Source organism: Sphaerodactylus townsendi, linkage group LG02 (assembly GCF_021028975.2).
Source record: "Sphaerodactylus townsendi isolate TG3544 linkage group LG02, MPM_Stown_v2.3, whole genome shotgun sequence".
Lineage (NCBI taxonomy): Eukaryota > Metazoa > Chordata > Lepidosauria > Squamata > Sphaerodactylidae > Sphaerodactylus > Sphaerodactylus townsendi.
In genome coordinates, this window is record NC_059426.1 from 129,081,854 (window position 1) to 129,223,035 (window position 141,182).

A 141,182-nucleotide genomic window follows, 5' to 3' on the forward strand; every position below is an offset into this window, starting at 1 on the left:
AATAGGACTGGACTCGTAGATAGCCAGGGTACAGAGAACATGTTAGTAAAATCAGTTTAAAGAGTATTCCTAAAGCAGGATAGTATTCCTACCCTATTCAGGTCTATGCAATGGGTCTTACTCCAATGACAGTGTTCTTAAGATGTAACTGTTAGTGTGTCTTTGAGGACATGTAAAAAGACTAATTTAGGCATGTTCATTGGTGGTCTTCTACTACCATTGCTATTTTCTAAACATACAAACCGTCCTTCTCTCCCTCCCTAGATTCTGAACCATTTAACTTTTTTCCTAATACAACTAGATTCAGGTTCTTTTTCTAACAAGGAAAGTAAAGAGGATACACTGAAAACTTTTTAACCTATTAATCACTTCATCTAAATAGGCAGAAACCCACTCATTTAAAATTTCCAGAGAATTAAAAACAGGGAAAGTTTCAGAAAAGAAAAAAATTACAAGTGCAAATTCACAATGACAGAGCATTAGGTTATTCTTGGTAAGAAACACATCTGGGTTCTTAACACTTAGTGTCAACAGTTTCAAAGATTTTTATACATCTGTTTTTTTTTTAGAAAGAAAAAGTCTCACTCCAATATTCCCATCTTAAAGAGGGAAAGGATGCACAAAATTATGTAACAGAATATTTTAAAATGTATTCTACAGTGCTATGTGGTGCATTCTTGGCATAACTTAATAGGGATTTGCTAGGCCATTTTCAAAGGGATTAAAATATTTTGGACAGTTTAAGCAAGTATTGTCGAAGGCTTTCACGGCCGGAATCACTTGGGTGCTGTGTGGTTTCCGGGCTGTATGGCCGTGTTCTTGCAACATTCTCTCCTGACGTTTCGCCTGCATCTGTGGCTGGCATCTTCAGATGCCAGCCACAGATGCAGGCGAAACGTCAGGAGAGAATGTTGCTAGAACACGGCCATACAGCCCGGAAACCACACAGCACCCAAGTTTAAGCAAGTCCCAGTTAGAGATTGTGTACTGGCTGAACTACAAATGTGTAACAGTAAGAAATTAAGTGAATTTGGGTATCATTTTCCTGTGCAGCTAAGTAGCATCTGAAGAAATACAAAGACTCAGGTACACATATTGAGTTTTTTTTAAATCAGAAATCCTGTGATCATGATGCATTTCAATCTAGTCTTTTCTGCCACTGGGACATGATATAAGATTGGGTTGGCATGAATATTTGTGGTATGACAAGGGGAAAATTCACAAGGATTTTTCCAATCACTGTGTTACAAAAAGCCTTCTATGTATTTGTTCGAAATATAAAAGATTTGTAGCTGGTGTAATTTCTCTATGGTTGTATCCAATTGAAGCATTTGCTAGAAAAGAAGTGATTATGCACGAACAATTGCTACATACAAAGAGCTGCTGAATTTCCAAGATGATAAATGTGAATTTATGAATTACTTAAAAGATATACCATATATACTCGTGTATAAGTCGACTTTTTCAGCACATTTTTATGCTGAAAAAGCCCCACTTGGCTTATATTTGGGTCTTATACTCAAGTATATATGGTATTTATATACAACTGTATGTGCTATAGCTGAAGCTCTGTTTGTGTAACCCAGGGTCCATTAAGGGGAGCTAAAGAGCTCAGATTTTCCATATAAGGAAGAAAAGGCTCCATTTCCTCAGAATTGTTAAGAGGCCTGTAGCCAGTCAACTTCACAGAGTTCAGTTAAGAGGCCTGTAGCCAGTCAACTTCACAGAATTCAGTTGTTACGAACTGTATTTGCATATTTCAGGGCCACCCTTGAAGGCGTGACAATAAGGAGAGAGGGCTCAGCAAAGAACAGCAAAGCTGCAAGTCCATCAACAGTGCCACAGGACACAGCTAGAGAGAACTGTAAAGGACTGAGACCCTGCTAGTCTGTTTTGCATAGCAGGCCAGAACTATTATATGTTGATTATTGTTTCTGTATTGGTTTGCCATATTTCATCGTTTATGAATTGCACACTATTGTTTATGAAACAGAAAACAGATTTAAAATTTCTTTTGTTGTAAGTTTGGTGAATGTTAAGGGTCACAAGGTGGGATCACACTGTCAAAGACTTGAACTCCTTTTCCATTTCTGATAATATCCCTCTTAAAATCTAAGTTGGGTTACATTTGCACATACAGATGATGAGGAGATAACACAGAACTAGATTTTATTTTACAAGCTTTCTTCTCAGTTTGTTTTTATAGAGAGGTACTTAAGCATTTCTGGTTTCTTTGGCAGATATTTGCTTAGCGGTTACAGATCAAATGCAGTTTCACTTAAATATGGTTGTTTCAGTTTCCAGATAACTTCACACATGCACTAATATCTCTGTTTAGGGCAAACCTTTTTCAACATGGTTCTGTACACTCTCCTAAAACTCCCACCCTTAACTTCCAAAGGGAACTCACACTGGTTTGGTACAGATTAAGCTCTGGGGTTTCACTAAACCCACACTTAACTCTGCCAGTTAAGCTAAACATACCTTCATGGGCTCTCCTGCTGAGTATCTAGGTATGGTCTCTTCATGAGACAATAGCCAAGCCCTCTGTGTGGTCTTAGGAGTGTCACCAAGAAATAAGTTTTCCTGCTTGTTTTCCACCACTGCCAGGCCTCCTAGCCTCAGGAGAAAACAAGGATCTTTCCTCTCAGTCTTTGAGATCTCTTTGAGAACACTGGCCCCCTAGCCATTCTCCCTCTGTCTCTGAGCCTCTAGACAAGATCTTCAGCTGACTCAGTCTGAAGACTGACATGATCTCTGTGCCCCACAAACTGACAAGCTGTTTTCCAATCTCTCTGATCTGTTCAAAATCTCCCAATCTCATCTGACAGGCTTTTCCTGCTTTTATATTCCCTCCCTGTGGCTCCTGGCTACTGCATCTCAGCCAGCCAATCAGGTCGTGCTCTGGTTAACATTTGGTGCTCCTGCTCTGGCTGAACTTCTCCTTTTCAAATTAATCATATAAAAGTCTAACCTTATATCTTTATATCTTTAACTGTATGATATGGCAGATGCTAGACTTTTACTGGGAAAGTTTTAAGATCAAATCATCATTGAAACCATCTCAACCTAATTCTCCCTGCAGCAATCCTTCCCCCATGGACGTAGGTATAGATTTTTTTATGGGGGGTTCGGGGGAACACACACTCCGCTCCTAGGACATGGCCACGCCTCCCCAAGCCCCTCCCCCAGCCTAGCGCTTATAAAAGCAGCTCTCCAAGGCCAGGGACGGCAGACTTCCCCGCCCCGCCCTGCCCTCCCCTGCCCCCCACCAGCTGGGCTCCCAGCTGGCAGCTGGCAGTTCCTTCTGCCCTCCCCTCTGGGCAGAGGCATAGGGGGAAAATGGAGCCCAGTGAAAAATCTGAGTTTTGCGACCCCCACCCCACCCCAGGCAGCCACTGTGATGCTGGAATCCACCCCCAAACAGCATCACTTTCAATGGTGTTTAAACTAGAATTTTCTTTTAAATCCACCTTTAAGGGAGAATCTGGGGTCCCTAGTTAAACAACATTGAAAGTGATGCTGTTTTGGGGTGGATTATCCCCCATCGTGAAACATCATCACTTTCAATGTGGCGTAGTGGTTAAGAACAGGTGCATTCTAATCTGAAGGAACAGGGTTTGATTCTTTGCTCTGACGCTTGAGCTGTGGAGGCTTATCTGGGGAATTCAGATTAGCCTGTGCACTCCCACACACGCCAACTGGGTGACCTTGAGCTAGTCACAGCTTTTCGGAGCTCTTTCAGCCCCACCCACCTCACAGGATGTTTGTTGTGAGGGGGAAAGGGCAAGGAGATTGTAAGCTCCTTTGAGTCTCCTTCAGGAGAGAAAGGGACTATATAAATCCCAACTCTTCTTCTTCTTCTAAACTGAGGACCTCATATTCTACCTTTAAATCCATGCCGAAGGGGGTGGATTTAAACGGAGAATCTGGAGAAATTTGGGGGGTGCCTGCTGTCAGGGCTGCAATTGTTAAGCTAGCAGCACCAAACTTTTAGGGTATCTTTAGGAGACTCTCCTAATTATACCACCCAGGTTTGGTGAAGTTTGGTTCAGGGGATCCAAAGTTATGGACCCTCAAAGGTAATCTCCTATTACCTCCCACCCCATCTCCTATTACCTCCCATTGGAAACAATGGGGGATGGGGGCACCCCCTTTGGAAGTCCATAGCTTTGGACCCCCTGGACCAAACTTCTCAAAACCTGGGTGTTATCAGTAAGAGACTCTCCTGATGATACCTGCCAGGTTTGGTGAAGTTTGGTTCAGGGTGTCCAAAGTTATGGACCCTCAAAGGTGTAGCCCCCATCTTCTATTAGCTCCCATTGGAAACAATGGAGGACGGGGTCACCCCCTTTGAGAGTCCATAACTTTGGACCCCCTGAACCAAACCTGGGTAATATCATCAGGAGATTCCCCCAAACAATCCCTGAAAGTTTGGTGCTGCTAGCCTAAACAATGCGCCCCCTGCAGGCCAAAAACCGAAAAACACTAAAATGTTTTTAAAACCCACAAACGGGTGGGTGGAACTTCGGACTTGAATGGGGGGGTTGAACCCGAGAACCTCCCCTTACCTACGTCCTTGCCTCCCCCCCTCATTTAATGTACTCAAACTTTCTGTATTACCATGATACACAAATGTAACAATGGCAGCAATAACTAATAACAGTTGATTCACTGAAAAAATGAATTTCTGAAGAAACATACACTTTATGAAAAAGGTCTGACCATTTTGAGTGATGTATATAAATTTAGGAGTCTGCCATTGCCTAGACTTCTTTCCAGACAGTTTCTTCTCAATGGTCTTGACTTCAGGCATCCACTTCTTTACTTTTCTTGTTAATGTGATTCTCCTCTGCTAACAGGAAGTCAATAGTAACATTTCTCTTAGACCACCTGGGGGCAAAAAACAGCTTTTAAAAAGTGATCCTCTGGCTGATTTCCTTTTCTGCCTTTTTAAATTTTAATGTAATTTAATTTTAATGGAAAAGGGAAAATCAAGTCAAGAAAATTAGGACTTTTTTTTAGAATAGGTATACAATTATTTCTTATTTGTTTTTCCTAAAGGCAGTACTCCTGTTTTACTTTGTTTTCTGAGCGTTAGAACTGAATACTTGTACAGTACCAAAAAAAATCCACTCTTCTTCCATATAAGACAGTCTCTGGTAAGTAATTGCTGTACTGACCGTCACTGATTGGAAATTGTTTGTGACATGAATTGTTATGACTGACTCAACTTCCCTTTTCCACGCCTGTACAATTTTGCAATTCCTTTTATTACTGTTATTATTTTTCTAAGGCTGTATGACCTGAGTGCTTCCTTTTTGTACTGTCCCAGAGAACGAGCCACCAGGGTCAGTAAACCTGGACCACTTTGACTCCTCAAGCACAGTTTAAAAGCACTTTTGCACTCCTTCCTGTCAAATATACATTAGATTGTAGCCCTAGACTTGTGTTATACGATACTAAGAAATCATTTACAGGGCAATCCTAAGCAATGTAACACTTTTCTAAGATCACCGAAGTTGCCTTTTTCCCCACTGGGGACACAAAGTAGCTTACAGTAGCTTACGTTGCTTCATTTTATGCTTGCAACAATCCTGTGAGGTAGATCAGTATGAGAGGCTCCAGGTCACCCAGCATAAGCCATAAAAATAATTAAATACATAATTAAAATAATAGTGTTTTGATCATGACAAAATGAAACTTTTATTTCCATTTTGCAACACAGCAGATTATTTCCATAATTCTAGACATGGTTTTCTTTTAAATTATGTACTGTGTTCAGTCGAATTCTCAAATTTCTGACCTCCAATCTAAAAATGAAGCAAACTCTTGTAAAGTTTGTGGTGTGGCAACATGTTGCTGATGTTGTGGCTTGCACACAAAAGCAGTCTTGTAAATTCTGAATGAAACTAAATTTAGCATGGTGGGGAGGGGGGAGATGTTAAGGGATTTTCTTTTGATGTAGCTATTTTTATCCTCAATGACTTCCTAATCAGAATCTCACAACTGTTAGCTTAGAAGGCACTATAAAAAGGTTAAAACAACACACTGTCATTCAAGAGAGCTAAAAGATAGCCTGATAGTAAGGCAGTTGTGTCTCTGTTTCCTGAATTGGAATGGTGCTATCTTCCTCCACTCTAATCAGTTATTTTTCTTGAAACACATGGCGGTCTTCAAAGCCATCATCTCAATATAGAAAATCAACCACAAAGAGTTTTTAAAATGTATTGAACTCATCAAATAACATAACAGTACAACCTTGCTGACTATAGCCAGTAAGCTTTTGAACTGTTTCTAGCCCTTCATAATTTTTTTATTCATAGATAAACCCTCCATGTTTTTTACACCCCTGCACCTGTACAGTCAAAATGTATTTTATACTGTCGCATATAAAAGATGCAGGTATATATCTGTATTCCCAAATTCTTCTTTGCAACTGTTTTTTTTAAGGAACTGTCAGCAAATAACTGTGGTACATAGTGCACTGTACAGACACTGACACTCTACAGCATCTGACAATCAGAGCATAACAACACAGTAACAACAAAACAATTGAAACTGACTGTTCAACATTCAAGTACTGCAAAAGGACTTTTTTCTTTTAATATAAAAAATTGGAAGTGTGAACAAATGTACAATACCTGATCTAGCTTTGTTACTTTCATGTTAAGTATGAATCAAGATGAGAGCTTTGAGCATAGGGAAGAAGTGCTGAGTAAGACAGGAAGTAGGGAAATTTAGGTTGGTGGGATGAAATATGTTTCTGTAGTTTTAAAATTAAAATGCAGATGGTCGTCAGAATGTAACAGGGTGAAAATGAATTTTACAACCTGCTTATGGAATTTCTTGAAAGGAAAAAAAGTTACAATGAAATCCAGGGACACCAGCTGACGTTCAACATCTAATTATACTGCTGTGGTCTCAACTCCAGATCTGAGTTATGATCCCTTAACATCAACAGGCCCAAACTTTTCTCAACTCCCTCCCCTCCTTACACTGATTTTTATGGCAGATGTAGTTTTATGCAGGGCAACAATCATATTTACTTAGACTATGGCAGTTGGTCCCCTGCTGCATTTTGTAATGTTCAGCATCTGCCAGGATACCATATTTTGTTATCTTAAAGCACAGATTTGAGCCACTTTGTTCTCTAAAAGACAGTTCTGTAGATCCCTGTCATTCAGATTGTCAGTCAAAATATTTAATAGAACATAATTTCCTAAAAACCCTGACAGAAAGCTTTTGACAGAGAATTTCCCACCTCTGAAGCTGACTCAACATAGAGCATAGTTTTATGTGTATGGACAAAAGTTGGCTACAGCTATATTATTGCTGTTGTTCCCCTTTCCTGTGATTAAAAATAGTGTTTGAAGTTATTTGGAGCAAAAGAAGTCTCTTCATATAAGAAAAAAAAGCAGCTAGCACAGCATGGTAAAGTCAGCTTCCTTCAGACCAACAACACTGAGGTGGAGGAGGGGAAAATAGCAACATCATGTGCAACTCTGCTGTCTTTGCACCATGAAGGTGTTGATAATTGGTGTGAGGTTTGAAATCTTTTCTCCTCAGCTTCTCCTGTTGCTAGTACATAAAAGGCTTATGGGGCATTCATCCCAAGTGTTTTCTTACTTGGGGGATATCTTTCACTAGGACTGTTGACATTTAACCATTGTGGGAAAGGGGGACAACATTTGATATTTTAAAAGCTCGCTTTTAAAAACGCTGCTCAGCCATTGACACATAATTCCTGCAGGTCCACAGTCAGGCAAACCTTACTATTGCTTATATTACTAAAACCCATGAAAATGACATTTTTGCTTCATTTCCCATACAGAAACCCCACTCTCTAATCTTGACCACAATTAAACGAGTGCCATCCAATGCACTGGGATTTTATTTCTGAAGAAGGATGCTTAAAATTGTGGTGGATGTTTTGTCGAAGGATACATTTGACCCTGGCAGGCGAGAGACACTCAGGGTTTTAAACATGGAAGTCTGTCACTCTTTTTTCCCAACAGAGGCTCTGTGGCCAGTGCCAGGCAGGCAGGCTGTCAACAGATCCAGTTTCCCCTTTCCCGCAGCGGGGAGGGCAGCATCACCTGATGAATTTCAGCTGCCGCTATTAAAGGGACAAAAGTGGGGGCAGCTCCCTAGCAGCGGAAAAAGCAGCTGCCCCTCAGCGATGCCATAGAAACGCGGCGCGGACACGCGTGTAGAGGTGGAGAGCTCCGGGGCGCCTCTTTCTTCTCGTGCCGTTCAAGATCGCGCTGGGCCCGCCTTCGCCCCTCCGGGCTTCGCTCGGGGACGAGCTCAAAATTCGAGGCTCCCAGCAAGGAGCCCGCGACGCCACTGGAGGGCGCCCTCGGGGGCTGGCAGAAATGCCCGGGTTCAGCGGCTCCGGGCTTTCTGCGAGCGGCGCTCCGCGGGGTGCTAACGCAGTTGCCGCGGGGCCGAGGTTGGCGCCGGCATGGACCCCCTAGAGAGCGAGAGCCCGACCCAGTAAGTGTCTTGCCGAAGCCGTTTTCTCGTTCTTTGTTCCTTCGGCGGTCCGCACAGATCTTGTCTTCTGTGCATTTCTTAAGTAAGGCTGAGACGATGCGGAGCAACTTGGAACTTTGCGTCTGCAAGAGAAATAGGTGTGGAAGGCATGTGTCCTCCGTCCTTTTTGTCGGAGGAATGCATGGCTATATAGAGTGGAAGTCAATGGACTTCTCTTTTGCTTCGTAGCCGCATTAGCTCCTCGCGGGGTGGGCCGGTCTCCGTAGGTGGGGGTGGTTGTTTTTTTTTTTTAATTTTAGTTTAACAACTTTGTAACGGAAGAGCTACCTAATCCTGTGTCGGGTTTCCACTTTTTAAAATGTGGTGATGTTCAGTGGCTTAATTTTTAATAGCCGTGAATTTTGGTGCCCTTTTATGAGTGGCCTTGAACAGGCTCTGTGGAAGACAGCATATGTGTGTGTGCAAAGTGCTGTCAAGTCGCAACCGACTTGTGGCAACCCAGTAAGGGTTTTAAAGCAAGAGTCTGTGTCATGCTGGGGTATCTCTTACCTCCCCTCCATCCATAGGCAGGAATGTTGCCTAATACTTCTGTAATTCACTTCTTCTGATAATCTCTCTGGACAGATTTACAGTATATAGCCTTGGAAGGTGTATTCAGTTGTTCTTCTGGTAGTAGCAGAACCTGGTCTATGTAGCTCAATTGCAACTTTTATGTAAGCTGATTGATGTAAGCTCTGATTGATATGTAAAGGGACTTTCTCTCTTCCTTTCCTTTCCATTCCCATGTTTATTGCTTTGACATAGATTGTAGATAACTAGGCTGAATGACCCTGAGAAGTCTCCCTGGCTCAGGGAAAAAGGCCTGTTGGCCTGAGGGGAGAGGCAAGGCAGGTGACTGTATCTATCCCTATCGCAGCCTTGGAGGCGCCTAAGCCTCAAACAACTACTTTCCCCACTTTCTCTGGGAAATTGGGAGGGGTGAATTGGGCAAGGATAAAGGAGCCCAGGAATGCCAGGTCAAACAGAACTGGCTTTCTCAAGCTACTGATTGAAGAATCCAGAGTCTGTTCAGTTCTGAGACCTAACACCCTCCTTGTACCTCAATAAAGTAAATGTATAACTGAACCAGTTTAAGGAACTGAAGTTGATCTCCCCCTCCCTTTTTTTCTGTTCTGTGTTTGATCTCAGAGATTATCACCAGAGGCTTTTCCAAGTTCAACACTAGCATTTTATTACATTTCTAAGGTGAATGGAAAGAGCAGGGAGAAATTTGGTGAGAAGAAAAGAAGCAGTCTTATATATAAATATTAAGATTCCCCTCCTGGCTAGAGATTCGCCCCTCTGTGACCCTCATCTCTCTCACTCAGCCATCTCCTGCACACACAGTTCAGGAGACAAACTAGCTTTGTTTTTAGAGCCTGAGCTAGGAATTCTTCTTTCCCTCTTTGGTTAGAATACGGTCCTTTTCCCTAAAAATTCATTCCCTGCCAATATCACAGGTCTATACATAGAAACTGAACATGTCTGAACCCACCCCGTTTCAAAAATTCACCCAATAAAATCTGTCAGCAGCTCTGGCTGAATTCTAGACTCCACCCACTCCCAGCATATTTAAATGGGATATGTGAGGAATTAACTCTTCACAATCAATTTTTTCCCTGTCTGTGCATGTTCCTAGTTTTGAAGTGGCGTTATACCGAATGGAGTTTTTAGACCTTATTTTCCTCAGGTCAATCACAAGGTGGTTTGCCAATGGCTTCCTCTGCATAATAACCCCGGTATTCCTTGGTGGTTTCCTATCTCAGTACTAATTAGAACTGATGCTACCCCGTTTTCCCGAAAATAAGACAATCCCTGAAAATAAGACGTAGTAGAGGTTTTGCTGAAGTGCTAAATATAAAGCATCCCCCGAAAGTAAGCAAAGTTTTTGTTTGGAAGCATGCCCGTCGAACAGAACACCAGAAAAATAAGACATCCCCTGAAAATAAGACATAGTGCATCTTTGGGAGCAAAAATTAATATAAGACACTGTCTTATTTTTGGGGAAACAAGATATTCAGCTTTTGAGATCTGATGAGATCTGGCTGGACTGGGCCATCCAAGTCAGGACCAGGCAGCACGTAAGACTTCTCAGTAAATAAAGTATACTTCATAGTTTCTCTGGGCCAATATTGGTAGACTAATCGGTTATGATCCTGGACATCTGCAGGACAAACATACTTACTTTCTGAGGCATAAGCCCCACTGACTGCACTTGAGTAGGATTCAGGATAGACCCTCATAGGATTGCCCTGCTGATCACTTTTTGTTTTCATTGTCAAATGCGGATGACAAATAAGGCACAACTATCTAATAATATTATATTCTGCATATTTATTTTTCAGTTTCAAAGTAGTCATAGAATCTAGGTTTGTCTCGTCCCCCCGTTGTATCAGATTCTTCAATATTGGAATTAAAGCTAAGAAAATCATTTTAGCTCTGGGGTGCTGTGTGGTTTCCGGGCTGTATGGCCATGTTCTAGCAGCATTCTCTCCTGACGTTTCGCCTGCATCTGTGGCTGGCATCTGCAGAGGATCTGATAATTTGAAAGGAAAGCAAGTGGAGTATATATACCTGTGAGTAAAGGTCAATATGTGAGGGCATCTGAATAGGAGTGGCCTGGCAAGTGAGTAACAATGAAGAGAAGCATGTGAGTAACAAAAGAGATAGCAAGGTCAATAGGTGAGGCATATGAGAAGCCATTGAAATCCACAAGCACATGGACAATTTCAATAGAAAGGAAGAAACCATGAAAACGAACAGAATTTGGCTGCCAGTTTTGAAAAACACTAGAGTCAAGACAGTGACTAATCAGCTCCACTCAGGCACAGGATGACTACAGACAATCAAAGGGAACAAAGGCCAGACTACTTCTATTCAGATGCCTCACCTATTGACCTTGTTATCTCTTTTGTTACTCACATGCTTCACTTCATTGTTACTCACTGGCCTCCCCACCGCTAGGGTCATGCTGGGCCCATTCTTGGGGCACCTGGGGTGGGGAGAGGCCTCCCAGTTGCACAGCCAGGAAGCTTCTTTCCCCTCTCCCTGGGCACCCGAGGATGGACCCAGCCATGTGACTGGGAGGCTTCTCCCCACCCCAGGGGGTTGTGCTGGCGCCCGAGGATAGACCCGCCTGGAATTCCTGGCGATGCTGTTCCACTTCTTACGGCAGACTCCCCGAAGCCACAGAGCATGTGTCCTGGTAGGATCTTCAGTGATGCAACCTCAAGGCGAGCCGAGCTGGCAGTGTAGGTTTTCTCTCCCTGCTGCAGCTGCTCAGTCTGGAAGGGGGAGCCAGAAAATGCAGGAGGACCAGGCTCTGGGACCCTTGGGCTCTGCCCCTGTGACCTGCTTCTAGTCTTGGTCCAAAGTGCCCAGCTGGCGGTTCAGGAAGGCATGATTCTCCCCCCTCCAAACTGGAAACAAAGCCTACCCCTTTCCAATCGTGGTTGACTCAGATGCTTTTCAAAAAAGCTAACTTTGGTCCAACTGCAGCCTTCTCTTTTTCAAGCCCATGCTGGGATCTTTTTCAGGAACAGTCCTGGTGGCTTTGTGAGATTTGTGAGTTGGAGCATGTTCTATAATGTGATGGTGACTTTGAAATGACCTGATGCAAAAAATAATTGTTTGGTCATGGTGGGGGAGGTGGGCAGCCGCCCATGGGGGGGGGGGGGGCACAAAAAAATCAGATTTTGTCCCAGGGCGCCATTTTCCCTAGATACACCTCTGCTGTACTTTGGACTGTCCCAGAAGAGTGTCTGGAAACTGCGTTTGGAACAGAATGGTATGGCATCAATGTTGACTGGAGTGGATAACAGAGACCATATCACTCCAGTCTTGTTCCATTGTAAACAGTGTTACACTTTACTTCTGGAGTCAATTCAAGGTGCTGGTATTGACCTTTAAAGATTTATATGGCTTGGGACTTGTGTATCTTAAGAACCATTTCCTCCTGAACGAACCTGTCCAACTCTACTGGTGAGCTTTAGGAGGTTCTGTCAGTTGAGGTGAGACTGGTGGCAACCCAAACAAGGGTATGGCACCAAAACTGTGGAATTCCCTCCCCTGGGAGATTTATCTGTCCCCCTCTATAGAGTAGAAAGACAGGATAAAAATATTTTAAATAAATAAACAAGCATTGCAGGCATAAACTCAGACAATGAAGTAGCTCACACAAACAGCATACGTGATTATGTAAAATCCTTCGGGGAAGAGGCAGCCTAGAAATCTAAAATATAAATAAATAAATAAATAAAAGCCCTTCCAAAGGCACTAGTGTGGTTATCAAAATATGGATATGTGGAGTACAGATACACTAACTTGGGCAACCCTGTTTGGTGGGAATATATGTTAACTGTTCTGGTTCAACATTGTCTATGCCAGATACATTCTGGAATTACTTGTTCCTGATCTCATTGCTGCTCTTCCTGTTGCCCAGAAAACTAATTAGTCTCAGGTATCAGGGTAACTGTTGAATTGTAAGGTTTCTGAGAGCTCCCAAATGTTTGGAATTAAGAGCATTTTCAATATTTATTAATGTTTTTGTGTCATATGTTGACTGCATATTCCTGGTTCTATCTGCTCATTTTTCTTTCTCACCTTCTTTGACAGCATGCATGGAGAGTTGGAAGACTTGCACTTATTGTGTGAATAATCAGTATGAACTTAATAGCTGCTTTAACAAAACACATTTTACTGGAATTATTGGGTTGGTGATATAAATGCAGAGGGCTGAGGATGCTGAGAGAAGCCAAGACTGATAAGGCCACAATTGTTAAGGCCATCACTTCTGCACTGACAAGACTTTTACAGCATAACAAAGGGCTTGGGGGTCCTTCCAAGATGGGAGGCTTAGAGACAAGAGATTCCCCTTGGATGATATTGCCTTAGTTAAACCCTTGGCAAATGCCCTTTTCTCCAGTTTAATTTCAATCTGACAGTAATTCAAGCGAGCTAATGGTCTACATCAATCCCTTTTGGAAGACAGTTTCTGTCTACTTCCTTGCCCTGTACTGACCTTTGTCCTTTTATAGTGAAGGAAACTTCTGACTAGCTTGATGGCTCTACTGAATGTTTATTAACAGCTTGTTAATAAGCTTCAGTTTGTGGTTAGATACAATTTAATAAATAGTGTCCAGCTACCTGGCCAGCTATGTGCTGCCTTGAGGGCATGATTGTTGGCTGGCTGAAGCAGCGGGTCACAGACAACTGACCTCTGCAGCCCAGCAGGGAAAAAGAGGCTGGGGCCTTGGTGCAGATCCCTTATATGGGGCATCTCCCAGCACACTGCTGGATATCACTTTTGCACAGCCTGCTGTTTGACTGGCCAACAGTTCTGCCCTAAGGTCAGCTCATAGCCAGCCAGCCAGAATCCCTGCTCTACGTCTCCCTCCTGGGCAACAGTCTTCTTCCTCAAAGAAATTAATCCATTTTCTCAGCAGTTTCCCAGTTTGGCTTATTCTATTTGGGCAACACTTTTAAGTCTTACTTGACACTACTATTTGACCATAGCTGCTTTTATTCTTGTTTGTGTCATTTTAAGTTTGTGTGAAGCATATTACATAATTGTTGCAAATAATCTCCAAGCTTCAAGAAGTAATTTGCTATTCCTAATAGGACTTTCCAGTCTCTCTCTCTCTGTGTCTCTCTGTGTCTCTCTCTCTCTTTGGTCAATTTAAAAAATATTTCTCTTGGCCACAATTTAGGAGAAATCTGTATCTAAATTTGAAGAATGCAGGTAAAAGAAAAAATGCTTCAGAAAGAGTTTACAAATTAATAATTAACACTACTAGGGATGGATAGCAACCATCAACCTGACAAGATCAAAAGAAAATACATTGTTCTATAGCTATTTATTTTGTTTTTGGAAAAATCATATCCCGTTCTTCTGAAACTCTTAGTGGATCTCAATAATGTAGCCAATACTAGTTAAAACCCAGAACAATTTAATTCTTACCTCTCCTTCCTGTTATCATTCTGCTAAAACATAATTACCTAAAGCCAGTTTTAAAGAACAAGTTTTTTTATGCTTCTTTAAAAACAAGAAAGTTGGAAGTTGCCTAATTTCTTCTAGTAATCCATTCTGCAATGGAGCTGCTACAGGAAATGCTGGTCCTCTCACCAATTTGAAACATACTTCTTGATGAGAGGGAACCAACAGTAAAAATCTTGGATCCATACCAGGAGAGGTAGTCCTTCTGATATATGAGTCATATGTCATCAAAGGTTTTAAAGTTCATAATTCAGATTGCATTTTATTTTATATTTAATTTGTTTTAGTATCTTGGAAGCCATCTTAGACATCATTTGATGAAAAGACAGCATATGGAACTTCTAAATAAATAAACCTTTGCTACTTTACTGATCAAGCACACTATCCAGATTGCATTTTAATTATACAACAAGTTCCAACCCGCCCGCCCCCCCCCCCCCCCCCCCCCCAAGACTGTTCGAAATACGGGATGATCTTATAGGTATGTAAGTTCTGAGGAAAACAACAATGTTTACTTTTGAATGCTGATAATTTATTCTTTCAGAAGAAGTGTTGGCCACTAAGATCAGATAAGACCCAAGAATTAAAGGATTGAGAGTAGATGGAAAAGAATTTAAAATGAAATTCTATGCTAATGACACAGTAATGATGATTACAAACCCATGTTTGTAAATGAAATATTCAACAGAAAAAATGACTTATTTGGACCCTTATCAGAACATAAAATCAGTAGAAATTAGACAAAAAATATTTTGAAATTTTTAATGAAGCAAGAAGCCGAATAAATCAGTAAGAACACTGGTTGTGATGTGACATCAAACTGAGTGAAATACTTACAAATAAAGTTTACTGGACAAAATGGGACATAATTTAAAGATAACTGCAAAAAAAGACATGGATACAAGAGGATATTCAAAGATGGACTAAATGTTCATGGCCTTAGAAGAAAACCAAACTTTACCAATATTGAACTTTTTATTTCAAATGCTACTAATTCATATACAGGGAAAGAACAAGAAAGAATGGCAGAAACAAATTAATTAATCTGGAATGACAAAAAGTCAAGAATTAGGTTTAATGCCTTGCAAGATTATTATTATTTTATTATTATTTATTATATTTGATATCCCAACCCTTACCTTTCAGGTTCACGGTGGCGTACCACAGTTTCAAAACAATGTAAAAACTTTTGACATCTCTTCCTAAACAGTATAACAAGAGGCAACATTTCTGAAACATCTCATTAAAAGATGAGAAAAAAGGAGGAGGACTGGCAGTACCTAATATTAAATTATATTATCAAGCTGTGGGCCTGATTTGGATTGTAGACTGGATTAAGACCAGAGGATAATAACATTAGAAACAGCAGATTTGGAAGTACAATTACATAATTAGTTCTCGACAGAAAAGTTATTGAAGAAAAAAATATAGTTCAAAATGGGAATCATATAATTCAATATGGATGGTTAAAAATTTGGGACACAGCACAAAAAAGAATAAATCCTCCAATATCTTCCTTAATGCTGTTACCCAAGGTGGAGACACAGTCTCTCAATATAGAGGGGAATATTAGCTTAGAGCGGGCTGCTTATTAATGTTGTGAGAGGCTGGGTAAGGAATCTTTAATACCAGTGTATACAAAGATCAGCTTTCAGAAGAAAATCCACAGAGAGGAATATAATGAAAATTTTACAGACTTTATTGTAGGGATAAGAGGTTCACAAGCACTTGATTCAATGCAATAAACACACACACACAGAGTTCCTAATATATAGATAGGTTGGAAAATAGATTTGGAATAGAAAGGGGTGCTGAATATATGGGTAATACGACCTGAAGAAGAGCCAGGGTTCAGAGCCAAACGACCAGCGTTTGGTTCCAGGGGGCAACGCGTTGGACACAGCATCAAAGATGGAAATGTGTCAATGGCACCGGGTGATTGGCTCTTTGGAGGGTAGGATATTTATTGGGTGAAGGATTACCTGTGGGGGTGTCAGGACAACCTTTGGGGGGTGTTAGGACAACCTCTGGGAACAGAGGCGTATCTACCTAGGGAAATGAGGTACCCCATGTCCCTGGGCGCAACCATTCCAGTCATGTGTGAGCACCAAAACGTACCCCCACAGACTGAACCATTCAAGCTCCTAATTCAAGCAAGCCTCAACTTAAATCAGCGGCAGTCGGTTGCCTCATGTTGCCTGTGCCTGGTCGTCTCAACCCTGCCCACTCTATATGGTGGCCCAGAGTGTCCGGGGGTGAAGTTGGAGTCCCCTCAGCTCTCCTCCGAGCTCCACAGCTGTGCAGCACCTCCTGGACCGCAAGTCACCAGGACAATGGGGGACTCTGCCTCTGACTCAGCAAGCCTTCCTGCCGCTGCCAGCCTTCTCCCCTCCTGTAGGGCATCCACGGGCTGGCACAGGAGAAGGGAAGGCTGAGTCCAGCAGCAAGGAAACAGCGCTGCCAGGTGGGGTGGTGGGTGAGCCAAGGAGAAGCTTGCCATCGGCCCATCGCTGACCACCCAACAGTGGCCAGACCAGGGGTGGGACCACTGGGTGACAACCTCCTCATGCCAGGCCAGCACAGGAGAAGGCCGCACCTGGAAAGGAGGGAAGCTGCGGGTGCTTCTCTTCCCCTCACCTACAGGTTCCCTGGCGCTGCATGTGCAGGGATGGGCTTCTCCTCCCATCCCTGCACCTGAAGAGCTGGGGAAGCCACGGGTACACCGGTGTGCAGAGACGAGGAGAGAAACCTTCATGCTTCTCTTCTCATCCCTTGTGCATGCTGTGGGTGTTGCTGGGCAAGGAAGAGGGACTGGTCACTGTACAGATGGCTTCTCTTCCCTGCCTAGGCAGCAGCCCTGGCATGAGAGAATCTCCCACCCCTGCTGCTGCTAGCTCAAGTAAGTAGGGGTGTGAGTATGAATGGGTGGGGGTGGGGCGCCATGCCACATGTGGGGGAGGTGGGCCCCGTACGCCTTTATCTGGAAGGTGTCCAGATGGATCATTTGAGAAACAATAGAGTGAGATGGTCTGAAGAAGTTAAGTTACAGAAGGGAGTATCTGAGTTGTTGTTGTTGTTGTTGTTGTTGTTGTTGTTGTTATTATTATTATTATTATTATTATTTATTATATTTATAAGCCACCCTCCCCCGAAGGGCTCAGTTAAGATAGTCAAGGGAGGCAATGACATCAGGAGTATTCTTGTGGCTGGAAATGAGTATCCATTTGGCAGGGCTACTGTATTGTGCTGAGAACACATTCTTCCTTGGCTATGGAGCAGAAAATGTGCTGATATAGCTAGCAAGCTGAGAGCATGAGAATTGGAAAACAATTCTTGTAGGTAGACCTGGCTATTGCCAGAGAATGGGCTCTCCATCTCTGCAACGCCAGCATCACCTTTTAGGCTGACATGCAGGCAGGGATACCTGTGAGTAAGCACCCCCCCCCCCCCAATATGCCAGGGCAGTATGGTAACAATGCCACCTATAGAAGCATATTCTGAGAATCGTGATGAAGAATGCTGATTTTATAATTTATGGAGCTATATTAGATGCTCAAGGAGAAATGTGTAGCCCACTGCCCCACTCCCACCACCAAAGAGGTTTGTGGAGGCATGGAGAGCAAAAATGAAGAAAACTTACTGATTGTGCTGTAAGCCCCCTATATAGCCAATGGACTGCAATTGCCTTTTTGGTGGCACAAGTCTGTGCCAGCAAAAGGGGGTGTTCCTGACCTGAAAGTCCTCAGCAAGTTGGCTCTGCCTTGGGAACACCTCCATTGGCACTGGCGCGGGCTCCTGCAAGCCAGAGCACCAGCGCAGCAGCGGCATTTGCTCTTGACTGCAGCTCCCTGTTGCCGGCACAAGTGTCCCTGTCACTGGCATACGTGCCACTTGCACCACATGGAATGGCATTCTTGCTGGCAATGGGATCACACCGGTTCCACAGCCATTTCGCTGTCCCCTTCTGACATTGAAAACAAGAATAAAAATTGCAAAGTAAAATGCTGGAAGTGTAAGGAATGGATGGATCCTTTTTCCTATGTGGTAACCATGTGAAAAAGTGAAAAAGTTTGCAGAAATACAAGTCTTAAACATTAAGTTTGTTATGGACAATACTGTTAGGTATATACCAAAGGCCATTTTAAAAGCTTTGGAAGAACTGTTCAGATATTTGATGATAGTAGCTAGGATTGGCAACAAAGTAGAAGGAAAGGGAATGTCCTAGCTTCGAGGTCTGGGAAACCAAATCAAAAGAATACAACAAACTTTGGTGTTTCAAGAATTCCAAGAAAAATGGAAAATTTACTGTTCATATTACTTTTAAAAATAAGATCAAGGAAGAAAGGTTGAAGAAATTTAAAATATATAAGTATGCTTTAGCATTAGAACATTATAGGTTAAAATTGATATTAAGATATACAGTTTATTATACAGAAACTAACGATACTAATTATATATCAATGTTTATTTTGTATTAATATCTTTGATTAATATTTTGCTGGTGATTTTATAGCGCATCATTTATGTAAATATGTTTACTTTCTAATGCTTAGAATTGTATGTTAGAAAAGATCTGTTTTCTTTTTTACCATTTTTTCCTATTATTGTCTTTATTTTCTGTTGCTACTGAAAAATAAAAAAAATAAAAAGAAAGGCCTGTATGGCAGCCAGTCACGTGGAAGGCTGAGTTTTGGTAGAAACTGGTATTTCCCTTAGTGTTCTCAGTATTTTAGAGATGGAGAATTATAATTCCCCTAAAAGTTTTCTATTTTAACATAGTATTTTATGTTAGTATTTTAACATAATCCCATGGAACATAATCCCACAAAATTGAGAATTTTGAGCTTTACTTTCTGCATAGCCCCACCTTGAATTCCTGGCTATGCAGAATATGTCAAAAGGATGGAAATGGAATAGCTTTTTTATATACCACCATTTTAAAAAATTACATTTTTGGAGATTTTGATAAATGAAACACACTTTTGCTTCTGCTGTTTTTTCTGTTCTAAATGTATTCCCCCCTAAACTTTTCAAACCACTATCAGGGCTATAGAACAGATAATATGCATCTTTGGCCATTTTGAAGGTCGTTCTGGACTGCGGAATGTGTTTCTCTTAAATGGCAGAGAGAGCTTTGCCTTTGACCCGTACATGTTTAGTGGAAGTTCTGTGATGGCTCTTCTTGCACACATGCAGCTCAGTGGTAACCCTGCTCTTTTAGAGTTCCTAGTCTTGAAGAAAGAGCTCTACGTGTTTACACCAGTATGAATCTATACAGACATCCAAATGACCATGTGTAGAGTTTGACCATGGCCTGCCCCCTGCTGCCTCCTTCCCTCCCTCCCCCGGAGTGATCAAACTACTTCCATTGTTGATGTGGAAAAGAGGTTTGTGTGATTGGTCTGCTTGTGAAATCTCCTGTATCATATTCTATTTAGAATGTCAGTAATGGATAATGATAATGATAATGAAGAACTCTTTCAGCTATAGAGGCACATATAAATGCAGGGAAGAATCTTTTACAAAAGTGGGGGGACTTTATTTGATTGGTTTTCCAAGTGGGAGGGGGATGTATAAGTAACACAATTCATGGGAGTCTCTCCTTTTCCAACTTGCTGTAGAGGCTCTTGTGAAATTTCTCACTTAAGTGTTGGTGTTCTCATACGTTTCTGGGGATTTTTTTCCTCTTTAGGAAAGCTTCACAGGGATGCAGTTCTGATCAGAAGGCAGCTGTTGAGCTGAAGCAGCTCTGTCAACATTGCTTCCATTCAGATCTTGCCCAGGCTGCTGAGTTCAAAATAACCATGTCTCTGGGGCACTTAGCCAAGGGAGCCAGCCTAGATGACCTTATTGATACTTGCATTCATTCATTTGGTGAGTTGGGTGCTTTGACTTTTCTCAGGTTGTTTTGTTGTGGCATTTTAGGTAATTTATTGCGTAGTGTGTTCGATAATAGTCAGGAGAGACTGACATTTTATTATTGCTCTTATTAATGTTTGGTTTGATGCATATATGATTTTGTGAATATATTTCTGTTTGTCTTTTGAGAGCTTAGAGTGGTAACTGTACCGATACTGCCCTTGCAGACATTCGTAAGTGCACCAGAGTTATCAATGTTTCTGGAATTATTTTATTTTCCTTCCCTTGAGATATAGAATCTGAATATACATTAGGCACATAGATATTTTTTAATAAATGCATGCTTTTTCTGAACAGAGTTGAAATGTTCAGATCTAGATTTGGTGTTGTATGCTGTTTTTTTTTTTTTGAAAACTTGTTTGATAGTACAGCTAAATAAATTGTCTCGGTGGGGGGCTGCTGCTTGTTGTTTTAACACGAAAGAGAATAATTTAGCCTTTTTGTCAAGGAGAGGGAAATGAAGTAAAAAATGTCGATGGAACAGCTTTTAGCCAGCATATGAATTATTCATGTTTTTTTAACTTCAACAACAGGATACCTTTGAATAGATTTAGTACATTAGACACTTTAGAAGTATATTCTGAGTTATTATCTATTAGCTGTATTGCAGTTTACAATTCATTATATACACAAGGGCAAAGTACCGTTTAAAATTGGGATTCCGATAAAGACTTTTGAGTTTTCTCCACACTGTTGCTTATATTGGTACTGCCAGTCTTTTTCATGCTGTGGACTGGACATTTCAGAATAAACAATTTATTTGTTCATGTCCCATTTATGTCTAGTTAATAACTATAAACACACAGTTGAATGGCTACATTGTTCCAGTTGCAGTTAAGTAAAATTCATTTTATCTCTCTGTGTAGGAGGAGAAGAATAAATGATGTGAAGCACAAAAAAAATTGGCCAAACTGTTCTCATTTTTGTCCATTTGCATGTGACGTAATATACTTTGATAGCTTTCATTCCCGTGAAGGATTTGGAGGAGCTGAATAAGCGCACACTTACACAGCACTCTACCTTCCTGAATCAGGCACCAAACAATGACTCATCCCCCAACACTTCCATGGGAAAGGCATGTGCTGTTGTTCATTTATGACAAAGCACTTACAAAACCAAACACATATCTCGTGAAGAATTAAGTGGATGGGAATTCACGTTGTCATAGTGCCTGGTTCTTTGTTTCTGTACCAGAGGTATTGGATGAAATGAATTTGTTTCTTCCACAATGCCACTGAAAGACCACAGCCTCACACTTCCAAGGCTATCTAAGCAATACATTTTTGTTTTTATTCTATATAAAGTATATTCAGCTAAATACAATCTTGAGCTCAAGGCGCTTGTTCTATTAGCATTCCTTTTACAGCAGTATTTAAACAAAGCACCAAAAGCAAACCATTATTTATAGCTTGCATAAATGATGTTTGTATGGACACAAGCAGTATTGGTTTTGATATGAATTTCTTTCTAGCTAAACAGTATGATCCCTTGCAAAATTACGCTGTAAGTTTAGTTCCAGTTGAGGTTATTTGCAAGTATCATGTAGAACCCAACTGCAGGCATACGTGGTTTCTAAATTGTTCTGTTGAAGAAAACAGGGATTACATATCAATTTTACAGATGCTATTAAAAACTGTATTTTCTTTTCTTTGTTGATGTCAGATTGTATTGGTATCTTCCCAAGATAAATTGAATTTATATCTGACCATAATCTTATGAGTCTCAAACTCTGTGCTGTGGTGGCTAGGCTGCAGGAAACATATTTTTTAAAATTAAAAGTGAATTGTTTAGTCACACAATTGAAACAAGCAGTGATGTTCCTCCAAAGCAGGTTAAGTTTTATTTTAAGAACATCCACTGTGTTAAAAAGAAACTATCTTGGAACTTCTTAACTTTTAAAACAGCCATGAATTGAAGGTGGTACCACCAGATAAAGGTCTTAAGGAAACATCTCAGTTATTTTTGGCAACAATAAGCATTGGAAATCAGTGGAGAGTAAGGAATTAGCAGTTTTCTGCTCTGTTACTTTACATTGAATAAGTAGTTCCTGTTGGGTTAATAACATCAAATAGCTGGTTATCAGGTAGATCTTCTGTAGATTTGGTGTCATACAAAAAAATTCTTGGGATTCTCACATTTTATTTTTTCACTCTAAAATTTGTACAGTCTTTGTTTTGATGTATTTCAGATAAAACAGTTAATTTTGTTTGCTTTTGTGTAGTTAAATGTTAGGCGAAATAATGAATGTGTAGAGATTCTGGTTGAAATACATTTATTATCATGTACCAAACATGTCAGAAAGTAGATTATTTCTGCAGTATTTAGGAGCTGGTTCATTTGAAAATCTTGTCTGAGTTTTAAATGAATCTTAAATCTAATATACATATAGTTCTGTTCCTCTGAGTATCTTAGAGCCCCATCCAAAGGGGGGGGGGGATATCCTCTTCAGGGAGTGCCATGCAACTGTGCTGGCGGATTCCCACTCCCCAGGGAACTTACCCTGGCTGAGGTGTGATACCAGCTGTGTGGCTGCACCACCCCATACCCTTGGCACTGGAATGTGACACTCCATGTCACGTCAGCATCCTGCTGCCACCAGCATAGCAGTGAGCAGTACACTCGCAGTTCATACCCCACACTTAAGTCAGCATTTTAGCTGGTGAAGGTGCAGTGTGGCCCATTGGAGCTTCTCAGTGGTGGGGAGGCTTTCTGACCTCTCCACACTGCCAGGAAGCCTCCTTGAGGGCAACAAATGGGCGCCCGGCTTGTGGATGGGGCTGCCCCACAATTCTGTTGCTAGGTTTTTTTATGTGTGTATGTGAAAGAAAGATTCATCGAATCATTTCCAAAACTGTATTTGGTTTGGCAGTCTGGAAATGGCTTGTAAGTGTATTTCTTAACCTTGTTTTGTTTTAAAATTTTGTTCTGTTTTATATGCCAATAAAGGCTTGTGTTGTTGTTGTTGTTGGCTTGTAAGTGATGTATAAGTCTTGAATGGTTCACAACGATTCAGAGTTGCCATAATTGCAGTTTGGTACATATTGTCATTTTGAACTGAGCTTCCAACTAGCATTGTATAGTATATGATACACTGTAAGGAATATCCGGTTTCCCTGTAGACAACATAGAAGCATAGAAAAAGCCTAAATCAAGATAAAATCTATAGATCAATGCTACATTGTGTAGGTGACCTAATACTCCCCGTAACTGGATATTTTGCCCCTTAGATCTCCATGGTAATTCTTACTTGGTACTGCTAATCTAGGGTTTTGTTAAAAATGCTGTAGTCAGTGGGTCTCTCAACCATGTCATCCACGTAGATCAGGGACTTGGCAGAAAGCTATCAGCTGCTTGAGTAAACACAACTTCTCAAGATTAAGCTTGCTTTCTTGTGCTGAGAAGAAGGCAGTTTGTATGAGGCAGCCTCTGATCAGTATATTCTGTTCAGGTGAGGCATTAATATTTATGGGTATCCTAAATATTTTGAATAGGTGGGGAATTAAAGATCTTTAGTTTCAAAACCTATATTTCCTGCTGCATTTGAATTTCCAGGCTGTGCTCATAATCAGCAGATTTCTTTTTAAGAACACTTTATGCCTCATTATTTTCTCTGGAATTCTTCTGCCAAAAAGAGTTGTTTTGCAGCCATGACGTAGGTATTATTTTGCACAGAGCTGCGTAGGCACTTGGTGTGTCCTTATTTGGTTCCTGTGATCTCAGAAATTTGGAGATACAATAGCAGTTAAGGAGAGCTTGTTTGGATTTCAGTCTTTTTTGCCTGTTTGTTTTTTTTGGGAGGACACATATGTCAAATGTATAATAAACCACTAATTTTTATTTGTTTTTGAATAATATTTTAAATATTTATTTTGCCTTTTTGTAATTTGCTTTCAGTTTTTAAGAATGAAGAAGTCCCTTTGTAAAGTACTTCATGTAAAGTACTTCATGCCACATGTTGAGATATTCATCATGGAAAATTAAGAAACAAATTAAGTATGTTTGCAAGGGAAATCCACCAATTTCCTATGCAGTTATTGGAATTTAATTTTACTCATCTATATGTTTAGCAAACGGCTACAATAAGTTGTGCAGCAGCAGTTACCATGTTTTGTATGGCAGAGATGTGTGCTCAACACCGGAACAAACATTTTTTCCCTTTTTTTCTCTTTTAATCAGTACAGTGTGTGCCTTTTGTCTTCAAATGTATAAGACTTTGTTCTGTACACATGACTCTGTTTCCAGTAAAGTGTTTTAAGTGTTAAGATTTGTTTTGTATTAAAATGAGATTAATCATTGAACATTTAACTCATCCTAGTGTAATTTTGACAAAAATGGCATAAAAACTTCAATGTTGCTTGGCAACAGAATTGAAGCTAATGGGGAAATAATCACATTGCAGGAATAGAAGTCTTCTCAGAGTCCTTTACAATGCCAAACACTAATTTAGTTAACAAGGGATAATTTTGTTTAACGAATGTAGAACAGCTTTCTGATAAATCAACATTTTCCATAGGAGCATTTCTTCCATGACTATGAAAGTTTACCTTAAGTTTTAAAAAACAGTTAAAATTGAAAAACACAAACAACTTTCCTGACTTTTAGTGAACGTACAAGTATTGATGTTTACTGAAGAATTCCCATCTAATGTGATTCGATAAAACTATTGAGTTAAAAATAGTCTTTTTTAGTGTTTGAAGTCAAGTGGGTGAAAAGTTATTTTGTGCAGCTTAAAAGCTTTTATGGTTTTTCTGTGGACTAGGAAGAGTGCATTTCTTATACTCTGTGTACAACATGATGCAGCAGTATCAAAAGAGAACCACAAAAATGTCTGTCGAGTAAATCTTTTTGTTGATTTGGCTTTATCTGCTTTCATCTCCAAGCCCATGACATCATGATATAATTGTGTCATATAGTCGAGTGGAGTTCAGACTAATTTCAGTCTCGTTATTGTCTGTGGAAAATGAGTCTCAGTGTTATTATTTGGAACACATCTATAGCTGTATTAAAAACTATTTACATAATGAATACAAACTATGTTGAATTTTTTTAGAAGTGCTTATGTTCTCATGCTTGTAGACACCCATGGTATTTTACTTCTTTGGCTGTCACTTGGCCAGAATCAATTACAATTAGGGTTAACAACATCAATGTGGGGTTCTCTCAGAATTACAACTAATCTTCACATTACAAAGAACAGTTCCCCTGGAGGAAAATTTCAGCTTCAAAAAGTGGTCTTGTCATCACATCCCCACTGAACTCTCTATCCTCCCCAAGCTCCACCCATCCTATAATCCATTTAGCATAATGAACAGAGTGCAGCCTGCATTGCCTGGTGGAAGTGAAAGGATCCTGTTTTTGCCAGGGAAAATAGTGCAGATTCTCTTTTAGCCCCAGAGAATCGAATTTAAGCACTACTTTTGTCAAAACCATTATTGCCTGCAGAATCAAACACAACACAGGAAACAAAATGGCAGATGTAACTTTACAAACAGGCAAGTCTTGCTTAAAGTCATCTGGGGCAATATAAATGATATTTTTTCAACGTTCTATGTTTGATACTGTAGGCAATAATGTTTTTTTTATGAAAATGGTACTTAAATACAGTTATCTAAGGCTAAAAGAGACTCAAAAGGTGAGACTCAAAAGGAACAGAGCATAATAACTACCACCAAATCTCCAGGAATTTCCTCAAATGGGGCTGTTTCTGCACTGCCAGAGCAGCAGGACTGCATTGGCATGGTTCATGCCAATGCAAGCCCCGGGGCCATTCGCATGGATGGACCTGCTGGCTGCGCAGGTGGTGAAGCAGGCTCCGCATGGCCGCGCAGCCCCCCAAATTCCTCCTTACCTCCTCCTGGCTTCTGTTGCTCTGTGGAGGCCAGGGGACATGCCCCCATGGCCAGAGTGATGACTGCAGGGATGGAGGCCAGGAGGTGTCCCTTGGCCTCCACAGAGTGACGGAAACCAGGAGGAGGTAAGGAGGCATTTGGGACCAGTGCATGGAATACGCTGGCTTCCACCCAGTGCAGTCGCCCAGCACCAGATGGAAGTCGGCATATTCCAAAAATACGCTGTTTGGGGTGGTGGAGGAAAGAGCAGCACTGCATCGTTTTGGCAGCTCCGCCTGTGCAAAGTGTCCCCCCCCCCACACACAATGTTTTACTGGGCTGGATCGGTTATTCTGGCCCGGGAAGAAAGGGCCTGGAACTTGCATTCCTGTTAGTGATGCTTAAAAGTGCTTTTGTGATTTTTTTGGGTCCATTTTTGCATAATGTCATGCAGTATATTTCTTTGTATATGTTAGACTCTTGTCATTAAGAGAGTATCATTGAGAAGTATCAGTAGAGTATCACTGAGGCCAACCAGAAATTAACCAGAGAAAGGGTTATTATTATATTACCAGTGGCATAGCTGCCACAGGGCGAGGCAGGGGGCTGTGCAGTCACATGAGGGCAGAAAATCCCACACATATTCCTCCCCCCTCCCCTGGCCCAGCAGAAGCCCAGAGCAGCCTGGAGTTCAGCCGACTGCTAAGAGCAGCCAGCTGAACTAAGGTAAGTAGGGGTAAGGGGCCGTGGGGGGCATGGGGGCAGCCCAAAGCAGCTTGGAGTTCAACTTGCTGCTCTTTGAAGCCTGTAGTTCAGCCAGCTGCAAAGAGTAGCCAGTTGAACTAAGGTAAGTGGGGATGCAGGGGTGGGGGGTGCACTATTTTGCCACAGGCACCATTCCCTTTCCACACCACTGTATATTACACACTTTATACAGTGTTAGGGCCTTAGAGCATAGACTGTAAGTGGTATCTTACTCAAACTGCAAATCAAATACCTGATTAATGTGGAAATAAGTTCTTCTGCAATAAACACAATTTATTTTTAAGCAAATCTACTTAGGAATGGAGGAGTGTCACTTGATTATGCCTGTTCTGAAAACATGCACCAAGCTTGTTAGATTTAGAAAATGAGGTGGAGGGGGAGCTGTAGGCTATACGTTGGCAACCGTATAAGAAACTAATCTCTGTTATAGTATAAAACAATGCACCCTTACAAGATGTTTCTAGGACAATCATCTTATTTTAATATATCAAGGGATTTCTAAATGAGAGACCACTGAATTTTTATAATAATAGGACAATAATTGTCCAGGAACTCTTATCACTAGACTCCCACCCACCAGCCTCATTGCCCCACCACCCAGCACAGCGCCCAACCTGACAAGGCCCCGGGCCTTACCTGCAAGGTCTGAGCAACACTGCAGTCCAGAAGACGGTGCCCAGAGAAACCTGGGACAGAAACATCCTGGCTCAGGCTCCTGGGGTGGGGGCAGGGTCAGCAGGATGCCAGAGTGACCAGCAAACAACAGCCCTGACATGGCCAGTGAGTTGCACCTGCTGGAGTGAAGACACAGTCTTCGAAGGGGGGGGGGGCAGGCAGGACAAGAGCCTAGCACCTTCCAGGTCCTAAAGCTGCCTGATGCTGCATGGGCCAGGAACTGGGGCTTAAAAGCCCTCTAGGTCAATAGGCTTGAGAAGGGGCTGGGGCTGGGAATAGAGACTATGGGCAGGTTGGCAAAAGGGAGGTGATATAAAGTCAAGGGTTCTGATGGCCAGGGAGGAAAGGCTGGTGTGCTAATGCCCCTGTGAGGGCCCTCTGAGCAGCCAGTTTAGGTTGGACCTCACCATTAGAGGTGGTGATGAACCCTTTCTGAGGACACAAGATGGAGTCCAGTGGGCTGGATGAGCAAGCTGGGGTGGAAGCAGAGACCCTTGGACCAGGCAATGATATATTTTTATTTTACATTGGTGTTTATTTTTAATCCAGTATAACTGTATATCACATTTAAATTCAGCCTCCTACGCAACATTCTGTAGTATTAATACCTACAGATTTTATTCCATTTTGCATTTACTTAGTGGTTTCTTTTTTTTTACATAGCAGGGTGTGTGGTTTCTCTGACAGGTATGCAAACGGAAATGAGAGTGAGTTTTCTACAGCCTTCTGCTTCTTCAGACTGAAAGAAATTGAATAGACTTTTAGTATGTATTGGAAAATGCAAGAGCTGCTCCAGATAGTCATCTTTAAAAAAATACAAATTGTTGGTTGCATTCTGATGTTTGGATGAAAACAATGAGAGTGAATGAATTTGTGGAGGTTAGATTTAACTGCAAAGCAAGCCTAACAATATCTTTAATGTCTTTAATTATATTATTCTTCATTGCAAGTTGTAGTTTGTAATTCACATGCAGGAGGGATACATAGTGGGTTGCATCTAAACTGCTTTAAACATAAATAAGGACACAAAAAGAGATTTTCCCTGCCATCCCCTTCCTCAAACAGCAACTTGTGCTTCCCAGAGATATACTGTGGGAGGCACCTCCTGAATAAAAGGCAGGACAACATGAGAGAACTGTAGGAATAGGAAAACCAGGGAAATTGGTTTCCCTTTTCTGTGCTGGAGCAGAGAAAACTTTACAAGTTTGTGATGTGCTTGGCCAAAAGGGGACATTTAACTTAATTCCACTTTTGTACTACAGTCCCCACCTCTACTCTTGAACTTTAGGGAAGTCATTTTTTTATGATATCACCATGCCCCATTCTGCATGGGCCAATAAACACAGGTTAAGGACGGAAAAAACCCCGGTTTGGGGAGTGGGTGTGAATTTTGCACAGATCCCACCCCTAAAGAGTGTTTACCCATGTTATTTCCCCCCAACCTGGGTTTTTCAAGAATCGCACTATCCGCTAGTCTTTTGAAACATGCTGGGTTGCAGCCACTTGCCAGCGAACAGCCGGGCAGGAGGCGCTTTATTCGGCTGCACTTTCCTTTTAATAAAAAATTTCCTGGCTCTCATCTGCAAGTGCCTATGATCGTTTTGTAGTATTGTGAGACATCATCATGGCTGTGGGGGTTCATTTGAGCATGCCTGCATAGCTACGCATCGGTGGGAGGTAAATAAAAAAAGACATGCGTCCGTGCAAAGGCACAACAGCAACCCGCATTGTTTCCATGGGCTCCAATCGCTGCCTGCATGGATGCATATGAACGTGAAAACAGGAAAGCGGGTTCCTTTATCCTGACTGCAACCCACTATACATTTGCTGTGCAGAAAGGGCCTAAGCTTCACACTTTTATAAATATCCTCCTATATTAATTGGAAATTATTTTGTAAATTCTAATCGAGTTTATTATAGTGAATGTTGTGGCTGGAAGAGCTCAGTTAGCATTTTAAATTATTTTTTGAGTGTGCTTACACCACTCACAACCTTGGCAAGTATGCTCCTGTGGTTTTACTGAGGGTCAGGAAACCTTGGAGAAGCCGTACATTTGCAAGGGACCTTAAATGGCAAGAGAGCACACTTGTGTATTCTTGAACATAGATTTTTTTTCTTTAGTGTTTATGCAGAAAGGGGTGGGTGGGTTATAAAAAGAACCCTATACTAGGTTGGCTGTTCATTGGAAATCATATTGGAAGGGATTTGATCAAATGAACACTGCAAAAGAGTACCACCCCAATCATATCAGATGAGATTTTGCGATTAGATATTGGAATTATTCTTCTTCGTCTCCCTATCTATCAGAATGCTTTTATCACTGGACCCTCAATAGATAGCACCTCTCAAATAGTCCATTTAAAATGTATCAGACAATGCAAATGTTATTCTTGCATTTTATGCAGTTTATATTTAAATGAAAGCAAAAATACCTCCCTTCCTCTGTTATTTCTGGTCTGGAAGTCTCTTTAAATATTTTAATGAAACTTAGTCATCTATTGGGATAACCATTTATTTTCTAATTGAAAATATTTTTATCCCAATTTTTCACCAAATTTATTTTTGTCGCATAACTTTCAAGGTGACTTACAAAATCCATTAAAAACTAGTTAAGGTATCAACAGCACTAGCAACAAAAAGAAAACCCCAAGAATGATCACATCCTCCATGTAATAATTCACAGATTATCCTGCCCTTGTAAAACAATTAAAGCGATCAAAATGTCGTTCAGTTTGTACATACTTTCTTCCACCATGTGGGGTTTAAGTGGAATGTGACCACAGGAGCATCTACAGTGACTTGTGGTTAAATATGTAGAGAAAGATTGATGTAACTTACACTGGCTGCTGGAGATGTTTAGCTTACTGATTCTTAGAATGATATATTTTAGAGAGTACATCTCTCTATGTGAATGCATTCACCTTTCAAGGTCACCTTTAAAAGCTGTTGATTCCATTATCAGTTATATGAAGCAGGATTTTATCAGTTGTTACCCTCTATGGAATAGCCTCCCCACACCTGGGACTGCAGCAACATCTCTGCTTTTTCTTTTTCTTTTAGATGTTTCTATACGATATTCTGCTTGATGAAAGAATAGAATCTAATCATTAGTTTTGCTACTTTTCATTTTTTTAAATGTTCATGTTTGGTTCAGTTGTCTTATGCTATGGAGTAATTGTGTTAATTGATGTTGTGAGCCACACTGGATGATTAGGAAAGGAGGAATATAAATGTTATATGTGGATAGTAATGCAGCTTGAAAATCTGTTTTCTCTCAAATGTATGCACAGTTTCCAAAGCTACAATTTCTTCATTAAGTAATACTTATAATATGCTGTTTTGCTTGCTTAGCTCACATTTAGCAGCATTTACTTGTTATAAGAATATATTTAACCCATTTGAGAAGGATTTATGTTATGTTTGAAACTAGCAAGGAACTTGCATTTCTATTTACTTTTGGTTTGTGTGAAATTACAGTCTTTGGCCAAAAACCATAAAGCTGTAATTAGCTATCTGTACTTACAAATGTTTTGGTTTTAGCATGTGTATTAGGGGATTGCATATTGCAGCATGACAAACAATGTATTTGATGAAGTGAGCTTGATTAACAAAAGCTCATACCTTGGAAGCAATTTTTGGCTTTAAGGGTGCTACTGGACTTTCAGATTTACTTCAGCCTAGGGTGGGGTATAACAGAAGTTTCTTTAAAGGTTCATTATTTTATGAGGTTTATTTATAGACTACCTTTCAACTGAAAAGTTTCCAAGATGGTTTGCACCTTACTTAATGAAATGCAATCAAATCACTTTGAGTAGAATAACTGTTTTAATCTCAGCAGCTGAATAACAGATGTATGGTATAACGAGTCAGCTAATCTCTGCTTACTGCCCCCTTCTTTCAGTACCATTGTCATGGTTTTGACATTCAGCCTCTGCTTAAGTGCTTTGCAGGAGACAAACTGTCAAGTTTGCCTACTCTTCTGATAGCTCTAAAGAGAAATGTAATATTTATTGGATGACTTCTAGACCCCTGATGAAAGAAAATGTGTTAACTCTGAAGAGAAATAACCTGTACCTGTTTGGTGAAACCACTGTTACTGCTGTAACACGTTTCTTTTATAGAGGTGTTAGAAGGAGGGCCTGTGGAGAAGGCCACCAACTAGGTACAACAGGAAAGGTCATCCTTCCTTCTCATATTTAAAAGTGCCATATCTGATCAACTGAACAGAGGCAAGATGAGCTGAAAACTAGCTTGGAAGCTTCTATTGGAGTCAGAGACTTGACCTTCTGACCACACTAGTTCCTCTTCTTCAAATTCTGTACAATCACACCCATGCGTCTCACACCATCTGGTCAATTTTTCCTCTAGCTGAGGAATTATAAAAATCTGAAGGAATGTTGGCTACCCCAACAACTGTACTTAGTTGGCACCATGGAGCTTTCAGTCATGCGCAAGTGCTTCTGCGCAGCTACAGCATAATTTCAGTTCTCCTACCTTTAAGTAAGCCATCCTACCACAAAGGGTATGACAGTGGGCTAAATAGGAATTGAGAAAGTTGACCAGGAAGTGGTTTGTTTGTTTGTTTTTGCTTATTTGTAATATTTTGGTAACAATTACCTGATTAACATTTTCAGATTCAGAAGGAAATCTATGTAAAAATTACCAGCTGGTGAAGGTAACATTGACCATGCACAGATTTATCATCCCCTCCACTGAGATGCTGCAAAAATTGACTGATCTATATCCTTTTAAATGCTTACAGTTACTGGATCAAATATAATGGCCAGAGAATTTAGAAGTGGTGTGCTAACAGAATATTTGGATGTATTGGACACAACTAAAAAAATTATGTGACTATTTCTGATGGACAGAAATAATTTTGGTGGTATTTTCCAATGTACGATTTTACTTAAGATTCAGTACCTATGTAATTACTTCATTTTGATTAACAAAATATTTTAGACTTGTTATTATTATTCACAAATTGAAGGATTTTAGCAGATAGCATTTACCTTTCCCAGATACCTTTAGCAGATAGCATTTACCTTTTTCTTGCAGTTTGCTAGAAATGCCAGTTGCTTTCACTTTCAGTCATGCTTGAATCAAATAATTCCACAATATTTTGTGATTTTTCTTTGTTCCTTCTTCTCCAGAAGCTGTTTAGTTTCTCAACACTGTTATTAATTGTACTGTTTTAATTTGTCAACAATTCAATCAAACAAATTTTGGAGAGTAACTTGTTTTGCACAAACTATGGCAGATATTTGGATGTTATTATTCTTTTATGTTCTGTAAGTTTAGGAGTGGTCCTCTGGTTGTCATACTTTCTTCTCCCCCTCTTTATAGTTTGTAGAAGAAAGATATCATGGTGAATTGAATTGAACAGAGAGAACTCACAATTAATTGAAAGCAGGATGTTTGGGTTTGTACATCTGGCACTTTATCTTCTCTTCAATGCAGGAGTGGGTTGAGAGCATATAGACTTGAGGCCTACTTATGTGCCAAACCGTGGGAATAATATTAGAACAGGCCTTATGCTCTCAACCAAAACAGTTTTGGAGTTCATACCATACTAATATAAAACACCAGATCCAGATGCTAGTCCATCCTGATTTTCAGTTACCATTTTACCATCTTCCTTAATATCCTGAAATATTCCTATACAGTTCTCTCTTGCTGACTCAAAGTCACTGATTTGATATTGGATGGATAAAGCAAAATGAAGCGATATTAAATAATCATTTAAAAGGTATTGTGGGAAGGTTGGAAGATAATTGCTCTTAGTTCTTCAGTATTTGCAGCGTACCCATTTATGTTCTGTTCTAAACTATAATGGTTGGTATTTACTCTAATTTTTATCACTTCCCCATCCTTTTATTCAAAATTATAATGTTACCACAGAGTAACGTGTTTACTAATAGTTAGCTAATAAGCTTGAGCCGACAAGGGCTAATTAAATAAATAATTTTTATTCCAAACCCTCAGAGGGTCTGTTATAGAATCAGAGGAGTCGCCCTGAGTATACAAAAGTCACAGTTCTTATAGGATAAAGACAGCTGATGCATCATAAATGTTGCAAAGCCAAACCCTGTCGATTCATGACGTTTCAATATTCCCATCATGGCGATACATTGTTAAATAGCATTCTTAAGAATATAGTTTCTCACATGGCTTGACTCTCTTTCTTTGCTTTAATTCTGCTTTGTCAGTTATTTTTCTACACACACACTTTCTCAGCTCATTGCTAAGTAAAAGTATCTTTTCTTTGGAATGTGGGAAGAGACAATAGGGGCTGTTTTGGAAAGCAAAGTACCTTTTGCTATTTCTGAGCCATAATTCTTAACACTAAAATGTCTTCAAGAAAACTTGCTTAAGTTACATATAAGTATACTTCAGTTGAAATAATCATTTAAATGCTTTATTTCTATTTTCTATTTTCTGGGTCTGTGCTTTAGTTGAAGATATTATTTTCATGAGCCTTTTACTTGCACACAAGCATTAAAAGTATCTTTTTCTGGAATGCAGGAACATTGAATGCTTTTTCTTAACAAAGACACTTTTTCATGATTCTGTGAAATGACTTTAAGCTGTATTTCTGCCAGAATCTTTTTCTCTCCATTATTTTCCTAAATAATGGGGAGAAGGAAGAAATAACCTTCTGGTAAATCTAAAATCATTTCCTTTTTCTCTTTCTCTCTCTTTCTCTCACTTTCTACCACTTTCTACCACTTTCTATTTCCTTCTTACTTTCACTCTTTTCCTTCTGTGCCTACAATAATATTTCAATTTGTCATAAATATCAGCTCATCCTGCCTATATATAACACTTTATGAAGTTATATTGTGTGCATGAATGCTGTTTCATTTTGCATGTTATAATGTACAGCCAAGACTCCTTAATTGTTCTTTTATAGCTTTAAATTCCTTTCCAGCTATGGTTCAGCATATTTCTCTGATTTTTTTCCCTGCAAGATGTTTTAAGAAATCCTTATGCAAGGTCAGACTCAATTGAATATTTTTGAGGGCCGATGTGTGTGGGAAGAAATACAAATTTGACCAGTAATAAGATTTGTTGGCTTTATTTACTATACTCCAGAGAACATTTATTTCTCCCTGGTGGTAGCAGGCCATCTGGTTGGGTTGTTCGCTGCTCTGCGGCGAGTAGGCAGGAAAAGGCTCTTTGGTGACTTCCTGTCAGGTGTCCGTGGTGGTGCCGCCCCAGTATCTTCCTTCCTCGGTCAGAGTAGGCAGCACTATCCACAGGCTCCTAGGCTGGATTTCACAAAGCTACCTTTTCTTCCTTGTGTTTTTTTTTTTTTTTGTGATTCCCTTGTGTGCAGTGTACGTTTGATCGTTTTTCCACTCCTTCAGTCTGCGTGCTGACTGAGCTCTCTCCTTCCCTTGTGTTCCCGCTTTTTTTTTTCTTGGCTTGAGGAAAGAAGCTATGACGTCGGTGCCATTTTCTCCACCAAGGGAGTCCTTCTACCGATCGCGGTAGAAACCACTAGGTCCAGGTCATCTTGGACCCGACAGTCTCCCACACACAGCCGCTGGGCTGATAGTGAGGAGACTCTTCTCGGACCCAACAGTCTCCCACACACAGCCGCTGGGCTGATAGTGAGGAGACTCTTCAGGAGCTGCGCAACAGCCGTGGGGCTGGGCGGTGGGCTCGCTCGCGCTTCCCAGGCCCGCGCGCGGGAAGACGCGCGCACTCCGAGGGCCCTTCACAAGGACGGGGAAGTGCGGGCCGGATCGACCGCGACCGCGGACAGAAGACGGATCGTCGCGGTGACTGTTCAGGCAGCGCCCAGGGCATCGCCCTGCCTCTGCCGCCTTTGATGTCTGCTGCTTCATGAGCCTTTTCCCCAACCCCGTTCTTGTTAGAGCGTCTGAGGGGACTTCGCTGCAGGTCAGTCATGCGGGTGCCATGACGGGGGAGGCGGCCTTGGGAGTATCTCTGCCTTCAGACTGGAGCGCCTTCTCCCCGCAGCAACTGGTCTCCTTACTACAGGGCTCCATAGACCAGTCGGCTAGTAGACATTTAAATGCTTGTGCCTCCCTTCAGACAAGCAGACGCAGATCCCCTTCCAGGTCCCGCAGGAGAATCAGATTGCTTGATTATGATGCAAGTACTTGAGTGAAGGGGAGGTAGACCTGGACTCAGACGCCTTTCTGAGGGAGAGTCTTCACCACCAGTTCAGGCAGATCAGAGCCACAGATTATTTAAGGTGGAACAATTATCCACTCTTTTAGCCAAAACAATGTCGGCTTTGGAACTGAGGGTCTCTGAGGAGGCGGGCGATCCCAATGCTCCTGCCACGTCCAAGCCCACTAAGGGCTGCCCTAAAGGGATCTCCTACATCTTTTCCTTAAGAGGATCAGGCTACTCATTTTTTTCCCGCTTCCAGAGTCTTTTGCCCACAGTTCAGAAAATAATGGGTCACCCCCACTTCAAACAGAGGGTTTCCTCCAGTCTACAAGAAGCTTTACCTAGCTCCCGACTAATTTTTGAGAAGGATTAGAACCCCTCTAGTTGACGGTCCCATCTCCTCACTGCATTCAGGGGGCTTGGTTTCCTGGGACAGAGAGGGTGATGTTAAAGACCCCATTGATCGTAAGGTGGAACATGGTCTCCGCAGAGTTCATGATGGTGCGACCATGGCAGCAATAAATCCTGGTTCCGGCAGCCACCGTCCCCACAGCTCCCATTCTTTGGCTCCAACGCCTTCTGAGCATCATTCCACCCGAGTGCCAAGGCATTAGAGAGGGGGTGGAGAGGGTAGTCATGGCCACCTCCTTCCCAGCTGATGCCACCCTAGATGCACTCCTAGTCTCCTCTAGACCCATGTCTTCGGCACCAGTCTCACGTAGATTGCTCTGGCTTAAGCCCTGGCAGGCTGATACCTGCCCTGGCAGGCTGATACCTAAAGCTGGCTGTCAAACATCTAATTACCATCAGAGCCTTAGAACCGGCACCAAAATATCAACAAGGGATGGGAGTGTGCTCCCACCTTTTCACTGTCCCCAAAAAGAATGGGGACGTCAGGGCGATCCTCAGCTAAGACATGTCAATCATCATCTGCACAAATTCAGGTTTCGCATGGAAACCATCAGATCCACGGTTGCGGCCATCAGGAGAGGGGACATGATCACCTCCTTGGTTCTGACGGAGGCATACCTCCATGTACCCATACACCTGGCTCATCATCGCTTCCTCAGTCTGCGATAGCAGACCTCCATTTTCAGTACATAGCTCTGCCGGTCGATTGGCGACATCTCCCTGAGTTTTCACAAAAGCCTTGATTGCACCCATTTCCCTGCTCCGCAGTCAAGGGATGCATATCTATTCGTATCTCGACGACCTGCCCATCAGATCTTGATCGAAAATACAGGCTGTCAGAGACTTGGAAAGGGTCCAACTGGTCTTATCAGATTTGTCATCACGTGAGCAAGAGTTCCTTGGCCCCTTCCCAACAGATGGAACACTTAGGGGCATTGATAGACACGTCCATTTGTACTCCCTTTGTACCTCGGGTAAAAGTCCTGAAAATCCAAGAGACCAGTCTTCGCACCTTGCGGGCAAAATCTTCCAACTTACTACAACTTGCCAGCTTGCTGGAGCCCCTTACTGTCCACAATGGACCTCCCCATATACACAGTGGGGAGTCGAGCCCACGCCAGGCCTCTTTCAAGCCCCTTCCTACGGACCTTATGCAAAGCAGATCATTCTGAAGACAGATCGATCATTGAGGCCTCCCCCCCCCCCAGCCAGTCCGTCTCGGTCTAAAAATGGTTTGGACCATCCACCACAACCTCCCCACTACAAGGTAAGATTTTTCCCCCCTTCGCAACAGATCCATATCCTTGTGGATGCCAGTCTGTCGGCTGGGGTGCCAAACTGAGCCACCACCTGGCTTCAGGGGGGCTCCTGATCCGAAGTGCAGAGCGCAGCTTTCGATCAACATCTCCTAGTAGGTCAGAGGCGGTATGGATGGGCCCTGTAATCATTCAAGCAACTTCTTATTCTTGCAGCGAAGAGCACGTAGGGCTTCACGCCCGACAACTTATCTCGGCCGAAGTGCACCATGTCAATCATCAGGGAGGCTCCAGGTCGCCTGCCCTACACAGAGAAGCATTGGCGTTGGTGATCTCATGGGCAGAACAGAGATCTTGCCATCCCTCGCCGAGCCGAACACATTCGAGGGAACTCACTAAACACTGAGGAAGCCGACTTGGCTCAGCGGTTCTCGCGTTCTCCGAAGCTCCAAGTGGAGAAAGCTAGAACCCAGCAGTTTTTCCAGACCATCCAGGAACGCTGACTCGGGATGCATGCTGACGATCACGACACCTCTTTGCATCACTCCTCAATGCTCAGATCAGCAGTGATTCTTCACCCAGATACCACCATTCACAGGCGATAGCGAACGATGCGCTCTCAGCTCCCCTGGCCGCAGGGGTTCCTCTATGTTTTCCCCCCCGATCCAAGTTTTTCACAGACTACTCCCTCCAGCGTGCAGTGCGGAACGTGAGGGAAATCATACTGGGGGAGCTCCGAACTGGCCCAGGAGGTCCCTGGTACTCAGTACTAAAACAGCTATCTGTCAACACCACGCGTTGGTTCTACTCCACAGCTACCAGACCTGCTCTCCCAGGGCTCCCTACTACATCCCCTGGCTCCAGGCTGGCTCAGACCTTAGCCAGCCTGGCGCTTGAGCTTGGATACTGTTAACAAAGCGGGGTTATCCTAAAAAAGGATCATAAAGGCTATTTTGGCTGCCAGGAAGAAAGTCCATGATCAGAATTTATCCACTCCTCCTGGAAGGCACTTATGTTAACGGATTGGTGCTGTAGAAAAAAGAAGGGTCCCTGAGTTAGGGCTTCCCTGCCAGTTACATATTGGAATTCCTGCAGAGGCGGGTTTGAGTCAGGGGTTGAGAAGTTCCACCCTAAGGCGTCAGGTAGCTGCCATTGCAATGGTTCTACCTGGGACGAAGGGGATGCCTATCACCAGGCACCCAGAAACCCTAAAAATTCTCAAAGGGGTTTCTCAGTCCCAACCGCCAGTACAACGCATAAAAGCTTCCCTACCTGGGGCGTCTCCATATTGGGGTGCTAGGGGACAGCTATAACCTACCAAACCCCCCTTTGAACCTGTTCGACACATACATTTAAAATGGCTTAGGATGAAGCTTTTGTTCCTGGTAGTCATAACCTCCGCTAGAAGGGTATTAGAGATTAGAGCCATGCCAACTAAATCCCAGAATTATGCTTTTTTCCCCAGACAAACTAGTGTTAAAGGTTTGATCCCTGCTTTAGACCCTAAAGTGGCATCTAAAATTCCATTTGCAGCAGGGAGGTGGTTCTGACAAAAAAATTTTGTCAGAATCCCACACACCCCCAGAGGCGCCCGTTGGCATCCGCACCTGGATGTGGCGTTCTCTCAAAGACAACTTTACACAATCACGTACTAAACAAACTCCCGCCAATCAGGAGGCTCTGCTTGCTAACATCAGCCCGCTTAGATTGGGGCTAGAACCTATGGCGACTGCGTCTATCCAGCTCTACTATTAAGGCCACCTGCATTCTTGAGGCCCATAAAGCCAAAGGAAGTTCCCCATTGCCGACGGGCCAGTTACAGCCCACTGCACCAGAAGCACGGACGCCGTAATCGCGGCTCTCCTTAACGCATTCCCCTTGAACAGATTTGTAGGGCAGCCACTTGGGCTCTACCCTCTTCCTTTGTTAAACATTATAGACTGGCATCCATTGATGCCGTGCAGGCTTCCTTTTGGGAGGCCCATTCTAGAAGCTTACATTATCGAGGAGTAACCCGAACCCTCCCCTTTTTTTCTCAGGGCACTGCTTGGGAAGTTCCCAACCAGATGGCCTGCTACCACCAGGGAGAGCGACCCATTGGATACTCACCGTTGAAGGGGTCTTCTCTCCTTGGTGAAATTGCGCGAGAGCCATCTGGACCCAGCCCTGATTTTTTGCTTTGACCCGATAGCTTGTTTCTCCTAAATATCCAGCTTTACAGTAGTTTTTTTATGGATTTACAGTTCAGGCCTGTTCTTTGTTGGGCTCTTTGGTCCCCTTTTAAATAGGATTATATGTTTCCTTCATGGTATGTTGGGCCGTGGTGTTGTATATTGTACTTTTGTTACGTTTGCCGTGTACTGTTACTCTCGGCTAGTCAGATACTGGGGCGGCACCACCACGGACACCTGACAGGAAGTCACCAAAGAGCCTTTTCCTGCCTACTCGCCGCAGAGCAACGAACAACCCAACCAGATGGCCTGCGACCACCAAGGAGAAGACCCCTTCACGGTGAGTATCCAATGGGTTGTTTTGTTTTGTTTAGTATTAAATTCTAAGCCTTCAAGCTAATTCTGAATGGAAGATTAAATAGCCACGCTTCTCATCATTAGACCTTGGTCTTAATCCACAAAGTATCTTTTTGACCAGAAATCAGTTCTTTTTTTACAAACAGCTCTCTCTGCTATGATCATGATCCTATCAAAGCTGAATACTTTGAGATCCTGTTATCTTTTGAATGCATGCAGGGTCTAAAAATGTATTATTGAAACATTCTGTATTCTAATTCAGTAGACTAATTCTTTTCACAGAGAGCTTATTGTACTATATTTAGGAGCTATTCACATATTTATTGGTCCATTCCGCACAGCACAAAGAAGATGTCTGTGGGACATCTTAAAAAGAGGCAACTGCCTCTTTTCATTCTGCACACCCAAAATAAGAGGACCTGGGGAGTCTTAAAATAAGCCACCTCTCACTTGTTTTCCAGACAGCACAAGTGTCAGAGTTTTTCCCGCCTGACCAGTAAGCTCTCTGGTCAGTTTCACCCTCTGCTTGCACCCAACATTTTATGTGCTGATGAAGGGATTCTGCTTGCCTCCATCTGCTGAATGTTGCCTCGGAATGTTTGTTCCGCAGACTCTGATCCTAGCAGCCTTTTCAGCTGTACTCAGTTGTACTTAGCTCTTCCTGCCAATTCCGGCTATATATCATTTTTCTTTTTTTTTCTTTTGGAGGATCTGTCTTTGAAGATACACAGACATGCATAAGAGAATCTTAGTCACTCAGAGGATTCCCATTGAAAAACATTGGGACTGTGGAGGACAGGTCTATCATCAATGGAGAAGCATTGTCCTGAATATGTCTTGGGAAGAAAGCTGTGCAAAGTGCTTTCCCGGGATGTCTTTTTTAGTGTTCCCCCGGATGTCTTATTTAGGTTGTGTGGAATGGACCTTCATTGGAATGAAGTGATTCTCAGAATTGTCCGATTTTCAGTTTCTGTTACATGGCATGGATGGGTGCAGATTACTTGGCTTTTTATTCTGACGATAACTAGTCCTCTTTATTTTCAACCCAAATTAACATCTTGCTAGAAAAATAAAATGCATTAATTGTAAATATCAGACAATTTAGACACATTTATATATTATTTATATACATTTACTAGCGGGCCCGGCCACGCGTTGCTGTGACAATTGTCCTTCTTATCACTGTCCGCAACCCACACAGATGTTCATGCAGGTCCAATGATCCCTAGCGTAGCCTTTTGGGGTGGTCAAATGGAATCCCTCTTTCCCTTTTCAATTCACATCGTTATATGGTGCTGTCTTGTTTTTTTAGTATAAGGTAACCCTTTCCATTCCACAACGGAACTGTCCAGAGTGCTGTCCATGAGGCTGGTTGACACACACAGTCCTGGCTTGGGTAAGGCAGAACTGTGGCAAGCAGGCTATCCCAGTCAGGCAGCAGAGGCAGGGTGGTGAGGTGCTCAGATCGAGACCAGCTCCCTGGGTTCTTAAAGGGCCACGTGCAAAAGAAGTGGAGCCGGTAGTGTTGGTTCGCCCCCACCCCGCGGATTATCTTAGAAGAAAAAGGCAAATTCCAGCTCACTTTTAGTAAAAGAGAGCTGTGGCGAATATGGGTGAGGAAGTGGGTAAGTGGTGGTTGGATGTGAGGGAGGGCAGAGTGAGGTGTGTGTGGATAAGCTGGATGTGTATGAGAGTATGTGTGTTGTGTGGTAGTAGTATGTGAGGCACAGAAAGTGAAAGTTACCAGCGTATGAGGGGGGGAACCCCACCTGATGTCTCACATGGCAGTATTACCTATTTACTGTTTTCACTGCTCATCTGTGGCCATCTGAATGAACATTCTAAGCCCTCATACCAAGCCCTCAGGCCACAGACAGACAGGCTGCACGAACATTCTAAGGGCGACAGTTAAACACAGCCAGCTTCATGGCCTGGTGCGCCAGGAAAAAGATGTTTTACCTGGCTCAGGTATGGACTTTCAGCGATTTGAAGGTCCGATTACCTGCCCGCAACAGGGAGGAACGTCCAGCAGCTTCTGGGGGAGACCATCAGGGACAAACACACGTTTAGATTTTTATATATATAGATATACTATTCTCCTTTATACTTCTAAGATACTAGTCACTTAACTTTTATTTTTAATTTTACAAAAATTAGCAAAATGTTGTTTTTTCAACTTTTGTGGTTTGTCCCTAACATTTCAGTTTTCAAATGGGATTTTTTGAACTTTTAAGGTTCTCTAGCCTGTTTACACACTTTCCTTAGCTGCTGCCTACATACCTGGATGCTTTGGGAAACAATTCTTCTTTGATTTGTCATAAGATATGCTACCTTGTCAGGTAAACTGGTTTATTTTCTACATATGACTTAGTAAATAAAACATGAGGTGATACATGTTGTTGCCATTTATCAGTATAATGAAACAAGGAATAACAGGAATACAACTCCCTTCTGCTACTATACTCCAATTCTGATTTTGATTGGCATGTGAACTGTGGTCTTGAATGCTTTAGGGATTTATTAAATATTGCCTACAATAATATTGGTCCACACTATTTTGTAAGCTTTTGAATAAGTTTGTGTGTGTATTAGTTAGAAGCTGAGTTGGGTGTCATTGGTACTGCTGGATTATTCATTTGGTCCAGGGGCAGAAACCATTTTTGACCTGGGTACTGAAAACAAATATGTGAGTTCTGTTTATGAAGGTATACCAGCAAGTTAAAAAGGATGGGAAGATGAATACTTTATTCAGCCAGATGCAGTGCATATGGTGATACAGATCCAGTTTTTGTTTACCCTGGAATTAGGGACTTATGTAAGACTGCTTTGGAAATGTCATTATTAAAAATTTGTGGCTTTGCCTTCAATATAGTCAGTTGGGAAGGAATTGTAAATGATATTAGATATCGGGACATGAAGGCACAAGATCAAATTCAGACTTTCAATCTCAGAACTACCAAATTCAGTTTTTTTAAAAAAAACTTCTGCTTTATTGGTGTGGACCCTCTCCTCAGGATCCTTCTGGCCGTTGCCTTCTCTAGCTGCCATTGCAATTGTGGGTCACTCTGCCCTCACTTGCTGCAAAATTCACTTGGCTGGCAAAGAGGGTAGAGCGGTCATATTGCTCTTCCTTTACTGTTCTTCCATGGTGTTGGAGGAAATGGGTGCACCCTTATATATTTTTCTCTTTGCAGAAAAAGCATATTTGTAATTTAGTACACAGAAGTTTACCCCTTACTTATACCAGTAGTACCTAATAAATATGTAAAATTACACAACTGAATAGAAATTCTCAAATACTGGGTTAAAGGCAAATTCACTTCGTAGTTGCTTATGATGAACAATTGTAAAAATGCAAGTGAAAACCCATCTCATGTTCTCAGCAGGTACTGGATAACAGAGTTCTGGATCATGTTCAAAACAGATTCTAATCTTACTAATGCTGTGGAGGAATTTCAAGAATTGGTGAGAGGTAATGGTGAGGAGTTACACTGTCGCCTAATTGATACATCTCAAATGTGAGTGTTAAGGTCTTAGAAGAAGAAAAATAATTTTGGAAAATGTAAAAATGGTCTGTAGTGTCAAAGAAAAAATATTTCTTTGTTCCATTTAAGACAATTCATGACAAAACTGTTCAAATTCTTTGAACCACTTACACCTGTCTTATGCTTGGATCACAAATGCATGGGCATACCATCATGGGGGAAGCATTTAGTTAGTTTGTTGTTATGGAATAGCAAGTCCAGTGGTTGCACAACAGTAATTTTTTCCCTGTTCCTTTTCTTCTGGGGGATCGCAAGTGATGCAATAGAAATTGTCTAAATGGATAACCATTTTATATAAATTATTTGCTATGTTGTTCACATGCTGTTTTAGGAACCATAGTGCAGAGAGCACTCATGAACTGGGCATGAGGAGAATCTTAATGTGAAGACCTCTGTCATTGATATGGGGAATCAATCAAAGTAAAACTATTGCTACTGTCCATTTTCATCAAGTCAGGATTCTACATCCTGAATTTACTGAAAGCAAAACAGATTTTTAGTTTATGACTTCAACTGCACAAAAGAAAAATTAAAATGTCATTGTGATTCTTTTTGGAAAACCATGGCTTTTAAAAGCTGAAAGTTCACAGCAGTGCCTGATAAGTGATGTAGTAGCATTGTTTTCCCTGTGAGAACATACAGGAACTGCAGATTGGGAATGAGATTGCAGTGTTCTATACAAGTGGCAGTGGGAATAGAACAGGTATTTTGTGGGTGTTCATCAGTGTGACATTAAGCCATGCATAGTTTGTCCCTAGCGTTTTCTTGTTTTATAAAACACAGCCACAGATGCTATAATGTGCACTGGAAGACTGGCAGAACAATTTTTGTTATTATTTTCTCCCAAACAAAAATCATCCCTTTACAGCTGTAATTTTTCCTTAGCTATAGATTTTTGGTGGGAATTGAAACAATTCCAGAGAATAAATGGATATGCTGCTTTCAGCCACTGTATCAGCCCATTATGTACCAGGTATCTGCTGTGTGGCAGGGGCGAATATCAGTCACAGCAAGATATCTTGTATGGATGTTTTTCCCTGAGCCCCACTCAGAGGCTTACCTAGGCAAACTGGAGCCCTGGGCAAAACCTGAGTTTGATGCCCCCCCCCAATGGACGGCCACCCTCCCCCACCATGACCAAATAATGATTTTTTCCACCAGGTCATTTCAAAGTCACCATCACATTATAGAACATCCCCCAACTCACAAATCTGAACACAGCAATGGGCCATGCCACACAGCAGAAATAATTTTTGGAAAACATTTTCAAAATGCTTTCAAAATGTTTTATTACTGCTATGAAAACATTTTATGGTGTTGTAGCCAGTCCCCCCAATTGTGGGAAACAGCATCACTTTCAATGTTATTTAAACTGGGGACCCCAGATTCTCCCTTTAAGGTGGATTTAGAAGGAGAATCTGGGCTCCTTAGTTTAAACAAGTGATGCTGGAATCCACCCCCAAACATCATCATTTTCAGTGGTGTTTAAACTAGGGAGCCCAGATTCTCCTTTTAAATCCACCTTAAAGGGAGAATCTGGGGTCCCCAGTTTAAACAACATTGAAAGTGATGCTATTTTGGGGTGAATTCTCCCCCACCCTGAAACAGCATCCCCTTCAATGTTAAAACTGGGGACCTCAGATTCTCCCTTTAAATCCATGCCGAAGGGGGTGGATTTAATAATAATAACAACAACAACAACAACAACAACAACAACAACCTTTATTAGGCATTGAGAGAATAAAAGAAAGAAAGAAAGAAAGAAAACAAGCATTGGCAGGAAGGGAGTGGATTTAAAAAGAGAATCTGGGGAAATTTAGGGGGTGCCTGTTGTCAGGGGTGCAATTATTAAGATAGCAGCACCAACATTTCAGAGTAACTTCGTGAGTCCCTACTGATGATACCACCCAGGTTTGGAGTAGTTTGGTTCAGGGGGTCCGAAGTTATGGACCCTCAAAGGTGTAGCCCCCATCTCCTATTAGCTCCCATTGGAAACAATGGGGGATGGGAGCACTCCCTTTGGGAGTCCATAACTTTGGACTCCCTAAACCAAACCTCCCCAAACCCAGGTCATATCATCAGGAGACTCTCCCAAAAAAATCTTTGAAATTTTGGTGCTGCTAGCCTAAAATCTGCGCCCCCTGCAGGCCAAAAACGGAAAAATCCCCCACAAACCAACCAGCAATTTTGTCGCCCACCACAAGGTGGCACCCTGGGCAGCTGCCCACTTTGCCCAATGGGAGGAACGCCTCTGGCCCCACTTGCCATTTCCATTGTCCCCACACCAAGCAACACCACTTTAAGTGCAACTTTAATTTTCTTCGCTGCCAGAGCAGGGAAGATTTGCCCGTGAGCACAGCTTTGCCCTGGACATCTTCCCTCCACCCACCACCAGCTCCTCCCACTCCCCCTCATTCCTGTGCACACCTCTTCCCTCCCTCCTTTTCTGATTTGTTATTACTTTAGTTTGTGTTATTTATTATATTGATATAAACAGCAAAACCACTGTCTTTTATTGCATTTGAGAACCAAGAAGTGTAAGAGTGTGTGTGTTTGTCTTTGGAGGGTGGGGAGATATATCAGTTCTGGAACTTGTTCTCCTTCAGCAGAGTGTGATTCAGGGAATTGCTTTGCCTCTTTCTTTGGTGGGGGGCTATTTTTGGAAAAGGGCCACACTATCGATATAACTGCAATCACAGGTATATTGATATAATAGCAATTTAAAGGGCTTTATTGCAACTACTGGGTGTGATGACATCTGTGCCTTTAAGAAGGACTTGATGGGTGGAGTTAAGAGAACCAGAAAAAGCAGAGGCCCATTGAGGCTCCAGCAAGCAGTTGTGGGGCAGGCAGTGAATGCCTCCTCAATGTGAGGAGATCACACTACAGCCCCATTGTGCAGCTAAGAGCCCCGAGGTAAGCATAATGGGCCCTGGTCTCTTTGAGACTGGTCTCCTGTGGCAGCTGGCAGCATCTACAGTTATACTGTGCAAAAATTGCTATTAAGGGTCACATGTAGTTTGTACCTTCATATAAAAGCAACTTTAAGCAAATTTTTGTATTGTATGCACCCACGCATGCACCCATGCAGTGCTTCTAATATCTGCTTTTGTTAGATGTATTTTTCTTGATTTTCAAGTCTTTATCTGCTTAAGAAAAAATTCTAGAGCAGAATGCTCTTTAGATTGATTTCCAGCACTTCTCTCCTTGAAAGAGAGAGAGAGAGAGCAAAATTTGGCCTACCACATAGTATTACATTTTGCTAATTAAAATGGAAGTAATTCCTTATTAATCAGTAGCATAATAAAATTTCTAACACATTTTACACTTCTAAATTAGCACACAAGATTTACATGTGCTGTTGCAGAACAACAGATAATTCTCATAGTCCTTTCTACAAGAATTAGAATTCTGATTGATAATTTAGGTACTGAGTTCTTCTTTTATGTATAACTAGCACTAGAGCCCATTTTAAATAAAAATAAAATGGGCTCAAGAAGGGGAGAGGGAAGGTGGGAAGACCTCCTTCCTTCCTTCCTTCCTTTTCCTCCCTCCCTCCCTCCCGGAGAGCAGCTCATATTGTTTGGGGCGGGGGAGGCTCCTGGGTTGGGGTAAGGTGGGCATGGGCGGGATGGAATGTCGTGAGTCCTGCACACCCATTGGCTGGGAGTACGTTGCTGGACATTCCCTAGGCAATTATGTATAAGGATTAGTTTCTCGATCTAAATCATGTAAATAAATCTTGAAACAGCAGATAAAATAGCAACTTTTTTCTTTTTAAAGAAATGCTCGTGATTGGTCTAGAAAGATCACCCAGCGTATAAAATCCAACACCAGCAAGAAACGAAAAGTCTCACTTCTCTTTGATCACTTGGAACCAGAGGAGTTATCAGACCATCTCACATACCTTGAATTCAAGTCCTTTCGGCGAATATCAGTGAGTGAATGTCTTTTTTCAAGTTGATTAGATAAATTGTTTATCTAAACAGACTGTATGTTTTAGGGTGTACATAGTATTCTGAAAGAAGCTAATAGTGCAGCATAAGAGTGTATTTGAACAAAGTGAATGGTGTACACACCATGTGTATGGTGTGCATTGTGCACACATGGTGTGCATGGTGTACACACATATTTTAAAATAAGCTAATAATAATGCAACGTAAGCCTGTGGAAACTGTTGGATCTGTGTTTTTGTCTGTTGGATTTGTGGTTTTTTTGTGATAGATTGATGGTTACTACATGCTGCAATACTATATGCTGAGTTTTGTAAGTTGTTCTTTGTAAACTTGGTAGTTCTTCACTGGAAGTATTTCACAGGTGTGTCAGTATGGAGAGAAAAAAAAGAAAACTTAAAAATTCTTGAATCTCCCTAGTGTTTTCTTTCTGGTCCCTTCATTTCTAGTAAGTACTAAACTGATTGACAGATCACAAATGGAGTGAAGGAAAATAATAAAATACATGAAATATGTGAAAGAGAAAATGGAATGTAAATTAAGCAACTACTCTGAGAAGCCATGTCTGGCTTTACACACCATCTTGGAAGAAAGTTGTTACAAAAAAGGAAAAGTTGATTTTACCTAATTCTTCCCTTCTCTCATATATTATGTAAAATATTTTGTTCCAAACAGTGTGGCAAGGATCTTTTGTTTTGAAACAAGCTACTGCTTTGGGTAAATTGATATCCTCTAGATAAAGAGAATAAAAGGATATAGGTTGGTGATATTATAAATCTGGTAGTCCTCACTGAGGCACAAATTGTACAGTATCAGTTTTACACCAGAACCAGTATAGTCAAGGGAGACTGAGATGTTCTACCAAGTCTATGGTTCAGGACAGCTACAGTTGTCATATAGTTGGCCTTCCTCTTCTTCTCTTCCCTTCTTTCCCCACCTTTCCTTTGGAGGTTTGTTTATTCCCTTGTAGTTAGATTTTCAGTTATCCCTTGTCCCATCTTTTCCCCTCCGACAGGCCCAAATTGCTATATTATGGCAGTAGTGTATATTCTGTGTGGTTTGTTTTAATTGTGGTTGTAATGTTGTAAGCAGCTTTGAACCTGACTTGTCAGGCTTGTCAGGTTATAAACATTGGATGTCCGAAGCTCTGCCCCCCCCCCCCCCGTTTGTGGGTTTTTGTATTTTAAAGTGTTTTTGGGTTTTTGGCCTGCAGGGGACGCAGTTTTTAGGCTAGCGGCTATCGTTAGGTGACACTCCTGATGATACTAGCCAAGTTTGGTGAAGTTTGGTTCAGGGGGTCCAAAGTTATGGACCCCCAAAAGGGGTGCCCCATCCCCCATTGTTTCCAATGGGATCTAATAGTAAATGGGTCTACCCATTTGAGGGTCCATATCTTTGGACCCCCTGAATCAAACTTCACTAAACCTGGGTGGTATCATCAGGATAGTCTGCTGCTGATACCACCCTGGTTTGGTGAAGGTTGGTCCAGGGGGTACAAAGTTATGGACTACCAAAGCGGTTCCTCCATCCCCCATTGTTTCCAATGGAAGCTAATAGTAGATGGGTCTACCCATTTGAGGGTCCATATCTTTGGACCCTCTGAATCAAACTTCACTAAACCTGGGTGGTATCATCAGCAGAGTCTGCTGCTGATAGCAACCCAGTTTGGTGAAGATTAGTCCTGGGGATACAAAGTTATGGACTCCCAAAGCAGGTGCCTCTATCCCCCATTGTTTTCAATGGAAGCTAATAGGATATGGGAGCTACACCTTTGAGAGTCCATAATTTTGGACCCCCTGAACCAAACTTCACCAAACCTGGGTGGTATCATCAGGAGAGACTCCTAAAGATAGCCTGAAAGTTTGGTGTTGCTAGCTTAACAATTGTACCCCTGACAAAAGGCACCCCCCAAATTTTCCCAGATTCTCTTTTTAAATCCACTCCCTTCGGCATGGATTTAAACGGAGAATCTCAGGTTCCCAGTTTAAACATTGAAAGTGATTTTGTTTCAGGGTGGGGGATAATCCACCCCAAAACAGCATCACTTTCAATATTGTTTTATCTAGGGACCTCAGATTCTCCCTTTAAGGTGGATTTAAAAGGAGAATCTGGGCTCCCTAATTTAAACACCATTGAAAGTGATGCTGTTTGGGGGTGGATTCCAGCATCACAGCAGTCGCCCGGGGGGGGGGGGGTGCGCAAACCTCACATTTTGCACTGAACTCCATTTCCCCTAGCTACCCCTCTGCCTGGAGGGGAGAGAAGGGACTGCCGGCTGCCAGCTGGGAGCCCAGCTGGGAGTGCCATCCCTTGCCTCGGAGAGCTGCTTTTATAAGCACTTAGGCTGGAGGTGGGGCTTGGGGAGGCATGGCCACGCCCCCAGAGACAGGTGGGGGCATGGCCTTGCCCCCGAACCCCTCCTTAAAAAATCTATACTTACGTCACTGGTTATAAATAGAATAAAGAAACAAATAAATAAAATATCTAATGGTATTGTTGCAAATCTGTAAACCAGTCTGTCTGACATTAAACTTTCCCAATGTATTTTGTCTTTTAAATAAGCGTGCTAGAGCCTCAAATATAGCAGTTAGAAAAACAAGCTCTCACTTAGTCAGGCGTTAGTACTCTTTATTTTAAGTTCTAGGTTCATGACTCTTCTCATGTCCTAAGTTAAAATCTAACAGCCTTGGAAGCTGACGTCATGTCTCTGTGTTCAGGCTGCTACCTGGAAGCAGTTAAAAAAACAGGCTTATATAATGTTAAAAATTGCTCTTAGCTAATTATTATTTGGCTCAGGAAGGATAATGTCTTATGATTGCTTGCACTGGTAAGGCATTCAGCTAGATGGACAGTAAGGAAATGTTCTACATAAAGATAATTTAATTTGATCTTATTTATGTGTAAAATGTTCAAGAATTGATATAACATATTAATTAGAAACAATGCAGTATTTCTGCAGGTGCAGGGATTTTTGCTTGCAGAATGTGACTTGCAAAATTCTTTCCCTCCTACAGCAGCTCAAAATGTCCCGTCCCCCACCCAGTTTCTGTTCTCGGAGCTGGGCTGCCATGAGAAGAATGGCATGAGAGTCTTGCTGTATGTATAGACTTGTTTGTGGTCATGGGAACTCTGTGCTGGATTAACTCAAACTGTGTTCCTAAGTTAGCAAGATTTCATATGTGAACACATTTTCAGCTTTACTCTGTTTCCCAGAGTTACTGTACATAAGAGAAAATTTAAAGGGCACAAAAGCTCATTCAGTGAGTTGTTTTCAGGTAATATAGGCCTGATATTAAACTGGTATCTGGAATAAACACAATTTGTTTCTGTGCTTGCACCTTCCTCTTTTTCTTTCCACCTCATTTCTCCTTACATCCAAAGCTTGATTTGTAAACATGGCTTGATCAAGCTCCAGTACCTCAGCAAATCCCCAGTCCGCCCCAGAGTTGGAATTTTCATTTCTGAAATATTCCAATTTAGACCCCAATTTGTGGGCTTGGTCTAAAAGTTGTCAGAGCTGCTATGTAAAGTAAAATACCTGTGTGCGGGGCTGATTAAAACTAAGGGGGTATACGTTTTTAAAATGTTTATTTTTAAAGTTTGCATTCTATTTATTGTTACAAGTTTGTTATTCAGTTCATTATTCGATTTGTCTGTTTTTCCACTGGGAATGCCGTTCCTTTTCTCTTTCTAAAATAGTTGTTGTGCTGTGCCAGTGATTATGGTGGCTACTGCTATGAGGCCAGCCAGTAAGCAGGCAGATGGAGCATTCCATTCTGTCTCTTCCTAGCTTCACTATACTCCAGTGTCTCAGCTGGTATTTCTGCAGAGATCAAAACACTGCATCTCAATTCACCCTGGGAAATATAATGTAATGTAAGACACACACTGAGGGCTACATTTCACAAGACACAGTGAGATGTGGCACTTGAGATACTGCAGAAATAGAATCTAAAGAACCAGAGGAAGATGAACAGCATAGAAATTTTCCTCTCATTCGGCTGGCCTGCTTCTACTAGCTTGTTGCTGACTGGAACCACAGTCACTGTGAAGCAGCAGCTATGGCTGCCTGGATGTGAACAATATGTGCTATTTGGCAGGAGAAGGAGGAAAGACTGTAAATGAATGACATCTTCCATTATTTCCATTTGTTGTCCAGACTATTGAAACAAATTGGGCTGGGGAGGAGGGTTAAAATTGGCTTGGGAACTGTTACAAATCCATATTGAAATAATATCTTCCTAGAATGTGCTCCATACAGTGATTTATAAATAACTGTCTGTACCCCTTCTCAGGGAAAGATGAGAGATGTGGATTAAACATAGCAGTTTGATAAAAGAGCTTGTATAGTGTTCCTGACAGCTATATAGCAACACTTTTGCTTTCTACAGTTGTGCCCACCTTTTTGTGGGTTCCATGCTGCTGCGGGAAACAAAATGGCAGCGCAGCTGTAGAAAACGAAAGTGTAGCTATATAGCCATCCGGAGCACTCTACAAGCTTTTTTTAATCAAACCACTATGTTTATCATTGCGAAGGATAATAGTTTTGATGAAGCCGGCATATACATAAGCTTCTTTAAACTTTACAGAAAATCTGCCCTACTTTTCAATGCGGTGATGCACTGCTGTAGCTTCCACTGCAGCACACACAACTGCATTCTCATCTTTCCCTGGGAAAGGGTATAGCCAAGTGGATCACTCTCAACACAAGAAGAGTTTCCACAGCTCTGCCACGAATGTCCAGCTGTGACATGGAAAACCTCAATATTTTGTAGGATAACTATATGTTATGGTACTCTACTTATTTTACATAATCTCTGTTTGGCCAAAGACTGTTGTGAGAGACTACACAGGAAAAGTGAGTTAAAAAGATCCAAGTCTGTCAGAACAATTGTTGTTTACATTCAGAGTTTGGAATAAATACTTAGAAACAGGGAAGCCGGCTGATTGGTTATACTCTGATTGATGTAGAATCTAAAGGACATAGACAGGGAGGAGGTTATCTCTCTGATAAGAAAGTTTGAAGGAACTGTTGGACTTGGATTCCTTTGAGTGAACAGCTAATTGCCTTACCTGAGCTAAACACATAATCTCTGAGGAGTATTTTTGTCAGTATGGTCCATTATGCATAAAACACTTTATGTTGAGCCTGTTCTCTGCACGGTGGGCTCGTAGTGGGCTCTCTTCACATGTCTCTGTTTACACATGAGGAGGCAGCCCACAGCATGCAGCGTAGTTTTTCTGCTGAACTCTGCTTCTCCTGGTTTTCTTAACTCCACCCACCCACTTAAAGGCACAGAGCTAATATTCTCTCCCCCACTCCCTTCCCTTCCCTTCCACCCCCCCCCCCCACACACACACTCTGCAGCCAGAGGAGATGAGGTAGAGCTAAAAAAATGCCTGCTTGTACTTTCCTTGCAAAAGCCCACTTTGTTGTTACTATTTATTGAAAGATCAATCTCTCTATCTCTCAATATGTGCACTTTAGAGAAGCAGGAAGAAACTGGCAGCATGGAGAGGGGGATGAGGTGGAAGCCTTCAGGGCACCTGGCAACTGAGGCTGTTTTGTTCTGAGGCTGTGCTGGTGGAGGAGAGACTGAACACAGACATTAGACCAGTGGTTCTCAACCTTCCTAATGCCGTGACCCTTTAATACAGTTCCTCATGTTGTGGTGACCCCCAACCATACAATGGTATATATAAAATATAAAAAGACCATTTTCCAATGGTCTTAGGCGACCCCTGTGAAAGGGTTGTTCGACCCCCAAAGGGGTTTCGACCCCAGGTTGAGAACCACTGCGTTAGACAGAGATGAGGGGGGTTCTCCCCCCTGCCACTATACATATGAGAAACTGATCTATCGATCTCTTGATCCGTGCATTTAGGGAAGCACAAAGGAGCCGACAATGGGAGGGGGTAAGAGGGAAGGCAGGCAAAGCACTGCAAGGGAATGGGAAGGCTTACCATGGGCGGAGGGAAGAGGTCTGGGGCAAAGCTGTGCTTACTGGAAAATCTCTCCCATTCTGTCAGCAAAGCAAGATTTTAATTGTTCTAAAAGTGTTTTTGCTTGCTGCAAATGGAAAGTAAAAGTGGGGCTCCAGAAAATACGTCCATACAAGAAAACTTTGCACTGACCTCCACTATTGAGCAAAGATTTTGTGCGTAATCAACCTGTGAATGGAAAACCTGATAGGTTATACTGTTATAGCCTGTGCTGTGAGAAAACAAAATATACACAGCTGAGAGAACTGGTGGTTTACTGTATGGCCAAAGCTGAAGTGGAAGAGCAGACTTTTACCACGGGATGTGGGGAGTATGTAAATAAACCATATAGGAATAGATTTTCTGGAGAGGGAAGAAAAATTTATCTAGCGTATTGGTATTTTGCTTTTTTTCCCCCTCAAAAGAGTGATTTATGTTTAAGTTTTGAGTTTCTGAGGGAAGGCTGTTGTGACGGTTCTTTGAATAAGAACCAGCCTGTTAGGATCCAGTGTAACAATCCACTAGCCTGAAACATCTAAAGTAAATGTACCATCTAAACAACATCTAAGCTTCTGAAATTGCAACCGAACAAACTTAATAATCCTGTTCCAGTGCCTGTGCCTGAAGTTAAAAACTGACTTTTAAACCATAGCTCTTGTATATATTTTTTCCAGCCTTGCTTTACCCTACATCCAAGATTTCTCCCATTCCCATCTCCACTGTTAATAAATTTTATTTGAACCTGCCTCAATATTATTTTGTGCCTTGAGAAGAGGTTTGCCAAAAAGTTAAATAATGGGCTCTTCTTATCTTCTGGAGGAAGAGACCGGGCCAAGCAAAAGTGCTTTAAAATCACCACATGCTACCATTTGATGCAGCTCAGCTCCTGAAAAAAAGACAAGAAATCTGACAAGCCTGGTCAGAGAGTGGGTTAGCCTACCTCAGTGCGGTAAGAAACTGAGGGGGTCTATTGCAACTTTAATAGTGGAGGTTCCTTTCTTCCTCATTTTGTGTCTGCAAGAAGCCTTGTTTAAAGAGATTCTGGTCAGGATAGCAATCCAAAATTAGTTTCCAAGAGGGAGGCTGGATAAAGGTTTACACATGCTGAGCGAGTCATGTATGCAGTCAGCATTGGGAACAGTGGGGTGGTGGTTCACTGTGTATTCTCTGGTTCTCCCGCCAGCATGTTTTCACAGCTTCAATTCCATTGAAATACACTGCTTTCTCTGCCATCAGTTTGTTGAAGGCAAGCTATGAAACCTTGCTCAGTAGAGATCCAACTGTGTAGGAGGTGGGAGAGTGGGTGATGTCATCTACCTGACTGATGGTGACTGGAGGTTAGCCAACAGGGCAGTCTCTTTTAGCAATACTTTTCAAAGCTGCAGTAGAAGCTCTTTTGGGGTCACTATCTGGGAACTTCTATTTCCATCAAGAGCTAGTTGCAGAGCAAACCATTTTAGGTGCAGGGATATAGAGATGAATGTACCTTTAAACGTTCTCATTTTCATAGCTGACCATCTTGTTTTATTGTATTCCAACCTTCTCATTTTTTCTGTTAATATCTCTGAATAAATTCTGCTTGCATGTGTCCTATGCAAAACACATATACTCCTCTATTCCCTTTTCTAGTCATATTCTTCTCATGTCCTTTATCAAATACCTCAGCTTCGTTCTACATAACAAACATAGATTGAAGGGGGGGGGGGCAGTGGAAAAATTTTTCTAAATATCTTTTGCCCTTAAATTTCCCATGATCTAAAATTGGTAGGCAATTGTGGGGGAGGAGGGGCTTGAAGACCTTCCTATTGGCAGCACACTTCACAGGGGTGTGAGACTGATAGATTAAATGTCCTCACAGCCCGATAGATTTGATTGATTTTCAGGAGGTGTTAGAGGATTTTCCTGTTGATATGATCAGCATTTTTGTTATGTGCTGGTTGATTTCTGGAATGAGGAAATGAATTGGGCAGTTGGCCCAGTCACTCCTAAACAATCTCTCTTGGGTCTAAGAGCCTGGGTGGCCCCTTTGTTACTCAGAAGCTGTGGGCAATGAAAAGACATAGTGGATGAAAGTGGAGAAAGACTTGTAGTGAATTTGACAAAGCACAGGCTAGAGCTCAATTGAAGCCCTACTCTGTGGCTGTGATGGCAGCAAAGAAACTGTACTTTGTTTCCACCATTGTGTTTGCATAGTGTAAACTTGAAGAATACTTTTAGGTGATCAGGGGCCTACTGACTTAGGCTTGAAAGGGACTACTTAAGCCATGGAAAAGCCATGCTGGCAAAGGGTTAAACACGTTCTCCCACCGATTCTCCCCAAATCCTTAAAACAACATTTTAAGTACTGCCAATAAGCTTGCAAACGAGCACCGGCATGCCTAATCACAAATCTCGGATGTCGGATCAGGTCAACCACTTCACGGATTGCAAGATTACGCCCCTCTGGGGCTTCCTGCTCCTCCACACTCTCTGGCTCCACGGGCCGGGGATAAGGAGGAGGGGTGTAGGGGGCGATTTTCCATCCCCCACGTGATTAAATGGCCTCCGCCTGGGGACATTTGACACCATATGTCCCCCTGGGCGGAATGCCCCTGCTCAACACTTTGTGGATAAAATCTTTCTCATCAATTCTTATTCAAATTCTGTATTAGCAATGACAGGATCAGATGACCTCAGGGTGCCAAACTATGCAAACTGATTTCTACACATATCAAATAGATGTACCAGAAGCACAACACACACGAAAAAAAAATCAAACCAAATGAGATAAGAGTAGAAGAGATTTAGTATAGAATACAGTGGTTTAACAACTAGCACATTTAAAGAGTGTGGTGATAGAAAGTGTGTCAAGTCACAGCTGACGTATGGCAACCCCATTGGGTTTTCAGTGCAATAGATGTTCAGAGGTGGTTTGCCATTGCCTGCCTCTGCGTCATGACCCTGGTATTCCTTGGAGACTTCACATCCAAATGGTAGCCAGGGTAAACCATGCTTAAGAGTAGACACAGACAAAATACAATAAAGGGGCAAAAATGTGACAGTGTAATCAGTTAATGTCACATTAAAAATATACCTCAGTGGCATGTCACACATTAAATATAACATTCAGCTGATGTTATATTTCATCAGCTGATGTTATGTTTTATTACTGTAATAAAAATATACAAAATATACAAAGCACAGGTATATTTTAATAATATAAATATAATAAAAATAAATAAATAAAAATATACAAAGCACAGTAATAAAATATACAAAGTAATAAAAATATACAAAGCACAGGTAGCTGGAATCTGTTTTGAAACTAGTCTTCAGAATATTTCCAAGTTGTTTGTAGGCTCTGCTCTCTTTATACAGAGATCTTGGGTGAATTACTTTTTTTTTTTTTGCTGACTCAGACCTGGTGCAATGAGAGTCTGAAAATGGCTGCCTTTTCTTGGTAAGAATCCATTAATTTGCTTACTAAGCCATGGTTTCTGAGTGAGCAGGCATGTCTACAAACTTGAAGCCACCTTCTATATAGAAGATGAAAGGTATTTTAATATAAATAAAGTATTATGAAGAAGAATGTTTTCAACACTCCCACCCCCCCATTCCCTCTTGATCCAAGAGTTCAACCTGGAATTCTATCTGACAGTTTTACCTGTCTCTTACTACGACATGTACCGATTTCTCTCCTGGTAGTAACTGTTGCCACCAAGAAATCAGAAAGAACACCCCCCCCCCCCCCCCGCTGAAAGAATTTGTACTTCCAGTACTCTTTACTTCCTTGGTGGTTTTTTGACAGCACACTAATAACAAATGTAACATGTTATTAATGAACCCAGTTTCCCCTGTTTGATTTCGCACTGAAGATTTCACTCCTCCAGGAAGCGATTGCGAACAGTCTGGGTTGCTGTGGCTCCTTTAGTTTCTCCAAAAAGATCACTAGTTTAGCGATTTTTGTAAAACACGGGTTGAGGGAAATATAATGGGCAGAACCCCTTTTGAGGAAGAGCCGTGTTTGGTTCTTCCCCAAAATGGAATAAATTGCTTCCTCAGCTCATTATATTTGGGCTGTGTGGAAACCACCATTGTTGTTGAAGGGCTCTACCTAGTTATGTTTCCCACCTCACCTCTTCTAGCTAGCAAAGGGATGATCTTTGTGCTTTAGAGACTGTGATCTCCACCACTGTTCCTCCTCTTTACCACTCTTTGGAAAGCAGTGTGGACATAAGAATGTTTAATAAACAATTGAGGGCATGTACACTGTCTGTACAAGCATCAAACTTAACAAACTTCTAAAGAATAGGCAACAAATTAGTCTTTTAATTGTAGACATATGTGGATGATTATGTTGCTAGGAGAGGCTATTCAATCTTGAGGTTTACAGCAGTTTGACAGTCTTTCATTATGTCTATTCTCTGGTATAGCTGTTTCTCTACTTCGTCCCTCAACATGTGGCCAAGTTGCAACCCCAGTGAGAAAATCCTTCATATATTGTGTCTCTACAAAAAAGATGGACAAGGAGAAGAGATCTCCTTTGCCATAGGTTGTGGAATTTGTTGTCATCAATATGCTGATGATGCCCAGCTCTGTATATCCTTATTCAAATCTCCTGGTGATGTGGTAGAGGTCCTAAATTGCTGCCTGGCTGCTGTAGTCAACTGACTAAAAATTGAAACCAAACCTTGAAAGCATGGTAATGCTGGTTGGGAAAGTGGAGGTCTTGAAGGACATCATTTTCTCCACTTTTGATGGAATTCAACTGACTCAGTTAAAAGCCTTAGGGTTATACTGAATCCAGTTTTATCATAGGAGAAGCAAGGTATTGCAGCTGCCAAAATGTTTTCTACAACTCAGCTTAGCTCCTAGATGGCTTCTTACCTTGTAATCATTGGTCTGGCTGCCTGGATCTATGCCAGAATAATATTGAGACTAGACTACTGTGATGCACTGTACATTGGTCTCCCCTCAAAATCAGCTCGAAAACTCCAACTGGTGCAGTGGTTGCCAAGTTTAGATATTATTGGGAACTAGACAAAATATGGATTAGTCCCATGATGCAAACACTCTTATTGGCTGCCCATTTGTTTCTCAGCTCAATTTGAGGTATTGGCTATCACATACAAAGTCCTTCATGGCTTTGGTCCTTCTTATATGTGGGACTGCCTCTGTCTGTGTGCTCCCGCATGACTGCTTCACTCATCTGATCATTACCTTGTTTTAGTGCCAGCCTGCAAATGAGTGAACTCAAGAATGCCTATACACATTCTTTCTCTTTGTGGCGCCTGTCTTGTGGAATGTCCTGCCCAAGGAGATCATGGAAGTTCTCACTGTCCTGACTTTCCTGCAAACTATGCAAAAATTCAGGAGAGCTTTTTTGCACAAGTAATATGGTTACATTTGTAAAAAATGTACACATTTACTGGATAAATGATTGGGGACTGTGTTATATACTGCTGTGTATAGCGTATTATAAGTAGAATCCTATTATGTGATTCTGTACCACTTAATGTTTCATGTAAATACTTGTCTATGCTTCAGTTCTTTCTGGTGGTTCTAGACTTTCAAAAGTCTAATGCATTGGTTATTGAATTGTACTGACTCACTATGTGTAATCCACTATGACTCCCTGTACGAAAAGTAGACTATAAATAATGCAAATAAATAAGCAAACTATAAAATATCCAAGAATGTATAATCTTCCCTTGGCAATTCATCCCCTTCTGGGTCAGTCCTGATCTTGATCTGTGAGAAGAGATACAATCTCAGCCTTTTGGCTTTCCCAGTCTCTGTTCATTAGGTGTGACCTTGTAGCTGAAGTGTAAATGGTTAACTTTTTGTTCTGCTAAGGACCTGCTGCATAATTCAACACTGAAGTGTTGGGGATGGGGGGTGGGGGTGGGGGTAAATGACTCGCCTCCTGTTTTCCTTTTGCCAGTCTTTTACCAGCACTAAAAACTTCTTGAGCATGTGTAAAGTGCAGCCCAATTATTGAAATATTGGGAGAATTCTAGGGTAGAGAGCATTTCTCCACAAAGAGTAGTATATAACTTTTAAAATATCTTTTGTTCCTTACCTCCTCCGTGCTTTATGTCAAAGTTACCAGATTACCAGAACTATATTATGAATGGCTGTGTGAAGGAAAATCCAACAATGGAACGTTCAGTTGCTCTTTGTAATGGTGTATCTCAGTGGGTCCAACTAATGGTACTGAATAGACCAACACCACAGCTTCGATCTGAAGTATTCATCAAATTTATTCGTGTGGCCCAGGTCAGTCTAGTTGTAAACTTTTCGGAATTTGGTTCTTTCTTTATCTGCTTAATTACATCAGGCATTTTGTTAATATTTTTCCTCTAAAGCAAGACAGCAAAAGTGAAAGCTTCTAAGTTTTGTTGGTTTAATGTACTGATTTGGAACTGTTTGGATGAGAAATGGGTAATTATGGGTAAAATACATGTATGGACATTGAGTAAAAGTATATGCATATATATATTTTTAAACTGAACTGAAAGGAGTTATTGAATGGGGATATTTCTTATTTCTTTGAGGTCATTTTGCTGCCCTGTTAGATTAAGAAATCAGATACATATATTTGACAAAATGACAACTGAATAATGACTGCTGTTCATTTCTCAATACAGAAACTTCATCAGCTGCAAAATTTTAATACTTTAATGGCTGTAATAGGTGGTCTCTGCCATAGTGCCATATCTAGACTTAAAGAAACTGGTTCTCATGTTCCACATGACATCCATAAGGTTAGTTGTACTCTCTTCTGATGTTTGTTTGACTGCTTGATTGGTTTAAACCCCCCCCCCCCATCTGATCAGTATTGCAACTGTAGCTTGTTTCTTAGGTGCTGTACCTCATTGGAGGATTCTGTTCCATAGAACTGGGCTGTAAATATATTTCATTTAATTTTAACTGCAAATTTTAATTATTAACATGGCAGATTAATTTATCTTCTCATTGTTTTGCTTTAGGTATTCAATGAAATGACAGAACTACTGGCATCTTATAGGAATTATGATAATTATCGGCGTGCCTATAATGAGTGCAGTAACTTTAAAATCCCTATCCTTGGAGTACATCTGAAAGACTTGATCTCTCTTTATGAAGCTATGCCAGATTACTTGGAAGACAAAAAAATTAATATTCATAAATTATATTCTTTATACAATCATGTCAATGAACTGTTACAACTACAGGAAATGGCACCTCCCTTGGAGGCCAACAAAGATCTCGTTCATCTCCTCACAGTAAGTCAGTGCATTTTGATTACAGATCGTACTTTCTCCCATTGTAATTAGAGTTAAGTGGAATTACCTAAATGTCAGAGAGATAGGCCAGGCAGGACAATTTGAAGTAGCTAAGCGATTGTTCCTTGTTGGTTTGTGCTTTCAAGTAAATATCAAACAGCAGGGAGGGAAGAGTGTGTATTCATGTTCTTTCTTAAATGAGGATTGGGGCTATTTGGTTAACTTTTCGGATCATGAGCCGTCATAGTCCTTCCATGTTTAAATATTGGCTATTGCACCTTGTTGATCAGACTGAGTTAAACTGTGTAATCTGCATTGAGCGTGATAAAGGGGAATTATTATTAGTATTGAATGTGGGTTTCATTAGCACCCCATTCAAATGCTATCAAAGTGGTATAGCTTCAGCCAAAAATTGTTTCTGTATACATCTGGGGCTTTGTTTAAGAGTGTTAAATGTGTAAATGCTATCAAATCACTTCCAACTCATGGCAATCCTTTGAATCGGTGTCCTCCAAAAAGACCTATCGTTAACAGCATTGTTCAGGTTTTATAAACTGAGAACTGCAACTTCCTTTATAGAGACAATCTGTTGTATGTTGGGTCTTCCTCTTTTCCTGTCATTATTGTCTTTTCCAGGGACTCATCTCTTTTCATAATGTGACCCAAGTTTAACAGCCTAAGTTTAGTTATTTTAGCTTCTAGGGAGCTTTCAGGCTTGTTTGGATATTGATCCCCATTCATTCATTCATTCATTCATTCATTCATTCATTCATTCATTCATTCATTCATTCATTCATTCATTCATTCATTCGCTTGTTTGTTTATTTTGGCAGTCCACGGTATCCACAACACTCTTTTCCAACACATTTCAAAGGAATCTACTTTCTTTCTGTCAGCTTTCTTCATGGTCTAGCTTTCACACCCATATATAGCAATAGGGAATACTACAGCATGAATTAACTTGATCCTTACACTTAAGAAAATATTCTATCTGCTTTATGACTGCCCTTCCCAGTCTCAATCTCCTCTGATTTCTTGGTTGCCCTTTCCCTTTTGGTTGATGGTGGAGCCAAGAAGTAAGAAGTCTTTGTTTCTCAACAAGTTACCCCGCGTTAACATCTTCAACAATTTCAGTTTCATTATTTCCACCTTAAAGCTAAATAATTCTCCTGTAGTCATTACATTTGCTTTCTTGATGTTCAGGTGTAGTCCTGCTTTGGCACTTTCTGCTTTAACTTTCAACCAGTAGTCGTTTCAAGTCTTTTCTATTTTCTGCCACTGATGTAGTATCATCAGCATATCTCAAATTGTTAATTTTCCCCCACCTTTCCAATTTGCTTTAATAATACATAAATAGCTTTCCACCAAAGACAACCAAGTTGTATGGTAAGTGTTCCTGTTAGTGATTACAACTGCTGAGTTCCACAGCAACTGTGGCATGTACCATGAAAGGCATCTAATCCCTGTGGAAGACTAGTTCTATGCTTTAGCACCATTTCATAGCACCCGAGAGATAATTTTTGGCAGCAAGGATGTTGCAGCAGTAAAGTCTGAATTCTCTTTGAGACTAGTAGCTGCCCTCCTTCCCCTTCTATCATAGCTTTTTTCTCTTTAACTTTGATTCTCAAAACATCTGCCTCCCCCTGAATTTCAGCAAAATGATTTGACACATCAGAAATGAACAAATCTGTGATCATTCACAATTTAAGTGTAAAGACACTTTAAGTGAAAGCTGCCATCATTTTGTGAATGTCAATGTGAAGTATAAATTATTTTTGCTTTAGATAGAATTTAAAACAAGATTTTAAATTCCTTTGACATTTTAAACATTTTTTCCTATTTTAAAAAAGCCTCAAGAACCATTAAAGTGATATGATGAAAAGCTTATTGTACCTTAACACTAAAATGAGCTGCTTATCTTAAAATAAGGGGGTAGGCTATGTGTGTCCCTTAATTTGTCTTGCCTGTTTTGCATATCGTATGCTAAACAGATGTGTCTTTCTTGCACTCATGACATACAACTACGAGATCTCAGCTTCCTATTCATCTATAGGTGAACAGTTTGCATGGTAGGCTTATGGGTCATGTAACCTGTTGCAGTTCTGTAGCAGTCTGCTATCTGAGCACTTCAGACTTCGGTGATTATATTGCTAGAATACAAACTATTCAACTCATTGTAATATTTTTACACAAAATATACTGACTGTAATTCACGTTCTTATTTGGATACTGGTACTTCACTTTTCTCCCTAGTGGAGACCCCAAGTGGCATTCTCCCTTCTTGTATTTGAGCCTCACAACAATATCTGTGTGAGATGGATTAGACTGATAGTGGGTGACTGGTCTAAGATCATCTAACAAGCTTCCCTGGTACAGTCGCTCTTTGAACCAGGGTTTCCCAGGCCCTTGTTTAAGCTCAATGGCTACTACACCATGCTTGTTTATGCATTTTCTGGATATTAGTTGGAAGTATAATACTGATAATGTTTAGTGTTTATATAGGCCCTTTCCACACAGCAAATTTAGACCGGGTTGCAGCTGGGATAAATGAACCCGACATAGCCCTGGGCCGTTCGCATGGCTGGCTGTCCTTTGAACAGCCAGCGCATTGGCCAGGGAGCGCACCTTTGCACGTAGGCATGTCTTGTTTCTTAAAACTTACCTCCCACCTATGCACAGCTCCACAGGCAAGCACCCATGCTCCCCCAGAGTCTTGCTGAAGCAAGAAGTCACTGAGTGGCTCCGCAGATGGGAGCCAGGAGGTAAGCAAAAAACAAAACAAAACCCAAATCAAGATAACCCATCTCAGAGTCAGTTTAACTTCTCTCTCTCGACCGCGGCTTTGTAGGCTGCTTAAAAACAAAAGTGTCACACATATCGCAGTTCTTGTAAAACCTGAGTTGGGAGGGAAAACGTGGAGTGAACTTGCGTTAGGAGCAGGATATAAGTGCCGACCCTGCTTAGCTTCCAAGATCTGATAAAATTCAATAGTTGCATAATGCTCAGTAAAAATTAGTTGATTCAAAGAGAGTGGCCCATTCATAAAAACTAGCTTCTGAGTATAGATATTGGGGATATAACATTAAGAAATCCTTGTATTTTTCATCATGATTACCGCTCAAGTTGAGTATACAATTTTGGGATTGAAACTTGGAGGTACCAACTGATAGATATTGTGTGTGCGTTTGTGTGCTGTCAAGTAACATCTGACTTATGGCAACGCCATGGGGTTTTCAAGTCAAGAGACATTCAGAGGTGGTTTGCCATTGCCTGCACTGGGAACTAGGCAAAAGTGACTAGTTCTGTACATTTTTGGATTCCTGCTGAAATTCTGCTAGTTTTCTGGATGTTTGTGTCACCCTGACCTTTAATTATTTTTAATAGTAGTAAAGATAGCAGTATTGATTATTGATTTTTTGTGATATAGTGAAAACTATTTTCTGCGACCCTCTAGACAAGCTACAGTGTCTTGGGGAGTAAACTGCTCCTTTGTTTTGGTTTCAGCTATCTCTTGACCTTTATTATACTGAAGATGAAATTTATGAACTTTCCTATGCTCGAGAGCCAAGAAGTCACCGGGCTGCAGTAAGGAGAACAAATTATTTTTTAATTACTGTATAATCTTCATTCTCCTATGTTTCCCTTGTACCTCTTTCCCCCTAGATATTTAGATATTTGTGATGGGTTTTTAAAAAAGGAACTGCAGTGTGTTAGAATGTAGGAAGAGCTCTTATGTCAAATAGTTTCTGAATAAGGCTATTGTAGTATAAAAAATTGTAGTGTGCATACCAATTGTAGTATAGCATTTCCTTGCTCATTAAAATCATATGCCAATTATGCTAAGACTACACAACTAAGATACATTAATTTAAACATTCTAAAATAAATATTGATAGCATCTGTTATAAATGTAGGTTTGGTAACATATCATTATTCTATTTCCTTCAATAATACAAATTTATAATTCTTATTTCAGCCTTTGACACCTTCCAAACCACCAGTAGTAGCAGACTGGGCTTCTGGTATAGCTCCAAAACCCGATCCAAAAATAATTAGCAAACATGTTCAGAGAATGGTTGATGTGAGTATGTTTCATTATTTACTACATATTTTTATGCCATCCTCCTGAATTTTTATGTTCTCCAAGCTACACATCATAGGGACTCATTCTAAGTTCTGCTAGCAGAGGCACTGTCCTGTTATAGAAGAAGCATTCCCCTTTGGGATCCAATCCAACCCTATAATCACCATGCAGGATGGTGGGCCTTTTGCATTTGCTCATCTATGTCATTCTTATCATATTGTTGCAGTTTCAGTGTGAATTAGAAAATCAAGTAATAAGTTTGTGTGTGTGGCAAGAAAACACTTTGTGTGCTACTTAGCTGTGTGGTGGAAGGTGAAAATTGTGCAAAAAGGCATACAAATCTCTGTGGTGACCATACTATACAACCCAGTCATATGAGAACCATGATACCATTTTGAAGGCATCAAGGTTGTGTTTATGAAATGTCCCCAGTGCTGTATATAACATGAATTCCACTGTGCACAAGGATCGTAGGAGGCTGTGGAGGTGGGAATGTGGTATCTTGAGCATAAGGTCATTTGTGAAGAAGTAGGAGGAGAGAACATCAGATAGCTGTATGGTGTGGTGTTCTGTTATCATAGCCAAGTTGTGCAAGCAAGAAGAATACTTCCAATTTTCGAGTGAGCTGTGTATTAGACAATGCTGTGGAAGCATGCAGTATATATACTGCTGTTGTTGGCTAAATGCAGATATTATAATCAGTACATCCCACAAAAATCTGCTTGCTTATTCAGAAGCATTCCTACAAGGTTTTTAAAAAGTAATCAATGTATTTAATTGTATCCCACCTTCTAACAAGCTCTGGACAGTGTATATCCCCTACTCCCTTGAACTGCAGCATAATCTTATAAATTGGTAACACTATACTAGATACTAGTTCAAAAATATTATAAAACTCTCCTGGAATTAATAATTTTATTAATAATTTTATACTCATCTGTTAAAAGAGCAAATACTTTTAAAAAACTGATGTGATTTTTAGTTTGTTTCCATTTTAAATTTTCCTTTTACCTTATCCAGTCTGTCTTCAAAAATTATGACCATGACCAGGATGGTTACATTTGTCAGGAAGAATTTGAGAAGATTGCAGCAAGCTTTCCTTTCTCTTTTTGTATAATGGATAAGGACAGGTGTGTACATTGGTTTTACATTTACTTTTGCATTGCTGAAATTGCAAAGATGCCATTGTAATCCAAGTTATGGATAGATGAGTAGGTTCCTTTCCATCTTGTGCATTTATTGAAATTTGACCTGTGTAACAAGTGCAGTGGCGTACGGCCCTAGGGATATGGGGTACCCCATGTCCTCTGGTGCATGCCTTTTGGTCACGTGGGGGCACCGGATGGCCTCTCCACGTGACCAAACAGAGCCACCAATGCAGCTCCCAGTCTTGCCTTCCCCGGCTGCGGAGGGAAGGACTAGTAGCCCGGCAGCCAGCTCAGCTTCTTGCCTCTGGCTGGAGGTGCAAAGCTGAGCAGGCAGCCAACTCTCCCAGTTCTGCCTTCCATGGCTGGGCAGGGCAGGACTGTGAGCCCCTGCCATGGCTCCTTGTCCCTGCCTAGAAGCTGGGCGTGAAGGAAACTTGCTCCGTAGCTTCTAGGCAGCAAAGAGGGGAGGCAGTGAAGAGGGGCTTCTCAGCTCCTCAGAAGCCAGTCGCAAGGGAAACTCGCTCTCCGGCTTCTAGGCAGTGAAGAGGGGCTGCTCAACTCCTCCTCCCTGCCTAGAAGCCGAGCGCGAGGGAAACTTGCTCCCCGGCTTCTAGGCAACAAAGAGGGGCTGCTCAGCTCCTCCTCCCTGCCTAGAAGCCGGGCGTGAGGGAAACTTACAGTACTCTGCAGCTATCCGTATGCTGGGGCAGCACCCTTGAATGGTTTTTGCCTCATGCGTGCTACTTCCTATCCTGGTACCCTCTCCTTCCTGAACAAGTGATACAGATTTTTGTGACACAAAACTGTAAAAAAGCAGTAAAATGCAGTAGAATGAATAATCAGTAAAATGAATGACATCCTGGAGGTTTTAACCCTACTGCAAAGATCATTGCCTGACAATCTAGCCACATATTAGCCACACCCACTCTAAGAAGGGATAGTTTGATTCCAAAGTAGTGTTTGATCTGGCCATTCGACTGCCAGTTTATTCAAAGCGTTTGGTGACAGAACTTATGTCTGAATGTTGAGTGCTGAGCCAGGCACTGTGCTTTACCAGAGTTCTTGGCCACCAATCTCAAATGTGGGCATGACAAGAAGGACAAAACTGTTTTCTTCAAAGTCCAACTACAGTTAGTTCGTGGTTAAATAAAAGAAATCCTGAGCTGGGAGAATGAATTCCAGTTCTGGTACTAAACTGGTATTATACAGTTATCTGGCACAATAACTATTGGTTAGGACAATGCTATCTTTAAAAAAACCTGATTTTTCTTGGCTAGCAACTATAATGGACATTTGGAGTACCTTCACTTCTTTTTGTCGGAAATGGAGGAACCAGTGCATAGGCATAGATACCAGGAGGCTGAGAGGTGCGTGTTGCACCGGGCACATGCCTGGGGGGGGGGAGGAAAATCCCTCCCCCCCACAGCAACCCCCCTTACCTCCCCTCCCACCGCAGCACCCCACACTTACCTTATTGAAATAGTGCAGGCTGGAGAAGTGGCATGTTCCCTTCAGGCTGAAAACAGCCTGGCGGGAACTACATTTCCAAGGAGACCTTGCAAGCCCCAAGGTCTCATGGGAAGTGTAGTTCCCACCAGGCCATTTTCAGCCTGAAGGGAACAGGCCGCTTTTCCAGGCTAAAGTAAGGTAAGTGGGGCGGGGCAGGGTGCTGCGGAGGGATGTGTGTGGAAAACACAGAGTGTGCACCGGGCACACTCTGGCCCAGCTATGCCTCTGAACTGATAAACCATATGAACCTTACTGAAAGATGGTTAGCATACCAGAGAAGGTCTTCTATTGGAGGTAGAGACTGTTGCTAAATCACCAGGGAATGAAGATCCAAAATGATGGTCTATGGAGTTGCAGATTTAGCAATTTAATACTTAACTTATGCTATTACTGATCATGAAATGTGTCTCCATATCTGTTCTGATATGAACCATCAGGCAGAGGCAGCTGTGTTACTTGTACAGTCTTCACTGGAATCGCCAAGCCATGTTGTTGGTCAGATAACCAGTTCAGAGGGATCCTTCTCTTGCTCTTTACAGCTTTTTACCACACTGAATAATTTGGTATCTTATGTAAAGTTGACCACTTTACTACTTGCTGCCAATTCCAAATTATTTATGAAGAAATTAAACATCACCAGTCCTAATGCCAATTCATGTTGAAGCCCATTGCTCACTTCCCTCTGTCATTCCTATTCTCAGGCTTCTTGCTGTTTAAGTTAGCTATGACTAGGAGTGTCTTTTACCATTTTTAACTATTGAAAAGCAATTGGGGCCTTTCTTGGGTAGACTGGGATAATTGGCAGGCTTCCATTATTGTGTCAGCAATCAAACATAAAACAAATGTGTCGTACTTTTGTGGGAAACTGGACAGAATTACATTTCTATTTTCCTCCATATTCTGAGCCCACATACAATAGGTTATTGGTGGCCTGGTCTGGCAATGAATTCTAAGGCCGTTTCCGCATGGGCGGAAGAAGAGGCTGGCCACCAGCATAATTTATGCTGGTGGAGTCTTGGGACTGATCGTACAGTCTCATGCGAAACTGCCACGGGCTACAGGGGCAGCTCCGCACAGAGCCACCTCTGGTTTGTTTTGTTTACTTACCTTTTCTCCCTGTGAAGATCTGGATGGAGGAAGAGACACACCCACACTGCCCTCCAACCCCTGGGGCTCAGAGGGCAGCATAGGCATGTCTCTTCCTCCAAACAGAGCTTCGTAGGGAGAAAAGGTAGATAAATGAAACAAACCAGAAGCCCCTGAAAGTGGTGCCCTCATCACAAGTGCCAGATATACATGGAGCCGGCAGGAAGACGCTTGCTTCTCTCCTCAAAGACCTGGGCCTCTACTGAGCATGTCAAGAAAGCAGCGTTTCCCCGCTGTTTGGGGGGGTGAAAGCACAGAACTGCTATGCTGCTGCAGCGGCAGCTGTGCGAACAGCGCTGCAGGGACGGTGTTTTTGCAATCCCTGAGGCACTGTTGTGGAAATGGCCTAACACAGGGAGAGAAGGGTCCTCTCTTAGGTTGCTTTTAAGGTGCAGGTGTGAACCTCTTGAGGTGAAGTTTGTTTTTTCAATCCATTGCCTCAAAGGGTTAACATTAAAACAAGAGAATATGAATTCTTGTAGGTTTAGAGAATTCCTGTTGTGCCTTTCCCCTCCTCCTTCAATTCTGCTCCTTGTCTAACTCAGCATTAGAAATTGTAAAGAGCAATTTGAAAGTAACAGTGGTTTGAATTATTCCCCATGCTCTTTCTTTGTTTCGTTAATTGTACTGCATGTTCAGAATCAGTTGTGAAGGTTGCTCCTTTAGCTGTTATGCTGAATTTTAGATGAGCAGCTGCAGCCCTTGCTACCTGCCTGACAGGATCATGTCATGTATGTGTGTAGCACACACACGTGCCCACGTTTATTTATACGGTTGCATATATTTGTTGCTTTAAAAATGAATTGTTGCATTTACCTTGTTGGGTTGTTAGGTATTTGGGTAGGAAAGAATGGGGTGGGGGTGGAGAAAGAAAATTAACTGTTCCTTGTTCTAGAAAGATTATGCTTCAGTTGTGACTCTCTTTCTTGTTTGTTTGCAGGGAAGGCCTGATTAGCAGGGATGAAATAACAGCTTACTTTATGAGAGCCAGCTCAATTTACTCTAAATTAGGCCTCGGCTTTTCCCACAACTTCCAGGAGACCACTTACCTAAAGCCCACATTCTGTGACAACTGTGCTGGATTTGTAAGCTTGGATGTTTGTATGTGTGTGTTTGTGATTGATGGGGGGGGGATCATGTTTTTAAAAGTAAATTGTGCAGTACTGTCTATGACATTTCTTCTTTTTTTATAAATGCTTTATTTATTCATATACTTAATACACAAGTGTTTAAAAATTGCTTATTACAACTGTAACATTCTGTTGCTAACATAGTTCATCAAACATAGAATCTTCTATATATTTCAGTCCTTGCTTTGAGGAAATTTATACATATAAGAAAACTTCCAACTATGATTTATATTTCTTAAAAGTTCTGTCTCCTATATTAGTTTCATAAAGTACATATATTTACACCAATTTAATACTATTTACTACATAAAAAGAGAAATCTAACATATATCTTACTCACTGACCTGTGGAGCTTATCTTTAACATTATAGTCTGTTTCATATTTTTTTCTAATATTTTCCCTCTTTGTAAGTAATTGATCTTGTCTTTATCCTTCAATTACACACGAGTAGATTAAAAAAAGAAAAGAAGAATTTCCATTGGAGAGGTAGAGTCTATACAGGAAGGAAAAGCGAAAAAATCAACTATTTAATACTTTGGAAATAGAAACCATTTTTTTCATATACCAGATAATTGACCAATGGTTCCCATGTTTGTAAGAAAATCGTCAAGTTATGATGTTCTAATAAACTGGAAATTTTATCGATCTTAACATATTCTATTAACTTCTGAATAAAGTCTTCTGTTGAGGGCACATTCCTTAATTTCCACATTTTAGCATAGTTTATTCTAGCTGCTATGACATTTATTCTTATAAGTCATTTTTATTATTATATACATTACAGGCAGGGGACTTGCAAGGACTTGAGGGGGACTTGTCATTTTCTTCTCCCTTACTATTTCTTCTTTTTCTTCCCTGAAAGCCCCTATAGCCTCTCCCCTTTTACTGCTTCCTTCTCTCCTTCTTACCCACCAGCCAACCTATCTTTATCTGCCCCCCTTTCTTCAGCTTTTCATTCTCCTAGCTGAGTTGAGTGGTGTTGGCCAGGCTCGGCGCAGTTGCACAGTGGGGAACCAGTAAGGACTTGCAGGGGGCATCTCACACCTTTATTTCTCTCCTCACACTATTTCTTCTTTTTTTTCTGCAGACCCGTGGCTTTACTCAGAACTGTAGAAAGATCTGTCTTATCAGTCCATGGCCACGGACTCCAGTTTTAAGTATCCACAAATGGGGCCACACTGAGAATTGCATATATTCATAGTTGGCTTCTTATTATGGGTGAATTAACTTTTCCTCATTCTTTGCTTCATTTTATCGATCTTAACATATTCCCCTGTCTTCAGCTTTCCCTTTCCCTTCCCACCTGCTCTCAGTCAGCTGACAATACTGCTGTCTCTAGGCAATGCCTCTAATGCTACCAAAATAGGGGATGATATATTTTACATCCATAAGGCCCCAAGTTTAGCTCCCAAGATTGTCAGCTAGTCTAGAAAAGAGAACTTCACTGAGATTCAGAAGAGCTAGAGTTTTGTAAAAGGAGATACAAGGTCTTGAGATACTCAAAAGAAAGATAATCATAAAAATATTTAAACAAAGATTCATTTGTTCATACCCATTCTTTGCAAATGTATCTTCTTAGCTGAGGAAGTAACATCTAAATATGGCTCTACCCACCCCCATTACGATTCAAGAGTCTGGGTTTCATCCACTTTGTATTATTGTGTAGATACGCATTGTGCAGGCTCTTTCTACTGTAGGAATCTATTCTGTGCAGTTTAATAACTGCCAGAAAAGTCTCCCCAGGTTGGTGGTGAGGGCTGCATGGATGAGAGTATTTGCATTACTGCAATGCTTGTTTTCTTAAGAAGGCTTGAAATGATCAGTTGGAGAACCATCGGAGCAGTGACTACTGTATGTATTACATTAATATGAAAGTAGCATAAGTACAGGTAGTCAGAACTGATGCCCTGCACATTTCAGTGAGGCTACTCAGATCCTATGGTATAACCATTTAATATACAGCAGCTATGCCATTTTTAAGTTGGGAGAAGCAAGGTGCTTGAGGACACCTGGGTATAACATGGAGTGTCATCATCTCTTCCTAGGAAGCCTACTGACCAGTATTAGTGCTGCTTTTAAATCAAAACAAGTTCCCTGAATTTCATAGCTTGGTTGTGTTTAAAATAGTCTTAGTCTTTGGAATCTACCAACATTTGCTGGTAATTTACCAAGACAAACAAGTATCAAGTGGAGACTACATTACAATCAGACCTAGATCTTGTTAGTTTTGAAGATAGTATTGTGGGTGGCTATAACTTCTCATCTTCCTTGTTGATCTTCTTGTTTCGAAGATCCTTCTGCTGCTAATAAGAAAAAAGTTGCTTTTGACAAAAGTAGAAGGTCTTTGAACATATGGGTGGGTGGTCATCCACTTCAGATGGTTTTGTTGAATGGAGTATGGACTGCAGCTGACAAAAGATATGACGGCCTTAAGTTGTATATAGAATGATAATATTTCTTTTTCTTCTGCTTCAATTTCAGCTTTGGGGAGTTATTAAACAAGGATATAGGTGTAAAGGCAAGTGACATTCTTATTTGTTTATGTATACATATAAAAAGCTAACAATGTTTTTGTTAGTGGTAGTATAACTCAGTAACTGCTGGGCCAATTCCTCTGAAAATTCCCAGCCACTGTAGTCAGCCAGGTGAGAGTGTTTTTAGTTGTTCACATACCTGAAATTTCACACCTGGCCCAGGTAAAATGCGCTCTTTTCCCATACCCATGGTGAAGGACCATGCAGCTGCCTGTGTGTAACTGGCTACCCCGAATGTCTGTGTAGCTTAGAATGTCGGCTCAGATGGGCTAGATATGAGCAGTGAAAAAGCACATAGGCAATAACCTGAAAGTGGGAAGTGAAACACATAATAATACACATACACAATGGTGGGAGAGGGAAGGGAGGGAGGGGGAGGGGTGTATCCATGGGAAGAGAGGGAGGGAGAGGGAAGGGACGGAGGGGGAGGCATGCAAGGGAAGAGAAGTGACAGAGGGGAGAGAGTGAAGGGTGGCATGCAAGGGAGGGGAGGCAGGGGGCCCAGCATCTTGATATGACCCACCCACCCTAGCGGAGGGAAAGGGAAGGGAGGGAGGTGGAGGGGTGGCATGCAAAGGAAGAAAAGTGAGGGAGGGAAGAGAGTGAGGGGCGACATGCAAGGGACAGGACGGAGGGCCCAGGCACCCTAGATTCCCTGAATACTGCGGTTACAGTTAAGAAAACCAGGCACGCATAGCTCGGTAAAGCAACCGTGACATACTTTGCATGACTGTATCACACCCCTCAGAGGGTTTCCTCAGAAGTGACACCCATTGCCACCCACCAAACTTACTCCCAGGTAAAGGATCATGACCAGCCAGCCTACATGTGTGGGAGGGGTGCCTTTCCATTCCCCCCCCCCCCAAGGAATGCAGGCACATACATCAATGACATCGCACAGTATCAGGCTGCATGTTTGCATGAGCTCGTACTGCTGGCCTCTGCAATTGATTTGCTGCTACTGTTCCTTTCCCATTTCACCACAATAAGCCACAGCAATGTGTGTCCAGGCCCCGCTAGTTTAAAATATTACTGTGTAACCTTTCCCCCCAAATAAAGCAGTAAACATAAACAAATTAAAACATTTAACCAGTAAAACACCATTTAAAGTAAAATATATATAAAATAATTCAGTCAAACATATAAACACACCTAACATGTAAACACACAAATATTAAAAAATAAATACAACAAAATCAAGGATGAATGTCAATAACAGTTATTGGGAATAATCCAAATAAAACAAAAAGTCTTCACCTGTTTGCAGAAGACAACAATAGAAGATGCTGAAAATAGGGGAGGGCAGTTCCGGAGTTTTGGCATTATGACAATGAAGGCAGTTTCTTGGATTTCCATCTGACTAGCATGAAATTGAAGAGGAAATCACAGAAGAGCCTCTACCCTGCCCCCTGCCCCCCAAGGGTGGGTGGGCCATGACCAGATTACGAACCCTTCTCCTCTCTCCCTCTGTCCCCTACCACCCAGGGTGGGTGGGCCACGACTAGATAAGCAGTCACATATGTCCATATAGAAGAAGGTGATTCCTAAGGTATGCTGACTGCAAGCCATGTATGGCTTTAAAGGTCAGTATCAGTACCTTGAATTGAACCCAGAGTAGATGGAAAAAGACTAGAGTGATTTGGTCTCTATTCTCCACTTCAGGCAGCCTTCTGTGCCAGCTGTAGCTTCTGGAAAGTCTTCAGGGGCAACCCCATGTAATGCTCATTGCAATAATCTAACCTAGATTTTATCAGGGCATTCAGCACAGTGGTAAGATCTCTCCTGCACACCAGGAAGAACAACCACTGCCACTTCTTTATCCAACAGGAGACCCATGTCATGGAGCACTTGCAAACTATGATTCTGGTCTTTTAGGGGAAGTGAAGCCCCATCCAGAAGATATCTTATTATAGGGTCAACATCTCCCACCAGTACTTCCATGTTGTTGGGATTAAATTTCAGTTTGTTAGCTGCCATCTATTCCAAAACAAGTCAGTATGACGGATGGTTGCTACTGTTTTGCCAGTCTTCAGCCTGCAAACAAGTTTGTTGTATCCAGTAATCTGTCCTTAACATCTTCCTTTCCTTGCACACAGCTAAGCCAGATCTTGCAAAGTGATAGTGTGTTGCAGCAAGATACAACAATATTCCCTTTGCTTCTCCTTAATTTTCTCCCTCTTTTCCTCAATTTTCTCGTTTATTTCTCTCTCACTCCATCTAATTTTTCCATACCTCCTATTTATTTTCAAGATGGGAGACTTCTGGTACAGAATGTGGCACTGTGTGGTTATGCGTGGCTTTGCTGTAGCTTTGCCAGGCATCAAAGCTCAAGCATACAGTTCTGAAAAGAGCTGCATAAATCTCTCTGGATGAAGGAGAGAAACAGAGAAGCCACATGTATTCCTGAAGCAATCTCCTCTAGGTAGCATTGCGTGGTAATACTCACCGTAGTAGTCCACTGGAGTTGAGTGGTAATCTGGAGTTAGTGATAATCACCACCTTTTCCAATTTGAGCTATTGATCTGCATCAGGAGGAAACATCCAAACCGTGTATCCCTTATGGATGGAATGAGGAAATAAAGAGACTGAAAGAGGAGTTCATATCCTGCTGCTGATAAGCCCGACAATAATCAGGAGATCTCCCCAAGAGGTATGAAATGATGTGCAGAATGTAGAAAAAGAATTTAAATTTGATTTAAAGTTGATTTATGGCTACCAATCTTGATCCTCCTTGATCTGAGATTGCAAATGCCTCAACAGACCAGGTAATTGGGAGCAACAGCCGCAGAAGGCCATTGCGTTCACATCCTACATGTGAGCTCCCCAAGGCACCTGGTGGGCCACTGCGAGTAGCAGAGAGCTGGACTAGATGGACTTTGGTCTGATCCAGCTGGCTTGTTTTTATGTTCTTATGTTCTAAATAAGGTTGTACTAAAATATATTTCCAGAAGACAAGGCATCAGAGTGAGATAGGTGTTTTAAGGTTTTAAAAAATCCAGATCTTAGTCCCCTCTCAGTTGGTGGGCTGCCAAAACAAAATCAGAAAAGAAACCATCCTAGAAATACATTAGCCGTTTTCCCACTTACCTTTTGTTGCACGCTACTCTTGCCATGTAACGCAGGGTCCAGCGGCACTCCCCACTACAGGGGTGGTGACAGTGCAGCAGCCCTGATGCTGCCGCTCTCGCGCCCCCTCAGCGCACGTCATTTTTGGCTCTGTTTGGAACAGAGCCTTTTGGAAAAACCCGCGGGGAGCGCGGGGCGGTGGGGAAGGGGGGGTGACTGCGAGTTTGAGTTTCCCGCCCCTGGCAGTGACGTGGAGCCTTTTGCCCAATAAGGAAGCAGCAGGCTGTGCGCAAGCACGCACCCTTTTTTAATTTCGGGGAACAGAGATCAACGTGTATTTGACCCCACGTTGCAACGTAGGGTCATTTATATAGCAATGCAAGGGAGCACTAACTGAAAGCCTAGTATTTTTCTCTATCTGCTATTAGAGTTTCTTTGGTTTAGTTAGGTAATGCAGTGTTCTGTCTGCTTGAGCTGCAATGTGAAAGCTCTAGTCCCACCAGGGATGAGTCTTTTTTTTATGTGTATGAAGGAATTGGGGTGGATTTTGGAACAGGACAAGTTTCTTCTGTTTGGGCTGAAAGCAGCATGAAAGCAACTGGTCCCACTGTCATTCGGGTTTACTCAAAACACACCACCATGAATCCCCACAGTTTCTGTCCCCAGCACAGTTTAAACACCTTCCATTCACTGTTTTTTAAAAAACGTGAAGCTGAGATCCACAATTCGAAGCAACGTCTGGCTGGTGAATGAATTTGTGAATGAAGAGGCAGCAGTGAATGAATTACTGAGCCAGCATAAAACATGACAGGACGTGGAAACGGAGCTTCATTTCCCCGTTTCACTGTGTTAGTCAGTTATGCCTTGACATGCCTTTTTCCCCACCTTCATTCATAAGGGGAGCTGTGGCTCAGTTTGTTAGGTGTTTGTGATGGTCTGCAAGAGCTTACCGGTTTGAGCCCGCCCAGGGATGATTTTTGTGTGTGTGTGTTTCATAGAACTAAGCAGCTCGTGGCATGGAGAAGAACGTCTAACAGAAGGACCAGTTCCAGTGCTATGTATTTTCACCCCATCAGGAAGTGCTAGTAATGGGAGAGTATTTCATGTGAATGCTTCAGGTGGGATAGATATGAAAACACGAAGGCATGCAGGTTGCCCTTAATCGCCTGTTTCCCCGTTTCCGGGTATGGTTGTGCGCATGCTCGCACAGATGTGGATAAAAGTTTTTAAAAAGTTCTGCCCAGCAGCAGCAGCCAATCAGGATAGCCCCTGAGCTCAATGTGCTTTCCACAGCTTCAAAGTGGGGAATCCTGGTGGCTGCTGCCTGAGGATTGTTTGAGGGGCAGAAGCTTCAGTGGGGAGTACAACCTCGCGCTCAAAAACACCGATTCAAACAAGACCGGTTTGCCTCAGTGCTTTTTTTTTTGAAGTGGGAAAATGCCCATTAATAACCAGTGAGAGAGAGGAATTTGATCCCTGCATTAAACTACTGAAAACATTGGGAAACTGTGGAAACAGCGGCATCTAGTGGACAATGGCATCTACTAGAAAGGGTTCTGTGTCCCAAGATGACCACAAATCTTAATAGCATGTTACCCAAGGTGGAGACACAGTATGTCAATACAGTGGGGATTATTAGCTTGGAGCAGACTGCTTATTAATGTTGCAAGAGGCTAGGTAAAGAATCTTTTATACCAGTGTATACAAAGATCAGCTCTCAGAAGAAAATCCACAGAGAGGAATATAATGCAAATTTGACAATCTTTATTGTCGGGATAAGAGGTTCATAAGCACTTGATTCAATGCAATAAACACACACAGAGAGTATGTAAGATATAAATAGGTTGGAAAATAGGTCTGGAATAGAAAGGGGTATTGGATATATGAGTACCGTGTTTCCCCGAATTTAAGACAGTGTCTTATATTAATATTTGCTCCCAAAGATGTGCTATGTCTTATTTTCAGGGGATGTCTTATATTTCTGTATTCTGTTCGTCAGGCATGCTTCCAAACAAAAACTTTGCTATGTCTTACTTTGGGGGGATGCTTTATATTTCGCACTTCAGCAAAACCTCTACTACGTCTTATTTTCCGGGGATGTCTTATATTCGGGGAAACAGGGTAATATGACCTGATCGCAGTGTGAAGAAGATCCAGGGTTAAGAGCCAAACACCCTGTGTTTTGCTCCAGGGGACATTGTGACAAAGCCGGAAAGCTGTCAGTTGCACTGAGCGATTGGCCCTTTGGGGGGTAGGGTATTTATATGGTGAAGAACTACCTCTGCGGAATGTTATGACAGTCTCTGGGAGGTGTTTGGATGGATTGTTTGAGAAACAATAGAGTGCTTTGTAAGGTGGTCAGAAGATACAGTAGAGGCATTGACATCAGGAGTCTTCTTGTGGCTGGAAATGAGTATGCATTCAGCAGGGCTACTGTATCGTGTTGAGGACACATTCTTCCTTGGCTGTGGACTGAAAATGTTCTGATATGGCAAGCAAGCTGAGAGCATGAGAACAGGAAAATGATTCTTGGAAGTTTCTGGTAGGTAGACCTGGCTGTTGACAGAAAATGGGCTCCTCATCTCTGCAACGCCAGCATTACCCTTCAGGCTGGCACATAGCAGGGGTACCTGTGAATAAGCACTGCCCTCCCCTCCCGCTATGCCAGGGCAGTATGGTAACAGCATATCTGCCAGGATGCTAAGTCTCAAGGCAGAAGTAGACTCTCTGAAAGACTCTGTTAATAGCAGTACTCCCAAGATGATGTCTGAGCTTATAAAGGTCATTAAGGAAATGAAAGTTCGATTCAGAAACAGCACAAATAGAAGAGAAGGTGAAAAAGACCAAAGAGGAAGTGAAAACTTTAAAACAAGATGTGGACTCGGACGTTAAAGTACATGATTTAACCATTCTTCGACTGGAATATCAAATCAAAGAGAATTCCTTGAAACTTTGAAAGGTAACAGAGAATTCAAATCAAACAAAGAGAAGTTGTATAAGAAAATTACCTCCCTCCTGACCAACCATTTGATCAAAGAAGAGTAAATGGTATCAAAGATTGAAAAAGTCTATGAGTCAATCAAAAAATCCAAAAGTGAAAGAGGACTGTGCAGAGGCATTGTTATCTATTTCTACTCTAAAAAAATAGCAGATCAAATTTTGGAAACACACAGGATATCAGCAATCAAGATAGGTCATCATCGTGATTCCTTTAAGAGTTTTACAGAAAAGGAACTATTATTTATTTTTGGTAGACACTTTAAGAAGAAACAATATTTTCATGGCTTGGATGGAAAGGAGTTGGGACAACAGCAGAGAATTAGTTCAATAATTAGTGCCAAAGAGATCTTCAAGAAAATTTTAAAAGATTTTAGAAGAAGAAGAAGAAGAGTTTGGATTTATATCCCCCCTTTCTCTCGTATAGGAGACTCAAAGGGGCTTACAATCTCCTTGCCCTTCCCCCCTCACAACAAACACCCTGTGAGGTGGGTGGGGCTGAGAGAGCTCCAAAAAGCTGTGACTAGCCCATGGTCACCCAGCTGGCGTGTGTGGGAGTGCACAGGCTAATCTGAATTCCCCAGATAAGCCTCCACAGCTCAAGCGGCAGCCCCATAAAAATGATGTTTTAAAAATACCTGGTCTCAGCTCCTTCTCATCTGTATCCTTCTTGGCAACAGAATGTACTTTATAGCAGTATAGTAGCAAAACTTTAACATTTATGAACAGAAGAGGGGAGTTAATATTTCCCCATGATCTAATAAAGTAGTAAAAGGGTGCTTTACTTTTCCTCCATCCTTTACATGCCTGGTAATTGAACATTAATCTATTGTAGTAGTTGCACATGTGGAACAGAAGTCAGATACTGGTTTATAATTATTATTTTATTAGTGGAGATCTAATATCCCTTTGTAAAAGCTACTTTGCTATATGATGACTGACAATCTTTTTAATGTTATTAAAATTAGATTTATTAAAAAAAATGCCCTGTCCAGTCTTTCTCCCCAATGGGACATCAAAGCACAAGCCATTTATTCTCATGACAACCCTGTGAGGTAGGTCTGGCTGAAAATGTGTCATCCAGCAACCTCCCATTACTGATCAGGGATCTGAGTATTTAGAGACACATGAAAGGTTGCTTAAAAGCTTTCTTATTATTCTGCCTGTTGTGAAGATGACCAGGTTGAAGGTTTTCCTGTTCCCATCATTTTTGGCACTGCAACATCCATAGTCATTCTGGGGTTGGTGGCCAGTTTTCAGACATGTTGCCTTATTTTCTGTTGAGTTATGCCTTATACCAGTGGTGGCAAACCTTTGGCACTCCAGATGTTCTGGACTACAATTCCCATCAGCCCCTGCCAGCATGGCGAATTGGCCATGCTGGCAGGGGCTGATGGAAATTGTAGTCCAGAACATCTGGAGTGCCAAAGGTTCGCCACCACGGCCTTATACAAACAGAGACCCCCCTGCAGATAGCAAGTGAGGTGGCTGTCTCATCTGGGCCAGAATGTTCTCATGCCTATCTGTTTTGATAGACAATTTTGAGTCTTCTAGCTTTATTCTCTGATGAGTTATGCCTGCTATAAATGGATAGGCAGATTGATTCTTTTATTAATATAGATTCATGGTAACAGCAAAGTGATTTGTTATGAAATTTTGTTTGAATCGGGGGGGGGCAGGTAGAATCTTTGTGTGTGGGGGGGGGGCATAGTGGTTCTTGACAGCCCTGCTTCTTGGGGGAAACATTTTGAGCTGCATCAGAAGGGGAGTGAAAAACCTGTGCTCCATGGATTCACATTATTTACCTGGATAGAAGAGTGTACATGGCTGCAATCCTAAGCATACCTGTTGAATTTATTTCTGAGTATACATGTTCAACACTGCGAATTTGATATGTTTTGATGTAATTTCAATACGAAATTGGATTTTGAGTGTCTTACTGGATAATTCGATTCTTGTTTTGGAAATGCCTTGAAAACATGACATTTGATTATTCCATTTTCTTTTGTTTTTTATATTTTTGTAGAAATAAAAAATATTTATTTGAAATAGCCCTAAGGAGCAGCAGTAGTGTAGTGGTTAAGAGCAGGTGAATTCTAATCTGGAGGAACTGGGTTTGATTCCCCGCTCTTCTGCTTGAGCTGTGGAGGCTTATCTGGGAAATTCAGATTAGCCTGTGCACTCCCACACACGCCAGCTGGGTGACCTTGGGCTAGTCACAGCTTTTCGGAGCTCTCAGCCCCACCCACCTCACAGGGTGTTTGTTGTGCGGGGGAAAGGGCAAGGAGATTGTAAGCCCCTTTGAGTCTCCTACAGGAGAGAAAGGGGGGGGATATAAATCCAAACTCTTCTTCTCTTCTATAAGTAATACCATGTAAAGCATATTAGAGAGGGCTTGTTACAATGTACTTGCACACAGGGATTCTGTAATATGCTTCGGATGATAGGAGATGAGAGAATAGATCTATTGATTTCTGACATCTTTAATTAACTTTGTGTTTTTATTTGCAGATTGTGGGATGAACTGTCACAAGCAGTGCAAAGATTTGGTTGTATTTGAATGTAAGCGAAGATCCAAAGCCACACCAGTGGATAATAGCCCTGCATCAGCCCTTGCATCTAGCCTCTGTCCCATGGGGCTGAAGGAGCACATCCACGGTTAGAAAGTTTCAGTAATGAAATGTTTTGGCATAATAGTTGCTTACAATCCAACATCTCCATCCCTTTGCCAATGTTTGTTGGTTAATTTCCTAATTAATTGAATGTGTTTATCATAATAATAGCTGAAAACCTGAAAGGTGATAATCTTTCCTCTTTTGTAACTCTCTCATTTTCTCCATAGTCAATATACACTAACTCCCAATCAGTTGTAGCCTAAATAGAATTCCACAACTGGCCAAGCTTGAGCATTTAAATGTAGTTGCTGTAACATTATGTTACTTTTTCTGGTCCATCTTGTTTTCTCTCCTCCCCCCCCTTTCCTTTCCACTTTCTTTTCCTTCCTTCTTCAGTGTAAAAGGGTCTGCAAAACTTCAGCAGGTTGTTTATGTTGGCAAAGGTAATTTAACGCAACTGTTGTACTCGTGGTAAGGAGAGAGTGGTGTAGTCTTCTTGCACACAACAGGAACCTTCTTCACTCATGGAAATAAACACTCTTCAGACATGTTCTTCTTTCCATAGGAAGGCCTTTACTTAATAAGTTGCAAGATATGCAAGACTACAAATAAAAACTACTCTAATTATACAGAACACTTCAAATCTATATACAGCACACAGCTTACTCTTCAGACAGCTCATTACAGAAGAATAATATCCAGAGTAGGAGGTTACATATAAAGGTTCCCAACTCCAGCTTAGGCTCAGTCTCATACATTGGATACATTATCCTGCCTCGGCAACAAGCCCCCGATTGGTCCATAACTTTCCACCAATCCCTTCAAAGATCTGTGCTTGCTTCTTCTTTTTTTTAATGAAGCCTAACTGTCACTTGAACTTTACATAACCTTTAACTTTATGATGCTTTCTGCTGGACTGAGAAGCTGAACATATATTCACCCATTTTGTTTCTGTCAGCCATTTTACTAATCCTGACCCCCTTTCCTTTCCACTTCCTTTCCCTTCCTTCTTAAGCGTAAAAGGATTTGCAAAACTTCAGCAGGTTGTTTATGCTGTGGGACACAATTCTGAACCTTCCTTTACTCACCGTATTCAAGCCCTCCAATGCAATTTTTATGTTTTATTGCTGATTGTATTGTTGACGTGCTATTTAAAGGGGTAAAAAGTGAAGTAGTGTGCGGTTGAATAATGCTTTTAACCCCCCCTTACTATATTTGAATACAGCTGTCAACGTGTCTTGTTCATACATCCCAATCTCAAGAGTCCTACCAAACCCATCTCTCGTATCCTAAGGGTCAACGGTGATGGACTGGAGGAATTAGCTACCATCCCGTTTTGCCCTCAGTTGATATTTTAAGATCCAGTAATAGAAATTATTTTCATCGTTCTATTAGCTCCAGTTTGACCCAAATTAAAAGTAAGATTGCTGCCGCCTAAGAATCCCTGCGTCATCAGACAAGTTGACACCAATTATCTTCTATTTCAAGACAGATATGATTTCTCTAGTTTAGGTCTTTATATTCTATGCTTATTTACTTTTGGTTATTAGTTGCCTTAAGATTTTGTTCTTGTACGCTTAAATGGAATGATATAAATATTCCAAGAAAACAAAATACATTATCTTCACAACAGTGGTGTATAGTATCAAATATTATTATAAATCCCAATTGAAAACATACACAACAAACCCTCCAAATAATTCCCCCACCTCCAGAGTATTCTTGTAGCCTACATCCCATTAAAAGCCCATGTAAAAATTGTCTTGTGCCTCCTGAACTTTAGTAACAACACACCACACCTCCCCAGGAAGCCTGTAGGGTGGGAGGAGGCACAGACTGTAATCAATGCCAGGAGGGCTACCATAAGTGAGGAAACAACTAGTAAGTTGCAACTGGAGGACTGTTACGTAAATCATGCCTCAGCTGCTTACAGAGTGTTGGCTACAACTGCCTATAGTGACAAAGGGGAAAAGAATGGTCAGAAACCAAATTCTGGGAAATGCTTTCTGGGAAATTCCAACAAAACATTTCATTGACTTTGCCCATTGAGCTGCAGCTTCCAGCAGAATGTGTAGATTATTTTAATCACGGGACTGCTTTTCCTTTCCCTACTACCGTTAATTTAATCTCTTGTGCTTTTTCCAACAGGATTGGAGGAGGGAGGGTTTCCCTTTCCTAATGGAGAAATAGTTGAGCACAATGAAGACAGCAAGGACAGAACAATTATGCTTATGGGTGTGTCGGCTCAAAAGATATCAGTAAGACTAAAGCCAGCTATGGTACACAAAGGCACACAGACGGACCTAGTTCTGGCATCTGGTGATGGGCTCAACAGACAACAGAAGGAGCCAGCAGCACCGCCTGAAAATACTTTTCTCCAGCCTTCTCCAGTGTCTCCGTGCCCAAGCCCAGTTCTTAGCCGTAAAAAGGCTTATGTAAAGTGGGAAAACAAGGAAGGCAGTAAAAAAATTAAGGAAGAGCCATTTATTCTTAAACCTTCATACCAGGAGCTAGAACAGGTACTCTGAAACAATGATTTTAAATGGTAGCTCATAACACATCAGACAGCCTCTTTTTTTGTTCGTCTTTAAGAGTTCCCAGGCAGGCTCTAATGCACACTGTGAAAAAATCAGAAAGACGTTCCTGAGGTTGGTAAGGAGTCCAGTTTGGAATAAAGTAGTTCTTTTTGACAAAGTAAAGTAATAATGAAATGAACTATTATTATTATTATTATTATTATTATTATTATTATTATTATTATTATTATTATTATTATTATTATTAATGGAAATTACTTTAAATATATCACAGCAGTATCCAAAATATTTTATTTGCTTATGTGAACTCTCTTTCGCTGACTACCTACCAAAATTTAGCCCATGCTTAACTCACTGATATTTCACCAGCTAATAAAAAGATTTTTTTGCTGTAAAGTTACAGCTGACTTACAGTGACTCCTTAGGGTTTTCAAGGTAAGAGATGTTCAGACAAATGGAGTAAGGATGAATAACGATGTAGCATTTATATAACATTGTTTAAAGCACTTCACTTACATTATCATGTTGTAAGTTTTACAAAAGTTCTGAGGCTGAATGTTATCTGAAGAGGAGGACTGAGGGAGAACAGAACATCATCTAGTTTAGTGAGTTGATGGCACTGGCAAGATTTTATCTGGAGTTATCATGGATGACAGCTTGTCTGAGTGAGGGACAAACAGGGATTGCCCTGATGGGAAGATTAAAACCCAGGTGAGCAAATCCCTCTCCCCTCCACATCTGAAGCTTGAGGGATCTGGAGGCACAAACCCCACTTCCTCCCTTCTATACTCCAGTACCCTACTTGTCTGCACCACCAAATTTCTGCTGCACTTCCTCTGGCAATCCAGCACAGCCCAAGACTCCTTCACAACTTGTTTTGTTTGCCACTGCACTATTCTGACTTTTTAATGAAAGATAACAAGTGTGCGAAGTGGAATTTAAGGAAATCAATCATTGGCTCCCTAACTAATACCAATAGTCTGATTAAAAATGTAAACATATTAAAATTATTTCAGTTGATGGACAGCCTTGTACCACAAGCACACTGCTGACACAAGCAAAGAGCCAATATACCTATAGGTATTTTATGGACATGGAGGTCTGTTGGGCGGAGCCATTTACCTTAATTTGGGTTTCTTAGGGGTGCCACTCATCTTCACTACCTTTCTTGTTTCTATGGAACTGTAGATGTGCCAAGTGAGCTGAAGATCAGAATATAGAGATGTTCCCTTATAGGAAAAAAATTATCTGTCTTTGCCCATGAAAGCATGGGAATAGATATTTTCTTACAGCAGTGATAATGGATCCCATCCCAGGCAGACATTGTTTGTCCCTTTCAATCCATTTACTATGCATGTTGTTATATTTTAGGGACTAGTTGAGTGCATAGACCTGGAGAATAAGATGCCAGTCAAGCAAGTGCTCCTGCTAAGTAGGAATGGAAACACTGAAACTTTTTCAGTATACACTGTTCTAATGACATCCATTTTTGTTTTTTAGGAAAGAAACATTTTAACAGCTGACAATGAGGCTTTGAAGTTGAAGCTTAAACAGGCACACAAGAAAATAGAACTTCTCAGCATTCAAAGAAACCACATACTGGATAGCAGGGAACATGAAGACTGCTTGTAGCTAACAAGCCAAGGGGCTCTCCTGTAGAAGGTTGAAAGAAAGAAAGAAGCCTTTTAATTTTAGAAAGGCTGATGTGCTAGAGCATATGCAAAGCGGCAGAAGGATTTTAAACAGATACTCATGCTATCCTATTCTGTGTATTAATGATAATCATGGATATATGCATGTCCTTTTAGATAGTTTGCCTTTAATTTGGCTCTAACAATATAGTTTAGAATTCCTTTAAAGTAGGCACAGCTGTTCTCTTCATAGCAGATTTCGTTGCCAAAGAAGAATGCCTGAAGTTCCAACTCCCCAGACACCTCCATTTCTAGAACCGGAAGTCTGCTGTCATCTTGCGCATAATTTCTTGGTAAAGGAATAAATATTGACCACTTGTGTTTTAAAAAATACATTGTGGAAACAACTACTAAAAGAGCACAGATCTGAAAATGAAGTAACACTGTACAATGTGGAGTAAAATACTGGTTTACAAAACAATCGGTTCAAAGTCTTCACAATATTCTTTCAAAATGTATATCTTCAACAATGTAACCATAAGACAAAATCCAGTAAAGTCAAATCCCATACATTTTAATTGGGCAGAGTTCAGCATGTGACTAACAGGGTGTCTGAAATGGGGTATCCCATATCCCCAGGCGCATGCTGTTTTGTCACATGGGTGGGTGCCGGGAAACCCCCCCCCCCCACATAACAAAATGGCATGCGCCTCATCCACCAGTTGCCGAGCCCTGCCCCTCTCCTGGCCTCCCTGCAGGTCAGCTCCTGCCCTCCCCAGGCCCTGAGGAGGGCAGAAGCTGGCCTGCAGGGAGGCTGGGAAGGCGGGGCGTCGTGGTGCAGGCCAGCCCAGGAGCCAGCCTGCTGTGGCAGCGACCATCCAAGCCCCACCCTCCCCTGGTCTCCCTGGTGCCAGTAAGTAAAGCGCGGTAGGGGCGCAGGGAGCCGGGTGGTGGTGGTGGGGAACCAGTCATGCTCCCGGGTGCAATTTAGCCTTGGTACGGCACTGATTGTACTACCCTTGTAGAAATATAGCGTGCTATATGTAGCATTGTACATTGACTTTTCCATACCGAAGCTCAGGCATATTTCTCTCCCACTCATTTTTGTGGCACTTGGAAATGTCTAATCCTTGACTGGATTATGTCCATAATCCTAACGGGGGAAAATGCATTTTGTTGCCTTGAGATCTTTCCCATGAGTTAGATTCCTAAGTATGAATAGTAATATTTAGAATGTGTTGAGTGCATTCAGTGTTCAAAGTGTTTTGCCTTTATTATCATACAGCTAGGCCAGTATTATTGTCATATGGTTGACTGGAGACTCAGTTTGAACAAAACTGCTTGCCTAAGGCCATCTAAAGAGTTTGTGGCAGAGTTGACATTTGAACCAGTGACCAGCATTACTGCCAGTGTGCTATGCAAAATCCCATATTCAGATTTGGGACACAGGTCACAACAGTAGTTTCTGGACAAATTGTACCTTTATACATTTTTATTCATTCAGATAGAGATTCTTCTCACTTAGAAACTGGAAGTTGACTCTAGGATCATATTTTTCTTTTGGCTCCCTTAGACTCCTTCTGCACACGCAGAATAATTCACTTTCAATCCACTTTCACAATGGTTTGCAAGTGGATTTTGCTATTCTGCACAGTAAAATCCAGCTGCAAAGTGGCTTGAAAGTGGCTTGAAAGTGCATTACTCTGTAAGTGTGGAAGGGGCCATAGTATGTAAGGGAATATTACATTCTAATTGCAGAATTGCTTCATTGAGGCATTCACCATGGTGACCCATGGGGGAAATGAGCTGGGAAACCGGTGCATTTCTGTTTCTTCCCTGGTCATATTCCAAATTGCCAGTCAAAAATCAACTTAGCTTCTTAGTTTCTGAATAGCATTTCTGCAATGAATTCAAGCAAATGATAGTTATAAATTGTGCTATTCATGTAGACAAATTCTAGTGACATCCATTTCATTGGATGGATGTAGCTAAAACATTGCCATGTGTTCTTGTAAACCACTTGGAACTTCCAGGAAAAGTGGCATAGAAATATTTTAAATAAATAAGGGTGATATAAAAATTAACACTAATTTAATGGACTGCTGTGAATTTAGCAATGCATTAGTTATTTGGACAAGTAGCATTCAAAATGGCAAAAAGGTGATTCTAGATTTGGTTGTGAAAATCACTTGGGTATGCACAATCTATCTGTGGATATTTATATCCAGAGATTGGAGCCATGAACAGGCAAGATAGATGTTTTTACAAACCTGGAAAAAGTACTAGGTTCACACAAAAAAATCTGAAATCTAAAAACAAAATAGAAAGCAGTAGCGGTATCTTTAAGAAATGAATGCCCTCTGTATTGCCAGTCAGGGAAGAAGGAGAGGATATAAGGGCTGCTGGGAGGAGGGAAAGAAGAAATAGGAAGGGGATACAGGTCCCCCACTTGTATTTATAATTGTATTAGGACTGACTGAATACACTATGGCAGTATTTATGATCTTAAGTAGCTTATGTTATTTATTTGCAACCTCTGTTTAAACCTCTGCCTTCGAACAAATTTCATAATTTATTTTTAAAGAGCAAAATATTTGCTCTTTTATAGTGGTATTTGAACTTTGTGTTCCAGCATTTGTATGTATATTCTGTTTGGAGTAATTTGGTGTTAATAAATTACTTTGTACTTTCATTTGTAAAAAGTCCATTCTGAATCTACTTGTAAGATTCTGTTTTCAAGTTTTCTTCTTACGAAACTGGCTGCTATTTCAGTTAACTTTGATAGATTATTAACTTGTAACTATACTTTATTGAGTGTAAATAACTGTATAATATTTAATCATGCATGATTTTCTAAAGCACTTGTGACCAAAGTAAACATTATTAATACACAAAAGGTGGCTAATCTCAGGAGCAGAGTCTGTGTGTATTCCTTTTCCTCATATGCAAACATGCCTTTATGGGACTATGGGACCATGATGGGGAACGCTCCACCTCATGCACAGAACTAGTTAATCGAATCAGCTGTCTGTACTACTTTCTGTTGTTCATGGAGCAGGTTGACTTTTTGGTACAAAGCTTGCCCAAGAGGCATCCAGGACATGTCTATGCTCACAGCAAAAATAAAATGTATAACCCTTATTCCAAGTTTTCAAAAGGTAAAAGGAAAAGAGATGGGATAAAAGGGAAGGAGCTAGGGAAAAGTATGGGTTCAGTTGTGAGAATCAATAGTCTTAAATCTACAAAAGCAAAATAGAGAAAAAGCATAAGTTACAACATTAGCAAAGCTTGCTCTCTTTGGCTGTTTCCGCACGGCCGTCGAGGCGCCTCCACACCGGCAAGAATTCTGCACGCGTGGAGGCGGAGGCCGTTCGCATGCAAGCATGCGGACGGCCTCTGGAGAGGCCAGCAGACGGCAGGCGGCTCCGCATGGAGCCGCCTCTTCCCCCCTCCCCGTCCCACTCTCCTTGTCCCCGTCGTCGGCCTGCTGGCCGTCGAAGCCCTGCCCACGCTGCCCCCGACCTCCAGGCCGACCTCCAGGCCTGCTGGCCGACGACGGGGACAAGGTGAGTGGGACGGGGAGGGGAAACAGCGTTTTCCCGGCGGTGCTGTTCGCACCGCGCCGCCGGGAACACGCTGTCTGGGGAAAAACAACCCTTTAAAGGGTTGTTTTTCAGGGCGGCCTGACGCCGCCCTGGGGGAGGGGGAGCGCCGCCTGTGCGAATGGCTCCCTGGGGATGGCGTTTATCCTGTTCCCAGGGCGCCATTTAAGGGCCGTGCGGAAACGGCCTTTGTTTAAGATACCATGACGTGTATCCAACCATGCAGTTCCTTCAATCAATCAATGTTCCTGCTTGTGAAAGAGTGTCTAATTTCTACAAGTACTCCTAATTGCAGACCTCCCCAGTGATGTGCTTGAAGGTCTGCTGACTCCAAGGAACAAAATGGGTGGGTCTCAGTGCATTGGGCAGGATGATTTGGATTTTGTCCTCCATGTTCCATCTGTGATAGTCAGCAGCAGAACAAAGTTCAAACAGTTTTTGAGGCTTTTCATATTGAAAATTGCTGCTTAGATATCTGGGGCAGGACATCTAAACTGGCTGGTGACCAGACCTGACAGACCTTGACAATCTCTCCTGGCTTTGTGGAGCCCCCAGCTAGAGTGACACCCTGGGATTTGATTACACAGACAAACTTTTTCCCGAATTGAAAAGGGGAATTTATGGATGGATTGGCACTACAACTACTCACAGCATTTTTGCTGTTTTGAAGCCTCTGTAAATGTGAAAAACTGGCCCTCTGGAAAAGGCAGAGGCAAATGAAGAGTAATTAATGTGTGAACCAACCATAAATAATTTTTTAGTTTAGCCCTTTTCAGACATTAGTCACAAGTACCAGGAATTTACCAAATCTGTGCCTGAGCTATTGGCATAATCTGCATATTGTTGTCACCAAAGTATTCCAGTATATCCCCCTTAGGACTGTAATACTTTTAAACATTTTAAAAACATTTTGTTTATTCTGTATTGGCAGGAACATGAAATGCCAGTGTAAAATGTTTTTTTTAAAAAAAGTTTTTGCCATGGCAATTTTTGTTTTATTAAAATTATCTGCTTCGAATTGTTTGACAGCCAGGACACCTAACTTGCAACAAGCACGGGCAGTAAAGAATAGAAAGGGGCAATTTCCTTAATATCTGTTGAAGTGATAAAAGTTTTTTAAAGTGATTGCAATTTCCTCTTTCAATAGAATTTGAAATCTCATTTGGTCTGATTGTCAAAGAGCATCCCAAACATTCAGCTGAGTGGTAGTTGTAGGATCCCTGTAACGAACTAGCAAAGTCCAGGCCAAAGTAACCTTTCTCAGTTCTTTATTGTGCTGGCAGTCATAGTCAGATACAGGCAATGCGAGGTCTGAGAGCCTCAGACCTCTGATGGTAGATTTTACACAGTGGCATTTCATGTTCCTGCCAATACAGAATAAACAAAGCATATACTCAAAGCAATACAGAATAAACAAAGCATAGTTTCACACAGGCAAGTAGAGATAACCTACAAGCAAAAATCCCCCTCCCAGGCAGAAAGCCAGAAGCAGCCGGCAGCCACCTCCCAAGGACAGATCACACACTAACCACATCCTGACATTCATGCAGGTACAATTCCTGTGCTGATGTTTGACAAGGTAAGGACAAAGTTGTTTTGTTTTTTCAATGCCTCATCACTTGTATGTCACAAACATTCCATAAGGTAGGGCTCCCTCACCAGGTGGCAGCTGGTGTTTATCTCTTGACAGCTTGTCAAGGCTTCAAAATTAACTTTATTCATTTGGGAACCTGTTACTTTTGGAGCCTTAATGTGATACCTGAAAGTGAATACCAGCTATTCACACATAGCATATGTTTATAAGGAAGTTAATGTAGGAATGGGGCTTGCCAATTTACTGCAGCAGAAAAGCAGCCTAACCATTTTATCGGTACTATGAGACACGTTTCCTTTGTGGATGTGAAAAATATAAAGAACTGGAACTTCACTCACCATACATAAAGTCCCAGAGGATTTGAAAAATCCAAAAATTAACTAATCTGAGCTCATACCAGGCCTGACCAGTTGCAAAAAAATTCCACTGGACGTTCATAATCAACTAGATGGGATTTGTCTTGTGGAGTGCCACAGGGTGCTATTCTCTTTCTGCTGAATGAACTTGTCTGGAGCTTTGGGGTGGGTATCCACAATATGCAGATGACATCCAGTTCTATATTTCACTTCAGGTATGCTGGCTTGGTTTTGAACCAGTGCTTTGAGGCTGTGGTTAAGCAGCTATGACAGAACACATTGAAGCTATATCCAGAGAAGATATAGGTAACATTGGCTGGAAAGGTTGCATATGGATTCAATCCACTTGTCCTACATGCAGAGTTGTTGGCTTTTTCAGAGCAGGTTAATAAATTGGCATGGTGGCCAGGAACACCTTCATCAGCTGCATCTGGTTTGTGAAGTCTCTTGTTAGTTAGACTCAGCCAATCAAGGCATGTTGATCCACGCTTCTATAACATCACAGTGGGATCACTGCAACATGCTGTATGTAGAGCTGCCCCTGAAGAGAATCTGAATACTACAACTGGTCCAGAATACAGCAGTTTAGCTGTTGTCAGGAGCTAGCCTCTGGAAGTACGTTGCCCATTTTGAACGAGCTATGTTGTCTGCTAGTCTGTTTTCGATTCAAGATGCTGGTTATTAAGGGTGGGGTGGATTTTGTTTTAAAAGACCCAGATTAAAAAAAAACTGGGGAAAAAACCCAAACCCATTGCTGGCTTCTTCAGCATTTTTTTAATTTGGAGGGTTTTCTAAAGCCAAACCTGAAAAATTTCCCATCTGAGAATGCAAGGATCAGCTCAGCTGATCTCTGCATGCATTTGTCCTGGCTGCCCCTGATGCTTGCCAGGGCTCCAGAGGCAGCAAAGGAGAGCTGTTCCACTGCCTCTGAAGCTCTTTTGGCCTTCAGGGGTAACGGGGATAGCCAAAAATACTTTTTGGCTTGTTTGGGCTTTGGTTATTTGACTCTGCCTGGATAACTTTTGGAGCTGTTGATTCAGTGTTATTCAAATGCGTAACCATGTGTAACCTTTAAAGCCTTTCACAATCTGAGACCCACATACTTGAACCGTCACTTTCTGTGCGCCAAGCACAGTCTTCAGGCAGCTATATCTCTGAGGGGGACCTATCTAGCATCAGCGAGAGCCCCGGCATCTTCCATTGTGCATCCTGCTCTTTAGAATGGGCTCCCTGGAGGGGCGGGTTCCTTGGAAATCTTCAGGAGACACTGGAAGATGTGTTTGTTTCCCAGTGCTTTTGAAGAGGTTTGAATGGCACACATCTTTTTAAGGGGGAGGAAGGAGAGACTGAAGGGGTTGTTAGTTCATTCTGTTTTTAACTGAAAATATTTTTATCCTTTTATTGTACGTTACCTTGAACCACAAGGAAAGGTGAGATATAAATATACAGCATTACTTAGAACATATAGCAGTATACTCCTAATAAGAGTTGCAACTTTCTAAGGCTACTGAAGCCATTTTAAGAAAGCATCCAGTGCTCCTAATGTATCAAATGAAGTCCAATTCGATAAATACACTGAAAAAGATGTTAGTTTTACAGTACTTTATTTATCAGTGCTCACAAATATAAACAAACATTTCTTAAAAAACACGCTTGTTGAAACCTTTTTTGTTGGTAGTTAAAAAGCAGAATTTGGATGGATGTTCCATGTATGCAGACATGTTTTAAAAGAAAGAGTTCAAACATAAAAATAAATTTTCCACAACACCAACTATTTACATTAAACTATAAACTGTCAAAAAATGCACTATCCTGGTTCACAAAATTCAGGTTTAAAATATATCTAAAAACTGATTTACAGAAGTGTTCCAAAAATGACTTATTGCATTCTGTAGAAGTTAAAAACACAAGCTCCAAGACTGCCAGCTGTTTTGAATGGCTACAGACACTCATTTTTAATGACACCCCAAGTCTCTTATTTCAGGAAAGACAGGGAATGCTTTTATAAAAAGTAATTTATGTAGACATTTAAGAACAAATACAGGTCTCTTAGCCTTTACTTTCTGTTTGGGTACAGCCAAATTACCTATTTTCATATAACATTAGCTTAAAAAACAAGTCTATCGCAGGCAGAAGTGTTACTTAAGGAACATATAAAATCAGATTTTTTTTCTAAAAGTGAATTTGAGAGCAGGTTACGAACTCCCAAGAAAAACCCTCCATTTATCTTTCCTAAGATCATCTTTGTCGAACAGCCCCCTGCCCTTTAGATGCAAAAGTTGGAATTCCTTGCAGTGGTAAAGGATAAGGTTAGTTGGGAGAAAGAGAAGATTTACAACCAGGGCTGGGCCCATCTACCCACGTACATGCACATAGATTGATCCTGACTTCCTTCTGGACAGACTGTTTCACCTGCCAGAGTGTAACATAAGCAGATTAAATGCTATTTGTATGGACATTTTCTGGCACAGGATCCTGGAGTAAATTTTATGGAATACCAAATAAGCAGATATTTTGCTCTGTCCAGACTGGCTATTATTGCAGCAACTATGAAGATACATACTAATAGTAGGGACTTCTAGTTCCTGAACTTTCATGGAAACCTGTTTTTAATTAGAAATATACATCTAGTTAGTGAAATTATAGTCCTTTCTACTTTTCCACGAGCATCTTTGAGAAGACTGGAGATGGATTCCAGCATAGAAGGCTTCCTACAATATTCTTTATATTCTCACTATCATGAGACCTAAACATGTAAACGAAAATCAATTTTTCCATTCATATTTCTGCAAAGTATTTTTTACGTAAAATCCAAATACTCAAAGGTACACACAGAGTGTCAAAGCAACTAAAAAACAAACAATGGCTTCTTTGACTGGTCAGAGTTTCATGTGACTAAATAATGAAGGCAACTTCACACATGACACATTTTCTATAGAGCTATCACTTATGCATAGAAAACTGCACATGCCTTACATCCTCAGCTGTCACAGGAGATCAAGTTCATATATGCCCCTTTTAATGCACATACATGACAATGGAAGTCTCTACCCTGGGGGTTTCCAAGCACATCTATGCAGTCATGAGAGACAACTGTACAGGTGGACAATTTGAAAACAAAGAATGTCAGAAACAGAAGTCCCATGTAGGTAGAAAATTTTCATAAGCCAAGTTGTTATAGTGAATAGCAATTTATCTGCAAGAGGTTTATGAGGTTCAAATGTCATGCTGTGAACCCGGCTATAATTTATCCTGCTCGAAGTAAATAATATCATTTATATTAATATTGTCTGTTTCCCCTGCCACCGTAGGACTCCCCATATCCACCTCTCCCACTGTATCCTCCTCTTCCACTGTAATCACCCCTCCCTTGAAAACTACCTCCTCCCCTCCAATTGCCACCCCCTCCTCCCCAGCCACCCCCTCCTCCTCTACCCGTTCCCCCTCCTCCCCAGCCACCCCCTCCTCCCCTCCCTCCCCCCCTCCCTCCCCAACCGCCTCTTCCTCCACCCCCTCCTCTCCCACCACCATCTTGTCTCTTCTGCCAGGGAGGCATTTCAGGAGGTGGTGGCTCAATTTCTGTCGGTCTGCCTCCACGGTCTGGTACTCTGCCCATCAAGACCTGTAAACAAAACAGTTTAATCAGGTCATATTGGCCCACTAAACATTAGTATGACATTCTTTCACAAGGGATAAGTAAAATTTTTATTATGTTCACAGCTACCAATGTACTACTCTGAAGTAACAGAAGTCACATTGTCCATAAACAATATTCACTCAGTGTTCTAAATTAACGAAAGAAAGATTTTAAAAAAAGACTGTCATACAATTCTTTGGCAATAGAATCATAATGGGTGCACCAGGCAGACATCAGTTTGTGCAAGAAAAGAAAATATCAACAGCTGTGGAGTACTTAATGTAAAGCAGCAGAAAGAAACTGGTGCCTTGAGATTCCACAGAAAGGTTGTACAAGACAGAGTTCTCTTTCTAATTCAGGCCATTTCACACATTATTTGTGACAAGCTTGTGTATTGCCTCAGTTTCATACTCGCAAACAATTAGGGTTGGTAATAGGCCAATTCAAGAAAACAAATAGAGCTGTTGCAGAAAAAAACATACTCTATTGATGGCACAAACTGTCTTCTCCCGTGTAATCCCACTGCTTGTTCTTGTGATCTTTGATAAGTCTTCTCGAGCAGCCAGAAGATGGGCTAATGAAATAGTTGCTTTAGGAGCCAGTCCATAACGCTTGGGTTGATAAATCCTTGCGATATCATCTGTTTTCGCCTAAAAAGACAATATTTCCACAACTGTAAAGCATAAGTGGGGAACTGTAAGAACTAGTGCGGGTCGCACCTCACTTTCCCTTGTATCCCTCTCCCCACACTATTTTCCCTTTCAACTCTCCTGGCAACTGCAATACCATTTCCTATTTCCTGCCTCAGTCTCTCCTTCTCAGTCAGTCACCAACCTACCTTTTAAATGCTTAAGCTATATTTATTACTTTTACCCCCACTTTTCTCCACAGTGGGGACCAAAGCAGCTTGCATTATTCTCCTCTCCTCCTTTTTATCTGCACAACAACCCTGTGAGGTAGATTAAGCTAAAACTACATGACTGCCCCAAAACATCTAGTGAGCTTCCTCAACAAGATTGGAATTAAGCCTGGGTCTCCGAGACCTTATTCTGAATCTCTGATACACCACACTGAGTTGAAAAGTGGCAAGCAGTCAATGCCTAGTTGAGTCACGGAAGCGAGACGGTATCAAGTCACTGAGCAGCTGCTGTCAGGTCTGTGGTTGCCACCTCCAGGTAGGATTTGGATATATCCCAGAATTACAACTGAAATGTACTCTATGGCATTATATTAAGAGGAAATCTCCCCCAACCAGTGGTGTACCGGGCCTAAATGGTGCCCAGAGGCATTCCCCACACCCCACTTATGGGAGCCAGCAGGAAGGTTGGGGGAGGGGGGCTCAGGGCGGGAGGGCAGAAGCCAGCCTGCAGTCTCGCCGCCTGCCGCAGAGCCTTGCCCCTCCCTTAAGCCCGACTCCTGCTCTCCCAGGGCCAGGGGAGGGCAGAAGCTGGCTTGCAGGGAGCCTGGTAGGGCGGGGTGCAATGGCAGGTGGCCCAAGCAGGCACCACCGCCTGCAGTGGAGCTCTGCCCCTCTTTTCAGCCCAAATCCTGCTCTCCCCAAGGTCTGGGAGGGCAGAAGCTGGCCTGCAGAAAGGCTGGGAGGGGGGCAGGGCGCCACAGCCTGCAGCTTGGGTGCATGTCATGGGATACATGACAAAACTGCATGCGCCCAGGAACATGGGATACCCCATGTCCCCATTAGCGGTACACCACTGCCCCAAACCCTTCCCACCTCAGACTTGATCACAAAATCTCTAAGAATTTCCTAAGCTGAGCTCTGTCACCTGTAGAGCAGTTGTAATTCCAGGTGATTTCTAGACCTCACCTGCAGGTTGGCAACCCTAGTTTCCCTGGAGAAAATGTTTGCTTTGGTAGGTAGGTTCTATGGCATTACAGTCATCTGAAGTTCCTCCCCTCCTCAAACTCCACTCTCCCTAGGCTTTACCCCTCAAATCTTGAGGAATTTCCCAACCTCAAAAGTAGGTCTAGAAACCCGCACCCCCATCAATACTCCTTTTACTGACAGAATGAAACTTGGGATACAGCCAGTGGTAGGATTCAGCAGGTTCGCACCACTTCAGCAGAACTGGTTGCTAAAATGGTGCTTGTATACCACCAGTTGTTAAATTATTTTAATCCCAACACTGGAACCGGTTGTTAAATTATTTGAATTCCACCACTGAATACAGCTGTCAACACATAGAGGTGCTAGTAGAATAGAGTCATAGATACCGCTCAGACTCTTACAGTTACCATTTTCTCATAACAGAGCTGCTGAGGGGAACTTTATTAGTATTTCTGCAAAGTAAAACTGTTTAAAGATTTCAGGAATCTCAACCACAGGCAGTAAACAATACCGCATACATACCTTTGCTCTATCAGACCACCCAAAAGACTGTATAGTTACATCTAATCGCTTCATTAACATACGACGACGACATTCATATTCACTGCAAAGGGCGTCATTGATCTTTTCCAATCTTTCCTACAGTATCAGAGGAAAAATGATTCAATAGCCTTACAAAATGTGAAAGTCAACTGAACATACAATGTGCTTTGCAACTCAAGAACCATGTTGTTTTACCTATACAAGGATATAAGTACCCAAGCTGATTTGAAAGAGTACAAAGAATACATTAAACTGGTTAACAAGAGAGGTTGAGGAAATTATCAGAAAAAAGAAAATGTCTTTTAGAAAATGGAAGTCCAGTTTGGCTGTTGAAGAATATGAGAGGGAACACAAATGGTGGCAAAAGAGAAGCAAGTTAGCTGTAAGGGAGGCAAAAAAGGATTATGAGGAACGCATGGCTGCGAACATCAAGACCAGCAACAAACAGTTCTTCAAGTACATCAAAAGCAGGAAGCCAGCAAGGGAAGCGGTAGGCCCGTTAGATGACAAAGGAACAAAGGGTGTGCTAAAAGATGGCAGGGAGATTGCAGAGAAGCTGAATGAATTCTTTGCATCTGTCTTCACCCAAGAGGAGGTGAGGAACATTCCTGCACCTGAACCAAGCTTCTTAGGAGGCGAATCCGAGGAACTAGCGAAGATAGTGGTAGACAAGGAAGAAGTTCTGGCAGCCATTGATAAACTAAATGTTACCAAATCCCCTGGCCCAGATTGCATTCACCCAAGAGTTCTTAAAGAGCTCAAGCGTGAAATGGCTGATCTTCTCACTTTAATAGGCAACTTATCCCTGAAATCAGCCTCCATCCCTGAAGACTGGAAGATGGCCAATGTCACACCAATCTTTAAGAAAGGATCTAGGGGGGACCCGGGAAATTACAGGCCAGTCAGTTTGACATCTGTTCCTGGTAAATTATCATTAAAGATATCATTAAAGAATCTATCATTAAAGATAAAATTATAAAACATGTAGAAAAGCAAGACCTGCTGAGAAAGAGTCAGCATGGCTTTTGCAGAGGCAAATCCTGTCTTACAAACTTACTAGAGTTCTTTGAGGGTGTAAACAGGCATGTGGACAGGGGTGAACCGGTGGACATTGTCTACTTGGATTTCCAAAAGGCTTTTGACAAAGTTCCTCACCAGAGACTGTTGAGAAAACTCAGCAATGAAGGAATAAGAGGGGAAGTCCTCCTATGGATTAAAAACTGGTTGAGAAACAGGAAACAAAGAGTGGGTGTAAATGGGAAGTTCTCACAATGCAGAGATGTCGGGAGTGGTGTCCCCCAAGGATCCGTTTTGGGACCAGTGCTCTTTAACCTATTCATAAATGACCTGGAAGTAGGGGTGGGTAGCGTGGTGGCCAAGTTTGCAGATGATACCAAATTATGTAGGGTGGTGAGAACCACAAAGGATTGTGAAGAGCTCCAAGCGGACCTTGATAAATTAGGTGAGTGGGCTCAGAAATGGCAAATGCAGTTCAATGTAGCAAAATGTAAAGTGATGCACATAGGGGCAAAAAATCCAAACTTCACATACACGCTACAGGGGTCAGTGCTATCAGTCACAGACCAGGAAAGGGATTTGGGCGTCTTAGTTGATAGTTCCATGGGAATGTCAACTCAATGCATGGCAGCTGTGAAAAAGGCAAACTCTATGCTGGGGATCATTAGAAAAGGAATTGATAATAAAACTGCAAAGATTGTCATGCCCTTATATAAAGCAGTGGTGCGACCGCACTTGGAGTACTGTGTCCAGTTCTGGTCGCCGCATCTCAAAAAAGGATATGGAGGAGATAGAAAAAGTGCAGAGAAGGGCAACAAGGATGATTGAGGGACTGGAGCACCTTCCCTATGAGGAGAGGCTGCAGCGTTTGGGACTCTTTAGTTTGGAGAGGAGGCGGCTGAGGGGGGATATGATTGAAGTCGACAAAATTATGCATGGGGTAGAAAATGTTGACAGAGAGAAATTTTTCTCTCTTTCTCACAATACTAGAACCAGGGGGCATTCATTGAAAATGCTGGGGGGGAAGAATTAGGACTAATAAAAGGAAACACTTCTTCACGCAACGTGTGATTGGTGTTTGGAATATGCTGCCACAGGAGGTGGTGATGGCCACTAACCTGGATAGCTTTAAAAGGGGCTTGGACAGATTTATGGAGAAGTCGATTTATGGCTACCAATCTTGATCCTCTTTGATCTGAGATTGCAAATGCCTTAACAGACCAGGTGATCGGGAGCAACAGCCGCAGAAGGCCATTGCGTTCACATCCTACATGTGAGCTCCCAAAGGCACCTGGTGGGCCACTGCGAGTAGCAGAGAGCTGGACTAGATGGACTTTGGTCTGATCCAGCTGGCTTGTCCTATGTTCTTATGTTCTTATGTAAACTTTAATCCAAACGCAAAGAATAGCAATTAAGCATACATTAAATACCCTAAATACAAATTAGTAATGTTAAAAGAGATGTTACCGTTTGATCTGTATTCAGAGGTGTTTTGAACAGAGGTTTACCCACACATCTATTTGGAATTTTTGATAAAACATCCTTAACCTAAAAAAGAAGAAGACATACATAAAACCACTAATTCGTCCAAATATTTCATGACAATCTTCTCTATTTCTATGAAAGAACTGTTAAAAACACTTTTGCTATATTTCTTGTTCTCACTGTCATACAACATTCCACAGCAAAGAAGCTCATACTAAGTTGTAAAGCTCCGAATCACTTTAAATATGAGAATTTTTGTTTACTGTTACCACGTAATAAGATTTTTTAAATGTAGATGTTATAGAAGAAAATGCACACTGTACCTTTGCTTCTGCATTGCTTAACAAGGCTGGAATGTCAGAAGATTTTGGAAGACCCAACGCATCACAGATCATTTGGAGCTCTTGATGAATTTCATTATTCTTTGCCAAACGAGAACCTTTGCGCTGTTTGAAATGCAAGACTTGCAAAGCCTGAAGTTCTGTACTCATAAATACTAGTAAGGGGGTGGGGAGGGGTTGGGAAATGAGACATAAAAGTACCTAAGAAACCATAGGAGAAAAATGTGTTTGGGTTTAAGTGAAAAACAAGCAAAACTAATGCTGTAGCCAGTCTGGGTGGGGTATAAAAGTGAAAATTTATTTTTAAAAGACCCCAAGAAAATGCAAGGACAACGCATTCTGTTTAAACTATTATCATTGTTTTTAAATTAGAATAAATTTACCATGAAAATGTTTTTGATGTACAGTCCTTTGTTTAAAATCAGCACCAATAATTATAGTGAGCCCGTGCTAAGAAATCCACATTTAAGGTCATCCACCTTTCCCTCCAATACATTAGATAAGCTTACACTAACACATCCTACTGTGTAAAGATGAATGCAGGCACATTATTATGGAAGAAAGGTCAATCCGACTCAGACTGGGCACATGAGTGCTTGCTTGCCAGCAGCCACAGCTGCAGAAATGGCCACCAAATAAGCCAAGTCCAGTTTATATTAACCTTTCTCCACCGAAACACGTAAAGGGGGAATGAAGCAGTGGGAACTAGACCCAGAATTTTCAGTGATGGTAGCTATGCGAGTCAAACCTGCTTAGTATTTGGATGTGAGGCCATTAAGGAAAACCAGAGTTACTACACAAAGAAAGCAAATGGCAAACCACCTCTGAATGTCTCTTGCTTTGAAAACCCTACAGGGTCACCATGTCAGTGGCAAAAAGAAAAAATATCTGTAGTGCAAGGCAAAGTTGTGTGTGTGTAAAGAGCTGTCAAGTCACTGTTAAAACCCTGCAGGGTTTTCAAGGCAAACAGACTTCAGAGATGGTTTGCCATTGCCTATCTCTGAGTGGGCTGAGAGAATTCTGAGAGAACTGTGACTAACCCAAGGTCAAAGAACCTGTCTGGCTCCAGTGCGAACTTTAAAACTCTATTTTTAATGAAAATAATTAAAACATTCATATAACAAAACCACAACTCTTAATCGACAACAAAGTATACATATTATAAATAACAACAACAAAACAATGAATAATACACACTCAGGGGATCCCAAATACAATTCTATCAAGTCTCTGTGATAAAGGTTATATAAATGTTTTAGTTATTTTCATTAAAAATAGAGTTTTAAAGTTTGCACTAGAGCCAGACAGGTTCTTTTCCCTTCTGTAAATCAGATACTGTCTCTGGCTCATTATATATCTTTTGCACTAACCCAAGTTCACCCAGCAAGCTTCATGTGGAAGAGCGGGAAATTGAACCTGCTTTTCCAGATTAGAATCCTCTGCTCTTAACCACTACACTGGCTTTCTAAGCATAGCGAGACCCTTCCAAAGCTACTGACATCAAAGAAATAAATCTGTTTTGGGGTGTACTGTTGGAATCAGAAAGCACTCCACCCAGGTTCCTATATAAAAGGGGGTAGCTACACCCCAACTTGAATACTGCTTCAAAACATAAAATCAGATGCCAAGAAAAGTGAGCTCTTTGTGTCCCCGCCCCCAGGTTGGTGCTGTAAGTAAAACACTCTGCTAACTTACATAGGACTTTAAGACAATCTTCTTTCTTCTTTAATCGGTCTTTAATTTCTCCTGATATAAGTGTGGAATAAGGACAGGCCAGTTCTTTTAAAAAGCCGCTCATCTCCAGCTGTAAACTTTCAACATCTTTGCCATCTTTCAAAACAACAAAGAGAGAGGAAATCAGTTTGGCGATGATTCAGACATTAACTTTAAAAATGAATTTCAAAACGGGTTCAACGACTTTGAACTTAGCTGGAACGTTTGGTTTTGAACCAGCTCAGAAAAAGAGCTTGACTTTGATCTTATGAAATGTATTATTGCAAAACGGTTTCAGTGAATTGATAGGCGATTGTACCACATTTTCTAGATGTTGGTCAGTTGAATTGTCTACTCATAGGATGGAATAAATTTCAGTCCCGAGCTACTCTTTCTGCATTGACTTGGGAAGCAGACCACCAGAATCTCGACAAAGGCGTTGATGCCATTATACCAAATCCTGCGAAAGCCACAACAGAAATACCGCCCATGAACAGACCTTGCCGAGCATCCCTACATCTAAAAGCATTGCGGGAACTTCATGCCCCTCCAGATGTTATGGGACTCACTTAGTTTTCTGGTCCCATCATCCCCTGCCAGCATGATGCTGGCAGTGGGTGATGGGAATTGTAGTCCATAACATCTGGAGAGGCACGAGTTTGACACCTATGATCTAAACTTGATAGCTTGAAATGGTACAGAAAGCACCAAAGAGTGCTTCCAGGCAAGAAGAGAAAGGCACCTGGTACACAAGCACTAATCTGTAGTCTGTATACTGTACAATAATATAAGTACACAATGGATTGACTTGTTCAGGAGGACTGGGAAAACTGGATCCAGCTACCTTTGACTTCTTTACTAGAATGCTCCTCCCAGGGGTAAAATACCCTGTCTCCATTGTTACTTCGTAGGGGAGAAGAGCCAATCTACCCTCAACCAGAGTTCCTGTTGACGAATGCTGATCAGGCAACTTCTCTTGCTTGCTGCTTTCAGACTTCTATTCTCCTGCTATCTGTCATTTACATGAAACCGCTGAGAAAGGTTGTCCAAAGCTGATTTTGCACGGGGAATGCCCTGGTGCGATGGGGAGTTTTACACAGCTCCTGGCGCTGCAGAGTATCTGCTGCGAGGTTGCCCTGGAGCCACCCTGCAGCAGTGGCTTTGCTCTGGGACTTTCCAGAACCTCAAAGGTTGAGGATCTTTTTGAATGCCCCTCTGTTGCTCCGGTGGCTTCTGCTGCCATGAAAACACTTCGGCAGCAGAATAAGGCCATTTTTCCTGCCTCGCTGCTCTGGCCAGCCCCTCCAATGAATGGGAGCTCCCCCCTTGCAGTGGAATAAAAAACCTTTAAGGCTATGAGCGGTCTTGGACCCACCTACCTTAGAAGAAGAAGAAGAGTTTGGATTTATATCCCCCCTTTCTCTCCTGCAGGAGACTCAAAGGGGCTTTCAATCTCCTTGCCCTTTCCCCCCACAACAAACACCCTGTGAGGTAGGTGGGGTTGAGAGAGCTCCGAGAAGCTGTGACTAGCCCAAGGTCACCCAGCTGGCGTGTGTGGGAGTGTACAGGCTAATCTGAATTCCCCAGATAAGCCTCCACAACTCAAGTGGCAGAGCTGGGAATGAAACCTGGTTCCTCCAGATCAGAATGCACCTGCTCTTAGCCAGTGCTCTTAGCCACTACGCCACATAATAATGCACCTGCTCTTAGCCACTATGCCACTGCTGCTCTTAGCCACTACGCCGCATAATAATCCACATTAAAAATAAGATTATACATTCATCTGATTGGCTAAAATTCTTATTTGTATTCCTCCTCTCACATGGCTGGAGGGACACTGGTAGCTACACAAACAGCTCATCTTTTGGCTTCAAACATGCAAAATCTTCACAGGCTGCCAACTTATGCTACAGGTTTTTATCTTGAAAGCCCATCATGGCCTGCGTGGGACCTTCTTTTTAAAGGACCACATTTCCTGTTATGAACCCATGTGCAGCTATACTCATCTGGTCATTCCTGCTAATTGATCCATTCCTCTTTGGCCCATTCAAAGATATTCTGTCACTTCACTTAGTCTGTGCAGAAGTCTAGCAAGGGCTCCTTTGCTTCCTCTTTTCAAAAAGCCGGAAGACTGATCTCATGTTGGAAGGTTTTAGCTGGAGTCTGTTAGTAATCGTCCCTTTAGGAGGGCTGTAGGAAGCATTGTACTGTAGTTGTTCTTTAGGCTGGCTCTTGGTTTTGATGTTATTTGCATTGGCTTGAATCCAATTGAGCATTTACAGGGATGGAAGGATTTCCACATGTGGATCTACGGCATGGTTTTATTGCAATTTGCATCTATTAATCTTGTTAGCCATCTTGAGTACTCGGAGAAAGCTAGGATACAAATATTTTAATAAAGGTTCAGCTCTTGCTGAGCCCTCCACCCCAAACTATTTTTGAGGTATAATTTGACTCCCTACATTCAGATGACAAAACTGCAAAAAGACAGCTTTTTCCGTTAACAGACATATTCAGTTACAAACTTCACAAGTCTCTGGGCTTCTTTGCTGCTCAGTGCAATTTTCTTATTTCCAAAATGGAAACAGTTAAAAAAAAATAGTTCCAGTTAACTATTTTTTTTTTAACTGTTTCCATTTTGGAAACAGAAGCTGAATTTTTCATTATGATTGAGTTAAACACCAAACGCTGCTAGCCTAAAAACTGCCCCTTGCAGGCAGAAAACTGAAAAACACTAAAAAATACAAAAAACAAACTAAGAGCTAAAAACTACGGGGGGGGCCCCTCCAGATTTTGGTGACACGGGCTCCACATTTTCCCTAGCTACACCTCTAAGGTTGCCATAAGTCAGCTGTGACACAACTTCACTGTCCACCACTAGAAAATCAAACATCCTTTGTTCCCTCAAAAGGCCTCTACTGTTCCACTGCAGGCCAGGCTAGGTTTTCTAGCATTATATTATTTTCCTGGGATTAGCGGTGTGTGGTGTTTAATGATAGATGTGTGCATGTTGTGAAGAGGAAATGTGTTGCACTCCATTCACTAAGAGAAAATAGAGATAGGCAGGAAAAGAAGATCTGGATTATTCACTGTCTGTTAAAGAGTGTGTTCATCAAGAGAAAAAGCTTGCTGATACTATTGCAGCTCCTTCTTAGTGCTAGCATCGTTGCATCACTAGAAAATCTTTCTCAGCTCCTGAAACAAGGATTTGGGATAGCATTCAGGCTACTACAAGAATCTAGAACTGTCCTGCTCAAAATTATTATAAACACCAAACACCATCATTGATTCCATTAAACTACATGGAATTACCGGCTGTCGATGAAAGGCCCTCTTCCAGGCCACACAACGACTGTATTTGGGAACTTAACCAAATGCAAAGTTCACAGAAGTCTTCTGAAGCCAGCCCGCTTTCTGCTGCTTTATTAAGAGCATCTTCATCCAAAAGAGGACCTTTGTATCTAAGGGAGCAAACACAGAATACAAGACCTACCATTTAATCAATAATGGCATCAGTTTTCAAAAGCAGGAAAAAATGTTTGGTTGGCAATTATGTTGTAATTCTTAACTATTTTAGCATTCAAAAATAAACTGCATTGATACTTAATATCCAGGCATGAGTTGTGAATGCGACTTCTAAACAATCCTTTTTGTTTACCCATTTTTCAGTGTTTAATATAAACAGAACTTCAATATGGAGATGTTTGGTGACAACAAATATGTGCAATATGTAGACAAGTAGCATCTAATTTAAAAGTGTTTGAACATAATTTTGCTTCTTAAAAAAGGGTTTGTAAAGATCTCATTCAGTACTTCTATTATGCCAATTGTTTACTTAATACACTGATTATTAGCCTCCCAAATAAATTAAATCAGGTTTATTAGCATCTTGACTATAACAGGTACAAAAGTATGGATTCACCTTGTCAGCTTTTTACTATAACATTAAAGCCAGAAATATTTCTAAATACTTCCAATGGGCATCTAGAAGTTTACATTTTTAGATATGCGCTTAACAATGCAATTAGTTAGAAGTGTGTAATTCCGCATACTGCACTACAAGATTTTTAACTGGTATTTACTCATATGCAAACCTAGTTTGTTTCCCCAAGTATGTCATGAAAAGAAACGAGAGAAAGGGTCATCTTACTTTCACGTACAAGTTACGGTTTTGTCCAGTAATCTTGTGAGGAGGAGGTATAACCTTTTAAGTGGGCATCTTACATTTAGGATCGCTTTCCTTTCAAGTAAATACTGTGTGTAGCTCAAAGCATAAAGCACATGCCATACATGCATTTGCAAACATCACACCACTACACTGGGTCAGGGGAAGTGGACTCCCAACTGAGCATTCTTTTAACTCAAACCTTTATTCGCTTTTGGATTGTGTATGAAATGGGCACTATGCAGCTAACCTTCCTGTGAAGTTCAGTGGAGGGAGAGGGTCTGCACATGGACCTACTTCTTCTATTGAAATGAATGGAAGAATTCCATGTGCACATGGCAGTTCTAATACCTGAGAGAGAGAAAAATCACTACTGAATTGCGATAACCAAAAAGCAGAAAATTCAAAAATTCAGAAAGTGAATTCTCACCTATACTGGAATGACAGGTGTTCCTATCTGGACTACAGTACTGAATATTAAAGCTGAAATCTTTTTACCTTGGATTATCTTCTTGTTGGGTTTGCTAAAACTGATTCACATATGGTGTAACAGCAAATATGTTACCTGTGAATATCTGTGAGAACATGGGCAAGTAATGTGTGATCTAAATCAGCGCACACATGATTGATTCCACACAACTGCTGCAATGACAACTGACTTTTTTTGGAATGGCCAGAATAGCAGAAATTATAACAATCACAAAGAACTGGTTGCTCGTACACTATGTGAATGTAGGTAAGCACAACCCTGGGGTCATTCGTGCATAGGAAATTCAGAGGCACTGTCCTGTGCACCAATAGAAAAAAAAATTGAGGTACAATTTCTCAGATTAACGGTATGGGGAGGGGAGATAAGCCTCTGAATTATACAACAAATGTTTATTAGGCCTCATCCAGATGTTGCCTCTGAATGTGACTGTTTCCTTAAGACATCACGGCTAGAAGCCATTGATGGATCGATCCCCTGTAAATCCATGTAATATGCCAGTAAAGCCATCTTTGCTTGTCCTCATTATCCTCACTGACAATGAAGCCCACAATTTGAAGTCCCAAGAAGAGTGTAACCCCACTTGTGATGTTACTGTTAATCACTTGTGGAGTGAATTAAATTCTTGCCCATCCTGAAGTTCTAGTGTCATGGAAAACAAAGAAAAAATCTCTCCACCTCATGAATAATTTCATAAACATCTATGAGGGCACTAAGGTCTGACATGAACAAAATCCTTACCTAACAGTTAGAGCCCACTGGGGAAAACATCTTTACAAAGAAAGCCCAAGGCAGTTCAGGCTTTTTAGTTTAGAAAACAGACAGCTATGGGGGGACATGACAAAGTTTTATAAAATAATGCATAACTTCTAAATTCTAAGATACATTACAAGATGGTACAAGCTCTGTTGGTACAATGGTACAAGCTCTGTTGGTTTTAAAAGAGAATTAGACAAATGTATGGATTCTAAGTCCAGCAATGGCTACCAACCACAATGTGTAAATGGAACCTCCATGTTTAGAGACAGTAATCCTCTGAATAGCAGTACTAGTGGGCAAAAACTGGGAACTTTGGTCTCTCTGTCCTGCATTATCGTAGCATCTGACTGGCCACTGGACTAGATTAACCATTAGTCTGATCCAGTGAGGATTCTCTTACACTCATTCAGTGTTAAGAAAATATGTTATCTGCTTATATTTATAATGAAAATACATCTTTTTTTAAAAAAGAAAAACTAATATTAATTTCTCATAAACTTAATCTCACAGAAGAAAGCATTTGGAGGGCATTCACAGTGACAAGACAGCAATCTCACAAAAATAAACTGCAAGATCAACTACAAAAGGGAGAGAGCGAATAGTTTATTAGTATATATTTGGGATAAAGTCTGCAACAACAGGAGCAAATCAACAGCTAGCTGAGTGAATATAATATTGTGTAATCAAACACTTATACACAGTCAGTATACAAAAATATTCACTGTTTCATAATTGGATTTCATTCTTTGACTTAATTTTAAAAAAAGGGTCACAGCAATTTGGTTGAGATAATTTTACTCCCAATTTCTGATAAAGAAGATCTGGGGTTGCATTGAGCAGGATCTGGGGATGTCACGAGTTCATCTTGCATTACCTTATCAACACATCCCAACCAGACTACATCTAACATTGCAACCATAACCACTCTTCTCCACTGAAAGAGGTGGACTTCTAAACAAAGCTGTGTAAGATTGCGCATTGTATTTGTGTAGGTATTTGTGTAGGCAGGCCAAAGAGGGCAGCGGACCTCTTCAGGATTTCACGGGGGGGGGGGGGGGGAGGGGGGGTTGACGTTTGGTGCTAAGAACGGAAGAGAACAGGGGAAGAGTGCAGAGGCATTGAACGGGCTAGCGAAGAAAAGGAGACTGGTCAAGTCCGCCTTTCTGGGTAGCCCAAGAGACACCTCTTTCTGGGTAGCCCAAGAGAGGAATCGGAGTGAAGGAGCATCATAAGCTCTCCTTCTACCCACCGCCCCCCACGGAGCCTCTCCTCCCCGCGCCTCACGCTGCAGCTTGCTCTCTCCCAGCAGCTCACCCTAAAGCCTCCAGCACGTCCAGAATATCGCACTCCATTTTCAGATCCTGCGCCAGCTCCTTCATTGCTGCTCCCACAGGCCACAAGTCCCGCCCCCCACGCAGCTTTCCGGTGCCCCACTCAAATAGGCCCCCACCCCCTGATACCTTGCCGTTTGGTTCCCCTCTCTCATCCACAGATCCAGCCCTCCCCGTTTGCAAAAACTGCTACTCGTGTTTAAAATTCTTCACAGTTCGTTCTTCATCTTCCTGTTCCCCCTCCACTACAGGCATCCAATGCTGTACATTCATATTGTTACACAATCCCTTGAAGAAAAAAGCTGTGGTGTGCATGACAGTGTGCACGCGATGGCAAGCACACGTCGGAAAGAGAAAACGCATCTATTAGGGTTAGGCAACGAATACCTGTGGGAAACCTTGGTGATTTGCTTCGCTCCATATTCCGACTTATCTCTATACAAGCCTCTCCCTTAGCCCCGAATCTCACAGCGAAATGAAACTGACTAAACCAAAATGACAGTAGTTTCCGGTCTGGTTCATTTAATGCTACATTAAAAGACCCATGACTATGCTAGTGAATTCCTTTGAAATTTTCACAGGCAAACAAATAAATAAATATACTAAGCATAATTACAGTCCCCAAAGGTTACTTCCATGTATATTTTCCAATATGTCTCCATCACCACAATCAGATTAAAAATGTGCTTTTACGTTTCTGTGAACTAGTTTTAGCTTTCCAAGGATATAGTCTGAAACACAGAGATCATGTGGAAGTGTGAAACATTGTGCAAGGCCGTGTACAGAAGCTAATCTGAAGGCAAGAGAGCATTTTAGAAAACGATTTCATTTTTCTTATTTTTAGGATAAATGATTTTGGTAGAATAATATAGTTTGATATCTAACCCTTAAGGATAACTTGATTTAGAAAAAGAAATGGATTTTTTTAACATTGAGGCTATAAGGATGCAAATGCAGTTAGAATGGTAGACTTTGAAATGGTTATTTATAGGAAGCAGTTAATTTAGATAACAATCTTAGTTAGGCTGGTGTAGTGTTATTCTTTCTAAGAAGATCCTTACTCACAAACTCCAAGCACCTGGCCTGGAAGAAAGCGGCCTTCATTGCCTGCTGTAACACATCGAAACTTCTGGTAGAAAGGATTCCTAGTAGCTGTTTTCAGGAACCTTCCTTTTAATTAATTTTTTTAGCTGCCACCATTTAATTCAGATAACTAGAGAACCCCACACTGTTACTAGTCACCAAGGCTTTAAAGATTCCCACCTCTCTCCCACTCTGACTTGAGGGGAAATTACTTCAGAGTCCCTTTAACTGTTTTGGAGGGAACTCCTAATGGCTGGGGTTTCTAGCCAGTCACCCACTCTAAAGACACACACATACAGAGAGACTCTCACAGGCACGAGGGAATTTGAACATGGTAATTGAAATTTATTTTTAAAACAAAAGAAAGGCTTCTTTAAAACTGGCTCAGAGAGGTACTAACGCTTGATGGTTTCAGAGAGGTTAAGATGTTACTTCAGTTTCACACACACACTGACACATGCAGGTGTATCTCTTCTTGAGAGAAAGGTTTTTCTTTAAAATATCAACCTCCTTTACTGACAGACACTAGTCTTTTGCTGTACCTCACCCCACTGAATCAACACACACCCAGTCTATGCCCTGTGAGATTATGGCATACAAGCCTCCCTCTCCCACTGTCCCAAACTGGCCAAACTGCCACTGGACTGGGCCTCCCAAGACTGGTGTTGAACTGGGCAGGACAGACTCCTGGGTCTGGTCTACTGACAAGCCTCTGGCCGGCAGGTCCTTTCCACCAGCCTCAGTGGCCTCCACCCTCCCCAGCAAGCAAGCCTCCTCCGCTCGTAGAGTTATCTGGATCCTGACAGCTAACACAGCTGAGTCAGAATCCTTCTCTCTCTCAACTGTCAGTTTCAGACCCCAAACTCTGACTGATCTTCAGTCCTCGGATTATCTGTCTCTCTGTCAGACTCTGATTAGAACTGTCCTCACTCTAAGTGCTGTAAGCACACTAGCTCCCCCTAGCTCTGGCCAAACGTTATTGGACCTTTTCCAACCAATCAGGTGGGTTCTTTGCTTGTGGAGCCTTTTTCTTTACTCTGGCTGTTGCTAAGGCCTTCTTAACTAGGCCTGCTGTATGCCAGCCCTTCAGGGTGGGGCAAGTTCGTTACACCTGGCAATAAAGGAGACCTGGTTATACGCTCCAAATGGTGGATTGCAGGCTGTAGATTTTACAATATGTCATAATATTCCAAGGATACATCCCAGGGTCTCCAGCCTCTGCTATGGATAGCATCTCCTCACTTCTTCCTATGTTAAGATCATAATAGTGTGAATTGTTTATTGTTTCATGGCATCAGCCTGGCCTTCAGTAGCTGGCTGTTATTCTATTGGGGTGATAGGTCTGCCCTCAGGTTGCCCGGGGTAGCTCATTACTCCAGTAACTGTCCACCCCTGCATATGAAAAGCCCAGCTCTTTTAGTACATACAACCTGTGAACTGGTATGAATTACATGAATGTGCATGTAAAGGGATAGATTGAAGTTTCTTCTCAAAATATGACACCACAAAGTGATGTAATCAATGATGTATTGATAAAGAAACACTTTCTCCAGGCACCCCCCCCCCCGCCTCCCTGTGCTCGGGGGCAGGGCTTTGGGGGGCAGAGTCCCGCCCCCGGCCTCCCTGCAGGTCAGCTCCTGACATCCCCAGGGGCTGGGAGGGCAAGGCTCGAGGTGTGTGTGTGAAGATCAGATGGGAGAGAGGAGAATGGTGTGAGCCGTTATTGGTCCCCAATGGGGAGAAAGTCGGCATACAACTGAATCAAATTGAACAAACCTTTCGTCCATCATCCCCTCCTAGTTGCTAGGGTGGGGTCCAGAGGATTGTTCATGAGCAAGAATCCACACCTCAAGAAGGACATCGGTGGCCGTCCATACAACTAAATCACATGGCAAAACTGGTGTGATGCGGTAGTAAGCAATGTAATCCAAATCACTCTTCACAACAACTAGACAACATATTCAAAGAATAATACGCCTGATGAAACCTCATCCCGGCTAGCGATGGCTTCATATTCTTAACCTCACTTCAATAAAGTACAGAAGCAGTTTCAATAGAAAGTTTCCAGTTCACTTTGCAGATTATCATTAAACATACATGTGTACAATCTTCATTTGCCCCCCCTTTAAATCCTTCCTTCAAGAAACTCTAAGTTGTGTAAATGTTTCTTTTCCTGCCCCAGATAACTAAAACATGTTTGAAAATATCTGTTTACTACCCATGAACTTCACTATTTCAAGCAATTAATTCAAAATCCTTCCAGATAATGAATGCTTAAACTGGAATACTTTTTAATGTCTTTACGGTGCTACTAGCCTCCTGTGTTATTTTGCTGCTACAGAACAACACAGCTCCCCAGCTGGAAATACCTTAACCTAACTTCAAAAAATTAAGAAACCTTTTAAAGGTGCTCTGGAGAGCGGAACACAGTTTAGTATTAGTCACCAGTAATGATGCAGACCATCAGATAATTAATCACAACAGATATTGGCTTCCAGTAGAGTTCCGGATCATTTTCAAGGTGTTGGTGTTGACCTTTAAGGCCATTCGCGGCCTGGGGCCATCGTATCTTCGAGACCGCGTCACCCCATATGTCCCTAGGCGGCCTCTCCGATCGGCGGAGGCCAATTCTACTTGGTGGTCCCCTGGTCCTTCGACAACGCGGTTGGCCTCCACATCGGCTAGGTCAGCTTACAGCCCTGGCGGCCTCGCCTGCGGGCTCTTCCTCCAGTTAAGTCCGGTTCTCAAGGGACCTTGTAGAGTTCAGCGGGGCCTGGGTAAGACGGAGCTGTTCCACTGACGCCTTCGGAGGATCCAGCCGCCAATAGTGCTCCGATATCGCCCCTAACATCTGGGCTGTAAATCCATCACTGTGACTCTACCATTACATGCCTCCCTTTATCGTAGGGAGAGGAGGGATTTTATTTGATCGAGACGCTAGACGCCAACTAACTAATTTATATCTTGAATTTTAATTTAATTTTGACTTAGGTCTGTATTTGATAAATGTACTAGGAGATTTTATTGCTGTTTTTATATGTTATTTTAATTGTTATTCAACTGTATTGTTTACATGTTTGTACACACCGCTTCCAGAGTCTCCGAGGATGGGGCTGCCCAAAATCTAATAAAATAAATAAATAAATAAATAAATAAATATATTTTTAATGTGGTACCCGTGTACCGCAGACCAGTGAAAAACTGGATGCATAAAAAGGGGGTGGGAATGACCTTACTTATAATGACTAATTGGTTACAAAAAGGAAAAGTCCATGGCTGAGCAAAAGTTGTCTAACAACTATTGAACAAAGAGCCAAAAGAATTAATAATTGCTATTATCCATCCTTTCTAAATCTTGTGTGTATGTGTGCCATCAAGTCACAGTTGACTTATGGCAACCTCATAGGATTTTTAAAGCAAGAGACATTTGGAGGTGATTTTCCATTGCCTGCCTCTACTTGGGCTGAGAGAGTTTTATGAGAATTGTGACTGGTCCAAGGCCACCCAGCAAGCTTCATGTGGAGGAGGGGGGAATCAGACCTGCTTCTCCAGGTTAGAGTCAGCTGCTCTTAACCACTACACCACACTGATACTTTAGGGAGGCACAATCATCCTAAAATGGACAGATTTCTGATTTTTCCTGTTACGCTGATTGTGATAGTGCAGTCTTAAGTTGAGTACCCTCTTTAAGTCTAATGAAGTCAGTGCCTTGATAGGGTACAACACTTTCATTTCTCCCTTCTCACAAAGCACAATACCTGCTTTATCTAGAGTACATAAAGTACCAGTTTCTACCTATAGAAAATTATTTGTCGGTTCTCTAAGAGATTCCCATCAGTTCACTGCCAGTGAGTTACTTATATTAACCAAGGAATTGCCCTGCTCTTATCCAAGAAGGCTGTAAACTGACTAGAAAAATGTTATCTACTTGACTAGTTTTGAAGGTGATTTTAAGGTTAACCTTAGAGCCTTGGGAGAAGGTAAATTAAGCATTAACCTTCAATTTTTCAATTTTTTACACAGTTAGCTGTGGTGTGAGTCATTTCATCACAGGAACATGTTCACTCCTTCTCAAGCCAAGAGAATAAAAATCTGAAAGTGTCTGACAATATAATCCTAAACAATGTTACATCCTTGTAATTGGCTGATTGATTACAATTAATTTAGAAAGGTTTAACTCTGTTTAGTATTGCATTTCAATTGACAGTGCTGTATTGGAGTACATTGGCTCTTCAGACTGCACAGTTCAATGTCTTTGTTATTAGACTGTGTGGCAAATTAAACTGTTACAAGAAAATGTCAAGCGATTGATCAGTAGGTAGACGTTATTATGTTTTGTGCTCTAAAATTCTGGTCTGGGTAACATGCTACAAAGTAATCGCTCAAATGGATGAGGTGTTTCTCATTCTCTTTACGGTATTCTACATTTTACAAATGATTGACGATACCTTGTATTAATTGCTGAGAAAATTGCCTGAAAACGACTTTTATTTAACCTGATTATCTATGAAATCAGCTCAATATAAGACAATCACTGAAGGCTGATAGCATGCTTCTATTTTAAAAAATCTGTATTAAAAACATTTAGTTTCAGCCAGCCACTGGAGGGCATTATAGCGTTAGCACCAGAGGAAAGAAAGGGAACTATATCAAACACTTTAAAGTTTTCTATTCAACAGAAAAAATTATGTTATTTTTGTGGACTAGCTTAAAGCAAAGCAATTGTTAGGAGATATTTTGGAAAACACGTTGTACTTTATCAGTAGCTTAAATGTACCCAACGGGACAAAGAGAAAAGATGGCAACTGTGGCGTAACAGTGAGTTGTAAGCTTTCCTCCTCCAGAAACTGTAAAAAGCCTGAGCATTTTTGATTGTTTGTAGTCGGTATGATAGTTTCGGGACCTTTTTAACAATAATTACTGACAGCTGAACTCAGACTGAACTGTCTTCTTTATTTACATTCCCAAGCTTTGATACCAGGCCTGAAGTCTATGTTGCTTAGAATCAAGTAATTGCTAATTGCTGGTGAACTGATAAGTTGAGAAGTCTCTTTCCTGTTTTTGTGAGGCTTTTTGCCTGTTAAAAACTTTTGGATTCTAGCTTTAAAATATAATTTAAAGCTCATAATTCATGGAGACACAATTGTAAACAAAGAGACAACGGCTCTCCTCCAAAGCCACTCAGAGACTGTATCAAAAAGCTTCTAAACAACTGAGAATGGATTACTTTTACACAGAAGAACTGACGAGTGAAAATTCTGTAAAATTTACTAATAGATTTACGGTAACAGCCTTGAAGCAAAAATGGCATAGTAGAAATCAACTCACAGTAACAGATAGAACAAATTATACACAGTAGGACTGTATACAGTCCCTAGCCCTTCACCCGAAGTTTCTTGCTGAACCACATTGTTACAGTGCAGCTCTATATCCTGTGTAAAAGGCCCTCTTGAATAATTCACTTTTTTGTGTTTGTAGAAAGCTAGCAGGGTGGGAGCCTTCCTAACATCATCATGCAGCCCATTCCATAAGGTGGGGACCACAACAAAGAACACACCTGCAGTTGTTGGTTTTGCTTCTTTGCAGTGTGGCACCTGCAGAAGGCCCTGCTCAGATGAGCAAAGATGTCAGGGTGAAGCATAGGGACAGGGGTAGTCCCACATATATGAAGGACCAAAGACACAAAGGAGTTTGTATGTGACAGGTAGTACCTTGCAATGATCCGGGTGGCTGCAAAACGGGAGTAATAAGCATGCTCCATCTGGCACCCGAAGATAGTCAAGCTGCGGAATTTTGTACCAGCTGGAGTCTCCAAACTGACTTTGAAGAGATGTCTATATTGCAGTAGTCTAGTTTCAGTGTTACCATGGCGTGGATCCAATTGGCCACATCACCCATATGGGCCACCTTCCTAACTAGACCAATTTGACATTTTTTCCAGCTACGGTAACTAGCTTCTCAGCAGTAATGTTAGATCCAGTATAATCCCAAGGCCCTTAAAGGAGTCAGCAAGAGCCTGATGAACCCCATCGAAAATGGGGAACACTGCATTTCCTCTGTCTTTTCAGGGCTTAGTTTCCATTTATACACAGTTAGCCATTTAAACATCAACTACTAGGCAGTGATTCAGGCCCTCTGTCTCATCATCAGCAGATTTAGATGAGAATATTTAGAGCAGAGTATTATCTGCATATTGATGACAGACAATCCCAAAACTTCAAAGGATTTTGTTCAGAGAGATTGAAGAGTTTGTGGAATAGGATTGCACCCTATGGAACCCCAAATGATAGTTCCCACACTGATAATAATTGGTTATCATTGATGAAGCTGAGAGATGGGGAAACTAGGGATACAACATTCCAAGGCTTTGCATTGTCTGGGAAACTGGTCAAGGTGGTTCTGATGAACAGTAGCAGCCTATCTGTTTGAAACAAATTCCAGAATATAGAGTGAAGGGCAGAAGGAATCTTTTTCTGGGAGACTTTGCTACTCTCTGCAGTCTGGTGGATCACAGGCCAGTGGTGGATCACAAGCTGGAAAGTCTTCCTATCTACATTACCGCAACAATAAGCCATTGAGCAGACTGTTGTTTAATTAATTGGGCTGTATTTTTTTTATTTATTCACAGAAGTATAATCAATTAATGGGGTCAATTAATAATTTAACATTGCAGCGCTAAGTGTAATTCATCTTGGGGTTTGACCAAAATAATTAAAGGGCTGTTCACTGTTTTCTCAAAGATTCTGCTCACATAATGTTTGCATTCTGCAAGCTTTAAAAGCCTTAATTAAGTATCTTTTTCTGGATCTCCAGCTAGTCAGAGGCTCGGTGAGTAATATCATACTCTTTGGGCAGATGCATTAGAAACGGTGGTGCTAAACGCTGAATAACACATCAGTCACCACAAAGAGTTAGACTTTCAGTAGGTGAGAAGTGTCACAGTCTTCTTCCTCCACCTTTGCTAAGGGATGGTTCATGCAATGTCCTTTCTGAGGCATGTGCTCACACGGACAAATGCAGAGGAACCTCAGATGGTCTCTGTGCTCTACATTTCAGAATTCTTTTTCACATGGTTTTTGTGGTAACAGAAATGGCAAGATTTATGTGGGGATTTTTTACATCTCCAGCTTTATTATTTGTTAGCTCTTGCTTTCATTACTTTATTGTTGTTGTTTTTAAAAAAACATATTATTTTATATATTGTTTTTAATGTAAATAACCTCACAATATTATTATATGGAAAGGTAGCCTAGAAATGTTTTATAAATGCAGAGACCAGGTAATTGTAGGTACATTCAATGGCAATTCTTGTTGCCATGGTGGCCAGAAAAAAGTAATCCTGAAAAAATACTGTTAACTTTGGGTGCTGTGTAGTTTCCAGGCTGTATGGCCGTGTTCTAGCAGCATTCTCTCCTGACATTTCGCCTGCATCAGAGGATCATCTGAAGATGCCAGCCACAGATGCAGGCGAAACGTCAGGAGAGAATGCTGCTAGAACACGGCCATACAGCCCAGAAACCACACAGCACCCAAGTGATTCCAGCCGTGAAAGCCTTCGACAATACTGTTAACTTTATCTATGCTTTGTCAGTTCATTTTTCCATCTGTCCATCTTAGGGCAAATCTGAAGATGGTTTGCATTGCCTCTAAGAAAACCCAAATATCAGATGTAAACCAGTACTAAAATCAATATTTCTCAAAATATTACTTAAAGTTTGCTTAAATATAAGTACAGATGTTTATAAATTTCAGAAAACTGTGTCGATCCTTGGAAGCGTACTATAGGTTCTTGAAAAACAAAACTTATACCTGTGGACAAACTTCCTTGATGAACAACTTCATCCACCAGAGCCAAGTTTATCCTATAAAATATAGCATTGATGGTATACAGTGCATGTTTGAAGCCAGGCTGTTGGTTCATGCGGTATAGTGGAGTTCAAGTGCAGGGCCAGCTGCCCTACCCAATCTCCATGTGGAGTTCAGAGCAGCTCAGCTGGTTACTGCTGGCCTCAGCTGGCCAGAGGTGGAGCTTGGGGGCAAAGCCAACAACATAAAATTAGAGCTGCCTGGTCAGCCCTTGGTGCTCAGTTTGCTGCTGGACTCAGCAACGCTTGGGGCTAGCTGAGGCCAGCAGCAAATGGGCGTGCCACTCTGAATTCTATGTAGAGATTGGGGAAGGGTGACTGGCCCTGCACTCAAACTCCACATGGAGTTTGGGGGTGGGGGTGGGGCCAGCCAGGTTGGCCCTATGGGGGTGCCCAGTGCCCAGGATGAGCCCCAGGTGCTGCTTCAGTAAGCTGCACCCTTGGAGGAGTTAAATCTGGTTCTCCAGATTACAGTCCACCACTCTTTACCACTACATCACACTGGTAATGGTGAAATCAAACAAGTTTGGCCAGTCTTCCATTAACCAAATCTGACCTTTGAGTATGAGTCCTAGAGTCCTCTGAAATGTACACAGAGTCCTCTGAAATGTACACAGAGTTCTGTGGCAGATGTGCAGGTATTTCTTGCCAGTCAAATTGATGTGGAAATGATTCCCTGAAGGTAGAATGCTTTAGTATCACAGATATAAATAAAAGGACATTTTGCTAGGAAAACACTGATGTCTTCTTGACAGTAAGGCAGTGATATGAGGAATATGAGGCATCCTTTCCAGTGAGGCTTGACTCATCAGCATGCATCATAATTCTCTGCAAAGTATGTTCACAGCATAGCGGAATGTTTTTTTTTTAAGTTTCCATATGTTATGCCAGCAAGTTGGCCTGGTGTGATCATACTGAGTGTTTGACTAAACAGCAAGCAAGCACTTCCCAAGCCACAGTTTGAAAACTCTACTTGTGGCTAAATTGGATATAAAATAGAAATATAATACAAATGGAGCCTCAGGGGGATCCACAAGAGTGGAAGGGAACTATGGCCTATTATGCACTTCTGGCCTGCCCCACTATGAATGTACATTCCCTTTGAGGCACAGTTTCTCATACCAACCCGTTTTCCCCTTCCAAACTCAGCACTCTGCAAATCTGATAATTCCCATGGTTTCCAAGAGCAGGCAAAGTGCAATGTTTCCCTGCCTGTACAGGGCAAGCAAAGTAGACCTAGCATCTGGCAAGCTTTGGGTTTTTCACCATTCCCTGCCTACACAGCAGCATTTCTGCCCATTTCTCTGCAACAGCGATGGAACATTAATTTTTTTTAATGTAAAGGGTGCAAAAAAGATGCTAATCAACATAGTGACCTGGAATGACCTAGAAGGAGGGGCCAGCCAAATGGCAGTTGCAAGTGCAGCAACCAGCAGGGCACTTCCTCTCATGTAGTCTGAGAAATGTGGTGAAACCTCACTGCTGAGCAAGCAGCCTCAGGATAAGCAAAGCATGCATAATGGGCCAATGTTGGTTCATAGCAATACATTTTAGTAACACCAGGCAAAACATTATGAAAGCATTCAAGTTCCCAAGAGCTCTTCAGTTTGAATGTTAAAGTGAGCAAAAGGGGGGGGGGATGATAATTCATTAGGCTCTGTATTCTACATCATTTGCAGAACAGCAGGTAAGTGTGAATAGATAAAATAGTGCTGTTTGGAACTGGGTTCACATGCTTATCAGAAGCAGGGTGCGAGAGAGCTAGAGGAATGTACGTACCAGATGTGCTTGGGAAAAACAACAGGCTTAGAAAAACCATTCCAGAGAGGGTTGACTGAACCTCTCCACCTTTTGGTCCAGTGGCACACCACTAGGCTCTCCCTTAATGAAGACTGTAAATTGCCCTGAGCCACCAGGGAAGGGCGATTAAGAAATCAAACAAACAAATAAAATATTGTCACAGTCAGACAAAACCCTCCCTTACACAGATTTTACATATAGAAATGCTGTTGCTGGTAATTTCAGTTAATTTTGTTCTTTATTGTTTTTGATTTATTTCCTTATTATATTACCACGATACGTAACAGTATCCCTTGAGGGGTAATGAATGCCTCACAGAAGGGCTACCTGCATACAAGGCACTATGAGTACAAACTCAAGGCTTATCAACCCATTACAAAGTTCTAGTTTACAGGGGAAGAATACAAGCACTTTGCATCTGACGTGCAATGGGAGTTTTCTGCTTCTCACATACACACTGGCTCTTTTTTGCTTGCAACCAAACAGCAGCCCCGTGCGTTTTTTTGCTTTTCCAAAGTCCTCCTAAGCCATGCATGAATGGACTGATGCTGGTCTGGTCGCTTCTTGCAAAGCTTTAAGGGTCAGCCGCTGTAAATGGAAACACTATCCTCTGAAGGAAAAGTGTGCAATTTGGCACCTATATATGCATTTGTAGCAGGAATAGGTTTGGGTCAAAAACTATGTGGTCTGCTATGCCAAATAAGCATAGACCCATTAGGCATTATTTTTAATACCACTTAGTTGGATAGGTCTGCTGTTGCAGTTTTCAAAACTGTTCCTATTATCAACCTTAGTTTAATCTTGTTACCCCAGAAGACAGTTGAGATTGACACAAAATTCTGTTGTCTTAAATCACTGCAGTGTTCTATACACAACCTTTCTTAATCCAAATATTCCAGGGTGTTTCAACCATTTATCACAGATAGCGTTTTATGAAATTTATACATGGAATGGCAAACTCTTCCCCTGTGGGATATCAACTGTTACTTAAAAAGACCACCCATCCTGAGATGCATCAGACTTCCTGACTTTCAGCTGATTAACATGGCTACCAGTGTTGTCTCAGGCCAGAACTGAAATTGACAAAGCCCATGAAAATTTTGCCCAGAAATGCCAGTAGAATGAAACTCAGGGAGAAATGAATGGAACTTGTGCTGCATTTGTTCACTGGAAGCTAAACCAGCAGTTTTACTTTGAATGACAAAGTGCACATTTGTTCGCATTTCCAATTCAGCCATAACGATATCAATGCCCCCTATTTGTGTAATATCAGACAATGTAAACAGGGGGGTTATTAGACTCATTAAAGAGATGCCAGCCTCCAGGCAGGACCTGGGAATCCTCCAGGATTCCAGCTTATCTCCAGACTACAGAGAAGAGTTGCACTGCAGAAAATGGATGATACGGTGTGTGGACTCATGGCACTGTATCTCCAGGAGTTTCGCAATCTGGATCTGGCAAAACTACTCTCCCACCCCCCGCTGGTAGCTGGGGAGGGGTGGGGGAAGGCCTGGCAATTCTAGCTCCTTCTGGCCCGACCAATTTGGCACATGGACTGAGGTTGGCTTGACTAGTCTCAAACTGTGTAGGCCTGACAGAAGAATTCTGTTGGAAGAGAGAAGATATCCATATAAAATGTTAAACAAACCTCTAGGAAAACTCGATGTCCTATCTACATGTAATCATAGTAGGAAGACTGCTGTTCACCCCATGTAAAAACTAGAGCCAAATATGTGATATTAGCACAGTGATGGCGAACCTTTTCGAGACTGAGTGCCCAAACTGCAACCCAAAACCCACTTATTTATTGCAAAGTGCCAACACGGCAATTTAATCTGGATACTGAGGTTTTAGTTTAGAAAAAACAGTTAGCTCCGAGGCGCATGTTACTCGGGAGTAAGCTTGGTGAAGCAACCGTGCAACGCTTCGAATGGGTGAATCACGACTCTAGGAGGGTTTACTCAGAAGCAAGCCCCATTGCCAGCAACTGAACTTACTCCCAGGTAAAAGATCATTCCCAGGCTAGCCTAGGGGTGTGTGTGTGTGTGTGGGTAATTCCCCCCCCACGATGAACTCTGTGCACGCATGCCCACAGAAAGGGCTCTGAGTACCACCTCTGGCACCTGTGTCATAGGTTTGCCACCGTTGTATTAGCACCATCAGTTTACAAGGTATATTTTTTAAAAAATCCTTTCACTGGGTGTCTTGATAATATGGTCCATATTTAACATCACCCTAACATACTTCTCGCACTCTTCTCAAATACACACTTTTACATGCATAAACTCATGTACATATAATAGAGGAGTGACTCACTTTTACATTATGTGGTGTGTGGGTGAGGAAGAGGATTTAATTTTGTGGCTCTCTCTGCCAGATGATTCATTAATGTTACCTCTTCAATACGCCTGCCACCCATCCATAGAGTGAGCTGCTAGGAAGAGGGAAGAACTAAGCTAGAAGGTGAAATGGTACAGATCAGTTTTAGAAAATGCACTTAGCTCAAATTAACCCAAGTTAAAAAAAAATATTTTGCTTCCCCTCCGATATTCTCTTTCAGCTGTTGATTCTAAAATGTGGGTGGTTCTTTAAACAATGAAGTCATGTGGCATCACCTAGCAACTTAAGGTTCATAAATAGCAACAGTTAACACACACACACACACACACACACACACACACACACACACACACACACACACACACACACCCATTTTGAGCAAAGGGAAGCAATGGGGAGTCTGGGAAGAGAGAGCTCAGCTTTAGCTTCCTGAAAGTTTATTGCGCTGTATCATTTTGATATGTGCAAGGTTAATTCAAACATTTCACATCTTTACATCAAAAAGCAATAAGCTGAAATAAGAAAAAGATTTAAATCTAGCAACCCTGTATGGTTACATTTCAGATATCTTCAAATTTTGAATAGTGTTTTAAATTAAATATTATCCATGGGTTCTTTTTGTGTCTTTTTGCAGTTTGTTAATATACAGATGATGGAAAAGACTGTTTCAGAAGGTATTTTTCAGGATTACAGGTGCCCTGTTAATTCTATCAATCTATTTAGGTAAGAATTCTTATACTTTAGGAACATGCAGGCTGTATCTTGTCAGTTTTTTAAAAAGCTCCTCAAAACTCTCCAGTGGTGGGGAGAAACGTAGCAGGGAGGGGGCTGAAGCAAGAAAAATTGTACTGATGTGAACAAGACATGCAAAAATGTTTCCCTTCTAATACACACCATATACGGTGCTGCAGTCCATTCAGAAACATCACACCAAAACTGCTTCCCATCCACATGGTCTCCAAAGATATTTGACTGCAATCTTTCCAACAATATCATATCAAACCAGGTTTGGGAAATATTGCAGCAAAGTGGAAGAAAAAACAGAATCAAGACAACTAGAGGAGAATGTCTTATGTGGGTGCTTCCAAAAATAGTGTTGCGGTAAGGAAGCCAAGGTAGAGAAAAACATCCTTGTGGAAAGAGCCGAAGGTGACTGCAAAGGTTTGGGAAAACACAGAAAGTGGATCGTCGGGGGATGACATCATGTGGATGCTCAACAAAACAAACAACCCACCTTGTTCCAGTGTGGATACCAAGCAGAAGAAAAATTCCACGTGGAAGCAGTGTTAGTTACCATTTTTCTATCATTTCCCCAGTCCTGCAATGGGGTGATGGAACTGTGCACGATATTTTAACACATGGGTGCCTCATGAGAAATTGTGATTGTCACCATTTTACTTTCAATCCCTATCCTATTCATTCCTATTACAGAATATGCATGTTTTTGCCACGGCTGCACAGTCGGTTGATGCTTTCATCGTGCTTTTTACCACAATCCTCAAATTCTCCTTCCTGGTTACATTGTCAGTGCAGATTCCATCCATGTATTCTGGACTTATCTGCAGAAATATGAACACTTGCTAGTGAAGGATCAAGATGTCCATATAAAGCAGCCAGAAAATAAGCAATAGACCTGTCTCCGTGTCAGTGTAACAAATACAACTCTCTGCCTCCTTACTTTTGTTGATCGATAGTATTGGGGAAATTGTATTATAATCTATATATATAAAAAGCTAACCATTCGTTTGTTGGTCTTGCCCTGATGCCGAAACAGCTGGACTGATCACCCCAAATTTTCACAGGACGTCCCTCCCTGTTGCAGGCAGGTAATCGGACCTTCGAATCGCCAAAAGTCCATACCTGAGCCAGGTAAAACGTCTTTTTCCTGGTGCACCAGGCCATGAAGCTGCCTCTGTTTAACTGTCACCCTTAGAATGTTCATGCAGCCTGTCTGTCTGTGGCCTGAGGGGTTGGTATGAGGGCTTAGAATGTTCGTGCAGAGATGGCCAGAGATTAGCAGTGAAAACAATAAATAGGTAATACTGGTAGGAAATACGAGTGGAAGTGAAACACATACACACTTTGCCGGGTGAGACGTCAGGTGGGGTTCCCCCCTACACACACATGCAGGTAACTTTCACTCTCACCCAATACTACCACACAACACACATACTCTCATCCACATCCAGCTCATCCTCACACACTTCACTCTGCCTTCCCTCACATCCAACCACCACTTACCCACTTCTTCACCCATATTTGCCACAGCTCTCTTTTACTAAAAGCAAGCTGGAGTTTGCCTTTTTCTTCTAAGAAAATCCACGGGGTGGGGCGAACCAACACTACTGGCTCTGCTTCTTTTGCACATGGCCCTTTAAAAACCCAGGGAGCTGGCCTCAGTCTGAGCACCTCACCACCCTGCCTCTGCTGCCTGACTGGGATAGCCTCCTTGCCCCAGTTCTGCCTTACCCAAGCCAGGACTGTGCGTGTCAACCAGCCTCATGGACAGAGGGATTCACACTCTGGACAGTTCCATTGTGAAATGGAAAGGGTTACCTTATACTAAAAACCAAGACAGGACCATATAATAATGTGAATTGAAAAGGGAAAGAGGGATTCCATTTGACCACCCCAAAAGAAGAAGAAGAGGAGGGGGAGTAGTAGTAGTAGTAGTTTGGATTTATATCCCCCCTTTCTCTCCTGTAGGAGACTCAAAGGGGCTTACAACCTCCTTGCCCTTCACCCCTCACAACAAACACCCTGTGAGGTGGGTGGGGCTGAGAGAGCTCCGAAAATGTGTGACTATCCCAAGGTCACACAGCTGGTGTGTGTGGGAGTGCACAGGCTAATCTGAATTCCCCAGATAAGCCTCCACAACTCAAGCTGCAGAGCTGGGAATCAAACCTGGTTCCTGCAGATCAGAGTGCACCTGCTCTTAGCCACTAAGCCACTGCTGCTCCCAAAAAGCTATGCTGGGGATCATTGGACCTGCATGGACATCTGTGTGGGTTGCGGACTGTGATGAGAAGGACAATTGCCACAGCAACGCGTGGCCGGGCCCCGCTAGTCATGTGTAAAATTACAAATGTGTAGAAGCTGGTGTTTCCTTGGCATCCCTCCTTAAAGGACAAAAGCCCATATAGTTGTCTTTCTTTGCTTTCCCCTTGACCTACGTTAATGAGCACTGCTAAATTACATTTGTTCTAAAATAATGTCTTTCTGGGTGATAAAAATAAATGGTGAAATCTATTAGTGCTGAAGCAGCACGATTCTGATCTGGGTTTTCATTGCATTTTGAGTGTACCCACAGCGGATGCAGGTAGCGTCAAGGGGAAATCTCTCCTGGCAGGAACCCTGAAGCTTGAACAACTTCCTGGCAGGGAGAAATTCAACACGAACAGTTTCCTGGCAAGAAAATATGAAGACATATTTGAGCAAGCTTATGGGAATTTTGCACTCCTGATTCCTCTCTTGTGATGTCATTGTTATATTTTTTTATGGCTTAATGGTGTTATATGGCAGTCAGCATGTCACAGCAACTCTCCCTCCCTTCCCCTCTCTCAGCACTCATCTGATAGTGAGGGTCATCAATCATGTAGCAAGTTTTCCCTCCTGCTAGTCAATCAATGCTGGGAAAGGCAGCAAACTCACTTTGTGGTGGTCTTGTTTCACCTTATGATGTCCTTACAACTGGGAGGAGAACTTTCCACAAGGCTGCAAACTCTCTTCATGGCAGTCTGGCAGACAAAATTGCTAGCTTTCTGGCTAGGAACAAAATCCTTCTGAAAAAATCCTGCATACTGAGCATTCAAATAATTGGAGTCAGAAGATCAGTCTGGTCATCTTTCTCTGATATAACCTTCTGCCAACATGTTTATTTAATTAATGAAATAATTAATGTTTATACCACCCCTCCTCTTATGAGCTCATGTATAAACAATTTATCCCCCAAAATAAATTTACAGTTATATTAAAACAATAACTACCCAATAACCCCTGGTAGAGATCTGGGGGAATGAATAGTAGTACATGGTCTTTAATAGCTTAATTACATTGTTAAGAGATCTGACAACTCTCCCCCTAAGAATTGGCAAAAACTGCTGCTCATAGGCAAGAGAGATTTTTTTTAAGGCAGAAGTCTGACAATATTGTGCAACTTGAGAATTTTCCTCTTTGCCAAACTAAATGGAACTCCAGGGGCTGGATTTTTGTCAAATTCCAAGAGCCTTTTGATCATAGTAACTGACATTTCCTTTTGGAACATTAAGAATGAGTTACATTTCCTCGGTTTAGGATGATGCACTATGATGCAGCATGTGCTAAAATAAATTCTCAATGGGTATGAATCAAGTGTCTTTTATTTAGCAAGAAATATGTATCAGCATTTCCTCCTAACCTTTACTGTTTCCTGGAACCCAAAACTGCAACAAATTCTTTTGCTCCAGATAGAACACCCACACGTTGCTTTCCCGAGAAGATGCCTGCATAAAGGGAAGTTTGCATGCTAATGTGGGCGTCCAAGCTAATACTTGGGGTATGTTGGGAAGAATCAAAAGGCCATCAGTCACAAGAGAAGAGCTTCTTTCCGCTGGATTGTTACACGAATGGAAATAAAAGGATGTGTGTGTAGGACTGCCAGATTTCCAAGGCAACAGGAAACTAATATAGACTACCTCAACGGGTCGTATGTAGGACTGTCTTGCCAACTTCAACTGATCTAAAATAATGCGGGGCTCATGACAGAGAGCATATTTCTCCTGTACTCAGTGACCTGAGTACCTGAGCAAAGCTGTTAATGATAGGACATATGGGAGGTCATTAATCCATAGAGTCACTATAGGCCTGAAGCAACTTGATGGCACATAACAGACACACTCAGTGATCTGCACTGACTCCCTCTTTATTTCAAGGCACAAATGCATAGGGCTGGAATTGATCTTTAAAGCCCTAATAGGTTTGACATCCAGATGTCTAAAGGACTGTCCATCAGTTGAGAGTCCTTTCTCCAGGTGCCCTTTTAGACATGAAAATACTGGAAGCAGAGACTTGGATCCTAGGCAGCACAGACCGAGTCAGACTGGATGAAAGCCAGTTTCACTTTTCCCCACTGCACTGTTTTGTGCTCAGTAGACCACCAGAAACACTATGGGGGCAAAGTGGACAGCGACAGTTTAAAAGAAATAATTAAAATTGTTTCCCTGTTATTCACCATGTGTCATTGGCTAACCCAATGCCACTTCAGGCTGTAAGTGTTGTTTACTGGGGGAAAGGATAGAAATCACAATGGGGAGACAATTCTTGACATTGCCTAAGACAGGTGCAACATTTAAAGCTTGAATCATACATATTGCTGCAGATTGCTAATTCTAAGTGATCAGGATTCTACTAATAATGTCGAGAACCATGAACCACATAAATCCATCAGATAATGTAGTTCCATTCATACAGAAATACTAAAAGTGAATTCAGGTTTTGAATGACTGCTGCTCGTGGAAATGGTCTCTGTATTCTCTCTGTCCCTACAGAAAATCCTATCTGCCAAGACAAATGTGGATGGCTGATGTGCAACTGCTTATTGCTGAGGGATGCACACTTTCAAGTAATGAAAACCGGAACCTAGTGGCACCTTAACAACATGTATCTTAACATAAGTGTTCATGAATCAGAGCTCACAATGCTCAGATGCATTGAAATATTTCATATGTATCACAGCTGATGCAAAGGATTTAAATACCTGTTCTGCAGCTGAGAACTTTAGAACCTACCAGTCCAACCACACAGTCCTTTGCATGCCTACTCAGAAGTAAGTTCTGGTATTTTAAGTGAGCCTTGTTTCCAGATAACAGAGCATAGGATTGCAACTGAAATGTCAAAATTCTCATTTTAGCTCTTCAGGAAGAAGAATTTTCACATATTTAATAGTGATGAAAGGTGGCAAGTTGCAGCTCACACTTGTTAACTTGAATGATTTCAGATATATAGTTTTTGGCACTTGCAGACCACAGAAGCTGCTGTAGCAGACACGGATAATCTATAGCTGTAAGAGTGCCCTCAGGTGGCCACTGCACTGTTACATTAACATCAGTCATATTTTTCTCTCATTCATGAAAACACACTTGTATATTTCAATGAAAACACATCTGAATTTTCTTAAGATTTGAACAGTTATCCAGACAGTGAAAATAAACTTTTAAGTCTGCATCTGCATTAAACACTTACAGAACAGAAGGCAGACTTGTGGTTTATCACTATCCCTTAGGGTTGCCAATAACCTGGAGGGGGGGGGGAATTATATCTTAGTGTGCAGAAACGGGCTGTTGAAACCTTTTAACAGCACACAAAAAATATACCACTAATTGCTCTGACCTGGATAGCCCAGGCTAGTCTCATCGTGTCAGATCTAGCAAGCTAAACTGTGCTGGCCCTGGTCAGTATTTGGATAGGAAACAACTAAGGAAATCTAGGGTTGCTATGCAGAGGCAGGCAATGGCAAAACACCTCTGAATGTCTTTGGTTTGGAAATCCTACTGGGTTGCTATAAGTCAGCTGCAACCTGATGGCAATAAAAAGCCTCTGTTAAAGGCAGGACATTTCCCTCCCCCTCCTTTTTGCTGGCCCCTTTCCACCCCTAACAAAGAATGTAGATCATTCTTCTTAAAAGAGAGAAAATAGATTACCTAATGGGCACTTTGCTCTGCTTGATCATCTTTTCTGAAATATATTTATGCAGCACCATCAAAGAGCATGGTGCTTTTCAGGTTTCACACAAAACATCTATTACTTCCTCACACACATTTCTATAGGAGTGTTCAACACAGAGAAAAGGAAGCAGCAGCATGATTGCTGGATACAAAATAATACGCAAAGATCTTCCATGCATGCACTGGAGCTTTAGAGAAGTCACACTTCAAAGGCAGAGGACTGATTAAGGGGTATCCAATATTGTACTAGGTAGGAACTGCAGCCAGAAGATGAAATTGTCATCAGAGGCGTAATGCCCATTGGGCAAAGTGGGCAGTTGCCCAGGGCGCCCCCTTGTGGCGGGCACCAAAAATCCAGGGTTTGTTTGTGTTTTTTGGTATTTTAGTGGGTTTTTGGCCTGCAGGGGGCGCAGTTTTTAGGCTAGCAGCGCCAAAATTTCAATGTTTCGGGAGACTCTCCTGATGCTATCACCCAGGTTTGGTGGGGTTTGGTTCAGGGAGTCCAAAGTTATGGACGCCCAAAGGGGGTGCCCAATTCCCCATTGTTTCCAATGGGAGCTAATAGGAGATGGGGGCTACACCTTTGAGGGTCCATAACTTTGGACCCCCAGAACCAAACTTCACCAAATCTAAGAGGAATCATCTAGAGAGTCTCTTACTGATACCACCCAGGTTTTGTGAAGTTTGGTCCAGGGGGTCCAAATCTATGGACTCCCAAAGAGGATGCCCCATCACCCATTGTTTCCAATGGGAGCTAATAGAAGATGGGGCTGCACCTTTGAGGGTCCATAACTTTGGACCCCCTGAACCAAACTTCACCAAACCTGGGTGGTACCATTAGGAGAGTCTCCTAAAGATACCCTGAAAGTTTGGTGCTGCTAACTTAACAATTGCAGCCCTGACAGCAGGTACCCCAAATTTCTCTTTTAACCCCCCCCCCGGTTCGGCATGGATTTAAAGGGAGAATCTGATGTCCCCAGTCTATACACTGAAAGTGATGCTGTTTCAGGGTGGGGGAGAATTCACCCCAAAATAGCATCACTTTCAATGTTGTTTAAACTGAGAACCACAGATTCTCCCTTTAAGGTGGATTTAAAAGGAGAATCTGGGCTCCCTAATTTAAACACCATTGAAAATGATGCTGTTTGGGGGGGTGGATTCCAGCATCACTTGTTTAAACTAGGGAGCCCAGATTCTCTTTTTTAATCCACCTTAAAGGGATAATCTGGACTTCCCAGTTTAAATAACATTGAAAGTGATGCTGTTTCCCCCAATAGGGGGAACTGGATACAACACCATAAAATGTTTTCATAGCAGTAATAAAACATTTTGAAAGCATTTTGAAAATGTTTTCAAAAAAATATTTCTGCTGTGTGGCATGGCCCATTGCTGTGTTGAGATTTGTGAGTTGGGGCACGTTCTATAATGTGATGGTGACTTTGAAATGACCTGGTGTAAAAAATCATTGTTTGGTCACGGTGGGGGAGGGTGGCTGCCCATGGGGGGGGGGGGTCGCCAAACTCCAGTTTGCCTAGATACACCACTGGGTGTAGCTACAAGGCCATGGCAGAACCCTGTTTGGACATCGGTGCATTTCAGCATTTGGTCTCATTGCTGCTTTCTAGAAAACAGAAGAAACAAGGTGATTTACCCATGATTTCTTTTTCAGTGAAACTTTCCTGACTCAATTGTTGAATTGTATAAATAATATTTTTTTTGGGGGGGGGATGCTTAAGACATAGTCATTAATCATAGGCTGAGCTATCATGTGATGGGGCGGGGGACAAACATCCCAGGCGCAGGCTCGGGGGGGGGGCAGGGTGGAAAATCGCTCCCCCACACCCCTCCCCACCCCTCAGGCCGCCTCTGCCGCCCACAGCAGCCTCCACAGCCTGCAGCAGCCCCCATGAAAGCAGCCTGCTCGCTTTTTTAGCTTTAAAAAGGTAGGCGAAGCCGCCATTTTTCCTTCCTACGGCACTGTCCTCAATTTGCAGTTTCTGGACTGTAAGAACTAGGAGAAACATCAAAGAAGCCAGTATATTATATCACATATAGTAAAGGATGCATACATGGAGGCTATACAAATGGCTAGGAGGGAGGGAAGGGCGCATACCCTTCCCCAGCCCCCGTAGAAGCTCAAAACTGAAAGACAAAAATAATGTCCATAAGGACTGAGAAAAAAACAACAGACTAGGACTGCATAATCATGAATGGGTGCTTAAATTAAAAAAAGGACATCAGATTTGTTCTGGATACTTGGATAGTTGTTTATGGCTGTATTATCACAGCAAATATCACACCAAGATTATTTATTTAATTTCACAGAGGCTGTTTTGGGTGTTTTTCAAAGACGCTGTCTTGGGTGTTCAAATTTTAAAAGGAAATTATTGTCAACTGGAACAAGGCTCAACTATGGTTTTACCTCCACCCATCCCCAAATTACATACCAACCTACTTGCTGTATAAATACAGTGCATATTTTACTGGCACTCTACAAATAGCTACACGTAGGCACTGGCAATGGTAACCCACAGGGTTAGCCATTCTGAGCATGGATAATATCACAGCGTACATTTATATTTCTACACCTCAAATGGGTAGTGCTGTCTCAATTCTTACAAATTTAATGGGAGACTTCCAAAATATTGAGCTCCAGTTTACCTCAACAATGTTTATATAAATGGAGGCTACAATGGGATGATTTCAGATAATCAATTTTGTTTGGATTTATTTTTCTATTTTGGTTAGTTTATGGAATTTATATAGCCTTTACTGGCATTTAGCACTAATTGTCTTAGCCCAAACCATAATGAAAAAAAAAAGCCTTTGGGGATAATTTTTCAGTCTAGAGATTTCAGCATGTAATTAGCATGCCAGTATCCCTGAAAATGGCACCCAGAATAAATTTGTTCATCAACTACTTGCTTTGGAGTTAACAAGACTCACACAGCACCTTGAAGGATATACACACACAACACACACACGCACACACATATTGCAACTGAATAAATAGCATACATATTTTTAAATGGTCATTTCATCAGATGCATGATGTTATTTTTACACAAAGCTACATGCAAAAGATAGGAACACAGAGATATTGCAAGGAGAGGCTAAAATAAAATGAGTTCTTCAGACTGTCCTCTCTTCGTATCATCTTCTCACTCACAGCCTCCCATTGCTTATAATTTTCTGTATAAATAACTCCTATGGATGTACACTTCATATACCTGATGAAGTGAGCTCTGACTCATGGCAGTTTATCTTACCAATAATAAAACGCTAAGGGATGGAATGTCCGACGATGAACTCTCCACGAATAAGGGAGCAGGACTCACAAAAGGACTTTAAAAAACTCCTCGCCCTCCCATCCCACCCCCAGCAAGCACTCCCGCCCTCTCCTGCCTTTGGCACGGGGCAGTGGTGCCTTGCCGCTGCGGTTCGGGGGCTCCAAAAGCCCGCCTGTCCTCCCCCCCCCCAGCCCCAGCAAGCCCTATCGGACCCTAACTGCCCTCACCCCTCGCCCTATCTAAGCCAGCTGTATTTCTCACCCTACAGCGGGCTTTACTGCTAATGATAGAATAAATGTTGTTACTCTACTGCAGGATTTCTGTTTAGCTTTTCTGGAGCAGACTAATATAGTTATCTTTCTGGAATTCTTAGTAAATGCCTCAGAGAATTTTTGTTTTTTAAACTGCATATTTTGCAGAAAAGTACACCGTGTTTCTGTAACCCCCATGCCCAGAATGGGTTGGCCCAGAATGGGTTGACCCAGTAAGGGGTGGAGACTCGGAGCAGCAGAGAGGCTGAAAGAGCTCTTTTGCAGAAGAACAAGGCTACCAGACTTGGACCTTGATTTCTATAAGCCCTTAACACCTTGTTAAGGTAATTTCAATATTGTTGGGAACTACTGGGAAGGTAGTTGTTGTTTTGCTGTGTTGTAAATGTTGGAGTTTATTGTTTCAGGGTTTTGCTTTTGTAGTTTGTAATGGGTTTGAGAGTTCTCCTGGGAGACCTTCATCATGTTGCAACCTGTTCATCAAGCCCTTGGAGTCTTCAGGAGCCAGCCAACTTGCAAATAAGAATTTGGACTTGGCAATATCAGTAGACTGTAAATAGAAGGACTTGAAATGCAACCTGAACAGGACCTTGAATTGTAACGTTAAATGTTGATGTATTAAAAGTGTTAATTGTAAAGAAAAGTAAACCATTTTGTTGTTTAAAAATTGTTGTTGCAACTCATTCCAAGTACTGCCCCACAGAACCCACAAGCTGAGGTTACATTTCCACAAGTCTTCAGATATAGGATTCACCCCTGTCAGAGTGATGCTCTGGCTGGAAAACATAATATTCTAGTAAAACCATCACAATATTGCCTTCAAGCATCTCTACTGGAAATGTGCAGGGAATCATTGTCCAAGGATTCCCCAGGGGTTGAGGTCTGGAGATCGTTTTGAATTCTAGCACTTAGGCTTGTCATATGTGGTGTTAATAAAAAGAGCAGTATCTCTAAACACAAGCTAAATGTTCGCTACTGAGTAAGCTCTGCCAGCATTTCGGAACTGGGGGAGGGGTAGCTTTACAGACATGTTTGTAGGAGAGACATCCCTGCCCCCTCCCCATTCAAGTCACCTTTTTTGGCAAGCTGTTGAACATGAGTGGGTAAAGAATGCAAGCGGCTGATCTGTCTGGTTTCTAATAAAAGACTGTGCAAAATTCAGGCTGTGTTGAATTTCTTCTTTTTTTAAAAAAATCACTTTATAACTGAGGTTACACATACACGAACACGCAATTCAAGGTTTCAATAGAAACAATTTAGTGACATTCCTGTATTGTAGGGTTGCCAGCTTTGTTTTGAAAGATTTCTGGAAGTTGTGGGGAAGTTCCTGGGAATAGACAAGTTTAAGAAGTGGAGGGGGGGGGGACTGAGGGGGGCTGGGATGCCCTAGAGGCCATCTTCTGAGCTGCCATTTCCTCCAAAGATGCTGATCTCTGTAGTCTGGAAGTCAGTCATAATTCTGTCTGTGTCTCCATCAGCCAGTTTAACCAAGCACAAGTGAAACAGGTTCCTGAATATTACAAATACCAAGTACTATGGAAACTCCTCCTCTCATCTTTTCTGGGAGAAATCCAGGCCCTATCGTTAACCGAATGGGTATGATAGATTACATTGATCTGCATTTTATTGCCATGAGGCAGCAAACTACTTCCACAAACTGCCTTTTGTAGTTCTGTTGCTTACTCATATTCTCAGTAATACATCAACTTGGCCTCCAGTTTAGTTATTTCAGTGAATAGTGACTCATGTACACTGTGTAGATCCAGACATCTTACTGAATCTTGTGTTACATTTCAGCTGCCATGGTTAGCATTGCTGGATCTGGGTTGAGAAATTGCTGAAGATTTTAGATGTGAAGGCTAAGGAAGGAGGGTTTGGGGAGGGAAGAGACTTTAATGGATATAATGCCAAACAGTCCCCCTTCCAAAATGCCAATTTTCTCCAGGTGAATTGATATCACCTGGTGATCACTTATAATCCTAGGGGATCTCCAGCCACCACCTGGAGGTGGCAACCTTAGCCATGGTTAAGGAAAGGCCTAAACCTGTATCATTTGTACATGTTAATGTATCTGGGAAGGAAGGAGGAGCAAAAGTTGAGGGGAGGAGTTTCCATAGTACTTGATGTTTGTAATATTTAGGAACCTGTTTCAGTTGTGCTTGGTTAAATTGGCTGCCGGAGAGGCAGACAGAACAAAAGGAGATCAGGAGGAGTAGCCAGAGAGCTAGTGTGATGTTAAGGTGTTGGATTAGGAACTGGGAAAGTCAGGTTCAGATTCTCACTTGAGCCATGGAAACTTGCTGGGTGATATTGGGCCAGTCACACACTCTTAGCTCTGACCTTGGCTAATATTTGCATGGGATACCAGGAGCATGACGTGGAAACAGGCAGTGGCAAACTGCTTCTCAAGATCTCTTACCTTGAAAACCTACAGGGCCTCATAAGTCAGCTGTGACTTGATGTGGAAAAAATGACCCATCTACAATCCTATTTTCAGTAATGGACATAATAGTTTGTAGTTTTAATTGAATTATTTTGTATATTATTTTGTCTTTCAGACAAAATGGATCGTCACATGTACTACATTTACTCTATATGTGCAAGCGTAATGTCTGAAAATCCCAACTGGGATTAATGCTGAGATCACTTCTGTAGAGCTTGTCATTCAATCCCACTGCTGGCATAGATTGCCAGTTTCAAGGCAACAGGTATGTTTCATTTGCAGGCCTGGAGTTTCACTAAAATAGCCAGTCCCTATGAGAAAGGGAGAGAAAAAGAATAAAGCTTGCTGGTTTAAGAACAAAGTCTTGGAATAATTGACAACACATGGCTGTGGAATCATTGTGGAATAGGAAGACTGGACAGCACAGCAGATGAGTCATCTCACCTCATAGCCTTGGGCAGGACATTTCTGCAGCTGGCGCAGGAACTGTAATCTCAACATTTTGCACTCTCATATGTTTCCCAGTACCCGCAGGGCAAAACCTTCTGCTAATGCAGTTAATTGATCTGAAAAGCTAAAAGTACACGGGTAGAGATCAATACCTCCCCTCTTTAAAAACAAACAAAAAGCATGCACAAAATGCTAGTGAAAGAGAAGCATACTCACGGCTCTTTTTCAAAGCTCAGCCGATCAAAGCTTAAAACATATTTTAAAGCATGAACTTACCAAGAGCTCTGCATTTTATTGTTAACATGAGACAAGACACCATTAATTTTGAAGCCTTTTTTCAGTATGCACTTTACAATCTTTGCTGCATTCATTCCCAGAAGACAGTGAAGGACAGGAAAGCTTGTGCAAAAAGTTTTTCGAGGGCCATCCACTGAACCAGGCCATTGTTGAGAAATGAACCTGAGACTTTCACTGGTAAAACAAAACACTGGACAGTCCTGTGACTATCTCTGTCAATGACACTTTTGATACATTTTCCTCCATAAGTTTTAATATTCCACTTTTCATATGAAAACATACTGATATTCTCCCAGAAATGTTAGCTATAGTTCTTGCCTAGAACTACATCCTCTTAATTCAAGGCCAAAACTCATCTTCTTTACATCCAGTACTGTCTACCATCAACAAAGCATTGACATCCCCCATTTATTGCTGAGACATGCCTTTTACTTTGCATCTTTTCAGACCAATCCTGTGCATTTTTAATAGGGCTTACTCCAAAAGATTGTATCCTTACATACTTCCAGCTGGAAGCATTTGAAGGAGCATTAGTTACTATTTGCTTCTATTTAAGTCAGTAATGTGCTTTCTTATTGGTGCTGTTAGCATGCTGTGGCATTTCCATTCAGACCTAGGGCACAAAGTTTGATGATACTTCAGCTGCCTTCACATCCCTTCTCAGCCATTTAGACAGAGAATATGGTTTGCTGTAGTAGACTGAACAGCCCTTTGGGATGCACTTCACTCTGCCAGATGCTGCTTTGGAAGAAGAGATGGCTTGAAAGCTTGTTATATTTAAACCAGAGCATAGTTCAGTGTCCAAGACTGCAATCCCAAATTGAGTCAATAGATTTAGAAGGATATAACCCTACCTAGTTAGCAAAGTTTTAAATCAAGATAGGAAGAGATTGCCAAGGGCAACGTGAAAAAAGAACTGTAGAATGCAATTTAAGTTACACATCAATCAGTTCCTTTTGGGAAAGCTGACCAGCCAATTTTAGCCACAAGTTCTGGCTTCTTTCTTTTTTTACTGTATTTTTGGAAATTAGGAAATCAAGTTTCCAGCACATATATCGTGTTTGTGCAGGTCTATGCCCTGGTGGTTGAGCATTTCTAGTTTCACTTGTGCCCTTAATCCCTTTCCAGTTACATTTCAATCTGTAGCTTTTGATCTTTGTGGGTGGGGAAGGGGATTGTTTAAATTTGCCATTTTCATTCATTCAGTTCAGTTGTGCTTCTGAAATGGCATATGCTAAAATCTGTTTGCTGGTATATGCTTTTATTCGTTTAAGGATTAACAGAAAGCTGAAAACTCGACTGCTGACAAAGTCCGGTTTCAGTGTCTGCGGTAACACCTCTTTAGTTCAAACACATCTTTTCAAATGCTCTTGCCCTGTACTTCTCATATTCCCTTTCCCAGTTCCTATTTTTATACTATGACTCATACACAGAAGAAAAAAACCCCTCTCATTCCCGTTCTTCTTTTAAATCTCCCCCCTCCCACAAAGCTCCGATTTTAACAATGACAATTACTTAATTCCCTGTCATTATTTAGAATCTTATACATTTGCACCTCAGTTCCTCTTGTTGAATGTGTGCATTTTTTTCTGATTGGACAGAATGGGTAAGGACATTAAGGATGCAATTTACAGTGGTAAATGTTTTGGTTTTCTTTGCTGCTGGCCATTGTATTCATATGAGTAATTAGAATGGGGACTGATGAAGAATGTGGCTATAAATTAAATGGAAATATAATGATTTGGTTAAGAAATGTTCAGTGAAGAAATTGAACTTACATGTTCAGGGAGAAATGAACAATGTTATCTCCTTCCTCTAAGAAATGGGCTATGGGAGTAAAGTTTTTCAGAGAGGCCTCCATCAGAAATGCTGGTGATTAATACAATGTGCAGCAACACTTCTCTTCTTTGTAACAATGCACATGGCAGCCAGAGGCTGAAAACAGACCATACAGATGTAGATGACACATTAGCAGAAACATGATTGCACTACTAGATCAGGCCAAGATTAATCTAGTTCAGTGTTCTGTTCCCAACAGCAGCAAATTGTCTCTGAAAGCTTGTAAGGCAGACAGGAAAGCAACAACCATCCACTGTTTATTCCAGTAATGTGGAACTTAAAGTGTTACACTGTCTATGATATGGAGATTCCATTGAGATACGGCAAATTCCATGCTAAATGAACCAAGTCTGCAGCACAGGAAGCTTAGCTTACTTAACCTCTCTTGTCTCTTTGATACTTAAACTGAACAAGGAAAACGTCGGAAGAACTCTGTATAGGAGGACAGTTCTGACTTGCAACCAGCTGTACTAATGTGAGTAAAAACCAACATCTCATGCAGAATCACTTATTTTATATTTCCTACTTTTCGCTTGTTTTCCTCAATAACACAGAGAGAAATATAAATCTGGAGAAAATGCATCACTTTCAATGTTGTTTTAACTGGGGACCCCAGTTTCTCCCTTTAAGGTGGATTTAAAAGGAGAATCTGGGCTACCTAGTTGAAACACCACCGAAAGTGATGCTGTTTGGGAGAGGATTCCAGCATCACAGCAGCCGTCCATGCGGGGTGTGTGTGTGTGTGTGTGTGCGTGCGTGCGTGTGTCGCAAAACTCAGATTTTGCACCGGGCTCCATTTTCCTTAGCTACACATCTGCCCGGAGGAGAGGACAGAAGGGACTGCTGGCTGGAAGCCCAGCCGGTCGGGGGGGCAGGGCAGGGAAGTCTGCCGTCCCTGGCCTCGGAGAGCTGCTCTGCTGGGCCTCCCAGGAGCCTCTCGGCCTGTCTCTGACTGGGCAGCGGGGTGTGGTGGGTAGAGTATTGTGCTGAGATTTGGGAGCCCCGAGTTCGAATCCCCAGTCTGCTGCAGAAGCTAACTGGATGACATCGGCCCAGTCACATGTTCTCAGACTCTGCTACCTTGGAGGACTGTTGTAAGGATAATGGAGAGCTCTGGGAAGAAGATTGGATTTCCCAAATGTGTTAGAACGCTCCCTTCTCTTCTTACTAAGCTCCTCCAAATGTTTACATTTTTGTAATGTTTTATATTATTGTATTTTTATAAGTATGTAAGCCGCCTTGAGTCCCTTGGGAAATTGGCGGGGTAGAAATGTAAAATATAAATAAAAAATAAGTACTGAGGCTGGGACGGGGCTTGGGGAGGCATGGCCATGCCCCCATGGGTGGGTGGAGGCGTGACCCCGCCCTCAACCCCCCCATAAAAAATCTATACCTACATCCCTGGTTTAGGTTAGTCAGAGGCTCATTCTGCACACGCAAAATAATGCACTTTCAAGCTGCTTTCACAACTGTTTTTGCCATTCCACACAGCTTCGAAGAGCCCTGAAAGCAGCTTGAAAGTGCATTATTCTGCGTGTGCGGAATGAGCCAGAGTTTTCTAAGAACTCTCTTAACCACACCTATTTCACAAGTAGGTGGAAAGATAAAGAATTTGGAAGCTGGGTTGAGACTCCTTACAGTTGAGAAAGAGGCATAAATCCAAACTCTTCTTCTTCTTTTGATATTCTCCGATGAGATCACTATGCTTCTGGAGTTATTCCCCTAGTGACAAAAAGGAGAACCAGAGACACATGAATTCTGAATCCACAATTGAAAATCAACTAACTAGTTCCTTGGCAGCTGGATTCCCACTCATGCTAGTTTTGGCTACCACAACTATGACCAATTGCAAGGAAAAGCTGATTTTAAAATGCAATTTTGTTAAAGCAAAATTACTGTTTACTTTGAAAGTGGAGCAAGGAAAGCTTGGGAACAGTGGAACCACCTGTTTGGCTGTGGCCTCCTGCAGTCTGATTGGGCATGTATGATGCAGAGAAAGGGGGATGAGGTTTGCTGCCTTTGTCAGTGGAACTGTTAAGATTTTAGTTAGAGAAAAATCTTGGGGAGTACAAGAACTAGGAGTTCTTTGTGAATGGCTTTTTGGTAGCGTTAAGACCTGTTTATCTTACCTGTGGGAAAAAACCCCTAAACTCTGAGGGAAATGAACAGCCAAGAGAGTGATATATTCTACTGGATATCAGCCTGAGTGCTGAGTTTGAGCAATCATGCACTCACTGTATATTGGCAGGGTTTATTGAAGGGTCAAATGAAGGCTTAATAAACCAGAATAAGGACTTCTAGCGAGAGGAAAGTTCCAATATAACAGTTTGTCTGGGGTGTAGGGATTTGTTTTGTTTTCCTCAGTAAAGAATTAATGTTTTGTTTTGTGTGTGGCACTGAGTGAATGTACCTAGCTTATGTTAGGACTCTGTAAGTGAATAGCCAGAAGTCAGAACATCTAAGCAAAGGAACTGTACAATCTTATGAATAAACTCCGAAACTGTCATCTTAAGTGGTGTGCTAAAGAAAACCAAAATGTGTATGTCTCTGTACCAAGCTCTCTTGTGTCATTAGTGTAAATAACAAGTGCCTCCTGCCTTGTTTGCTTCAACCATCCATCTTCATGTTTAATCCTTTCTTTCACCATCTTCTTTGACTGATAAATAAATCTGAGTTCTTGTTTAAGTTCATTCCTGCCTCAGTATATTTTAGTGTGCCAAGTGAGAGGGGTGACTGGGAGGGAAAAAGGAAAATAAAAGTCAATAGGCATCCTTTCACCTTCTGGTGTGTGGTAACAGGACTGAGGGAAAGTGCTTTCTACTTCATGCTATCATTATTAGAAGCACCTCAGACCCTGAAGTGAAAAGGCAGGAAAAATCTGAGTCAGTGGTTTCTATGCCTTGGTGTTATAGAAGGCTGACAGGATGTCAGTTGCAACAGCCCTGGGCACTGATGGTAGATTTGTGGTGTTATCTTAGTGCAGGGGTAGGGAACCTGCAGCTCTCCAGATGTTCAGGAACTACAATTCCCATCAGCCCCTACCAGCATGGCCAATTGGCCATGCTGACAGAGGCTGATGGGAATTGTAGTTCCTGAACATCTGGAGAGCCGCAGGTTCCCTACCCCTGTCTTAGTGGAATAAGCAACCTAGAACCCCTTGCTAGAAGATGGAGAAGTGGGATCTGAATAGCTCGGCTATGACTGAAGATTTGTATGGATGGCAAAGAGTGGTGGTGAACTAACTCCTCCTTTAGCTTCAGTAGAAGTGGGAAGATGAAGTAGTTGTGACCTACAAGCAAAATTCCCTTCCATCTGCAAAATTACTGGTGGATTCAAGCCAAATTAATATTGCTTCTTTTATCCAAAATCAGGAGCGTATACCCCACAAATATAGGCAAGGCTACCACAATAAATCTGGCTCTACAAAGTTTTCAGTGAGGTTTTTCAGAGGTTATACCCAGTGGTGGGAATCAAATTATTTAACCACCGCTTCACCCCCTTACGCTGCCCATTTACCTGGCTGCTGCGCAGTGGCGTACCTAGGCAAACTGGAGCCCTGGGCAAAAACTGAGTTTGATGCCCCCCCCAAATGGGCGGCCACCCTCCCCCACTGTGACCAAACCATTATTTTTTCCACCAGGTCGTTTCAAAGTCACCATCACATTATAGAACATGCCCCAACTCACAAATCTGAACACAGCAATGGGCCATGCCACACAGCAGAAATATTTTTAAAAAACATTTTCAAAATGCTTTCAAAATGTTTTATTACTGCGATGAAAACATTTTATGGTGTTGTATCCAATCCCCCCCCCCCCAAATTGGGGAAGACAGCATCACTTTCAATGTTATTTAAACTGGGGACTCCAGATTCTCCCTTTAAGGTGGATTTAAAAGAAGAATCTGGGCTCCCTAGTTTAAACAAGTGATGCTGGAATCCAGCCCCAAACAGTATCATTTTCAATAGTGTTTAAGCTAGGGAACCTAGATACTCCTTTTAAATCCACCTTAAAGGGAGAATCTGGGGTCCTCAGTTTAAACAACATTGAAAGTGATGCTATTTTGGGGTGGATTCTCCCCCACCCTGAAACAGCATCACTTTCAATGTTTAAACTGGGGACCTCAGATTCTCCCTTTAAATCCATGCCGAAGGGGGTGGGTTTAATAATAATAATAATAATAATAATAATAATAATAATAATAATAATAATAATGATCATCATCTTTATTAGGCATTGAGAGAATAAAAGAAATAAATAGAACAAGCATTGGCAGGAAGGGGGTGGATTTAAAAGGAGAATCTGGGGAAATTTAAGGGTTGCTTGCTGTCAGGTGTGCAATTATTAAGATAGCAGCACCAAAATTTCAGAGTATTTTCATGAGCCCCTACTGATGATGCCACCCAGATTTGGTGAAGTTTGATTCAGGGGGTCCAAAGTTATACCTGAAAGGTGTAGCCCCCATCTCCTATTAGCTCCCATTGGAAACAATAGGGGATGGGGGCACTCCCTTTGGGAGTCCATAACTTTGCGCTTCTAGGCCAGCAGCGTGGCCTTCAGGGGAGGCCTGCTCGTGCCTGGCTGTTCCAGGACTCTATAAGCCCCCTCGCTTCCCCTCCCCTGGGAGAGGGAAGGACAGGGCTTTTAGTGCCTCAGAGCAGCTAGTTCAGGGGTAGGGAACCTGCGGCTCTCCAGATGTTCAGGAACTACAATTCCCAACAGCCCTTACCAGCATGGCCAAT

General features: G+C 41.8%; 2 protein-coding genes across 2 annotated transcripts; one reads left to right on the forward strand and one right to left on the reverse strand.

Moving 5' to 3' along the window:
* The first annotated feature begins 8,463 nt into the window (after nucleotides 1-8,463).
* RASGRP1 (RAS guanyl releasing protein 1) lies at nucleotides 8,464-88,098 on the forward strand. Its single transcript, XM_048486507.1, has 17 exons — nucleotides 8,464-8,499; nucleotides 20,226-20,407; nucleotides 32,355-32,460; nucleotides 42,340-42,402; nucleotides 43,450-43,581; nucleotides 47,392-47,545; nucleotides 59,628-59,801; nucleotides 60,173-60,289; nucleotides 60,515-60,790; nucleotides 64,295-64,375; nucleotides 64,767-64,871; nucleotides 65,895-66,004; nucleotides 69,618-69,762; nucleotides 72,290-72,326; nucleotides 80,917-81,063; nucleotides 83,169-83,539; nucleotides 85,058-88,098. Exons 1-17 carry the CDS (start codon nucleotides 8,468-8,470, stop codon nucleotides 85,187-85,189), a joined length of 2,364 nt encoding a protein of 787 aa, XP_048342464.1. The 5' UTR covers nucleotides 8,464-8,467; the 3' UTR covers nucleotides 85,190-88,098.
* Nucleotides 88,099-92,327: 4,229 nt separating this feature from the next.
* On the reverse strand, nucleotides 92,328-108,139 carry FAM98B (family with sequence similarity 98 member B). The gene is made up of 8 exons (XM_048486395.1): nucleotides 108,048-108,139; nucleotides 104,635-104,783; nucleotides 101,305-101,439; nucleotides 99,592-99,764; nucleotides 99,251-99,331; nucleotides 96,746-96,862; nucleotides 94,860-95,027; nucleotides 92,328-94,362 (listed from the first exon to the last, which is right to left on the reverse strand). Exons 1-8 carry the CDS (start codon nucleotides 108,110-108,112, stop codon nucleotides 94,021-94,023), a joined length of 1,230 nt encoding a protein of 409 aa, XP_048342352.1. The 5' UTR covers nucleotides 108,113-108,139; the 3' UTR covers nucleotides 92,328-94,020.
* Between the last annotated feature and the right edge of the window lie 33,043 nt (nucleotides 108,140-141,182).

What these genes read in the sequence shown, in the direction of transcription:
- RASGRP1 (XM_048486507.1), top strand. Translation starts at nt 8,468, where the DNA reads ATGGACCCCCTAGAGAGCGAGAGCCCGACCCA. An exon ending in AAGATATGCTACCTTGTCAG is followed by an intron (nt 42,403 to 43,449) that starts GTAAACTGGTTT and finishes TGTTCTCAGCAG; the next exon opens with GTACTGGATAACAGAGTTCT. An exon ending in ATGTTCAGAGAATGGTTGAT is followed by an intron (nt 64,872 to 65,894) that starts GTGAGTATGTTT and finishes TACCTTATCCAG; the next exon opens with TCTGTCTTCAAAAATTATGA.
- FAM98B (XM_048486395.1), bottom strand. Translation starts at nt 108,112, where the DNA reads ATGAAGGAGCTGGCGCAGGATCTGAAAATGGAGTGCGATATTCTGGAC. An exon ending in GACGTGCTGGAGGCTTTAGG is followed by an intron (nt 104,784 to 108,047) that starts GTGAGCTGCTGG and finishes TTGCTCCCTTAG; the next exon opens with ATACAAAGGTCCTCTTTTGG. An exon ending in AGATTGTCTTAAAGTCCTAT is followed by an intron (nt 99,765 to 101,304) that starts GTAAGTTAGCAG and finishes CCCCCTTACTAG; the next exon opens with TATTTATGAGTACAGAACTT.